The sequence below is a fragment of the Pistacia vera genome, unplaced genomic scaffold (genome assembly GCF_008641045.1).
Source record: "Pistacia vera cultivar Batoury unplaced genomic scaffold, PisVer_v2 Contig728, whole genome shotgun sequence".
Taxonomy (NCBI): Eukaryota; Viridiplantae; Streptophyta; class Magnoliopsida; order Sapindales; family Anacardiaceae; genus Pistacia; species Pistacia vera.
In genome coordinates this window covers 237,300-381,478 of record NW_022196588.1, presented here as the reverse complement: position 1 = coordinate 381,478, position 144,179 = coordinate 237,300, and the positions used below count along the sequence as shown (strand labels likewise).

General features: G+C 37.1%; 11 protein-coding genes across 14 annotated transcripts; 2 read left to right on the top strand and 9 right to left on the bottom strand.

The window, feature by feature from the left end:
* Positions 1-1,070: 1,070 nt before the first annotated feature.
* On the bottom strand, positions 1,071-1,643 carry LOC116114917 (extensin-3-like). Its single transcript, XM_031401047.1, has one exon. The coding sequence runs from the start codon at positions 1,641-1,643 to the stop codon at positions 1,071-1,073; it is 573 nt and encodes a 190-aa protein (XP_031256907.1).
* Positions 1,644-4,311: 2,668 nt separating this feature from the next.
* LOC116114936 (E3 ubiquitin-protein ligase BIG BROTHER-like) lies at positions 4,312-9,801 on the bottom strand. The gene is made up of 9 exons (XM_031401066.1): positions 9,668-9,801; positions 9,043-9,129; positions 8,773-8,928; positions 8,176-8,407; positions 7,425-7,459; positions 6,964-7,008; positions 5,815-5,942; positions 4,566-4,674; positions 4,312-4,475 (listed from the first exon to the last, which is right to left on the bottom strand). Exons 3-9 carry the CDS (start codon positions 8,911-8,913, stop codon positions 4,425-4,427), a joined length of 741 nt encoding a protein of 246 aa, XP_031256926.1. The 5' UTR covers positions 8,914-8,928; positions 9,043-9,129; positions 9,668-9,801; the 3' UTR covers positions 4,312-4,424.
* Positions 9,802-19,548: 9,747 nt separating this feature from the next.
* Positions 19,549-22,545, bottom strand: LOC116114944 (pentatricopeptide repeat-containing protein At2g22410, mitochondrial). Its single transcript, XM_031401077.1, has 2 exons — positions 20,190-22,545; positions 19,549-20,064 (listed from the first exon to the last, which is right to left on the bottom strand). Exon 1 carries the CDS (start codon positions 22,508-22,510, stop codon positions 20,435-20,437), a length of 2,076 nt encoding a protein of 691 aa, XP_031256937.1. The 5' UTR covers positions 22,511-22,545; the 3' UTR covers positions 19,549-20,064; positions 20,190-20,434.
* Positions 22,546-23,402: 857 nt separating this feature from the next.
* LOC116114943 (ADP,ATP carrier protein 1, mitochondrial-like) lies at positions 23,403-25,263 on the bottom strand. Its single transcript, XM_031401076.1, has 3 exons — positions 24,787-25,263; positions 23,903-24,277; positions 23,403-23,814 (listed from the first exon to the last, which is right to left on the bottom strand). Exons 1-3 carry the CDS (start codon positions 25,261-25,263, stop codon positions 23,518-23,520), a joined length of 1,149 nt encoding a protein of 382 aa, XP_031256936.1. The 3' UTR covers positions 23,403-23,517.
* A 14,952-nt stretch (positions 25,264-40,215) lies between these two features.
* On the bottom strand, positions 40,216-42,143 carry LOC116114935. The gene has a single exon (XM_031401065.1). The coding sequence runs from the start codon at positions 42,053-42,055 to the stop codon at positions 40,742-40,744; it is 1,314 nt and encodes a 437-aa protein (XP_031256925.1). The 5' UTR covers positions 42,056-42,143; the 3' UTR covers positions 40,216-40,741.
* A 2,631-nt stretch (positions 42,144-44,774) lies between these two features.
* On the bottom strand, positions 44,775-50,032 carry LOC116114945 (copper-transporting ATPase HMA4-like). The gene is made up of 8 exons (XM_031401078.1): positions 49,616-50,032; positions 48,467-49,212; positions 47,852-48,323; positions 47,595-47,762; positions 47,072-47,326; positions 46,312-46,434; positions 45,565-46,050; positions 44,775-45,393 (listed from the first exon to the last, which is right to left on the bottom strand). The coding sequence occupies exons 1-8, from the start codon at positions 49,898-49,900 to the stop codon at positions 44,986-44,988; spliced, it is 2,943 nt and encodes a 980-aa protein (XP_031256938.1). The 5' UTR covers positions 49,901-50,032; the 3' UTR covers positions 44,775-44,985.
* On the bottom strand, positions 49,998-54,084 carry LOC116114916 (copper-transporting ATPase HMA4-like). Its single transcript, XM_031401044.1, has 7 exons — positions 54,008-54,084; positions 53,028-53,317; positions 51,879-52,624; positions 51,264-51,735; positions 51,007-51,174; positions 50,484-50,738; positions 49,998-50,036 (listed from the first exon to the last, which is right to left on the bottom strand). The coding sequence occupies exons 2-7, from the start codon at positions 53,310-53,312 to the stop codon at positions 49,998-50,000; spliced, it is 1,965 nt and encodes a 654-aa protein (XP_031256904.1). The 5' UTR covers positions 53,313-53,317; positions 54,008-54,084.
* Positions 54,085-68,193: 14,109 nt separating this feature from the next.
* LOC116114934 (cytochrome c oxidase assembly factor 5) lies at positions 68,194-72,085 on the bottom strand. 2 transcript variants are annotated; one of them, XM_031401064.1, is made up of 4 exons: positions 71,937-72,085; positions 71,564-71,760; positions 71,362-71,466; positions 68,194-68,640 (listed from the first exon to the last, which is right to left on the bottom strand). In XM_031401064.1, exons 2-4 carry the CDS (start codon positions 71,630-71,632, stop codon positions 68,599-68,601), a joined length of 216 nt encoding a protein of 71 aa, XP_031256924.1. In that variant the 5' UTR covers positions 71,633-71,760; positions 71,937-72,085; the 3' UTR covers positions 68,194-68,598. The 2 variants fall into 2 exon arrangements, with proteins under 2 accessions (XP_031256924.1, XP_031256923.1); XM_031401063.1 differs by having other exon boundaries at positions 71,564-71,661.
* A 17,615-nt stretch (positions 72,086-89,700) lies between these two features.
* LOC116114942 (outer envelope protein 80, chloroplastic) lies at positions 89,701-99,779 on the top strand. Of its 3 annotated transcripts, none has more exons than XM_031401073.1 (16): positions 89,701-90,511; positions 90,750-90,843; positions 90,938-91,020; positions 91,155-91,252; positions 91,420-91,489; positions 92,409-92,502; positions 92,670-92,751; positions 93,540-93,575; positions 95,850-96,003; positions 96,091-96,231; positions 96,602-96,672; positions 96,810-96,888; positions 96,964-97,079; positions 97,330-97,477; positions 98,777-98,846; positions 98,974-99,779. In XM_031401073.1, exons 1-16 carry the CDS (start codon positions 89,858-89,860, stop codon positions 99,126-99,128), a joined length of 2,145 nt encoding a protein of 714 aa, XP_031256933.1. In that variant the 5' UTR covers positions 89,701-89,857; the 3' UTR covers positions 99,129-99,779. The 3 variants fall into 3 exon arrangements, with proteins under 3 accessions (XP_031256933.1, XP_031256934.1, XP_031256935.1); XM_031401074.1 differs by lacking the exons at positions 95,850-96,003; positions 96,091-96,231; positions 96,602-96,672; positions 96,810-96,888; positions 96,964-97,079 and adding exons at positions 94,494-94,647; positions 94,735-94,875; positions 95,246-95,316; positions 95,454-95,532; positions 95,608-95,723; XM_031401075.1 differs by lacking the exon at positions 97,330-97,477 and having other exon boundaries at positions 98,974-99,129.
* A 7,742-nt stretch (positions 99,780-107,521) lies between these two features.
* LOC116114940 (zinc finger protein WIP2-like) lies at positions 107,522-109,956 on the top strand. The gene is made up of 2 exons (XM_031401069.1): positions 107,522-108,311; positions 109,390-109,956. Exons 1-2 carry the CDS (start codon positions 107,718-107,720, stop codon positions 109,831-109,833), a joined length of 1,038 nt encoding a protein of 345 aa, XP_031256929.1. The 5' UTR covers positions 107,522-107,717; the 3' UTR covers positions 109,834-109,956.
* Positions 109,957-115,760: 5,804 nt separating this feature from the next.
* On the bottom strand, positions 115,761-122,418 carry LOC116114949 (zinc transporter ZTP29). Its single transcript, XM_031401081.1, has 12 exons — positions 122,095-122,418; positions 121,046-121,104; positions 120,574-120,666; positions 120,378-120,467; positions 120,164-120,245; positions 119,523-119,578; positions 117,921-117,977; positions 117,178-117,218; positions 116,770-116,837; positions 116,440-116,496; positions 116,227-116,344; positions 115,761-116,031 (listed from the first exon to the last, which is right to left on the bottom strand). The coding sequence occupies exons 1-12, from the start codon at positions 122,156-122,158 to the stop codon at positions 115,986-115,988; spliced, it is 831 nt and encodes a 276-aa protein (XP_031256941.1). The 5' UTR covers positions 122,159-122,418; the 3' UTR covers positions 115,761-115,985.
* Positions 122,419-144,179: the final 21,761 nt, after the last annotated feature.

Genomic DNA, 144,179 nt, shown 5'->3' with positions numbered 1-144,179 from the left:
TCAATGATCTCCAGTCAATTGAGACCAACAATGCTATCAAGTTGGTGTTATATATTTCAATGCAGTATTCAGACCTACCATTATTAGAAGCCTTTGTACAATTTGCTTCTGATTTTGATAAAGCTACTCAAAATCAATTGGCAAAGGATCAACTATTACGTAAGTTGCTCAAACAATCCCTAGTAGCCCCTCTTACAGTTGAAGAATAATTAATGACTATTTATACTGTAACGAAGGGTTATCTTGATTCATTAGAAATTGGACAAATAAGAAAATTTCTCGTAGAGTTATTTACTTACTCAAAAACAAATAAACCTCAGTTTCAAGAAATCATATCTTGTACCAACACATTCATCGATGAAACAAAAACCCTAACCCTTTTGAAAAAAGCCATTCATGAACATGGAATGCTTTCTACTTGAGGAATAATTATAAGTAAATTAACTGATCACTCTTAATCTTTATAATACTTAATTCGATTCAGAATTTGAATATTTCATTTTTTGATACACAAGGGCAAAAATTATGATTCTAAAACATTCTGATTTAATTTTCCAAGCAAATTTTCCGAATGTAAGGGCATTAGAGGGCTAGTCTTAAGAGCAAACAAACACTTAGAATAAAAAATAAAAAATTTGAAAAGGATGAAAAAATAGAGGAAAAAATTATACAGCTCCACAAGTGATATCCCTAATTTTACATTTTCGAGTTAAATATCATGAATAATTTCTCAATATTATCCCAACATAATATATATGGTTATGTTTATTGAAAATAATGTTCCAACATGAGTACTTTTCAACTTTTGCAGGGTATGGATTATTTTAATACAATTAATGCAATTATCAAGAATTAGAGAGCAACAGATCTAGTGATCAAAACTTAAATTACTAACTTCCATTTATTATAGCTAATGGTACAAATAAGACATGAATTGGGATACAAATGTATTCACCAATTTAAACTCTTATTATTACACACAAAATAACAATGCCAAAGTAACATACATAGAATCACAAAGAAACTTAGTTATTCCTGGTAGCATCAGATAAGTTCAAGTGACTGTAAGCTTAATAGCCTTTTGGAGGTGGGGGTGACTTGTAATAATATTGTGGATATTCTTCGTGTTTTGGAGGAGATGGCGATTTGAAGTAATAAGGCGGCTGTTCTTCATGCTTTGGTGGAGGTGATTTGTAATAATAAGGTGGGTGTTCTTCATGCTTTGGTGGAGGAGGTGGTGATTTGTAGTAGTATGGAGGTGGAGGAGATTTTTTAGGTGGAGGTGGTGACTTGTAGTAATAAGGTGGATGTTCTTCCTTCTTTGGTGGTGGAGGTGGTGACTTGTAGTAGTAAGGAGGTGGAGGAGATTTTTTGGGTGGTGGTGGAGACTTGTAGTAATAAGGTGGATATTCTTCCTTCTTTGGTGGAGGAGGTGGGGACTTGTAGTAGTATGGTGGTGGGGACTTGTCGTAATACGGTGGATACTCTTCATGCTTGGGTGGAGAAGGTGGGGACTTGTAGTAGTCATGTGGCGGCGGTGAGCCATACGTATAATCTGTAGCTCCAGCAGTGGTGGCAGCAAGCAAAATTGCCATAGCGTAAACCAAGCGAGGCCATTGCCCCGGCTGTCCCGGTGATCCCATTTCAAGTTTTTAGAACTGTTTTTTTGACTTGTTTGATAGAAAACACAAATGCCATGCACTCTTTATATAGTGAGATTTTCCAATCATTGATAACTCCAGATATATTTCTTTAATGTTTATAACAGCCTGGATTAAGACTTTAAAAAATTAGTCCCCAAATCTCACAGTTTTCTCCTTTTTTTTTTTTTTTTAATAAGTGCTTTTTTCAACCATACATTAGACATTGGAGCTTTCCTCTATATCTGTTCTGCCCATATAAGCCAATGAACATTGAACAAGTCTAAGATATATAGAGAGTAGTTATAAGATGCTTTACAGAAGTACTTTTATATTCGCCTTTAAAGTAACACTTAATAAAAAATAAATGAACAAAATGGAGATTTTATGGACACCCTTGAGGTTTAGTCAAAGTAACAGAAGACCCACAGATTTCATAACAAAACACTTACACCCTTATAATTAACAGACATTTTATGAAAAGTTAATTCTCATATAGAATTTTGGTACAATAACTAATATGTCCTTATTTTATCTCTTCTTCGTATGATCAAATTATTAAATATATTAAATGATTTAGAAATATTAAACTTTGATAATTAACTAAGACATATGAGAAATAAAAAATTTTATTTTTTTATTTTGTGGTATATTTTACTCTTATAATAATTACTTTTCACAAGCATCATTCTATTATAAAGACGCAAATGTTTCATTATGAAAGTTGTGGGTCTCTTTATTCTCTCACGAAACCTCAAGGGTGTCCAATAAAACTTCGTACAAAATATGAAGTCAAAATAGAGCTCGTTCAAACAAAATTAATAATATACAACAACATATATCAATTTTTGCCAGTGGTTGGTATGGCTGTTTCAAAGAAAGTGTTAGGTACAAAAATTTCATCACAAATTTGGATGAAATGGTATTAATAATGAAGTCAGCGGTAGTCGGTGATTGAGTGATTATAAATAAATATATAAATAAAATTTGGCTTCATTAGTGTAGGAAGAGGCAAATGTGAGACTGGTTCATCAATGGAGTTTATAATGATTGAGAGTAAAGATTTTGTAAGAAATGGGTTTGATTTTGTTTATAATATTAATGGTAAATGGGTGTTGGACAAGTGGTAGGTTTTGTTGTTAATAAGAAATGTTTGCTTGTAGAATATATTAATTTGCATGGGTTTCTTTGAAATTTTTGTTTAGAATTTTAATTTTTATCTTATCTTTGGAATATCTTTAACATGTTGGTCACTATCCAACTGTATGGATAAGATTAATTGATTTCTTTAGGCTTATTATCCCTCACCTCCCCTGAGGCTTGTATTTTTCCATTGACACCCCATAAGTTGAAAAATAGTGTTTCTCACCTCTCTTAAGATTTCAATAATTCTCTCAAACCTTTCCTATCCACCCTTTGCTAACAAAATCTGTTAAAGGGCAAAATATCTAATCCCCCCAAGTATATGGATATTTAAAAAGCCCCTAGCGTATGTTTGCTTTTTTTTTTTTTTTTTTTTTTGGGGGGGGGTGTTAGAATTAGGCGTAAATAAGATATTTAATTGGTTTTGAAGTTGAGAAAATTTGGTTTTATTCACAGGGGGCTGAGAAGAATTTCAAATATTTGAGAGGCTTTTTTATATTATATACATAGCGTTTAAAGTGATTTTCTCCCAGGAAAAATACATTAAACCTAACAGATTCTGTTAACAATCGATGGATAGGAGAGCTTTGAGAGAAGTTTTTAAATCTGAGGAGAGGTGAGGGAATCTATTTTAAACTTACTAGAAAAACAAAGAATAATACTTCATCCATAACTTTTTTATACAAACTTTCATAATTGGGTAAAAGTTTTTTTAAATTTAAAGTCATTCAATCATCTTTTGATACATAAGTTTGTGAAAAACAGTGTATAAAAAGATCATGGGTATAGTATTATTATTATCAAATTGTAGGGGACTAAATTTGAGTTAATAGAGGCAAAATCAACCAAAACTAATTTGTTAAATGATATCTAGAAGAAGATGAAATCATGCAAAGATTAGGTAAAAGGCAAATCCAGATCCTTTTCTCCACTGCTTCAGCATTTGAAAGAAGAAAAAAATAAATTATGAAAGACATGACTACGGTCTGTTTAATTTGTTAAAAAAACAAAATTAAGAAACTAACATACAATTTAAAAATCTATATATTTACGTGTTAACATTGCTAGGTCAATATAGTAGTTGAACCTCCCGTAGAAAGAAGGCTTTTCTTGTATTGACAAAACCAACATGCATAATCTACAAATCATTACAGTTATTGGTTAGCTGATTCAGACATAGTCATACAACGCAGACGGCAAAACGAGTTACTGTAAAATCTAAATTTATACAAACATAACATCAGATAGACTGAATCAAAGGAAAGAGTAGCAATCACATAACACCCAGTCAATATGAGAACTGGTATACTAAAAGTCTGTTCACAGTTTCCGTATAAGCATAGAAAATCTCCTTTAACGACTAAGTCTTTGAGGTTTCAAGATATAATTAAGTGGATGAGTGGAAAATTAACCATGAAAACTCTATACAATCTTTCGGCCTCACTGACGTCATGTCCATTTTTAACGGAGTACATACTCTTCTTCATTTATTGCAAAACCCTAGCACAATTTTTTTTTTTCTTTTTTTTTCTAGTGGGAAAACAGAACAAGCATCTCTGTGTGAAGGAAAGATACGTGGATGTTAAAATAAAAGAAAACAATACCAAGGTTATCCTCTTTATGTTCATCGCTGATTATTTCCTAACGTTTCGACAAATCACCAAACACCTCAGTGTAACATATAGGGCAAGCCTGAGACAATAAAAATCCAGTCAGCCGCTTCTCATACAATAGAGATAAAAGAACCTTCCTAAAATAGCTTGAAATAGTCAACTTGCTTACCTTATTTATGCTCAGCCATCTGGCCCCACAACCGGCATGATATGCATGCTTGCAAGGTAGAGTGATGCGCCTGTCACCTCGTTTGTACTCCATCTGGCAAATTACACACCTATTACCAAAATGAGGGAGTAAGTTAGATTAACAAGTTTGACTTACTGGTGCGGAAAATAAAGGATGAAAAGGCCTAATCAATATAATAAGGCTCATAGTTTATATGATTTATAAGGTGGAAGGAAGGCACATGGAAGGCTTCAATGTGTGAGAATCGAGAAAACTACTTCATTCTTTTGATACTAAGGCCACCACAAATAAAGCATGTATGATTAGATTTCGGTGTTATTATATATTACAAATCAAAAACAATGTTAAGCCTACTTTGACCTTAGGACTCGTGTCTCCAATTCTCTAATACGTTAGGCCAGACTAAAGTTCACAAAACCAGAAGCAAGGATTATAAGAACTCCACTCCCATCATCCCAACCCAGTTTCACACACTTAACGAAAAATAAAATAAATATAAAAGAAGGCCTGTCTGTCATTGTCAGAGAAATAGAGACAAATAGAGTAGTTATGCCAGAGTGAGACAATCTATTATTACATTTTAACATATCAAATTCCTGAATAATATTGAACCCATGAATTGGTCACAAGCTTATGGTTGCAAACAAGTAGATTGATCCATTAAAAAGTATACTTGATATTAGAATAATAGACGATGGTAAATTATGCATCAAAATCAGTGGAAATCTTGCATGTGCCAATCATATATCAGAAAATTCCCGATAACTAACAATACCTAGTAACAAATTATCACAAAACTCTCTTGAAGCTTTCCAAATTATTTATACAATGCTGTCTCCCCTAGTAGCATAAATCAACTCCAAGCTTCCCTCTATGTTTCAGTAGCACTCCTTTTAGCATTGAAATGATAACAGATCCATTTCAAAGCTTGTTTTTTGTTTCAACATTAACAAACACTATTCCTTTAACCCGAAAAGTCAGACATGTACCAGAACTCTATTTAATTGTTCCAGTATAACTGCTAAGGGATCTGGATCTCAGTAGAAGTAAGAAAGCAGCAAATAAGATAGTGGTAGACCATGAAATGAAGAAAATAATATAAACTAAAACATTAAATAGGACAGATTGCGAACTTGAACCTTGAGCAACACAATTACAAAAACAGTTAAAGAAGAAATGAATTGAATTACAATTTAACAATAACACAGAGAATAAACTTGAATGGTACCTTTCATTTCTTGATTTCTTCCTAGAAAATAACCCACACTTGTATTTTGAGATTGGAAGCAACGCTATAAGATCTTGGGAAAGACCCCGATTTTGACTCCCCACAGTCTCACCTAACTCAAGTAATTCCTGATCATGATTGATTTAGTCATAAATAATAATCCAAAACAAAAGGAATAAACTAAATTTAACTTTTTAATATTCATCTTTCCAGAAGTACCAGATGTTCACATACCAGATACAACTGGAGTAAATTTAATCACTAGAAAGCACCCATTACAAAAGGGAGAAGAAATAATTAAAACTTGAGCATTTTCCCTCCATACACAGAGTAGTTCATTTAAAATTAAATAACGCATTCATCTATATGACCAAATCAGAATTGACAGATGAGCATTCATATCGAATTCATAACCCACATGATCAACAATCAACTCTGTTCTATCATTTAACAGATACAAACATCTCTATGGGAACTATAACCACCATATTTATATTAGTTGTGCTCACAATGAGCAAAGAACCAATGAAATTAACCTTTACCCAGACAATTAGTCAGGGTTTGTCAAGTAAATTGGGGAAATTCGGCCTCACATACGAACTCAGCTTCATTGACATCCATTAGAATTATATCATAAGGAATCTTGTGTGTATGTTCAGACATATTGTTTAATTTCTAAAGCATATCATAGGAAAAAAAATTTAATTTTTTATCTTAAGAAGCTATTGATCTAAAGGATAATATTCAGGGACCAAATTAGTTAACGCAACAATGTCCTGCAGCAATCAGAGTCTATAAATGCCTGACCAGCATGACCAATAGAGCTTAAAGCAAGCAGCGACTGACTTAAGTAGGCAGCATTAAGACCCAGTTACCCAGTCAAATAATAGAGTAATTCTAACCATAATGCATTGGGAATATTATAGCAAAAAAATTTATTTTAAAGATTAATAATATTCTCTACACCAAGAGACATCATTCTTCACTTTAGGACAACTGAACAGGCAGACAGTATAAAAACCAGGGATGCAAGGATGGACGGGGTATTAATGCATTTAACATGGTCACAAGGAAAAAATTGAAATGCAAAATTGGCAAATAAAGAAATGCCTAGTAAGGGAGAAAGAAGAGAGAATATTAGGCTCTAACCTCATAAGTCATGTTGTCAGGATCAATATTGTCTTGCCAAACAACCTGCATCAATCACAGATGAAGGGATATTAATTTATGACCACTGAAATCTACTATGAACCATGAATAAATCCTTGAGCCTAGGGACAATGAAAGGTTTATGGCTAAGGTAAGTTGCAATACTGTGGAAGATGGTTAGGTGCACATTTAACAACTATGTTTATATCAGCAATGGAAACATCATGGAGTGAAAGGAAGAAAAGAAAAGAGAAGCATTTCATCTATGAATGTGTGTGTGTGAGTGTGTGTCTTTTAGTCTGTATGTGTTTGCTCTGTGTGTGTGTGTGTGTGTGTGTGTGTGTGTGTGTGTGTGTGTGTGAGAGAGAGAGAGAGAGAGAGAGAGAGATATGAAGCTATTCATAAATGTAATTCATGCATGTACAGGTAGCTTGCGTTGGGACCAATAACAAGGTACATACCTGATAATCGTGTGTGTTATGATGTCTCCGCGGACCTGAGAAGTAAAGGAAGGAACGTGAGGAAAACTTGGCACCTCCCAACTAAGCATTTTTGTTTGAAAGCAAAAATGATATCATCAAATAACACTGGAAATACAGCTTAAGTCAAACTCAAATCAATATAGCCTTAATTTCACAAAAGGGATTGGCTGAATAAATCCTTTCACAAGTCAGACTTTTCAAAGGAAAATACAGATCATCAATAATATAAATGAATTAATGATATCAAAAGAACCTAAAAGAGAAAGCCGTAATTTAATAATTGGATTTTATGTACTCCTCCATTTCTGAACCAGAAGGCAACCAGTCTATTCAATGCCACTTCAAGCATGATTAATCAGGAATAGGCACTTTTAGGTTTCCCTCCTTGACTGGAAAGGCTCTTTTCCAATGGCATGTTGATGCATGGTTATGAAACGGAAAAGAAATTAGGGAATGACAGCTTACTAATTGGCCTTTCTCTCCAACCTTTCATGGTATTTTGTTATAAGAACGTGTCCTTAACGTGTTGTGAATCATGAATGGATCCCCATTGTCTTGATCTTTCATTCGTTCCACATACATTTTATTACATGGGACCACCTCATTCAGTGATTGATACAATCAGTCAACATCTTTCATTTTCTAATCCGTACAATTTTCTAATCATCATCATTCTCATAAAATAACCATCTATTTTGAAATTAACACCACAACAGAGGTGACAACTTACATTCAACAGGGTTCTCACGAGGAGTAGTATTTCTATTCCTTTCCCTCACTGTATTTACGGCTGCATTTTGTTCATTATTCACTGTGTTCTCTGATGGCCTTCTATAATCATCAATCTGTGGTTCATGATAATTGACCTCATAAGGATGACCATAATCGTAATATGAAGTACTCCCAGATTCAGATAACCCAAACTTGTAAAGACTTGTATTCATTGATGGGTAAACACTTTCCTGCATATAAGAGAGGAACCCGAGGAAAAAAAAAAAAAAACATTCTCTTAGACAAGACAATTAATATAACCTTAGCAATAACCTTTCAATCTATCGCATACTCATTTATCACATGCTACAAACAGACATATCACTGTAAATAGAGGATTAAACAACCAAAACTATTCATTTGAACTAACACAAATTCCCTGCACATCTACATAAAGAAAATAAATAAAAAGATATGACTCAAATAACCCATATCCATTAACAATCCCAAATTTGCATATTTTGGATCTCATAACCATCGAAATCATATAAAACATAATAATAATCGAGCCACCACAGTCAAGAAAAAATTTCATTGATTATCACAGTAAACATACCTGAACATGTGAGGCGCCATCGAAAATGAAATTCACATGCTCGTATGTAAGCCCTTCAAAGTATTCCATAAAGCTTCCAGCACTGTTATAAGGGTAGCTGGTGTTATAGTAATGAACCTCAACATGTGGATTCCAACTCATTTTGAATCTACTAATCTGTAAAAGAAATCAATCCAAACAAGAACAGCAATCATAAGCATAAGAAAATAACAAATCAACCGTTACAAATATCACAAATAAACTTGCGGTACAGTGTTCAATGGTAAAAACCTGATCTTGAAACAAAATTTATGAATTGTGATTAACTCGAAACACGAGTCAACGCATCAAGAAATAGACTTTGAGTAAGTTCCTAACCTGCAAAAGAAGTAACAAAAAACAATTCAAAGTCAGAGTTTCAATTCCACATACAGTGCTTCCACGTCGAAATTACATCATTAGAAAATTACAAAGCATTTGATATATTCTGTTTGGATGCAAGGAAAATGCAGGAGAAGAAAAAAGGAAAAAGAAAACAATTAAAACGCTAAAATTTGATTTAGATAAGCTCAGCTGTCCACATTCCAGAATCCACCGCAACAGCAAACATATCTTCTGTTTGTTTCCCGAGAAAATAAAGAAAACCAAAACAAGGAAAAAAGCAACTTAAATTTGATTTAGTTAAGAGTTAACCTATTAACATTTTAGAATCCAGAAACAGTCACTGTTTAGTTGCCGAGAAAATGCAGGAAAATAAAAGAAAAAGAAAACGCTCAAAACGAACACAACAATTCACCTCAGCGTCAGAAAACTACCGGAATCATCAAAACAACAGAAGTACAACAAAAACAGAAGAAAGAACTGTAATGTGAGATTTTCTCGGGAAACGAACAAAAAAAAGAAGAAGAAGAAGTACCTAGAAAATTGCAGAGAGAAAATAGGAGGAGAATATGGAATCTCGTGTTTCCTCAAGGAAGTAAGGAAGATTTTTCGGGAAAATGAGAAGGAAAGAGAAGTGACATCAATGGATCAGGGGATCAAGAAACGCATAAACAAACAATTTAATTTTTCATTACATAAATGGTGAATTTAATTAAAATTAATTATAAAATAAAATAATGAAAATTAAAGAGGATTCTCTATAAAATTAATATAAAGAGAAGAGGAACCGACATATCGGCTTTCTTTGTGCTTTTTTTTTTTTTTTTTTGGTTTTTAATATTTTTACTGTGAGAGTGGAGGTGAGAGAGAGAGTGTGGGCCTTATGCAGTGTTTCAGGAACACGCGAACTCCGTTAGATGGGAAGTGATCCGTGTCTCGCGCTGTAAGATAAGTAAATTACTATCTATCCGATCCGTTTTGAGTAATAAAAGTTTTTATTACGTGTTACCCCTGAGGTTGGAAATTCCGAATTTTAGGAAATTAACACTCGCAAACAAATGTGTTTACTGTTTATGTTAGTTAAATGTCTGGAAAAAAATACTTTGTAAAACCGCTGATATATACTAATTGACAAGAAGCTTTGATAAAACAATGATAACGTTGGATAATTTTGGAAGTTTTGACAAATAATTGATTGTTTCAATATTATAACACGGGTGCGTTGGTTTAGTATTTGGATAGGATTTTGAATAGATTGGATAGTTGGATGGGTTATGATTACGAGAATATGATTTTCAGAATATGTGTTTGGTAGAGTATTTTGACCTTGATATTTGTGTTAAATATTTGATTAATATATTTGTTTATAAATGATTTATTAATATAATATTTTATTGTATTTTGTTAAAATAGTATGATTATATATATATAACTTATCACCTCACATTTTAATAATACTAAATATTTATTGGTATATTTGTTTACCCGTATATATTAAAAAACAAAACTCATATTAATTTCAAGTAGTAATCACACTGTTTAAAACATCACATTAATACATATATGACAAAATACTAATTATCAACCCTTACAATCATTATTACACGTATATTCCATTAACAACTATGACATGGTCCACTGTGCTACCCCACAGTGCATTCGTTATGTTATCCCGTACAGTCATCATGTTGTCTATAATACCTTGTTGCGGTTGACTCGATCCTTCTCCATTTCGGCCATATTCTGCCCCATTTTGATGATCACAATATGCTTGCTCATTACCGTACTATTATTGGTTTGTTCGAAGATACGGTCGTCCATATTGTACATTCTATAAAATTATGAAGTACACAACATGCCATGACAATCTTCCCTTGTTTGTCCAACGGATAATGTTCATTCCATTTAGAATACGGAACCGTTTTTTCAAACACCAAGGTTCTCTCGATAACATTGCGGAGTGAAGCATGTCTGTATAAAACAACTCTTGTGGCCCCCTTCGGTTACGGCGGTGATCGAAATATGGTAAGCCACTTGCCTATGAAGGGCGAGGAACTCATCCCTATTTGCATAACCGCATCAACCAAATAGTATTTCCCTGTAATAATATCAAACATTTTATTTGAATTACAGGGCCTCAACAGTGGATGTAATACGTATAATACGTCAAGAAAATACTTATACCTGGTGGAGGATATGGGAATCCAGAATTAGGATCATCAATAATTGAATTTAAAACTCTTGAATCATGCGCTGATCCTTCCCATCCAATAACGACATAAGTGAACATCATGTTAAGTCGCATATAGCCATTATATTCTGTGACATCGATCCTTTGCGATTCCGGTACCTAATGGCAAATTCACGTGGAACCGAAGCGTATACATGTGTGCCATCTATGGCTCCAATACAGTCCTATCATGAAATGAGTCATTTCACTAATATTAACCTACTAAACAAATAATAACACAATGAACTTAACTATCTACTAATACCAAACATAATGAACCAGTACCTTAAAGAAAGGGTATATTTTGTTGCTGATATTTCCATGGAACATCATTGAAGTCAGGTGGTGATAAACTCTGTCTTCAACTCACATATAGCATCGCAAACTGCGGTAACATGTCTAGAGATCGTCTCACCCGAATGTTGGAAATCCTTCATCATCGTTCTGATTGTCTCATTTTTTCCAACGATTGTTAGAAATATCATAACTTGTTCTTAAACTCGTCCTCCTGGTTGGTTGCAATTTGCCTTGATCGGACAAAAATTCACATAACAATGTAAAACAGTCTCTGTCCATGCGGCACTTGTCATAGATCCTGTCAGGATGACCGTTGAGTACTTCCAACATGTACTGATGACAGTTAATCAGATGTAGTCGTGTGGTTGAGGTCGACTTGCTTCTAACGCGGCAACACCGCATAGTGCAATGGCTATATCTGTCAGTATTCTTCTTCGTCCCTCTCATCTGTAGCACGTTATCTTCTTCCTGTACGGCTAGACGACGCCATTTAAACCTACACATTTGCAAAACATTTATCAACAATTAGCAGTTGTTGTACTACTTTGAAAAATATAACAGTCAATATTTAATTGTAATGACAATCTAAAACAGTGTTTACACATTACAATATCACATAATAAGTTCATACAGTAGCGTTATAAATTGTAATTGTAATGACAACTGCCCACTGACGCATACAAAATTGTTGCCAAACAATTATGAAATATAGTGTCATCTACGAATTATTTGAAAAAGTTTTGTGAATCCAGTTAGCCTTTTCGTCCAGTGGAGTTTCACAAATATCTCCCGCCACCCTGGATTTTCATATAAGTACGTGACAGCCGGCAGATAAAACTGTGTCGGTACTTGCATGGCTGTCATGATGTCAATACAATTGCTCATGGAGAAAGGATCAGATGGAGCACTGGTGTTCGCTTCTTCCCTCTCATCTCTACTCACATCGGAAGCCCTGGATCCCATTGTCCGCTTTTCCGCAAGTCATCCTAAAGCTAAAAATGGCATCGCAAGTATGTGGGCCCCCTTCTATGCCTCCGATTTCTCGCTCCTCCATGACCAGATGTGTTTGGCCGTTTTTTCCCCTGTCAAACGATCAGGATCGGTTCAAAGTCGCTATCATCCTAGGAACCGAGCCGGATTGGAATAACTGGAGGGCTCCACCTGTTGGGATGTAGATGTGTACGCATATCTTCCAGTGGCAGTTTGCTTCTCAATATTATTTATAAAGTTCCTTGTGGGGAAGTCCCTTGTGGTAAATTGTTGCGCCAGTGGGTTTTGCTGATAAGTTAAACGAATAATATATTAATATTTAGCAGTCCGAAAAAATGCGTATATTTACAATGACGTTGAATAATAATAGTTAAAAAATATGATAATTTACCTTGACATATTCTTGCCAAACCTCAACGGGACACGTGGACTTTGTGACTCCTGATCCACCGAATCCTGTGTGTTGCAGCAATTTCCGCCATGCTTGATAAAGTTTTCGCAGGCGAAAGAACTTAGAGGCTAATTGCGTCACGTTGAGTCTCCTGCCAGCCAATGATGATATGTCGTCCAACATTTCTTGGTAATCAACTGTTTTTTTGCAGTACCATGTGAAGTTTTGGCCCGCTCAGATAACGGACCAGAAATCTGTGGGTATCTCAGCAGACCAAGCCACAGAATCACCCATCTAGGACAGTACGGTGAGGGACAACCAACATGGGGCACCATACGAATCACCAAGCACATTACACAATATAATACTCACATGTTAACGTAATCAACTAAACACATATAAAAGTATACCTCGTTCGATCCGACACTGCTTGAAGACGTCAATGCAGGGGAAGATACAGACACTGTCGACCAACAGGTGTATGACGAACTCCAACTGTGGAAAAACGTCGAAACTTTCGCCTCTGTTGCAAGTAATAATCAATCCTGCGACGTCGAGATAAATTATGCTGACATCTATGCATATGAGCGTAATTTCTGGGTACGATTAAAGAACGATGTCAAATCATAGAACAAATAAATCATTAGTGAAACGGAATAAATATTTCAGTTAACCAAATACAAAACGCATATTAAAGTCCAAATAAAAGGATTAATGAAAAGAAAAAAATAGTACTAATACAAATTATTTCCAAAAAAAATTGAAAAAATAGCGGCTTGGTGTCTTGAAACAAATAGGTAACGGAAACTTACAAACTTGATTTGGATACGTCGTGGGTCTCTTTCCCTTCTCTGAGTCAGATAAACATCCAAATACAATTAAATGATCCGTGTGTACACGAGATTAAAAAGCTGTCAAACAAACAAAAAACCAATTAAAACATTCTGTGCCAATTGCCGAATAAAATAAAAACCCAATTAAAACAATTATATGCCAATTGCCTAATAAAATAAAAACTGAATTAAAACAAAAAACCAAATAAAACAATAATTGCCAAAAAAAACCCAATTAAAACAATAAAGCCGAAAAAACCAATTGCTTTACGATATAAGGTGGGTTTGTTTTATTAGTGGACATTTTCCACAAAACAAGAATGTCTTTTGAAGGAAAAAATCAGTGTCAAAATGCAACTACGGTGAGGGGTGCTTTACGCAGATATGAGGTGGGTTTGATGGAGATTGGGTGGGGGTTGATCCAGATCGTGGTGGCTGGGTGGGTGCGTGGTGGCTGGGTGGGGGGTGGGGTCGTGGTGGTGGTGGGGGGGCTGGGTGGGCTGGTATGGGGTAGATCGGGTGGGGTGGCTCGGGGTGGGTGCGTGGTGGCTGGGTGGGGGGTTGGGGTCGTGGTGGTGCGTGGGGGCTCGGTGGGCTTGTGTGGGGTAGATGGTGCGTGGTGGGGGCGGGGTGCGTGGTGGCTGGTGGGCTGGGTTGGGGTCGTGGTGTGGTGGGGGCTCGGGTGGCTTGTGTGGGGTAGATCGGTGCGTGGGGCTCGGAGTGGTGGGTGGTGGTCCGGGGTGGGTGCGTGGTGGCTCGGGGGGCTGGGTTGGTGTGGTGGTGCGTGGGGGCTCGGGTGGATTGTGTGGGGAGATCGGGTGCGTGGTGGCTCGGGGTGGGTGCGTGTGGGCTCGGGTGGGCTGGGGGGGGTCGTGGTGGTGCGTGGGGGCTCGGGGTGGGTGCGTGGGGCTCGGGTGGGCTGGGTTGGGGTCGTGGTGGTGCGTGGGGGCTCGGGGTGGGCTGGTTTCCGGGTTGACGGTGGGTTCACGTTGGGTTAGAATGTGGGTTTGTGACAGAGGGCATTGGGGGTTCACGGTGCTGGTATTGGAAACTAGAAAGGGAGATGGTGGTAATGCAACTGGGAAGTGAAGCACCGAACCTGGTAATGGATTATCAGAAACTGAAATGGTGGTGATGGTATGAGAAAAGTGAAAGCACTGAAAACGGTTATGTGAATTGAGAACTGAAGCACGAAGCTGGTAGTGAGGATGCAGTGATACTGAGAAAGTGAAATGGTCAAACAGTGAGGATGCAGTGAAAAAAAAAAAGAAAAAACAAACTGTAACGGTCAGAATGTCAGGATAGTTGTCAGGATTCCATTATCAGGGTAGAATTCTGTAAATAATAAAACAAACAACATTTCAAAAATCCGGTCTAAAATACAGATAAAAATAGTTAGCCAAACATGCACATAACACTTTCTTTTAATGTAAAAATGTCATTCGCTTCACCAAAGCCTCAAATTATTTTTTCAATAGTCTTTTTTCCCTTACATCGTTTTGTTCAATTGACATAATCTCTAATTTGAGATATCAACCAGGGACGGACCTAAGAATTAATTATAGAAGAGGCAAGTTTAAAATTAAATCAAATTAATCTAAGTTTTTGTTTGAGTGGGGTCACCAGCCCCCCACTCATCCATATTTAGATCCGTGCATTTTGTCAGCATTATTTTTTACTAAACTTGAGGGGTGACAATGTAAATAAAAATGAAATGAATTGGAAATCATCGCAAAGTGTGTGGTGAGCTACTTGAGTGGCTTGTAGGTGACCGAATCAAAACTCCTGGCTGCAGTTTTGGCACGTGTGGGACCTTTTGCTTGTAAATAAATCAAATTTATTAATTATTTCATTTATAATTTCACCCTTCCACTCACTCCTAATTAATTACCCAAAATAATATTTATCTTAATATAAAAAATATATATCATACTTCTCAAAAGAACTGTGTTTAATTATTTTATTTCATCATCCACTTGATAAATTAAAATTAATGACATATTATAGATTATACCAAATTTAATCACATCTATTAAAAAATAATAAACTTTCTTATCAAAATAATAATGATAATAAACTAAAGACAACACGGAATGTCAATGATAGTAAGCCATAAGTATAATTTATTGTAATTAAACTTAATTATTTTTATATTAATGCATATAAAAAAACAATTATGTCCGTTACAAGCAAAAGTAATATCTTCTCATGATTTACGTGAGGAAGTGCGACAATGAGTTACTCTATGATAGTTTTCTCTAAAGAATAGCAGAGATATACATAAACGGACGCGTATACTTAAAATAACAATTGAATATGTTACTAACTTTGATATGATTTATAATTATAGTTTTTTGAGTGCAATAAGACATGTACCACAGATATAATTGCATATTGTTAAGAGCATGGCTATTACTCTAGTGGACCGACAATATTATTAGAATGTGAAAATAGTATAATTGACATAATTTATATTATTAAATAGGAATATGTCAATCAAATGATTCTTATAAGTTGAGATTTTTAATAATTTTAAAATAATATATAATATTTTTCAAAAACAATAAATATGTTAATATTAATTGATTGCAAAAGGGTAAACGAAATAAATCCAGTATCATTTTTATTCTGGTAAATAAAAAAAAAAACCGAATAATATTTTTAGACCGGTAAATAATGAAAATCCGATATAATTTTTAGACCGATAAATAAAGCAAACCCAGTATAAATTTTTAGAGGGGTAAATGAAATAAACACAGAATAATAAAGTGGAGCAAAAGTGAGACCAACAAAGCTCAACAAAATTATGAATGGGTAGAAAGTTTGAGAACCAAAAAGAGGGAAAATGGGGCCAACTGATAGAAGTCGTTGGGGTTGTGGTGAGAAAACAAGGGCATGTGAAAATAGGTGGAAAAGAGATCACCAAAACCATCAAAAGGGAAGTTGGGTGTCAGTTGAAATTGATTGAAATATATATTTATATATACAATGAATAGGAATAGGAATAGGAATAGGAATAGGAATTTGGCTGCATTTATTTCGTTATTTTCAAAATACTCTATTCCTATTCTGAAAAAAAAAAAATATATGTTTGTTTGTTATTCTCAAAATCATATCTTATAATATTCAACTATTTTAAACCCTCATGGATTTGTTAATTTAACTAAACACCTATAACAAAAAAGTTTTATAAATTAATAAAAACACCCTCACCCATTCACATTTGTCATATTCTGATAACCACTGTCGAAAGGTGACCAAAATCTGGCGTAATGGCATATTATCGACTGGATCTGACCAGTAATACGCCAATCTGGCCGTTGGCGACCACATCTTTAGCCACATTTAGCCGTCAATGATGACTAATGCATGGCCGTCGTTGACCATCAACGACAACCTGGCATTTTTCGACCAAATCCGTGGTGGATCTGGTCAAAAAAAGTCATAACAGCGCACGACCTACCAGATCTGGCCAGTTCTGCGCAATGAAACAAGATTTCAACGGTGGTGACTAGAATCTAGCAATGTGGGTGGGTGAAAGTGTTTTTGTTAATTTATAAACTTTTTATTATTGGAAGTGTTTAGTTAAATTAACAAACCTTAGAGTTTTTTTTATTAATTTTTAAATCTTATCTCGTAATAATAACCTAACTCAACTTAACGATAATATTTCAAAAATACTACTCAAAATAATAAAACAAACACACCCAATTAATAGGAATGGGAATAAGAATCACTCTAGGACAACAACAACAACAAACACGTTTCATTAAAGGGAAGAAAACAAAAAAAAATGATTTGAGATTAGCTGGCTTTGTAATCTTATCTTAGGATTAGACAACATTATATCTAATTAATGGGGGCCATTTGTTTATTGTTCTTTAAAGCAAGGCTCTTTGGATAGGGTATCATTAGAATTACTAACCTTAGTTTAAAATTTTAAACAAAATTAAAGTGGGTGCATGCCAAAAGTGTATTGCTAAAGGATAAATGACACGTCATGTGCTTATCTAAGTAGAGATTAAACTCTCACTCACATTGTGACATTAAGAGAAAATGTTTAAGGCCTAATAATTAAGTATTAATAATGTTACATTGTTTTAACACGTTCGATCATTTAAAAGGCTTTGATTCAATAGTCTAAAAATAGTGTTTGATGTAGAGAGAGAATGAATAGTTATTTAATGCTGACGTCCATATTCGTATCGATTAATGGTTTAATACCACTAATAAATGTTTACCTTTACAAACTTCTATATAAAAATACAAGAGACACATATTGGGTGTTAAATTTTAGATTTTTCGTATGCAAATGTCTATATTGTATCAAAATCTGGATCAAATTTAAATTAAATAGTTTACTACAGCTATTGAATATTAAAAGACAAAATTTCAGTCAAATCTGTCGATATTTAAAACTATAAAAGTTATTCTTCTATAGTTAATCAACGTCAACAAACAAAAATCTAGATTTATAAAATACATAAACATCTGCATTTGAGAATCTCCTATCAACTCATTCATCTAGAATTAACTCTTACTTGAGCAAAACTTGTAATAGGAGAAATGGATATAAGATACCTTACTTTAATAAGATGTTTTGAAACTGAGATTTTTCATATGGGTTTTAGCCTTTTAGGATTCCAATAATATGAACACAAATCACAAATGTGAGTCATTAAAGACAAAATTCTAAAAGAATCCAAACAAAATACAATAAAGAAAAGGGCCTATTGTTCTTATTATAATTATAATAATAGAGAAAGTAGACCCACATAAAAAGGTGTTTTGGCATCCCCATAAATAATGTTGTTGTCCAATGATTTAAGGTGCCAACGCCATGGCTGAAGCAATCACTGCTCTCACTCTAAAAAGGCCAAAGCCTGTCAGCCATGTGGTGACAATTTGACAAAGAAGCAAAGCCAAAGCCACACCAACCATGAACATGAACATGAACATGAAAAATGCTCAATGAGAATCAATTCAAACATAACCTAGCGTGCAAGCCAGGACAAATCATCACTCCCCCGCATTCCTTTTTGTCTCTACAATTTCTTTCTTTTTCCTTTTTCTTTTTCCCACAAGTACACTCAGTTTTGCGGCTAACCCTACTGTTTCTTTATCCAAAACGTACCCAAATTTCTTTCTTTCTTTCTTGGGATTTGTTACCTAATACCTCTGATTACTACATGGGGAGAGTCAGGATACTGTACATTTGTTATGAATTTAGCTAAACCAACCCTCCATAATTCCACTTTCAAACAAACAAATAAGAGACTTGAACAATATTGGGTCAGACTTCAAACATGTTGGACCACAATCCACCAACTTGTAGGCATCTTACTGGCCCGGTAATGTTACCCAGCCAAGAAAGCTTACCCAAAGATGGTAAGTTGTTTTGGGCTCGTTTTGTTTTTGGATTTCTCGTCCCGACGTCTCTTGTTTATTGAAGACACCTTGTGTGTTATATACAGGTCTAGGAACTCTGAGGGTCATGTTGCGAACCAACATGGTTTATGAAATACAGTCACTTGGATGTATTGCACCTCAAGCACAACATCATTTGCTAGTTTAGATCTTTTAGTACTGTATGTAAGTGTAACTGGCTTTCTTTTATTATAGTACATAAATCATGTGTTCTAAGCTACATTTCAGAAAAATGTACACTGGCAATGAGTATCTGTATTATCCCTACTACTGAAAAAAGAAAATATTTCTTTTTCAACAAAATGGTAACATAAATAAATCGATGAGAGTTGACCAAATCACAATTTTGTTTCAAAAAAGTACGACAACTATGAAATAAATAAGGCAACCAAAGCCACCAAAAACTAACCTGAAATAAGACAATTTTGCAAATTCCAGAAGAAGGCTGCAAAATAGGATAAGTGTTGATGTGTGAAATATTAGAATGCAGTCCAGCCAGTTAGCGAAGAAATATTAACTGGGTTGTCTTCAAAGACCACAAACAAGCTGCCCAATTATCTCTTCCACATAGCCTTCCATTTGCAAGATGAATCCCAGCTTAGTCCAAGAAAATTTCATATTAAGAGAACGGATACACCACAATTGATAACCCTGATGTGCCAAGTTACGAAAGAAAACCACTTCCACCTCCTTGCTAGGAATCTTGATCTTTTTCTAGATTGTACAATCTTGTAAAATGATCCTCATATTTTAAAGTTTAAGGCCTGAAAAATCCAAATGATAATTAACATATTTAGCGTATAATAATTAGAAGGAGAAGAACACAACAAACAGCAGTGATTTATTACTGTAAATAGCATAGAATGAACCAGGCTGAGAATGGTAATACCTGGCTCTACTTCCCTTCACCAGGATTAAGCTCTTCATGTTGAGTATCTTATGAAAAAGATTTCCAAATCACTCCTTGGGCCACAACCAGGTTTTGGATCAAAATTAAATTAATCATCTTCGGCAAGAGCAGGTACTCCACCCATTAGAAATCAATTGCATAGCTGAATAGGTTAAGTGACGGATCACAGATGATATTATGCTTGACTTCCCTGTGTTAGGGGATGTTGCAGGTATGCATCGAGTTTATTTGATGCATGGCACTGTGGCAGGCCATTGATTTTCAAGCTCAAAGCCCAAGAACAAGTTGTCTCCATAGGCGGGAACATCGTATCCAACAGACTCCAACTGTTTTGTAAGCTGAAGTAAACAGTCATATATATCTTCAGATTCAGGGTGGGATTTATCTCTAACAATAAACTCATAGACAATGCCATTAACCTCAATAGAGCTACAACCCGGAGTCTTCTCTACACCTCTCTCCTTCATCATTTTCCGTACTTTCCCAGCCTCTTCCCACATATTTGCATCCCCGTACATGTTAGCAAGCAACACATAAATTCCACTATCATGAGGATCCAACTCAAGAAGCTTCGAAGCCGCCCTTTGTCCCAGCAAAATATTTCCATGCATTCGACAAGAGAAAAATAATGCCCCCCACACCACAGCATCTGCTTTCACTGGCATGCTTCTGATAAGCTGCTCAGCCTCTTCCAATAGTCCAGCTCTACCTAAAAGGTCCACCATGCAAGAGTAGTGTTTAAGCTGGGGGAACAGGTTGAACTTGGATTTCATTTGGGCAAAAAACTTACGACCCTCATCAACCAAACCTCCATGACAACAAGCTGATAAAACCCCAAGAAAGGTTATCTCATCTGGCATCAAGCCGACATCAATCATCTCTGAGAAGTATGATATGGCATCATTTGCATTCCCATGAAAGGCTAAACCTCCAATAATGGCAGTCCAAGTCAACGAATTTCTTTCTGGCATCTCATGAAAAACCTGGAGAGCCTTTGATATATTCCCACACTTTGCATACATGTCAACTAATGCAGTTCCTAGTGCAACATTCAAATAAAAATTTTGTTTTTCAATAAAATGGTGAATCCATATTCCAACATCAAGTGCTCCAAGTTGCGAGCAAGCAGATAGGCAATGAACCATTGTCACCTCATCAGTCTTTACATTGCTAGCTTGCATTTCATGAAAAAGAGCCAAAGCCTCCTTGCCACGCTTGGCCTGAACATAGCCTCCAATTATGGCATTCCATTGTACAATATCCTTCTCTGGCATGTCATAAAAAATCTTCCTAGCCATATCCAAAAATCCAAATTTGGCATATCCCACAATCATAGTAGTCCATGACACAATCGTTTTCTTCGTCATATTATCAAATATTGCTTCGGCTGCCTCAAGCTTCCCACACTTCACATACATATCCATAAGAGCATTTGCAAGTGGAATGCTTAAATTCAACCCACTTTCCTCAATATACTTATGAAATTCTTTCCCAAGAGTCAAATCCTCCAATTGAGCACATGAAGAAACCACTCCAATCATTGTCACCTCATCCGGCTTAACTCCCTCCAATTCCATTTCTCGAAAAAGCCTTATCGCCTCCCGTGAAAATCCACTCCTAACATACCCATTAATCAAAGAATTCCAAGAAACTAAATCTCTCACACAACCTTTATCAAATACCTTACGTGCCAACCCCAGCTCTCCACAAGACACCAACATATGAATCAAAGCATTATGCACATACACATCAACATCAAAACTCATCTTCAAAACATGCCCCAAAATCTCAAGACCCAAAATTTTAAAACCTAAACTAACACAAGCCTTAAACAACAGAGGGTAAGTATAATTATCAGGCCTAGAGCCACCATTTCTCAACATTTTCTTATAAAAAATAACACTCTCTCCCATCATTTCACTCTCTACACACCCTCTAATCGCTACATTCCAAGAAAACGCATTAGGGTTTTGCGTATTGAACAAAATCTTAGAACAATAATCAATATTCTTTGACTCTGATATTGCAGTGAACGCAATAAGGCGACTCAAAGCAAACCCATCTGAGATTAAGCCAGAGATGGTCATTTGAGCTTGGATTTGTTTCAATTGGGACAGAGATTTGCAGTTTTCTAGCAGAGAAAGAAGAGGGTTTTGGAGAACAAAAGTGTGGGTTGTGTTCCAGTTGATGGGTTTTTCTCGGTGAAGAGAGAGGGAGCGCGTGTGAAGCGAAGAACGAAGAGGGTTTAAGAGAGGTTTTGCAATGAAAGGTTTGAGCTTGATTGCATTCAAAATGTTCATCAGAAGTTTTGTGTTAACACTTCCGTGTTGTAAGGCGGGAAAGAGTGTTCTGTTTGAATGTTATTTATAAGTTAGTTAACTTTTGCCGTATATATATACATGTATAGAGTGAGGATAATATTTTCCTACTAAGATACTTTGATCTTAGTTCAACACTAATTTGTCATTATTGATGTATTTTAGCCGCAAAATGGAGTGACTACTGACTACTGATAAGCATATACTCCAGGTCAAGGTGGGTTGTATTAATCTACTACTCCGGTGGAGTTTTGTGACTACTATTGAAGCTTATACTATGATGGGGTGAGTCGTATCAATCTATTACTCAAGGTCGAGATCTGTTGTATTAATCTACTCTTAAGTGATTCATGTTGAAGCATATACTCGAGTCGATGGTGGTTGGGTGAAAGCATAAACTCGGATTGAGGGTGGCCGAGTGGAAGCATTTACTTGAGTTGGGCTTGTCAAGATCATCAAGATTTCGTGATCCGTAACTGAATCTATTCTAACTTCAAGATCTCAAAAAGATCACCAATATTTTGTGATCGCTGAATTTATTCTAATTTCAAATATTTCAATTCGATTACCTATCAATTCAATCTCAAATCTTTTATTCAATTGCTCATTCAAAATCTTACGCCTTGGAAGAGAACTCAAACATTGACGCTCTTTAGCACTAGATTTTGAGTCTCTGCGTTTCTATCTTGTAGTGAGAAATGATTAAGACTCTTATCAGATCAAAGTAGACTCTCGACAGCAAATATTTAACACTGCAACCGAGGCAAAACAAACCAATGCAAAATGCAGCATATATAGGTTCTATAAAAGGTCCCATAACAATTATATTAATTCAGAATAGATGAATTGAGATTATAAATATCAAGTACTTCAACCATCAAAATTGTGGTAACAAAACTTTAGGAGATGACAACTTTCCTAATTAAAGAATTACCCTGAACCAATTCTCAAAATTCAACTCAAAACATTTCATTTTTCTTCACCATCTATTAGGCTCCCCCGGAACCATACTTCTTTCCGAATACAATCACTTGAAGTTTGTCATAGCCAGCAAGCACGCCGGCACCTGCAATGGCACGAAGAATGTTGGCGCCGGCGCCCTTAAAGAGAGATTTAGCACCCTCATTCTTAAGAATCTGGTTAAATGCATCCATTGAACCCTTGTACTTAACGGCTTCTCCTGATGTCATCATCATTCTTCTACGAATTGTGTCGATGGGATAAGAGGCAAGACCTGCACCATTGGTGATAACCCAACCAAGAGCAAAGCTTGCAAAGAAACTATCCTAAAATCATTCACAATGTCATCGTCTCATGTTAGAATTAGCAATATAAGTTTTAACTTTCGGAAATTAAATCAACCAACTTACGGACCTGCATCTCTCCGGTGAGGATAACTGGCTTTAATGAATCATACATGCCAAAGTAGAGGCCGCGGTACACAATGATGCCAACACATGAAATGTTGAATCCGCGATAAAGCCCTGCAATACCATCAGTTTTCAGGGTTTTCTTATAGACATCAACCAGTCCATTGAATTGCCTTCCTTCTCCTCCCTTCTTGGCGGCCTTGGCGTCATTGGCAAGACGCGTTCGAGCATAATCCAAGGAATACACAAAAAATAAGGAAGATGCACCAGCAGCGCCACCAGATCCCAAGTTACCGGCAAACCACTTCCAGTAACCATCGCGATCCTTCTTAAAGTTGAAAAGCCTCTTGAAGTAGTCCTTGAATGCAAAATTCAAGGCCTGCAGAAAGGATAAAATCATACAATAATCTGGTAAAAATCAAATTGCATTCTCTCTTTTGGCTCCATGAAAAAACTCTCTTTTATATCCATACAGAAGCGAAACAATCAACCTTTTGATACTTTAATACCGTCACAGAAATCTTTGAAAGACAAAAAAGAAAGTAAGAAACCAACTTATGTAGAAATAGAAACGACTTCAAAAACGAAGAGATTAAACAGAAACAAGAGGTATTTTACTTTCAGAACGAGGGGTATAAACAGAAACAAGAGGTAAGTATCGAAAAAGATCCTTATCCTTTCCTTTTTTTCAGAAGAAAAGGAAGATACATATAAAAGCGAGGATGAAAAAAAGGAGGATACTTATAAAATCAAGAAAACATAAGAGATCCGAGTGAACAGAAAAGAAAAGTTGAAAGAAAAAAAATATTAGATTCCACTTTCACTTTAAAAAACATGAGATAAAAATAGCCTAGTTTATAAAACTTATCAAACGAAAAAATGGCAAACCTGAGTGGGGAAATAACGGATGACATTAGCAGTGTTGCCTCTCCACAAGGAACCCATGCCCTCTTCCTTGATAGTACGGCTGAAACATTCACCGATTCCTGTATAAGGTTTAGAGAGGCGGCCGGCCTTGATCATCTCATCCTGGTTTTGAATCAAGAGCTTCACGCGTTCGATAGGAGCAGCGGCGGTTTTGGAGACTGCTGCAGAGACTCCGCCCATGAGAAAATCGATGGCAAAACCGGTGAAGCCTCTCTCTTTGGGAGCTTGTACAAACACAGGTGGAGAAACTAGTGTGATGGGATGTTGCAATGTTGAATTGCCATAGTTTCCGTATTGAAAGCGCCTTGCTTGCATAGCGGCCGGGTGCTGAAACCCCCCACAGTGGCTTTGATGAACATCTTGGGATAGAGTGGAGCTTAGATAGAGCTGTCCTACTATCTTCTGTGCAACGGTTGGCTGCTGCTGTTTCTCAGCCATTACTTACAACGACCTGAAAATGTACACGATAAAGAAAAGGAAACAGAAAGTTTAGAATGAATCGGATTGCTCAACAAAGAAGAAGGTATTAACACAAACAAGAACCGAAAATCAAATTTTGTAATTCCCTGATCCGAGAATCATTACATTTTGTTGGAGTAGACCTTTTCTATTGCTTGGATTAAAATCAAATTTTGGTCATTAAGAATTTTTATTAACTACTAATACAATTATCAGATCAGAGTCAATACACTAATACGTGTTTATATCATCAGAGTAAATGAATAATTATACATATACAATCATCTTAGAACACGTCAGTTTGTATGAAAAATTTTCTATTAAAACTTTATACATGACATATTTCTGATGGATTTAGCTAATTAAAAGAAACACTTTTCCATCTAAAAAGAAATGTGTCAGCAATACAACTTTTTATACATCAGATGCAGTCAGATTCTTATTTTTTTCTTTTTTCTTTTTTCTTTTTTCTAATCACAAAAATAATCGATCCTAAAATCTATCCTTGACCCTTAAGATTATAGGCAAAAATGATGCGACATAGGAATATAACAACAACGAAGAAACACAAGTCTTCATTACATTTACACTTGATCATAATGATGAAACCAGTAAATAAATAAAACAAACCTGTACCGTGAAGGAGAAAATGAAGAAGAAGAGGAAGAAAATATCAAGTAAGAGAGAGACGAGGGAAGAGGGTTTATAAGAAAAACAGAAATGAGAAAGAAGAGTTGAATAGAACAACTTAAAAGGCGAAAAAAAAGCAAGACCAAAAGAAGAGATAAAGAGTTATACGTAAACTAACACACATATCACAGGTTAGACCGAGCGATCCGGTCGCTGCATTAATCCACGAAACCAAACAAACACTTGGCCGGAGATTCATTCATTTCTTAATTATATAATTAATAACCTTTTGATTTTGAACTTGGCTTTGCTTTTGTTTGGTTTGCCAGAGAAGAAAGAGAGGGAGGGTCTGCGTTGTTTGTGGCTACTTTTGCATGGAGTTTTTATAGTTACAATATGTGTGTGTCTATATATATATATATATTTTGAAATAATCCCACTATTTTAGTATATTTTATAAGAGTACGCGACTTTTTTCCACCCAAGGTTTGCCTTAATGACCCTTTCCCACCCAAAAAGTTTCAAAACACCACTTTTTCACCGAAAGCTTATATTCTGTTAAAACCCAAAGTCGATTATAGCCGATTCCGACAGCGAAAATTATCTCTGTCACCATTATTTGAACCTCTGGTCTCTTTCTATAAAACCCCTCTCACTCAGGCAATTGATTTCTCGCTGATTGCCAACTATCGTAAACCTAGAATTTTATGTTCTTACCTGATTTCCTTCAATCAGTCACCACCAATCGATCCACTAGCATCCACTCTATAAAACCTCTCTTACCCTAATTTCTGATAACTCATCGAGCGTTAGCTGAGAAAATGAAATGTATTTTAGGTATTAACAAAATATAAACTTTGGGTAGGAAAATAGTATTTTAAAACTTTTTGGGTAAGAAAGTGTCATTAAGGCAAACCTTGGGTGGGAAAATGTCGTGTACTCATTTTATAATAAAAAAATCATAATTATTTAAACCACTGAGAGGTCTGGTCAAACCTGAAAACCCCCCTCAGGTATCAGTAATGACGTAAAATCTCTTACCGTTTGTCAAACGTTAATAAAATCTTGTTAAAATTGTAAGATGAAGGGTAAAATAGTCATAACACATGCTTGAGGGGGGGGTTTTGGAGTGTTAGGCAAACCTCGGGAGGATAAAAATAATTTATTCTTTTAGTAGATATTTAAGGTCAAGGATAATGGTACAGTGATTTGAGTTATCAATTTTGTTAATGAGGGCTCGATTTTACATCACTATTGGTACCGGTTTGACCAAATCTCAGTAATTATCCCTTATTAATAATATATAAGTGTTGATGCGAAATTTAGACACCAATTAACTGTCACGCGGTGGAACGTTGATTGGTCAAAAAGCACACGTGATAATGAATATAGAAGCGAAATAAATGCAATGAGGGTTTTTAAAGTGGTTCGGATGCTAAGGTAGCAAATCCTACATCCACTGAGTTGTATTAATATGGTGGGTCAGGTCGCTAAAGCGGACTGACTTACAGATTATTCAAAAGTAAATACAAAGTCTTTTTGGAGAGAGAGAAAGTTCTAATGTCAAATGATCCCCTCCCCTTAATGAAGGGGTCTTCCTCTTCTTATACCCAGTTGAATGTGCGTAATCATCACTAAATCCTTGGGTTGGTGTGATTGTCAGGACCTAATCTGATTTTACGTCCCATTACCCATTTTCCAAGCCGATTTCACGCGATTTGGAGCAGGTTAGCGGACACGTGGGAGCACCAGGGTACTTGGCAGGCCTGACGTGCGCTTACCGTTCTGACGGGAGCAGGTCATGTTTCGTCACGCAACTCCACGTCAACCTTTGATTTCTTAGTCATAACAGAAGCCCCCTAGTTTGTAAGGTTTGAGGGTCGAACCTTGGAAACTAAGTCATGCCGCGGTTGGAGGTTTTGGTTGTTCCGACCTGAATAGAAGAAGCTCGGGACATGACCTTCGGCGAACACGACCTCGCACAATTCTCGCCCAAACGACCTAAGAATCGTCATTTTAACGACCTGGATTCGTCGGGCGCTCTTTTATGTGCCTTGGAGAGATTCAATGAACCTGCATCCACGCTGTCAGGCGCTCTGCATGCGCTGCAGTGTCTGCCAGAAACATTAAATGCGCTGTGCTGACTCGGCGTCGTTTCGACAGCTCTGACTGCACGACGCACTTGGAACGACGACTCCCATCACGGCATTTAATGCGACGTGGGGAGCATTAAATGCGGGGAGAGAGAGGAGGTTGTCGTTTCGGTTCCGAGAAGTGGTAACCGTCGATTCGCCATCCATATAAAAACTCACATTTTTCAGATGAAGTCACGAAAACCCCTTTTGCTTCGAGTGACAAGCCTTTGCAAACCAGAAATTATTCTTTTTCGATCGGCGCTTCTCAGGCAACCAAAACAAGTTTCGGCCTCGGTTACGCATCCCAGAAGGTAAGATTCTCTTCTTCTCTTTTTTTTTTTTTTGCATTTGTTTGGTTGGTGGGCGACGGCGTTGGGTCTCCCGGTGTTCCACCAGAGACGCGCCACTGTTGCCGGACTCGAGCCGTAGGTGGCGGCTCGAGTTACTGTTAGGGTTTTAGGAATTTGTCCCCTGCCGCCACACGGGACAGAACACGAAGGCCTAAATGACCGTGTCTGTCGATGTTGCAGACTCTGGAATGGATCCGTCAACGTCCAGACCCAAGGAAGCGGCCAGCTCATCCTCGCGGGACGTTCCCGAGGACGCATCCCTTGATGTCTTCTCGGTTCTCACCCAAGAAGAACTTAATAGGATAAAAAAGCAGTTTGACGTCCGCGCGGAGGTGTTCCTCGACCATACTAGGTCGTCACGGCGCCCTTCCGACGGCCTTGCCGCGATCTCCGAAGAGATCTTCAAGGGTGGAGGGATGATTCCCTTCCATCCTTTCATCAGGTCGGTCCTGGATCACTTCGGGATCGCACCGATGCAACTCACGCCAAACGCGTATGTCATCGCCGTCGCAATGTACATCGCATGCTGCGAAAGCGGCTTGGGTGAGCCAATGGCAGTGGAGCTCAGCGTCGCCTATTACCTCAAAAAGAGTAGGGACAAGGATTCATACTACTTGTCCCGGCGACCTACCATCGTCGAGGGGATACATAGCTATCCCAGCAACACGGGGGCCTACGAGACGAAATTCTTCTTTTTCTGCTATGACGGCCACTGCCGCGTTCAGACACCAAGTAGGTTATTCCTCATGAGGCATATTATCTGTTCGCACGCTCTATAATAACGACCTGTATTCTTTTGCAGTTAACAGAACGACCAGCCAAGACTTACTTGACGACCCGGACAGGCTAGTATCTTTTGGAGTACTAGACGAGGAGAGCCGGGACACGAGGAAGCTCGTGACAACCGCCAACTTGCAGAAGTACGGTTTTATCAGCAACAAAGCGTCTTTAGAACCCTTGGAAGGTAAGTTACATTAATTTTCGTCTTGGTCGCGGAGCAATTTTGTTTACTAACGCACTCGCATGCAGAAACTATGCCCCCGAAGGAGTCCGAGCAGCCCCGCCGAGCACCGTTCGTCTTCCCTCGATCGAGGAGGGAGAGAGCGGCTGAAGCTGCTCATCCCACTCCTGCACAACCGGTGCGAACTGCTGCACCTTCACAGTCCCCTGTGCATGAAACGACCAGGGCAGAACAGGTCGCTCAGGCACCACCGGCACGCCCAAGGCGTAAGGCCCCGGCCCAAAGGTCAAAGAAGAGGAAACAGGCTCAGGCCGAAGAGTCTGAGACCGAATCCGAGGAGGAGCCCTTGAGGTCGCGAAGGGACTCAAGGAGGTCGGGCAAGGAACCTGCAAGTGAGGCGATCACCTCCGACAAGGCGAAGGACATACCAGTGCTGGACTCGCTGGGGAGCCTGCCCGAGTACCTGCAGCTGATAGTCTATTCTCTGCTCGAGTGTGGACTATCGAAGTCTTACAATGAGTTCGCTGACACGGGCGACGACCTGATGACCACGTCGTTCCAGCATCTAAGCAAGGTAAACGAGCTGTTCTTAAAATTTTGTTCTGGTTCATTTCTAACCATTTCGTGCTCGCAGGCTCTACTTGCGATGAGGATGTCTATGGAGAGGACTCGGCTGGGAGCCGCGAAGGAGTCCAGCGAGCTAGAGGAGGTCGCGAAGCTCAAGAAAAGCTTGGAGTCCGTCGAAGCTGAAAGGATACAAGCATTCGAAGCGGCGAACAGATACCTGCTCCAAAAGGATGCTGCTTTACGAACTGTGGACTTCCAAAAGGCGGAGCTTGAGCAACGTGTAGAGGAAGTGAAGGAGCTTCAAAGGACAACCACCAGGCTCTCCAAGGAGGTCGGAGAGAAGGACCAGGAGATCCAGACGACCTCCATATGGGCCCAGAAGGCTGAACAGGAAAGAGAGGCCTCCGAACAAGAGAAACGAGCTCTTGAGGCCGAACTCCAGGAGAGTCGGGAAAAGATCGCTTCACTGACTGAAGAAATGCGGGTTCAGTCAGAGGAGACGGAGGAAAAGGCCGCCGACTGGGCGATCGGGGCTATTTACACGCTGCGATCAAAGAATCCAGATTTCGACGTGTCCGTTCTCCCACCGGGCTGGCAAGAGACTTTGCGGCTCTTGGCAGAGGAAGACGACAAAGCAGCAGCAGCAGCCGCCAGGGGGCCCGACCAGGCAGAGGGTTCGGGTGCTGCTTCCAAGGATCCCCCCGACCAGCCGTAGTGTAACGAGCTTTGGCTCCATTGAAATTGAGTCAACTTTTGCTTGTAAATAAATGAAGATACATTTTGCTTTTAACCGCAGTTCGCTTTTTCATACATGAGATCATTTTACAAAGCTTTACATAAGCAATATTACATGCGAATTCTTACACGCGAACAGAACACATACGAACTGTTTTCAGCGAACAAAATTAAGCTTTACATCAGAAATGAAATTAACATAAACTGATTGAGAGCTGAGTTCGGGATTACTGATAGTATGGCCGGAGGTGTTCGGCGTTCCAAGCTCGGGGTACTTTGGAACCGTTCAATCTTTTGAGATGGTAAGTCCCCGGTCTGACCACCTTGTTGACTCGGTACGGTCCTTCCCAGTTAGGCCCTAGTACCCCCGCACTCGGCTCTTTGGTCCCGAGGAGAACTTCCTTTAGCACAAGGTCCCCGACCTGGAAGTCTCTTCGCTTGACCTTTGAATCGAAAAACCTTTTTGCTCGCTGCTGGTAGGCTGCTATCCTTAGCGAAGCCTTGCTGCGATGCTCTTCAACGAGGTCCAAACTTGCCCTCATAAGTGCTTTGTTTTCAACCTCATCGTACAAGTCCCTCTGAAGTGAACCGATTCCCACCTCTACAGGAATCATCGCTTCGCAGCCATATGTTAGCGAAAAAGGGGTCTCTGAGATGGAAGTTCTTGGAGTTGTCCTGTACGCCCATAAGACTTCGGGGAGGTCGTTAGCCCAATTCCCCTTGGCTGCCCCAAGTTTGGCCTTTAGAGTGTGCTTGATGGTCTTGTTGACTGCTTCAACTTGGCCATTTGCTTGCGGTCTGGCGACTGAGGCGAATTTTTTATGGATGCCCAGCTTGTCGCAGAACTGTTTGAACTCCTCATTGTCGAACTGCTTTCCATTGTCCGAGATGAGGGTGTGGGGAATTCCGTAGCGGCACACTATGTTCTTGAAAACGAAGTCTTTTAGCTTTCTGGTCGTGATCGCGGCCAGAGGTTTGGCTTCCACCCATTTTGTGAAATAATCGACCGCGACCACGGCATACTTGACCCCTCCCTTTCCAACTGGCATGGGACCGATAAGGTCGATCCCCCACATGGAAACAGCCAGGGCTAGACATTGTTGTCAGCTCGTGCGAGGGGGCTCGCGGAATGTTCGCGAACCGCTAGCACTTGTCACATTTCTTGACAAAGTTGTGCGTATCTTCTTGAATCCGAGGCCAATAATATCTCTGACGAACAACCTTGTTCGCAAGAGATCGAGCAGCTGTTGTTACCGCAGATCCCTTCATGGATTTCTCTCATGATGTAGTCTGCTTCTTCACTGGTTACACATCGGAGAGAGGGGCACTGAATCCTCTCTTGTACAGCTGTCCCCGATGATTGTGAAACAAGCAGATCTTACTCGCAAGACCCTTGCCTCGACCTTGTCGCTCGGCAAGTCCCATCCTTGAGGTACTGGATATGGGATTCATCCAGAAATCCGATTGAGCCACATTTACGGCCTTTCGGTCGGCTGATAGTTGGAGCACCGACGAAACGAACAGGAATGTTGTCTGGAGCCTTTGAATCTAGCGACGAGGCTATCTTGGCCAAGGCGTCCGCTATAGAATTGCTCTCTCTGGGGATCTAAGCGATTTCAAAGTGCTTAAAGACCCCAGCGCAGTCTTAGCCTCTTTCAGGTCGGACCATCTCTTCCTTGGCTTGGTATTCCCCTAGAATTTGGTTGACGACCAGCATAGAGTCGCTGTAAATGCTGATCGGGTTGCACCCATTTCTTTGGCAGTTGCAACCCGGAGAGCACGGCTTCGTACTCGCCTCATGTTGGTCGCTTTAAACCCGAACCGGAGAATACCATGAATTCGAGCCCCCTCGGGGCTCACAAGGAGAAGACCCGCCCGACTCTTTTCCTGTTTGATGACCCGTCGACTTAGAGGTTCCAAGTCGACAGGTTCTGAATACTTTCTTGCACGGCTTTGCTAGGCGTTCTTGGAGATAGGAAAATTCCGAGATGAAGTCGGCAACAGCCTGCCCTTTAATGGTCGACCTGGGCTTGTACTTTAGATCGAACTGGCTCAATTCCATGGCCCATTTGAGCATTTTTACCCAGGCTTCTGGTTTCTGAAGGACCTGCCTGAGGGGGTATTTTGTCATCACATTGATTGTATGGGCATGGAAGTAAGGTCGCAGCTTTCTGGACGCGACCAGCAGAGCAAAAGCTAGTCGCTCTATTTCGGGATACCACATCTCGGCATTCGATAGACGCTTACTTGCATAATATACTGGCCACTGAGCCTTTTCCTCTTCTCGTATTAAGCTGCACTGACCGCGAACTGGGAGACAGACAGGTAGATGAGCAGGATTTCCTGTGGAAGAGGCTTAGAGAGGAGAGGTGGCTTGCCAAGTGTTTCTTTTATACTCTGGAATGCTTGCTCGCATTCGGGAGTCCATTTGATTTTCTTATTGGCCTTCAAAACATTGAAACGGTAAACAGCGGTCTGTTAGCCTTGATATGAAGCACTAAGTGCCGCTACCCGCCCTTTCAGACTCATGCCTGCTTTTTGCTGGTCGGGCTCTCCATATCAGCAGAGCTTGAATCTTCTCGGGTTTATTTCTATGCCCCGTTGATTGACCATAATCCCAAGAACTTTCCTGATGAACCCGAATGAACATTTGAGAGAGTTCAGCTTCATTCTGTAGAGTCGAGTATGTCAAACACTCTGCGAGATGTGCAATATGTTCTGAGGCGACCTGGGATTTGATCAGCATGTCGTCCACATAGACCTCCATTGTCCTCCCGATCTGGTCGAGAACATTCGATTGACAACCTCTGATAGGTCGCACCTGCATTCTTGAGGCTGAAGGGCATGACTTTGTAACAGTATAGCCCCCGTCCGTAATGAAGGTCGTATGCTCCTCATCTGGTCTATACATCAGGATTTGATTGTATCTCGAGTACGCATCCATGAACTTAACACTCGTGCCCCGAGTGGCATCACGAGCTGGTCGATTCTCGGCAGGGGGAAGCTGTCTTTCGAGCAAGTTTTATTAAGGTCACTGAAGTCTACGCAGGTCCCCACTTGCCTTTTGGCTTCTTAACCAAGATCGGATTGGCAACCCAGGTCGGGTAGAGAGCCTCACGAATGGATCCATTTCGGAGAAGGTTCTCCACTTCTTATTTAAGTGCGGCTTACTGCTCCGAATCCATCGCCCTTCTTTTTTGGCGAACTGGCTTGGCTTCACTGCTGACATCAATGAATGGCAAATAATGTCCGGGCTAATCCCGACCATATCTGCGTGCGACCAGGCAAACACGTCAATGTTCTCCTTTAAGAGCTTACCAGCTCGGAAGCGAGCTGGGTTGAGACAGCTTCCAATCCTTACACACTCAGCTCGGCTCTTTCGGATCGACCGAAACCTCGGACAATCCTCAACCGGGCCGCTGGGGGAATTTCTTGGATTCGCAGATCTATGTTTCCTCCGCTAACCAGGCTGTGGCTCGATCCGGCTAATCGCCATAGCCTGGCGGGGCCCCACTCACGATGCCCTTATCTGCCATCTGTACCGCTTTACATAGCATTCGCGAGATGCGCTTTGCATCCCTATCTCTCCGATCCCCGTTGGAGTGGGGACTTCATCTTGAGGTGATAATGGAAGTGACTGCCCTGAAGGTTCTCACAGAGGTCGCCCCAAGATTCCATTAAAGGCTGACGGGCAGTCCACGACAAAAATTCAGTAACCTAGTCACCTCGTCGTAGTCGCCGAGCGTGACTGATAGTTGGATCGTCCCTTTGGGATCAGGTGATCCCCTGTAAAACCGTACAGAGGCATCGAGGCTAGCTTCAGGTCGGCCTCGACTAGTTTCATTCTATCTAAAGCGGACTTGAACAGGATGTTCACGCGCTTCCGTTGTCTACAAGCATTCTGCAGACATTATGACACCCTATCAGGGCGTGATCACCAAAGCATCCCATAGGATGGTGCAAGCGAGCTGCCTCCTTCTCGCAGAAGGTGATTGGTTCCTCCTTTCTGGCTTTTTGAGGTTGCTGCGAAGTGTTCATTACCCTGATCGGGTCATGATCGCTTCGCGACTACCTTTCCTGCGTTCCTTTGTTTCCCGTGAGGTGCGGACCTCCGAAAATTTGTTCACACTGCTGTACCAGTTGCGATCACGACGCTTTTTCTTTTGCTCCCCTTGGTTTTCTTTTGGGGAGTCATCAATGTACTCCTTGAAGTGCCCCTTCTTGTGAGCTCTTCGATAGCCTGCTTTAGAGCTCGGCATTCATCAGTGTGAGCCCGTATCCCGATAGAACGGCAGTATTTTTTGCTTTTTCTGGCCGTAGCAGGAGTTTTCATTGGTTCGGGCTCACCGAGCAAGCTGGCCTCCTCAGATTTGTCGAGGATTGCAGATATGGACACGTTCAGCGAATGTGTATTGAGTCCTGTCGCGGTCGCGACGAGGAACAAGAGCATAGGACTTTTTCTGCTCGTAACGGGGTTTCTCCCTTTTCGCTGATCATCAATGTCTCCTTTGCGATCAGACATACTGCTGGAGTGCCGTATCGCGACGGCAGAGTGCCGCCAATGAATCTCTATTCGGAGATACTTTTCTGCCAGTTAGAATCTAGTGAGGGAAATATCCTCCTCAGCTTAAGTTCTTTCCACAGGTCGGTTTGCCGGCGAACTCCAGCTATTATAAGTGTTCGGATGGACTCTTCGGGCGTGGGCCACCTTGTTGAGTTCCCTGTGGAATCGATCAATGTAAGATTGCAGGGATTCTTCTCTTTCTTGCCTTACGTTGCTGAGGTAGCTCAAAGGCACGAAACTTCCGATTGGCTTGGAAATGCTGCAGGAACGTCGTGCTCATCTGAGGCCATGAACTGATCGATCCCGTCGGGAGCGACCTTAACCACCGCTTGGTGTGAGAAGTCAGCGTCATGGCCAAACACGATTTGCAAGGTCCGACCTGGTGGAGCTCCATCAGGTCGTTAAACTCATATAAGTGATCCTGCGGATCATAGTTCCCTCAAACGGCAGCATATCTGGGCAGTCTAAACCCTGGTGGAAGTGGAGCAGCTAGCACTTCGGGAGAAAAAGGGGATGCAGAGGCGACCTATGCCTGTTCGTTTTGCTGCTCCCTCAACCTGTCCAGAGCTCGCTGTAGCTCCTCAATTTGTGGTAACGGAGCCAATTGGGGATTGCTTTCACCCGTGCGAGTCCGGCCTTCTCGATTGCGGTTCAGGAAGGTCTGGAGGTCGGATTCCTCCTCGCCTCGGCCGACATTTCCTGCCGCACTCGACACACGCTGACTAGAGGCGTGTGAAGGCGATGGATTGTGCGGGGCATTTTCACGACCCTCACGGCGGTACGAACCGCCCCGCGAGGTGTGGGGGCCACCCGCATGATAACGATCGGGGTCGTTCTGCTGGTGGTGATAGGAATCATCGCGCCCAGCATTTTCGCTTGGGTTTGCCTGCGACGTGGCATGGGACAGCTCGGGATTCACTTTTTCGTCGAGTCTCAGCTTTGCCGATACCCTGCTCGGGGCACCTTTTGTGTTCGCTGGTCCTTGGGAGCCCGTAGGCTTACTTTTTGCCACTTGCTTACCCTTGCGCCTACGCGCTACAGTGCTCGCTGCACGGGCTATTGCCCTTTGCCGCGCTTTCGCTCGACCTGCAGGCGTCTTTGGCGGTTGCATCGCCTTAGCTGTGGTAGATAAAATGCCTTGGTCCAAACGGTCCAACCTTTGGTTGACCGTCTGGAGAGTATTATCGAACCTCTCCATGTAGTTTCTGATGGCAGGGTCAAGTTGTGAAGCTGTCGGGACATCCCCCGCAACATTTTGCGAAACTGGAACTTCTTCAGTACGCTGATTAGCTTGCTCTGGCTCAGATTGGCGGGCCATTTGCTGTTGTAGGACCAGTAGGTCAAAGATTCTCTTGATGAAGGGTAGACGCTAAATCAGGCCCTCCTTCTAGCGCCAAATTGTTGATGCGAAATTTAGACACCAACTAACTGTCACGCGGTGGAACGTTGATTGGTCAAAAAGCACACGTGATTATGAATATAGAAAGCGAAATAAATGCAATGAGGGTTTTTAAATTGGTTCGGATGCTAAGGTAGCAAATCCTACATCTACTGATTTGTATTAATATGGTGGGTCAGGTCGCTAAAGCGGACTGACTTACAGATGATTCAAAAGTAAATACAAAGTCTTTTTGGAGAGAGAGAAAGTTCTAATGTCAAATGATCCCCTCCCCTCAATGAAAGGGTCTTCCTCTTCTTATACCCAGTTGAATGTGCGTAATCATCACTAAATCCTTGGGTTGGTGTGATTGTCAGGACCTAATCTGATTTTACGTCCCATTACCCATTTTTCAAGTCGATTTCACGCGATTTGGAGCAGGTTAGCGGACACGTGGGAGCACCAGGGTACTTGGCAGGCCTGACGTGCGCTTACCGTTCTGAGGGGAGCAGGTCACGTTTCGTCACGCAACTCCACGTCAGCCTTTGATTTCTTAGTCATAACAATAAGGATTTTGTTAATTTATTTATTTCATTCACCTTGAGGAGATACTTAAATGGAATCATTCAATCGATTCAAAATACCTCTCTGTTTATTAATTTAAAATTCAAATATGATTGGCATTATTGATTCTGTTTTAATTTTAGTTTACCCTAAAATTCACATATTGGATGTTTTAAACTTTTTAATAAACAAAAAAAAAAAAAAAAAAATCCAGATGGTTTCTTAATTAATCAAACCAACCTTCATTTCTTAGAAATTTAGTTCTTCTAAGAACATTATAATGAATTTTAGAAAAATAAAATACAAAATGGACTCAAACTTTGAAAATTGATCGAGGAGTCATTAGGATTAATGTATAGTTTTTATGAAATTTTTTGTATTAAATAAAATAAAATAAAAGGACGAGGGTTTTGTGTTTATAATGGGTGCATTTGGTTCCCTATTTCTATCCATATTCCTAATCTTATTCCCTAAATATTGTTTGACACATTATTTCAGAAATATTACTATATTTTTTTAATTATTTTTAGACCCCTTAAGTTTATTAATTTCATTAAATACCCCCAGAAAAAAAAGTTTAAAAATTAGCAAAAACATCCCCACCTACTCATACTTGCCAGATTTCAGCAACCACCGTCAGTGGTAGCTGGAATCTGTCACAATGGATTACACCACGACCGAAAATGGTCGGTTATTCACTGATTTGGTCATCGTTGACCGACAAAGAGGGACCTTTGCGGCAGTCGATGGCCACATCTGGCCGTAGATCTGGCCTTTTTCGGCCAGATCTGTAGTGGATCTAGCCGGAAAAGGCCATATCGATGCGTTACGACACAAATCCGACCGGTCTGTGTCGTAACGTAATTTTTCGGCCAGATTCCGGTGGTGGTAGCCGGAATCTGGCACTGCGGGTAGTGGGGGTGATTTTGTCATTTTACACAATTTTTATATATTGGGGTATTTAATTAAATTAGCAAACCTATGGGGTTTTCTAGAAATTTTAAATTTTACCTCGTAATACTCTCCTATTTAACTACCCAATATTATTCTCAAAATTCTATCCAAAATAATAAACTAAACGCACCCAATAATATTTTGACGAGCTGTCATTCATTAATTAGAGCTTGTTTGGTTGAGTTTATCTATTGGCCAAAAGAGTTTTTTTTAATCTTATAAGCATTTTTAAACTTTTTTAGATTGTCTAGTCCCATTTCAAAATCGTTTATACGCTATAAAAAACTATTTTATAACTTTTGGGAGAAGCTCAAAATTTGAACTTTTCCCATAAGCTATTTTTCAGCTTATTAAAAATGTTGAAATTTAAAAAATACCCCTATGTAATCTTTTAAATTTCTCTTAATCTAACATTTTTGGGTAATTGGTATATTAATTTTAGAAAGCTCTTTTACATTTTCTTAAATCAAACAACTAACAAAATTTCCATAAAAGTTCTATTCTAATAAACTCTTCTATAAGCTCTTCTTCCTTAAACTCTGCCGAAAACAAAATTCCTTAGACATATGACTTCAAATCTAGTAATAAAAATCCACTTTTTTAATTTTTATATTCTCCGACCATAGTCTATAAATCTATGTTTATAAATCTTAGTCATATGGCTATGTTTGTTTTATTATTTTTCCCTATTCTATCTAAAATACATATTTGTTTCCCTATTTTCAAAATCCAATCTTATTCTATACAACTATTTAAAACCCCTATGTTTGTTAATTTAGCTAAACTCTCCTTATAATAAAACATTAAAAATTAACAAAAACACCCCCACCCACCTATTAAATGCTGGCAGTCGGCCACCACAACCGAAGGGTGATCGGAAGTCATCGTAATGGCATATGACCGACTGGATCTGGTCGATCGTGCGCCGATCTGACATTTTTCGGTCAAATCCACCATGGATCTAGCCAGAAAAGGTCAAACGACTAGATCTTTGGTCAGATCTGGTCGTCAACGACGTCCAAGATATGACTACCATTAACAACCAGATCTGGTCTTTTTCAGCCAGATCTATGGTGGCTCTAGCCGAAAAATGTCATATCGACGGACGACTGAATAGATCTAACCAGTCGTGCGCCATTACAGTGACTTCCAACCACCCTCCGACAGTAGTGACCGACTGCCGACATTTAATGAGTGGGTGAAAGTGTTTTGTTAATTTTCAATATTTTATTATAAAGGGTGTTTAGCTAAATTAACAAACCTATGAGATATTTTTATTAATTTTCAAATCCTAGCTCATAATAACAACCCAACTCAACATTTTCAAAAATATTACTCAATATAATAAATTCTTTAAAAAATTAAAATTATTATAACACTTGAGCTTTAGTACTATTAAACCTCATGAAGCATAATAATTGCCTCGAAGAATTAACCATTGAGAGGTTCAATCAATCCTCCAGCAATCACTTGTACTTTACTTACTTTTGCAGGCATGGTGACGTACGAAATATTCATCAAACAATGTTATATTATTAGCTCTCTTGAATCTTTGTATCATGATTCAATATTTCAATTCCATGTTCAAGCCATGATCTAAAAGTTTACTCTTCAATCTATTGGATCATCATTCAGATAATCTTCGAACCATGATCTAAAGGTTTATATAGACGAGTCTCACTATCTGGAACGATCTCAAATCATAATGAAACAAGTGTTCGCGATCAAATAACCCATGAAACCAACCTTATGAGAAAGTATGCATTATCCTAGAATTTGGTTAAGCTTCTTCTTTGGCAACACAGCTTTCAATACAAGTAGTTAAATTTAACTATGAATATATGCATCCATCCATCATACTTCCGGAACATTGACATTATATATAGATGATGATCCTAGAGAATAATCGAAAGAGAAAATTTGTCTGAGAGTGAAACAGGGGAGGAAGAATGACTCCGTATATATAACTAGACAGAAGTCAAGAGCATAAGAACATGATAATAAGGTTTAATGTCTGATAAAACAATGAAATGAATTATAGTTCTTGTATGCAATAATGTAAAGGTTTTGTCCCAACCTCCTCGTTCTCTAGCCCCTACAAATTTCATCAATGTCACATGATGCTCCTTTCCATAAAATTGGTAGAATGTCAAATACTAGGTTCCGAATTGAATCACAAATAAGCTAATAACGAAAAGCATTCCGAAACTACAATTTCTATTCAACAAAGCCCTTAATCTCCTTCTTTTGCCTTAGAAGTTCTCATTCTTTCGACAATATGGAATTTGAAAATGCAAACTCATAGCAGTCGATCAATGCTTTGTTCAGAATGAGGACTGAGAATGAGTTTACCTAAAGCCTTTAGAAATATAGATGAAAATGAAAATATTTATTGCATAATCTGGACAACAAGAGAGCTTCAGGCAACAAAGGCTATGGGACTAACTTTTCAACTTTACATGGAAACCACTATGTAAAGTTATCTGTTTGTTCATCTATGGTAGTACAAAAGTCCGACAAGGTTAGTGTGATTAAGCAGTTAAAATTTCATAGCGGTATAGTTCAAGTACTTGCCATCCATGATGCCTGCAGTAAATCATCAATCCTTCTTCCATGGACCTATTGATGCCGAGTCAAATCAATGTGTTCTCGACCTTGCTGTCTGTTTGCAAGAGCAGTTGGGTCTAAGGATGCTTCTGACCTGAAATCTATCTCCAGTTCTTTCTGCTTTACATGCAATATCATCCGCTCATTATCTAATCTCAACCTCTCGTTCTCCAGCCTCAACCTCTCTAGTTCCCTGTCTTTCTTGCTGCAATATCTCAGCCACTTTAAACGTTGTTTCTCAAGCTCAAAGGCTTGAACCTGGAAGCCGAATCTTTGATCCTGGAGTTGCAACTTCTGTTTCTTAATCCACTCCTTTCTTTCCAAAGATGACTTTGAGGGATCATGGAAAATTTCAGCCATTTCAGCCTCAAAGCTGTCCATACCAGATGATTGTGTGCAAAAACGACCATCCTCTACACTTCTCTTCTTCCTCTCACCAAGCTCAACTATCCTCTCCCCATCCTCATCATCATTATGATTGTCTTCATTGTCAGATTCATCATCGTCACTATCATGGTTCCTGTCGGCTTCTTCCTCCTCAGAGCCATTGTTATCTTTTGAGCATCTCTCTGGGCAACCTTGTAGATCAATGTCATTGCAGTTCGGTATCCTAAGCCCATTATGATAAGCACACATTTCCTTGTAAAAAAGGTGTTTTGAGCCCAGAATCTTCCTCACATCATCCTTTGCCTTAGCTGAGAGATCCGGAATTGAGTCCATTATAGCAGGATTTTCCACCACTTGACAACTAAATCTCCTCCCAAGAATATCATTCAACCTCTTGAACCTCTTATTCAGGTCATTGAACTTATCCTCACACTGCTGCGGCGAAACCTGACAGCCCTTACCAATCATTAGCTTTGACACCGTTTTCCATTTACCCTTCTTCTGTAAGTTCCCCGATTTCCTCTTATGCCCCTCGCCACTTTCCAGCATACCGTCGTCCCCCACACAAGCAACCACCGCTATGAGAAGCCTAACCATATTATCCGTCCATTTCATCCGGTGCCAGTAAGATCCCCTTTTACCCTTTCCCTCATTAGAGTTTTCACAATTCTCTTCTTCTACAAAATTTTGTTCGTCTTCATCACTCATATTGCCATCACTAATAACAGTAACGTGGCTACCCGACTTCCCTTGACCAAAATTCATCACAAATCCTTTAGTGTTCGAGCTTCTCACTTCCATTACACTAATGGGGTGATTATCATCTCCAATATCACCCAAAATATTAATGTGACTTTGATGGCTTAGTCTAGGAATGGATGACTCAAGGTCTATTATTGGACCCGGCAAGAACCCGCCCCCCAAACCAGAATTATCCATCCAAAACACACCCAACTGCACAAATTACAAACTCAAAAAGCTCTATTTGATCACTCACAAAACACAGGAATGACAGACAAAATTCAACTTTTAANAACATACCGCCATACCCCACACAAGCAACCACCGCTATGAGAAGCCTAACCATATTATCCGTCCATTTCATCCGGTGCCAAAGAGATCCCTTTTTACCCTTACCCTCATTAGAGTTTTCGCCATTCCCTTCTTCTACACAATTTGGCTCATCTTCATCACTCAAATTGCCATCACTAAGAACAGTAACGTGGCTACCCAACTTCCCTTGACCAAAATTCATCCCAAATCCTTTAGTGTTCGAGCTTCTCACTTCCATTACATTAATGGGGTGATGATCGTCTCCAATATCACCCAAAACATTAATTTCACTTTGATAGCTTAGTCTAGGGATGGATGACTCAAGGTCTACTATTGGAACCAGCAAGAACCCACCTCCCAAACCCGAATTATCCATCCAAAACACACCCAATTCCACAAATTACAAACCCAAAAACACTCTATTTGATCACTCACAAAACACAGGAATGACAAACAAAGTCCAAATTTTAACCAGTTCAGTCATCAACAAAGCAAGAACTTCACTAAATCAGTTAACACATAATATAAATTATACACCACCCGTTGAATAAGCTGAGGGAACAACTTTCCATTAATAGAAACAAAACAACCAAAACAGAAAACAACCCACAAGTCTTCAACTTTCTATAATTAGAAAAAAGTCATCCAGAAACCATAAAAACCCCAAAACACAAACTTTCCTTCCCTTTCCTCCCATTTTCTCGGCAACCAAACAAAGGGTCAATACAAAAGTGAAAACCCTACAAACCCCACCAAATACAAGATGAAGTTTTCAGCTTTGACCGCCATATTTGCTCAAAAACTGAAACTTATTTGAAGCTGAATGAAAACACACACATACACACAGATATATATATATAAACAAAAAGATACCCAGATGATAAACGATTAAGGAAATGAGAAAAGGAAGTGAAATAGGTAGTGAGCTTATCTTGAACTTGAAGTGATTAAAAAATGGAGAGTTAAGTTGAGTGATAGAGAGAGAATGTTTGGGAAGTCTTAGTATGTGACAAGGAAGGAAAAGGGAGAACACTGAAAACGGAGAAAATTTAGCTGGCGGGTCATCCCAAGTTTGGATTTAAGAAAATAGCCCGTTCATCAAATTTTTTTAATTTAGAGAAGATGACGTGGCATAGTTAGGATTAATTAAACACGTAAAATAGGTTAAAATAAAAAGATTAAAATATATATGAGCCGAATCAGAAATAATAAAAGTTTTTAAAATTTAAAATTTCGTAAAACAAGCCCCACAAACTATTCACCTCCCTTAATCGAAATTCATCAGTTCAAAAAGCGATTTCTTGAATGAAAGGGAGACGCGATTTTTCCAATCGAACACCTGCAAATTTGCACCCTAAATCAATTTCTTGAACCCTAAACTGAAAACAGGCGCGATTTTTGGCGATATAGTCGCGATTTTCGATCGATTTGTTGAACCCTAAAATCGATTTCCTTAACCGTAAACGAAATCTGTGCCATTTCCGGCGATACAGTCCACATTTCCGATCGAAACTGCAAACTTTGACACCAAATTCAATCCAAAACCATGATTGACACTGACAATGAGGAGGGAAGCCCAACGCCACTTCGAATCCTAGATTCCGGTGGCGCAAGTAGTTCAATGGCTGCTCAGGTGGATCATCCGACCAGTGAAGGTGGTTCACACGCAGAGGAGACGCCGGCGACACAAGAACAGAGGGAAGAACCAACAAACGGGTCTGAAGACGAGGAGTCAGGCTAGAATTCAGGCCAGGAGGAGGATTCTGGCGAGAATTCAGGCCAGGAGGAGTCGTCGGAGGATCCAGGCGACGAGGAGGAGGCCGGCGAAGATATGGTACGTAGTTTGGGAATATTGCTTGTACTTTCGCTTAAGCGATCATTTGTATCGCTTAAGCGATTATTCTGTTTTACTCGTGATCGCAGTCATGATCGCTTAACCGATAAAAATGATCGCTTAAGCGATCTGAGATCTGGGCAGAAAGCGATCATGAGTGTTTACTCTTGGTCGCTTAAGCGATCTTAGGTCTGGCAGAATCACAGATATAATAAGCGATCTGTTGTATCGCTTAAGAGATTCTCAGTTAACTCTTGGTCGCTTAAGCGATTTAAAATCGCTTAAGTGATCTNTGAATATAAAGTTCAAGTAAACCATAATCTTACAAGAATAATTCGTGTGAAGTGATTGATGTGAGTATTGATTAGACCGTCGAAATTACAAAGTGCATTGAAAATGGCGACAGTATTTTCTAAACGAGGTCTTTTGACAGCCCAACTGTCACTATGACCGAATTGGCGGCAAAATAAAAATTATTTTAGAGCGACGTCGTTCCGCCATCACCCACGTAAACGGATCTTTTTAATTTTCCTTTCTATATAAAGTATATTAATATAATTAAATTTCATGTTTCATTAAAGATATTGTATTTGTATCAAATAAAAATGTCAAAATATTTTAAAAAACAGTTTTAAAATATTATATCGGACATAGTTTCAAACATTAAATTTGAATCATAGTTTTCTAAAAATCATTTACAGATCATAAATCAAACGGACCGGATCACTTAACATTAAAATTACCCTTCTAAAAAAAAAAATAAAAAATAAATAATTCAAACCCCTTTTAGATCTTCAATAGGGTTTCTCAGAAATATTATCATGGATAAAAAATTTCACCCTTTTAAGGTGAAAGAATTGAAATGACACTTTAGTTTTATTAGATTATATAGCACATCAATGAGAACAATTGATGATACAATTTGAGGCTAAAAACTAGTCAATTTTATAGATTATAATTATTATTGCTTGATATACTACTACTAGTGAATTGGCCTTTGAGGGGCTTTAATATGCAAAGGCTTCTTATAAGACTGCAACAAGAGAGAAGAACAAACCACACTGAGGGATGAGGCGGCCATGCAGGCCCCGGCAAGCCATGGAGGTAGTCGGATTCCGGTGAAGGGGTAGAGAATTCCGGCGGCAATAGGCATGGCAAGAATGTTGTAGCCGAGTGCCCAAACATAGTTGAGACGGATTCGGGAAATGGTCTTTCTTGAAAGATCTATGGCTGTGATTACGTCTTCCAAGTTGCTTTTGATGAGAACTATATCGGCCGCTTCTATTGCTACGTCTGTACCTGCACCGATTGCCATCCCTACATCGGCCGCAACTAAGGCTGGCGAATCATTTATTCCATCTCCCACCATAGCTACCGTCATTCCTTTCAACTGCATCCATTGCCAATTCAAGAAAACAAAAGTTACACCTTTACAAACAAACTATCATATAATCAGAGTAAAAAGTACATCAAAATAATCAAAATTCATGTCCGTTAAAGCACACGTTAAGACAACTAATTGTTTATAGAGCACCATGTAATCATGTCAAATAAGTTATACCTGTAATTCTTTTATCTTATCGGCTTTTCCAATTGGGTCTGTCTCAGCAATCACCTTCTCTATTCCAGCCTCTTTTGCTATGGCAGTTGCTGTGGCCCAATTATCACCAGTCACCATGATGCTTGAGATGCCCATTGAGCGGAGAAAAGATACAACAACCTGAGCCTCAGGCTTCACTGGATCGGTTACGGCAAAAGCTCCAGCAACCTTTCCTTCAATGGCAACTAAAACACATGTTCGGGCCAGTTGCTCGTTTTCTGAAATATAGTCCTCGACTGCAGATTCAACAGGGACATGAAACGTCCGCATGAGCCTCTTGTTCCCAACCAAAACCGTTTTGTCACCAACTTTTCCACTGACACCAGCTCCAGTATGCACCTCAAAGTCCTTAGCCTCAGTAACCTGTTCAGTATGGGAGCCAAACTTCTGACGCAGCTTCTTAGCATGCTTCACCACAGCTTTCGCTATTGGATGCTCGCTATTTGCCTGAACATGTTATGGATAAAAGTGTTGATGAAAAATACAAATATGTAAATACATCCACATACTGTGAAACCCATTCACTACTTACTACATCACCAAAGCAAAATTTATTTCTAATGTTCAAATTTCTTGCCAAATCTGAGGTTAAAAAGACATGGAACTGTTTCACAAAGCTATCCCAATTTTGTGCTGGAGAAGAATTTGTGCTTAAATCCCAACATGTTGCATTTTAATTAGTGAGGCATTCTAAATGGGTCTATGTACCTCAGCAGCAGTGGCCATGTCGCAGAACTCCTCCATTGAAAAATGAGAAAAGAGCACTGCACTGACTACCTCAGGCTTCCCAACGGTCAGTGTCCCTGTCTTGTCAAAGACAACTGTCTTTACCTGCAGGATTAAAAGAAGATACTATAACTAATGCAGTCACCTCCACAGCAGCTTGGGACATAAATCAAAACAAAAACTCCCCACGACCAAGGTTTCATACTTTCATTTGTAAATGTCAAAAGATAAAAGGAAAGGAAGTAAAATGGTGCTTGTGAATGACCCATAAATCACCCTCATGAGTATATGATTGTAGGACACTAGTGAAAATATAATATTTTGCAGCATTCAAGATGTATGTTCCAGCAAAAAAATATTTAAATGAAATTGAAAAAGAAATGGCTTATATCTGTTTTCAAGGGAGATATGACATCTCAATCACGATCTGCAAAAGCAAACTGGTGTTGTTGAATCAATCACATATTTTATCATGATCGTGAAAATGAATATCTAATGTTATAGAAGAATTTGATTACTAGAGATAAATGAGACCACTACAACCAGGCTAATTTGGGGAAAGCAGGATTTGGATGTTTGTGTGTGTGTGTGTGTGTGTGCCTGTTACATGCAAGAGTAATAATATTCAGGTAATATTGGGAGCAGAGAAAACTTTGCTGAGTAAATCTGCAGGTAGAAACAAAGCTCATAATCAAATCCAAATTCTAGTTATGCAGCTGCTAAAAGAGAATGATAGTCATACCTTGTGTGCCTTTTCAAGTGCATTTCCTCCCTTGATAAGCACACCTTGAGAAGCACCCTTCCCTGTGGCAACCATGACAGCAGTAGGGGTTGCCAGTCCAAGAGCACATGGGCAAGCAACCACCAATACTGAAATACCAAACTGCAGAGCAAGCTCAAACTCATCCATGACCTTTGGTATCCAATGTTTTGGGTAAAGTCCAAACACTCCAGGGATGAACCATCCAAGCCATGTAATAAATGCTGCAACAACAACCTGATAAGAGGTGAAAAAAACAAAATGATTGACTTGATAAGCAGTGGAAAGTATGCAGCTGTAAATGACCTGCGTTTTGTGGAACACTAGGTGGTTGTTATTGGTTCATTTACTGCTAAACCAAACTGAACTCATTCAAGCATGGCTCATAAGATTTTCAAACACATTTGATCTTGTTGACAAACGTAACAAAGTATGAAGGAGAAAAATTTTTAAATTAGAATAATTCAACACTAAGTAGAATGTTTGAAGTAAACAACAAACTCACTGTCGGAACAAAAAACTTTGAGATCTGATCAGCTAATTTCTGAACAGGTGCTCTGGCAAGCTGAGCAGCTTCGACGAGTTGAACAATTTGGGAAAGTGCAGTCTCTGACCCAACATGAGTAGCCTTAACCAGTAAGCAACCATTCTCATTCATGGTCCCACCAATAACCTGTTAATTACATTAGAAACAATTAAAATCTTCATTCAGCATCTTAAAATGCCACATACATTAAAATGTACATGTCAAACCTTTCATACCTTGTCACCAGGTCTTTTAGAAATGGGCTTTGCCTCTCCTGTGATCATACTCTCGTTCACATGACTTTGACCATCTATAACTATCCCGTCAACAGGAACTTTTTCTCCTGGAAGAACTTTGATTATATCATTCCTCTGTATCAGCTGAGTACTGATTTCCATCTCTGAAAGAACATTTCCCTCACCATCTAATGTTAAAAGATGAGCTGTATCAGGGGCAAGTTCTGTCAGCTTTGCTAAAGCATCTGATGTTTTCCCTTTAGCGATAACCTCCAAATATTTCCCTAAGAGGATAAAGGATATCAACATGGCACTAGTCTCAAAGAAATCCTGCCCTTCAAATGTATCTGAAGTCAATGCTTTTATTGCTATATATACAGAGTAGATATAAGCAACATTTGTGCCAAGTGCGACCAGAACATCCATATTAGCAGATTTTCGTCTCAATGCATGATATGATCCCACATAGAATCTGACAAAGACAATCAAGCCAAATTATTATCTGTCTCACAAGTTATCTGAAAAATTACTTTTCAAAAATATAAATGCCCATATTGTGGCAAATATCAGTATCATTGATGAGAAAATTGCATAATAAAAAAATTAACTTATTACCTTCGGCCAACAACAAACTGCACTGGTGTGCAGAGGATCCATCTTAAGAGCATCCCAATAGTGAGCATGTTATGAATCTTGTAGTCTAACCAGCTACCATAAGTAGGAACCATTGGAAGTACCATTGAAAATAGGAAAACAGGAACCGAAAACAGGCAGCTTAGTAAGAACTGGTTCCTGTACATCCGCGTTTCTTGCAGCCGCTCTGTTTCCCTTTGTCTTGGAGGAGCATACAAGCTTGCACGATAAATGCTGGGGCCATGGGAAGCTCCATCAATGTACTGTATAATAGATCTTGGACCAGTGAGGTCTGGGTCATAGCTAACCGTCACCTTATTTTCTGCCAAATCCATTTCAACATGATTTACACCTTGAGCTGACTCAAGAAAGGTTTGAATAAAGGTAACATCTTCCTGTGACTTAATTCCTTCAAGTTTTAAATGCACTTTGTTAAAATCATTGCCAGAATTAATCAAATCGGCTCCAAAGCCAGCATCTTCTATTGCTTCAATGATACAGTCTGTATCAGTGACATTTGGATCAAAGTGAACCTTTGCTTCTTCAAGAGCTACACCAACCACAGCCTTTTTCACCCCATCCACCATTTGAAGGGCACATTCTACAGACTCAGAGCAGCTGGTGCACATCATTCCTTTAATCCTGAGGCGGCATACTGCTATGTCTTGTTCTGGAAAATCATCAACAGGGAAACCTGCTTCTTCAATCGTTTCCTTAATTTGTTTTGCCTGAGAAATGTAAAATTAAATGATTCCAATCTCCAAGCACAGAAAGAGAAAGTACACCTAAGAATTAAACAAGCCAGAATTTGTGAAACACCGGCACAAGCACATACCATAGATTTTAGATGAAGAAAGTTTCATAAAATCAAAAAATTTATTTATACAATTAATCTTCACACTCATATAATTCAAGAAAACTAAACTTTAGAGGGGAAAACATTTCCTTTCACACTTTTCAAAACCATATTTTTCAGACACAAACACATTACACATGTGCATAAAGATTTTATGCTACTTTGAAAAATTGTTAAAAATTTTACCCCTTTTAACACAGATTCATCCTTTGAATACAATATATATACTAGTAAAACAAAAATAAATGTTAAATCAGTTCCTGAACAACACTCACAGTAACAAGCTCAGGAACATATTTAACTGCAGCCTGGCCTTCAAGCGGCGACACCATGGCACTCTTGACCCCATTCAGGCTCAACAGCACGGATTCAATAGATGCTGCACAGGATGCACACTTGATCTCCCGTATTTTGAACTTCACTGTCCTAAATTTGTCACCTCCATCATTAATCTGTTGTGGGATATCAATTGCAACACCATTTACATGCTGCAATAAAGGTTTCTTCAGATCATCCCTCCCATTAACTTCCATTTTCCCGTTCATGAAATTCACGTCCATCAACCCTAAACAACAAAAAAGTTCAAAACCTTTACAATTTACATTTCGCGTAAACAAGTACTGCCCATAACTGCAAACACAATTATACTCGAATTTACTAATTTTTAAGTAACCACTTCACATTTAAACGCTTAAGCTGATAAAATATAAAGACCAAAAACAGCATTTAAGAACCAAGACTTCAATCATTTGTGTACATACATTAATAAAGAGAGAGAATTCTTCTCTCCTGCAACGTGCTAATTTTGACATCTCAATCGCGATCTGCAAAAGCAAACTGGTGTTGTTGAATCAATCACATATTTTATCATGATCGTGAAAATGAATATCTAATGTTATAGAAGAATTTGATTACTAGAGATAAATGAGACCACTACAACCAGGCTAATTTGGGGAAAGCAGGATTTGGATGTTTGTGTGTGTGTGTGTGTGTGTGTGTGCCTGTTACATGCAAGAGTAATAATATTCAGGTAATATTGGGAGCAGAGAAAACTTTGCTGAGTAAATCTGCAGGTAGAAACAAAGCTCATAATCAAATCCAAATTCTAGTTATGCAGCTGCTAAAAGAGAATGATAGTCATACCTTGTGTGCCTTTTCAAGTGCATTTCCTCCCTTGATAAGCACACCTTGAGAAGCACCCTTCCCTGTGGCAACCATGACAGCAGTAGGGGTTGCCAGTCCAAGAGCACATGGGCAAGCAACCACCAATACTGAAATACCAAACTGCAGAGCAAGCTCAAACTCATCCATGACCTTTGGTATCCAATGTTTTGGGTAAAGTCCAAACACTCCAGGGATGAACCATCCAAGCCATGTAATAAATGCTGCAACAACAACCTGATAAGAGGTGAAAAAAACAAAATGATTGACTTGATAAGCAGTGGAAAGTATGCAGCTGTAAATGACCTGCGTTTTGTGGAACACTAGGTGGTTGTTATTGGTTCATTTACTGCTAAACCAAACTGAACTCATTCAAGCATGGCTCATAAGATTTTCAAACACATTTGATCTTGTTGACAAACGTAACAAAGTATGAAGGAGAAAAATTTTTAAATTAGAATAATTCAACACTAAGTAGAATGTTTGAAGTAAACAACAAACTCACTGTCGGAACAAAAAACTTTGAGATCTGATCAGCTAATTTCTGAACAGGTGCTCTGGCAAGCTGAGCAGCTTCGACGAGTTGAACAATTTGGGAAAGTGCAGTCTCTGACCCAACATGAGTAGCCTTAACCAGTAAGCAACCATTCTCATTCATGGTCCCACCAATAACCTGTTAATTACATTAGAAACAATTAAAATCTTCATTCAGCATCTTAAAATGCCACATACATTAAAATGTACATGTCAAACCTTTCATACCTTGTCACCAGGTCTTTTAGAAATGGGCTTTGCCTCTCCTGTGATCATACTCTCGTTCACATGACTTTGACCATCTATAACTATCCCGTCAACAGGAACTTTTTCTCCTGGAAGAACTTTGATTATATCATTCCTCTGTATCAGCTGAGTACTGATTTCCATCTCTGAAAGAACATTTCCCTCACCATCTAATGTTAAAAGATGAGCTGTATCAGGGGCAAGTTCTGTCAGCTTTGCTAAAGCATCTGATGTTTTCCCTTTAGCGATAACCTCCAAATATTTCCCTAAGAGGATAAAGGATATCAACATGGCACTAGTCTCAAAGAAATCCTGCCCTTCAAATGTATCTGAAGTCAATGCTTTTATTGCTATATATACAGAGTAGATATAAGCAACATTTGTGCCAAGTGCGACCAGAACATCCATATTAGCAGATTTTCGTCTCAATGCATGATATGATCCCACATAGAATCTGACAAAGACAATCAAGCCAAATTATTATCTGTCTCACAAGTTATCTGAAAAATTACTTTTCAAAAATATAAATGCCCATATTGTGGCAAATATCAGTATCATTGATGAGAAAATTGCATAATAAAAAAATTAACTTATTACCTTCGGCCAACAACAAACTGCACTGGTGTGCAGAGGATCCATCTTAAGAGCATCCCAATAGTGAGCATGTTATGAATCTTGTAGTCTAACCAGCTACCATAAGTAGGAACCATTGGAAGTACCATTGAAAATAGGAAAACAGGAACCGAAAACAGGCAGCTTAGTAAGAACTGGTTCCTGTACATCCGCGTTTCTTGCAGCCGCTCTGTTTCCCTTTGTCTTGGAGGAGCATACAAGCTTGCACGATAAATGCTGGGGCCATGGGAAGCTCCATCAATGTACTGTATAATAGATCTTGGACCAGTGAGGTCTGGGTCATAGCTAACCGTCACCTTATTTTCTGCCAAATCCATTTCAACATGATTTACACCTTGAGCTGACTCAAGAAAGGTTTGAATAAAGGTAACATCTTCCTGTGACTTAATTCCTTCAAGTTTTAAATGCACTTTGTTAAAATCATTGCCAGAATTAATCAAATCGGCTCCAAAGCCAGCATCTTCTATTGCTTCAATGATACAGTCTGTATCAGTGACATTTGGATCAAAGTGAACCTTTGCTTCTTCAAGAGCTACACCAACCACAGCCTTTTTCACCCCATCCACCATTTGAAGGGCACATTCTACAGACTCAGAGCAGCTGGTGCACATCATTCCTTTAATCCTGAGGCGGCATACTGCTATGTCTTGTTCTGGAAAATCATCAACAGGGAAACCTGCTTCTTCAATCGTTTCCTTAATTTGTTTTGCCTGAGAAATGTAAAATTAAATGATTCCAATCTCCAAGCACAGAAAGAGAAAGTACACCTAAGAATTAAACAAGCCAGAATTTGTGAAACACCGGCACAAGCACATACCATAGATTTTAGATGAAGAAAGTTTCATAAAATCAAAAAATTTATTTATACAATTAATCTTCACACTCATATAATTCAAGAAAACTAAACTTTAGAGGGGAAAACATTTCCTTTCACACTTTTCAAAACCATATTTTTCAGACACAAACACATTACACATGTGCATAAAGATTTTATGCTACTTTGAAAAATTGTTAAAAATTTTACCCCTTTTAACACAGATTCATCCTTTGAATACAATATATATACTAGTAAAACAAAAATAAATGTTAAATCAGTTCCTGAACAACACTCACAGTAACAAGCTCAGGAACATATTTAACTGCAGCCTGGCCTTCAAGCGGCGACACCATGGCACTCTTGACCCCATTCAGGCTCAACAGCACGGATTCAATAGATGCTGCACAGGATGCACACTTGATCTCCCGTATTTTGAACTTCACTGTCCTAAATTTGTCACCTCCATCATTAATCTGTTGTGGGATATCAATTGCAACACCATTTACATGCTGCAATAAAGGTTTCTTCAGATCATCCCTCCCATTAACTTCCATTTTCCCGTTCATGAAATTCACGTCCATCAACCCTAAACAACAAAAAAGTTCAAAACCTTTACAATTTACATTTCGCGTAAACAAGTACTGCCCATAACTGCAAACACAATTATACTCGAATTTACTAATTTTTAAGTAACCACTTCACATTTAAACGCTTAAGCTGATAAAATATAAAGACCAACAACAGCATTTAAGAACCAAGACTTCAATCATTTGTGTACATATATTAATAAAGAGAGAGAATTCTTCTCTCCTGCAACGTGCTAATTTTTTTTTTTTTCTTTTTACAGACAAAATTTTAGCTTAATTTCTTGCCCGAGGAGTTTGCAATTTTTTTACCAAAAAAAAAAAAAAGGGCATTTCCGCATCTAAAAAATATTCATATATAATTATATATAAAATAAAAATTTTCAATTGAACATAAAATTCATTTTACTCAACAATATCATCAAAATCTTTCGAAAACGAAGGCATAAACAACCAAAGTGAACCCTGATTCACATGTCAATCACAACAGCTTAACCAAGCGACTTCACCAGTTCCATAACATAAAAAATCCAAATCAAACCGACACAGCTCTTCAATATTTTCTTCGAACAAACAAATCCACATAATCATATATATATCCTCATCACCTTTACCACGGAACTTCACAAACTTAACCACTACACATATTTCAAAAGATTCCCCAGAACCAAACAGAAACACAAAACACGCACCGCTAGTCAAGTCGCTATCGACGATCACGTGACAAAAAACCACAACCGCACAATAAAACAAAAACACAAAAGCGAAAAAGAAGTTAGGGTTTCGCGTCAAATGATACCTCAGGATTAACAAAATCGAAGAAATAAGGGATTCAAGAGGCGGCAACGACGGCGTTTTGAGATAGAAGAGGCGAAAGGGATGAGAAGAGAAGAGAAGAGAGAAGGAAGTCGTCTCCAGAGTCCAGAGTGCGCCAGAAAGATTTGTGTGTCGTCTTATATATAGGGAAGCGTAGTTTAATATTTTTTTGAATTTTTGAATCGTTAACGTCTTCTTTATGTGTTTCCCACCACTTGATGAAAAGGGTAACTTCGTTTGTACGCCGTTGATTTCGTTGACTTCTGATTATGATTTGGGACTTTTTGATGGGCCCACGGCCTACCTACTGTGGCGTGAGCCACTAGGTTTTGTTTCTAATTAGTTATGCCGAATAAATAAGTTTTTTTTTTTTTTTTAAAAATATTTTATTGATTTAGAAAAATATTTATTTATTTGACTTGAACGAGATTAGACTGATTTTATAAATAAATTAGGGATAATTTCATAAAATCCTTTTATAAGTATAGTTGATTTCATCGCCACTTGCAAGTTTGGAAAATAGGACTAATCTCTATTCCATTCAAAATTGTTAAGAAATATATGTTATCTTTGGAAATGACATTTTTACCCCTTAAACCCGAAACCTTTATATCTTATCCTATCAGTGGTGAACCTAGGTTTTTAATCTTGGGGAGGCCGATCCTTTTAGACGGGGCCAACAACTAGCAAGGGATAAGGAAGGCAATTGGCCTAAGCAAAGGTTCACCACTATATCCCGTAGGTTGTTGGCATTGCTGACGTTGTTGGAGGCCAAAGCCTTGAGAGAGTTACACAATTAATGAATCTAACTTCATCAACACTTTTGAAGGCTACGTTTGGTCTCGATAGTGTTAATGGATGCGAGATCCAACCTCGTGATATTATCTCAAGCCAATTGTATAGGTTTAAAGCGGATAACACCTATTGCTTGAAAACAAAAAGTAAAGACTTATCACATAATTAGAAAATTATTCATAATTTTTTTTTTTAATGTTAATGTCAAAACTAGATTTATTTCAATGTCGAATCAATGGTGCCAATATTGTTATCCCACTTTTAGCACATTACAATCTTATCAAATAGCATATCAATTATTCACAACATTTAATAATTTATTGTTTTTCTTATTATTATAATATTAACGCAAAAAAAAAAAAAAAAATGGACACTTTACTTTTTATATAATTTAAGTTATGTACTTATGTTAAAAAAATTATAATAAAAATACCAAATAGTCACCATATCATTTAATCAATGCCACATTTAGACTTTGGTCATGCATGTGTGCTTATGAGAGAGCTCAAACCTTAAACCTGATAAGAACAAACTACAAACATAACCATTCGACTAAATAATGCTACATTTGACGCCAAATGTACTTATATATCATAATATTAACTTTTCAAATCTTTATATTAACCTATTTCAGAATGTAGTAAAATTGAGAAGACTTATGATTTGATTTTAATTTTCATATTATTGATCTTGATTCGTGCTTTATAAAAATAAGAATAAATAAATAAAAACTGAACACTCTTACAAAACAAACATCTCGTTTATATTTCATTGTTTAGATTTATTCACATTTTATACCAATATTGGACCACTCATCATGATAAAAGGAAATTTGTTCTTGAATGGATGTGTGTACTATATCCCTAAAGATGCCATCCATTATTTTTGGGTTTCCCACTAAGGTTATAAAAGCTAAATGCTGAAACACATTTGAGTTATGGCCATGGCCATGCCCACTGCCCACTATATTTTGCTTTGGTCTTTGACAAAATGATGGCCTTGGAAGATGCAAAGAGCAAAGGTCTCAATCATCCCCACCTTTTAGGTAGGCATGCCTTCCTTTTATGCTGTACACTCTCATCTTCCACTACTTTCATCTCAAAAAAAGGAAGCACCTTTTGTTTTACAAGAGAGCAATCACTCCATTTCTGTAGGTTCAAGATTCCGGGTTGTTCTAGATTACAAAGAAAGTTCAAAGAGATAGTCACATATATACAAGAAAATATGATTTTAGGGTTCGTTTAGTACTACTTTTTCGAGTAGAATTACTGTGAAGTTTTGTAATTGTAACATTTTAAATAAGCTCAAAATGAGCATATGACAGAAGTTCATGTAGAAAAACTTATTTAATATCCTATAAGCACTTTTAAAATGCAATCAAATAACCTAAAAATTTTCAAGGTGTTTGTTGCTTAAATTCTCTTTGTGAGTACTAGACAAACCCAACAAACAACTCTTAATTAAGTTGCTATTTTGTTACAAGGCTACTAAGTCTCAAAACCTTAGTGAATTGCTTAAACTATTAATTCCCCTCTAAAATTATCAAAATTTTATTTAAAATATAAAAAATCCTTACAAATATCAAAAAAACTATTTTATAAAAGTATAAAATCCACCAATAGGTATATATAATAATTTTCACAAGACAGAAATATAAGGTCGGTTGAGATATAAAAATAAGAGAAGTATAATATATAATAATTCCTATATGTCAAAGTACAAACTAGTTTGCTAAGTGTGCATCGACATTAATTCTAAAACCTAATGCAAATTTCTTGTTCTCTCTCAAAGTATGCGACAAAATGCAATTTTCAAACATGCCTAGGTTGCACATATAATAATCTTCTTTTACTTTCACGAGTTGTCACAAACTCCCCCTTGGTTTGAACTTATACATAATCAACATCAATCATCATCAACAAATTTCAGTTTTGCTTTATGGAATACAACACAAGGAAGTCACTTCATTCTCATGCTATAGTAATTTTGACAATGAGATTCTACTGGATGGCCGAGTGATTAGATAGAGACTCTTGAGTGTATACTTTGTATTACTCAAGAGATCCTGAGTTTAATCCCTCCTTGAATGCTAATAAGGGAACCACTAAAACTCTTATCCGACCAATAGTTCAAGGTCCGAAGATCAATTAAGATATACGAAAACTAGCGGACAGCTCGATAAAATAAATAAAAAGACAATGGACATTTGGGTTGATTGTTTTAAAGATTACAACTTAATTAGTCATTATGAGGGATTGGATGCTCATGTCTTATAATTTGCCTCAAAACGGTATAAGTCAATCCATCTAGAAAGTGTACAAGTCGACACAATAACATTATCGACACAGTACAACTGTTGTATGAAGTCTTGAAGATTAAGGGTTCCTCAACTTTCGTAAGAAAAAGAAACAGGAAATCATATCAAATCCCTATCAACTTCTATGTTTCTGATTACTATCAATTTCATACAAAACCTCCTACAATAGTTTTTGTTTGCTAAAATTATGTAACAAACATCCAATACGATTTGAATTCAAGCGTAAAAACTAAGTATGGGAAGTCTTGCGACAAATTTAGATCAATATATGAATTCAACATTATGAATAAGAGAGCAGGTATTGATCCAAAAGAACAACGCACATAGTTCCTCAACGATAAAATTTGCCTATGTCAACGGTATCAATACTTTAATCATCCTAAGATCTGCCTCAAAAATGCATTAAAAGAAAGGGATTAAACCTTAAACCCCTTATAAACTTATCCTGTTTTCATAAAATCCATGAACGTAGTCTTGAATCTTACTTCAAAGACTTTTCTGGTTGCTGACACCCATTAAAGCCAAACAAGAATTGTAAAGAAAAAGAAAGAAACGAATGTCTCAACCTATCAATCAGGATAGCATGAAATTTGTTTTTAGTCTTGGAGTTGTGGACTGCCGTTTGGAGCTTTCCATTCACCTTTCCTTTCCCATCATCTCCTTTTAGTCATTACCACTGATAATTAGCCGTATAAGAGACGTCCAACATTACAACAACTACTTTATGCTGGTTGTAGTCTTAGTAGCCTTTGTTTCCACGGATCCTAGCTCTCATGTCAACCTGACCGACCAAAACAAAGAAGGAAAAGAGGGGAAAAAAAAAAACAAAAAAGGGAACTACAAGTTAGTGAATTTTATTTTAAAGATTACTAAAACCTAAAAGTCCCACTGAGATGTGATATAATTGAGCCTCAAATAACTAATATTCAATGTTCAACATATCTAAACACACTATCATTTTTGAGAAATGCTCAAGCACTAGTGAAAATGTGAGAAGTGCTATGCGTCACAGTTTTGCTTGTATAATGATGGCTCCCAACATAGTCAGTAGGATAAAGAGGAGATGGAATCATCACTCATTGCCTCGTATACAGAAAATGAAAGGTAAATGATTTTGAACAATAGTATTTACGCAAACTGTCAAATTTAAAAAATAATGCTCATGGGATGTGTGAGCAATCCTATCCTATGTCTGATCCTTATTTTATTTTTAGTAATAACCCAAAAAGCCTCCAAATCCATATAAACAAACTCGAGTTTGAACCCTACAAACATAGAAGTAGGAAACTTGCAGCTTTTAATCTATAATAATTTATGTGAAATAAAAATAAGAGATGATAATGTAATAGAGAATAACTAAAGGACTTGAATGTTATTATCCTTCATTACAACATCATTCCTTGTCAGGGTGTATAAAAAACAATGGAATGTGGTATTGGTAGGCAGATACTGCCAAAGCTGACAAAAGTTGTTGCCATATGACTTGCCACATGCCTACATGAGAAACAAGAAGAAGAAGGTGACATAATAAATATTGGTAAGTGTCTGATAAAGGTGAGAAGACACTATATTAAACACTCCCCTTCGATTTCCACCACTTTTGATAATGTGTTTAACTTTACTAGAAAATCTCAATAGGATAAAAACCTAATAAATAAAAAAAAAAAAAAAAAAAAAAAAAAAAAAAAAAAATTATTTGATGATTGTAAGTGGTACTGGATATGCTTGATACTACCTCGTTTAAAACCTTGCCAGTAAATCCAATAGAATAAACCTGGTCAAGGGAAAAGGATTGCAGTACAATTTGTCCAATAATAGTATTCTTCACAAATCAGCTCTCATTTCAAGGCAGAAATCCAAGAGGGGTGTTATAATATGTGGTGTCTTTCCACCACTATTGGACACTTGGCAATATTAGATCATGCCACCATCATCTTCAAGTTCTTATGTGAACAAGTGGCAAGACATATAACATCAATTTATTTGATAACTTGGGCAACATGCGTATAAATACCACATGGTTCCATTATTTTGGTGACATTCTGAAATGAAATAATTGTCTATGAGAAGAATAACATTTCAGCTCTTTTGTTCCCTCTATTTGTTTTAGTCCACTATTTTAAATTTTTACAACTATTATACAACACATTTCATCATGGAGAAGGTTTAGATCCCAAATGGAATAACCTACATGCCTAACCACTTGTATCCCTCAAGGTTGGAACTAAGGTTACACCAAATAATTATCTATCCTTTCTTCTTCATTTCTAGCAACCAGTATATCACAACTTGATTGTCCAGTCACATTTGACATAGAAATTTTCCTTCACCACTTTAGTGAAGTCATATACCTAAACAACATTCTAATTTTAGCCATCAAGTAAACCATCAAAAGAGAAACCTTAGTCACCTTAGCTATAAGTTTGATGGTAACATCAGAGAATAATTACTTGGGACTACTCATGGAAGACTAATTCAAGGAAAGGTTTATGGGCTAACCACACTTCTCACCAAGAAATCAAGAGTTGTATAATTTCAGAAAATGATAGGAAACAATTACTTGGCATTGCCCTGTTGAAGCAGAATACCATTGCATGGACGATTTCGAAGGCATTATCACTATCAAAAGTTTCTCATTATGAACCCATAAACAAAATTTAAAATACAGAAGGCAGGCTTAGTTTTGCTTCATTTGCTTAGTCAAAAAACTAAAGGAAAAGACAAAAAGTTTTCGAATTCACTTGTGCATTATTTGATCAGTAGCTTAACAATCCTGCATCAGTAGCAAATTTAAGTAAGCTACATTTAATACAAAAATACTTGCAATTATTATTTTGTTTTGTGTTTTCCTTCTCTCAAAGCACTCCTTCAAAAACTACCCACTTAGAATGTAATAACAAATGGAAACTTGAGATTGCACATAAGAATCTGATATCAAGGATTCATAAAATAAGTGATAAGCAATTCAGGAGCATTTCAGTTTTCTTTGGGGCAACCTATGAAAGACTGAGAGAGAGCAAAAGCAGACCACACATAAAAAATTTAAAAGAAAACAGAAATAAAATGATAGCAAAGAACCTATATCATAATTTTATGCATCCCTCAATATAGGGAAGATAAACGTATTTCCCAATACCCACAAAATTATGCTTCTCTCTAATAAGGAACCACATTATCATGATTATCCCGTTTTGTATATACTTCTACAATTCAGGTCTCTTTATGAAGTATTAACCTGAAGTACAGATGCTGAATTCTTCCATTTATAAAATCCAATCTAAAAGAATAGAACTTTGCCAGTGATCAACATTAGTTCGTTCCAATCAAAACAGGTTACAGTAAGTAAACAGAGAAAACTAAACATGGTAACTATAAAATTGCCTGACCAAAAAATAGAAAATAGAACATGCTGGCCTCTCTTGCAATGAAAAAGTTTCTCTTAGTCCTACACACTCGCTCGATATGCACGGGCTCTTCTCTCCAGCACATTCCTATAGAATCTCTTCTCAACCTATAGCAAAAGAGACAATCAATGTCGTTCATAATTGAGTTACATCCAATGAAACATCCTTGAATAGATATTAGCACATTGAATAAGAGACGACCTTAACACAATCCGATTCACTGGACACTTGACTAGTTCCATAGCCAGGCCTTGCAAGATTTGACATTTGCCTCTTTCCACTACTAAAGCATAACTATCAAATAGATAAAAACCTAGCAAACAAAGAGGTTATCGGAAAGAAAAAAGTCGGTTATTTTCCCTTATTCTCCAGTAAAAGATAGAACATTTACCTACAGGATACAAAACCCAGAAACAAATCAAACGAAATCCCCATTACGTAAGAAAGAGAAAACCCTAACCAAAATTTACACCAATCGAAAACGATCAAAACAACTCCTAGCATTAAAATTCGGTTCAACATAAATAATCGAAAGCGTATGTAGTAATTCGGAGACTTACAAAGATGCACAGTTCCGGGTGGGGTGCGAATCGGGTCGAAGAGTTCCGGCTGAGCCGGAATGGTAGAGAAGAGAGAGATGACAAAATTTTGACGGACAAATATTCTCTTATCTTGATCGTTTAGACACCCCTGAGGTTCAGTGATAAACCAGACTATAACTTTCGAAATTAACATTTACACTTATAATGGATGAACATTTGTGAAAGTAACAATAACAGGGTAAAATAGACAATACAATAAAAAATACAAATTTTTTATTTCTAAAATTTCTTATCAAATGTCAGAGTTTAATATTTTATATTATTTATTTTCAATCTCGTTGGTTGGATTTTGGGTACTACTTTAGTATTCAAAAAAGTTAAACAGTAAATACCCAAAAACTTACAATATTATTCAATTATTCAATATTTTTTAAACCCCCTAAATTTGTTAATTCAAAATACCCCTAAATATTTTTAATGTTTTTGTTACGGCGACTCCGGCCACCCTCCGGCGGTGGTGGCCGGCTGTCCGTATTGAGGTGGTTGGGGGTGTTTTTGTTAACTTTTAATATTTTATTTTAAGGGGTGTTTGGTAAAAAAAACAACATAGGGGGTATTTTAAATTTGTAAATCTACATGGAATACCCCACCATTCAACTTTTTTTTAACTTTTTTCAAAAAACTTTTCCCAAAACACACAAATTGTGAACCAAAGGAGCCCAACTTTTTTATTGGTTTATAGTAAGATAAACTAAAAATAAGGGTATGTTAAGTCATTATACCAAAGTTCTGTGTTAAAAGGGGGTGCTCTTTTGAATTTTTTATTTTTGTTTTTTTAGAGAATATGAAAAATATGAAAAATAAAAAACGCATTTTGTATGTTTGTTAAAAACAATATGTGAAAACCCGGAATAAAAAAATGCATCAATATGTTTGTTGAAAACATAAAAATAAAAATAAAAAATACGAAATATTACCTCTATATTGTTATGCCTGAGAAAAAAGGGCTGACGTGGAAAGTCACGTGACGAAGTGTGACCTGCTCCGTCAGAACGGTAAGCACACGTCAGGCCTGCCAAGCGCCCTGGAGCTCCCACGTGTCCATTCCCTGCTCCAAATCGCGTGAAATCAGGGGAAATGGGCAAGAGACGTAAAGCCGGAATGTCCTGACATTCACACCAACCCAAGGATTTAATGATGATACACGTATGCAAACGGTATAAAAAGAGGAAGACCCCTTCATTAAGGGGATTCGGCTATTTTACACTTGAACTCTCTCTCTCTAAAAACTTTGTATTTACTTTTCCCAATCATTTGTAAGTCAGTCCGCTTTTGCGACCTGACCCACAATACTAATACAAATCAGTGGACGTAGGACTTGCTACCTTAGCATCCGAACCACTTTAAAATCTCTCATTGCATTTATTTCGCACTCTCTATCTATAATCACATGTGTTTCTTGACCAATTAACGTTGCTCACGTGTCGATTAGTTGGTGTTAGAATCACGCATCAACAGTTTGGCGCTAGAAGGAGGGCCTGATTTAGTGTTTATCCTTCATCAGGAGAATCTTCAACCTATTGGTCCTACAGCAACAAATGGCCCACCAATCTGAACCTGAGCAAGCCAACCAGCGTGTCGAAGGAGTTCCCCTGACCCAGGGGGATATCCCTTCCAGGATACTTCCAGTTTCACAAAATGCTGCGGTGGATATCCCGGCAGCTTCGCAGCTTGACCCCGCCATCAGAAGCTACCTGGAGAGGTTCGACAATACACTCCAGACGGTCAACCAGAGGCTGGACTGTTTGGACCAAGGCATGTCATCTACAACAGCTGGGGCGGTGCAACCGCCAAAGACGCCTGCAGGTCGCGCGAAAGCGCGGCGAAGGGAAATAGCCCGTGCTGCGAGCACTGCAGCGCGTAGACGTAAGGGTAAGCAAGTGGCAAAAGGTAAGCCTACGGGCTCCCAAGGACCAGCGAACACAAACCGTGCCCCGAGCAGGGTGCCGGCAAAGCTGAGACTCGACGAAAAAGTGAATCCCGAACTGTCCCATGCCACGTCGCAGGCGAACCCAAGCAAAAGTGCCGGGCGCGATTATTCCTATCACCGCCAGCAGAACGATCCCGATCGTTATCATGCGGGTGGTCCCCACACCTCGCGGGGCGATTCGTACCACCGCGAGGGTCGTGAAAATGCCCCGCGCAATCCATCGCCTTCACACGCCTCTAGCCAGCGTGTGTCAAGTGTGGCCAGAAATGCCGGCCGAGGAGAAGAGGAGTCCGACCTCCGGACTTTCCTGAACCATAATCGCGAAGGCCGAACTCACATGGGTGAAAGCAACCTCCAATTGGCTCCGTTACCACAAATTGAGGAGCTACAGCGAGCTCTGGACAGGTTAAGGGAGCAGCAAAACAAATAGGCCCAGGTCGCCTCTGTATCCCTTTTCTCTCCCGAAGTGCTAGCTGCTTCACTCCCACTAGGGTTCAGAATGCCCGACATGCGACCGTTTGATGGGAACCATGACCCGCAGGATCATTTGTATGAGTTCAACGACCTGATGGAGCTCCACCAGGTTTTGGACCTTGCAAAATGCCATTGTTTGGTCGTGACGCTCACTTCTCACACCAAGCGGTGGTTAAGGTCACTCCCAGCAGGATCGATCAGTTCGTGGCCTCAGATGAGCACGACGTTCCTGAAATCCAGAGGGAGTGTTTAATATGTGGTGTCTTTCCACCACTATTAGGACACTTGGCATATTAGATCATGCCACCATCATCTTCAAGTTTCTTATGTGAACATGTGCAAGACATATAACATCATTATTTGATAACTTGGGCAATCATTGCGTATAAATACCACATGGCTTCCATTATTTAGGTGACATTCCTGAAATGAAATAATTTTGCTATGAGAAGATAAAACATTTCAGCTCTTTTGTTCTACCTCTATTTGTTTTAGTCCACCTATTTTAAATTTTTACAACTATTATCAACACATATCATCATGGAGAGGTTTAGATCCCAAATGGAATAACCTACATGCCTAACCACTTAATATCCCTCAAGGTTGGAACCTAAGGTTTAACACCAAATAATTATCTATCATTTCTTCTTTCATTTCTAGCAACCAGTATATCACAACTTGATTGTCCAGTCACATTTGACATAGAAATTTTCCTTCACCACTTGTGAAGTCATATACCTAAACAACATCTACCTAATTTTAGCCATCATAAACCATCAAAAGAGGAAACCTTAGTCACCTTAGCTATATAAGTTGATAGGTAACATCAGAGAATATTACTGGGACTACTCATGTAGACTAATTTCAAGGAAGGTTTATGGGCTAACCACACTTCTCACCAAGAAATCTCAAGAGTTGTATAATTGCAGAAAATGATAGGAAACAATTACTTGGCATTGCCCTGTTGAGCAGAATACCATTGCATGGACGATTCAGAGGCATTATCACTATCAAACAGTTTCTCATTATGAACCCCATAAACAAAATTTAATAACAGAAGGCAGGCTTAGTTTTGCTTCATTTGCTTAGTCAAAAAACTAAAGGAAAAGACAAAAGTTTTCGAATTCACTTGTGCATTTTTTTGATCAGTTAGCTTAACAATCCTTGCATCATAGCAAATTAAGTAAGCTACATTTTAATTAACAAATATACTTGCAATTATTATTTTTTTTTGTAGTTTTCCTTCTCTCAAAGCACTCCTCATAACACTACCCTACTTAGAATGTATACAAATGAAACTTTGAGATTGCACATAAGAATCTGAATTCATCAAGGATTCATATAAATAAGTGATAAGCAATTACAGGAGCATTTCAGTTTTCTTGGGGCCAACCTATGAAAGACTGAGAGAGAGCAAAAGCAGACCACACATAAAACATTAAAAGAAAACAGAAATAAAATGATAGCAAAGAACCTATATTCATAATTTTATGCTCCCTCAATTAGGGAAGATAAACGTATTTCCCAATACCCACAATTATGCTCCTCTAATAAGGAACCACATATATCATGATTATCCCGTTTTTAGTATATACTTCTACAATTCAGGTCTCTTTATGAAGTATTAACCTGAAGTACAGATGCGAATTCTTCCATTTATAAAATCCAATCTAAAAGAATAGAACTTTGCCAGTGATCAACATTTAGTCTGTTCCAATCAAAACAGGTTACAGTAAGTAAACAGAGAAAACTAAACATGGTACTATAAAATTGCCTGACCAAAAATAGAAATAGAACATGCCTGGCCTCTCTTGCAATTGAAATAAGTTTCTCTTAGCCTACACACTCGCTCGATAGCACGGGCTCTTCTCTCCAGCACATTCCCTAAGACTCTTCTCAACCTATAGCAAAAGAGACAATCAATGTCGTCTCTAATTAGTTACATCCAATGAAACTCATCCTTAATAGATTAGACACATTGAATAAGAGACGCCTTAACACAATCCGATTCACTGAGACACTTGACTAGTTCCATAGCCAGGCCCTTGCAAGATTTTGACATTTTGCCTCTTTCCACTACTAACTTAACTATCAAATAGATAAAAACATAGCAACACAAGAGGTTATCGAAGAAAAAAGTCGTTTATTTTCCCTATTCTCCCAGTAAGATAGAACATTTACCTACAGGATACAAAACCCGAAAACAAATCAAACGAAATCCCCATTACGTAAGAAAAGAAAAACCCTAACCATAAATTTTACACCAATCGAAAACGATCAAAACAACTCCTAGCTTAAAATTTCGAGTTCAACATAAATAATCGAAAGCGTATGTAGTAATTCGGAGACTTACAAAGATGGCACAGTTCCGGGTCGGGGTGCCGAATCGGGTCGAAGAGTTCCGGCTGAGCCTGAATGGTAGAGAAGAGAGAGATGACAAAATTTTGACGGACAAATATTCTCTTATCTGATCGTTTAGACACCCCTGAGTTCAGTGATAAACAAGACTCAAACTTCGAAATTTAACATTTACACCTTATAATGGATGAACATTTGTGAAAGTAACAATAACAAGGGTAAAATAGACAATACAATAAAAAACAAATTTTTTATTTCTAAAATTTCTTATCAAATGTCAGAGTTTAATATTTTTATATTATTTAATATTTCAATCTTCGTTTGGTTGGATTTTGGGAATACTACTTTTAGTATTCCCAAAAAAGTTAAACAGTAAAATACCCAAAAACTTACAATATTATTCACTTTATTCAATATTTTTTAAACCCCCTAATTTGTTAATTCAATTAAATACCCCTAAATATTTTTAATGTTTTTGTTACGGCGACTCCGGCCACCCTCCGGCGGTGGTGGCGCTGTCCGATTTGAGGGTGGATTGGGGGTGTTTTTGTTAACTTTTAATATTTTATTTTAAGGGGTGTTTGGTAAAAAACAAACATAGGGGGTATTTAAATTTGTAAATCCTACATCGTAATACCCACCCAATTCAACTTTTTTTTTAACTTTTTTCAAAAAACTTTTCCCAAAAACACAAATTGTGAACCAAACGGAGCCCAACTTTTTTATTGGTTTATAGTAAGATAAACTAAAAATAAGGGTATGTTAGTCATATTACCAAGATTCTGTGTTAAATTACGGGTGTGCTCTTTTATGAATTTTTATTTTTGTTTTTTTAGAGAATATTGAAAAATATGAAAAATAAAACGCATTTTGTATGTTTGTTAAAAACAATATGTGAAAACCCGGAATAAAAAAATGCATTCATATGTTTTGTTTGAAAACATAAAAATAAAAATAAAAAATACGAAATTTATTACCTCTATATCTGTTATGCCTGAGAAAACAGGGCTGACGTGGAAAGTCACGTGACGAAGTGTGACCTGCTCCCGTCAGAACGGTAAGCACACGTCAGGCCGCCAAGCGCCCTGGAGCTCCCACGTGTCCTTTCCCTGCTCCAAATCGGTGAAATCAGCTTGGGATGGGCAATGAGACGTAAACCGGATTATGTCCTGACATTCACACCAACCCAAGGATTTAATGATGATTACCCGTATGCAGCGGAAATTAATTCTAAAATCTAATGCAAATTTCTTGTTCTCTCTCAAAGTATGCGACAAAATGCAATTTTCAAACATGCCTAGGTTGCACATATAATAATCTTCTTATACTTTCACGAGTTGTCACAAACTTCCCCCCTTGGTTTGAACTTATCACATAATCAACATCAATCATCATTCAACAAATTTCAGTTTTGCCTTTATGGAATACAACACAAGGAAGTTACTTCATTCTCATGCTATAGTAATTTTGACAATGAGACATCTTCATACTGGATGGCCGAGTGATTAGATAGAGACTCTTGAGTGTATACTTTGTATTACTCAAGAGATCCTGAGTTTTAATCCCTCCTTGAATGCTAATAAGGGTAACCACTAAAACTCTTATCCGACCAATAGTTCCAAGGTCCCGAAGATCAATTAAGATATACGAAAACTAGCCGGACAGCTCGATAAAATAAAATAAAAAATGACAATGAGACATTTGGGTTGATTGATTTTAAAGATTACAACTTAATTAGCTTATTATGAGGGATTGGATGATCATGTCTTATAATTTGCCTCAAAACGGGTATAAGTCAATCCATCTAGAAAGCGTAGAATGTCGACACAATAACATTATCGACACAGTACAACTGTTGTATTGAAGTCTTGAAGATTAAAGGGTTTTCCACAACTTTCTTAAGAAAAAGAAACAGGAAATCATATCAAATCCCTATCAACTTCTATATGTTTCTGATTACTATCAATTTCATCACAAGCCTCCTACCCAATAGTTTTTGTTTGCTAAAATTATGTAACAAACATCCAATACGATTTGAATTCAAGTGGTAGAAACTAAGATAGGGAAGCTCTGCGACAAATTTTAGATCAAATATATGAATCTAACATTTATGAATAAGAGAGCAGGTATTGATCCAAAAGAACAACACACATAGTTCCTCAACGATAAAATTTGCCATATATCCAACGGTATCAATACTTTAATCATCCTAATGATCTGCCTCATAAAATGCATTAAAAGAAAGGGATTAAACCTTAAACCCCTTATAAACTTTATCCTGTTTTCATAAAATCCATGAACGTAGTCTTGAATCTTACATCAAAGACTTTTCTGGTTGCTGACACCCCATTAAAGCCAAACAAGAATTGTATAAGAAAAAGAAAGAAAACGAATGTCTCAACCTATCATATCAGGATAGCATGAAATTTGTTTTTAAGTCTTTGGAGTTGTGGACTGCCGTTTGGAGCTTTCCATTCACCTTTCCTTTCCTCATCATCTCCTTTTAGTCATTACCACTGAGTAATTAGCAGTATAAGAGCACAGTCCAAACAATCTTTTACCTATTTATGCTGGGTAGCTTAGTCTCTTAGTAGCCTTTGTTTCCACGGATCCTAGCTCTCATGTCAACCTGACCGACCAAAACAAAGAAGGAAAAGAGGGGAAAAAAAAAACCAAAAAAGGGAACTACAAGTTAGTGAATTTTATTTTAAAGATTACTAAAACCCTAAAAGTCCCACTGAGATGTGATATAATTGAGCCTCAAATAACTAATATTCAATGTTCAACATATCTAAACACACTATCATTTTTGAGAAATGCTCAAGCACTAGTGAAAATGTGAGAAGTGCTATGCTTGCTCACAGTTTTGCCTTGTATAATGATGGCTCCCAACATAGTCAGTAGGATAAAGAGGAGATGGAATCCATCACCTCAATTGCCTCGTATACAGAAAATGAAAGGTAAATTGATTTTGAACAATAGTATTTACTGCAAACTGTCAAATTTAAAAAATAATAGCTCTCATGGGATTGTGTGATGCAATCCTAATCCTATGTCTGATCCTTATTTTATTTTTAGTAATAACCCAAAAAGCCTCCAAATCCATATAAACAAACTCGAGTTTGAACCCTACAAACATAAGAAGTAGGAAACTTGCAGCTTTTAATCTATAATAATTTATGTGAAATATAAAATATAAGAGATGATAATGTAATAGAGAAATAACTAAAGGACTTGAATGTTATTATCCTCTCATTACAACATTCCTTCCTTGTCAGGGTGTATAAAAAACAATGGAATGTGGTATTGGTAGGCAGATACTGCCAAAGCTGACAAATAAGTTGTTGCCATATGACTTGCCACATGCCTACATGAGAAACAAGAAGATGAAGGTGACATAATTAAATATTGGTAAGTGTCCTGATAGAGGTGAGAAGACACCATATATTACAACACTCCCCTTTCAATTTCCACCACTTACTGATAATCGTGTTTAACTTTACTATGAAAAATCCCAATAGGATAAAAACCTTAATTTAAAAAAAAAATAAAAATAAAAATTATTTGATGAATTGTAAGTGGTACTGGATGTGCTCGATACTGCCTCGTTTAAAACCTTGCCAGTAAAATCCAATAGAATTAAACCTGGTCAAGGGAAAAGGATTGCAGTACAATTTGTCCAATAATAGTATTCTTCACAAATCAGCTCTCATTATCAAGGCAGAAATCCAAGAGGGAGTGTTATAATATGTGATGTCTTTCCACTACTATTAGGACACTTGGCAATATTAGATCATGCCACCATCATCTTCAAGTTTCTTATGTGAACATGTGGCAAGACATATAACATCAATTTATTTGATAACTTGGGCAATCATTGCGTATAAATACCACATGGCTTCCATTATTTAGGTGACATTCCTGAAATGAAATAATTGTGCTATGAGAAGATAATAACATTTCAGCTCTTTTGTTCTACCTCTATTTGTTTTAGTCCACCTATTTTAAATTTTTTACAACTATTATACAACACATTATCATCATGGAGAAGGTTTAGATCCCAAATGGAATAACCTACATGCCTAACCACTTGAATATCCCTCAAGGTTGGAACCTAAGGTTTAACACCAAATAATTATCTATCATTTCTTCTTTCATTTCTAGCAACCAGTATATCACAACTTGATTGTCCAGTCACATTTGACATAGAAATTTTCCTTCACCACTTTAGTGAAGTCATATACCTAAACAACATCTACCTAATTTTAGCCATCAAGTAAACCATCAAAAGAGGAAACCTTAGTCACCTTAGCTATATAAGTTTGATAGGTAACATCAGAGAATAATTACTTGGGACTACTCATGTAAGACTAATTTCAAGGAAAGGTTTATGGGCTAACCACACTTCTCACCAAGAAATCTCAAGAGTTGTATAATTGCAAGAAAATGATAGGAAACAATTACTTGGCATTGCCCTGTTGAAGCAGAATACCATTGCATGGACGATTTCGAAGGCATTATCACTATCAAACAGTTTCTCATTATGAACCCCATAAACAAAAATTTAAAATACAGAAGGCAGGCTTAGTTTTGCTTCATTTGCTTAGTCAAAAAACTAAAGGAAAAGACAAAAAGTTTTCGAATTCACTTGTGCATTATTTTTGATCAGTTAGCTTAACAATCCTTGCATCAGTAGCAAATTTAAGTAAGCTACATTTTAATTAACAAATAATACTTGCAATTATTATTTTTTGTTTTGTAGTTTTCCTTCTCTCAAAGCACTCCTTCATAACAACTACCCTACTTAAGAATGTAATAACAAATGGAAACTTTGAGATTGCACATAAGAATCTGAATTCATCAAGGATTCATATAAATAAGTGATAAGCAATTGCAGGAGCATTTCAGTTTTCTTTGGGGCCAACCTATGAAAGACTAGAGAGAGAGCAAAAGCAGACCACACATAAAACATTTAAAAGAAAACAGAAAAGAGAAATAAAATGATAGCAAAGAACCTATATTCATAATTTTATGCATCCCTCAATATAGGGAAGATAAAGGTATTTCCTGATACCCACAAAATTAAGCTCCTCTCTAATAAGGAGCCACATATATCACGATTATCACTTTTTAGTATATACTTCTACAATTCAGGTCTCTTTATGAAGTATTAACCTGAAGTACAGATGTTGAATTCTTCCATTTATAAAATCCAATCTAAAAGAATAGAACTTTGCCCGTGATCAACATTTAGTTCGTTCCAATTAAAACAGGTTACAGTAAGTAAACAGAGAAAACTAAACATAGCACTATAAAATTGCCTAACCTAAAAATAGAAAATAGAACATGCCTGGCCTCTCTTGCAATTGAAATAAGTTTCTCTTAGTCCTACACACTCGCTCGATATGCACGGGCTCTTCTCTCCAGCACATTCCCTATAAGATCTCTTCTCAACCTATAGCAAAAGAGACAATCAATGTCGTCATCTAATTGAGTTACATCCAATGAAACTCATCCTTGAATAGATATTAGCACATTGAATAAGAGACGACCTTAACACAATCCGATTCACTGAGACACTTGACTAGTTCCATAGCCAGGCCCTTGCAAGATTTTGACATTTTGCCTCTTTCCACTACTAAAGCATTAACTATCAAATAGATAAAAACATAGCAAACAAAGAGGTTATCGGAAAGAAAAAAGTTCGTTTATTTTCCCTGATTCTCCCAGTAAAAGATAGAACATTTACCTACAGGATACAAAACCCAGAAACAAATCAAACGAAATCCCCAATTACGTAAGAAAAAGAAAAACCCTAACCATAAATTTTACACCAATCGAAAACGATCAAAACAACTCCTAGCATTAAAATTTCGAGTTCAACATAAATAATCGAAAGCGTATGTAAGTAATTCGGAGACTTACAAAGATGGCACAGTTCCGGGTCGGGGTGCCGAATCGGGTCGAAGAGTTCCGGCTGAGCCTGAATGGTAGAGAAGAGAGAGATGACAAAATTTTGACGGACAAATATTCTCTTATCTTGATCGTTTAGACACCCCTGAGGTTCAGTGATAAACAAGACTCATAACTTTCGAAATTTAACATTTACACCTTATAATGGATGAACATTTGTGAAAGTAACAATTATAAGGGTAAAATAGACAATACAATAAAAAATACAAATTTTTTATTTCTAAAATTTCTTATCAAATGTAAGAGCCGTGCCACATTACGTATATCTTGTTAGTTATGGTATTTTTAGTCTTTCACTTAAAAATTTTAAATTTCGATATTTTTCATAAATATTCGGTAATTTGAAATTTGGCCAAATTTCAAATCCCAGAAGGGTTTATCTTGTTCTTCGTCTTCTCCGTAAAACCCTAGAAATCAAAATCTCAAATTAAACTAACACAAACCAACATTTTAATCAATTCACGCAATGCCTCACGAGAACCACGACGTTCGCTTCACTTCATCCTCTCTTAAAGTCCCTCTCTTTCGTCCCCACTCTTCCCTTCCCTTTTTCTCCCAAACACTCATCAAAACCAGAAATTCGCTCTCCCAACTACTCGATTCGCTTAAAATTCGCTCCACTGAGTCGACTCGCTCTGTGTCATTGAGTCAGAAGCTTCATTCGGCGGCCGCACTCTTACTCGGAAAGAACAAGGAGAGGCTTCCTCTTCTCTGTTCGGCGTCCTTGTCTCTCGCTCAGTCCGAGTCGGCAGCGAATTCTCCGCTTCTATGCTCGGCATCGTTATCGCTCAGTCAACCGGCACCCGAGCCGCCGCCGCCATCGAGTCAGACTGAGTCACCGACTCAGCAAGTGAAGGGGCAGGGGCAGGCGCATTCGCTGAGTCGGTATGACGAAGAACGAGTCTTGATAAGTGAAGTTTTGGTGCGAAACAAAGATGGTGAAGAGCTTGAGAGAAAAGACCTTGAAGCTGAAGCTTTAACGGCGTTAAGAGCGTGCCGTGCCAACTCGGCTTTAACGATTCGTGAAGTCCAAGAGGACGTCCACAGAATCATCGATAGCGGTTACTTCTGTTCGTGTATGCCAGTTGCCGTCGATACTCGTGATGGCATCAGATTGGTCTTTCAGGTATATGGTTATAAAAACTTTGCGTATAATTTAATACTTTGAGAATGCGCCTAATATAGTATTTCAAATTATTTCTCTGTTAAAATTGTATCTGAAAACATTTATACATCTAATCTGGTTTCAGAGACAAAGAATTGAATTTAAATTCGGTATTAAACAGAAGATATTTTTGTGTATATGGGAAAATGTTTTTTGTTAGTTTGGCTTGATGTTTGATATTGACTTGCTGTGGCACAAGGTAGAACCGAACCAGGAGTTTCATGGTTTAGTATGTGAAGGAGCTAATGTTCTTCCATCAAAGTTTCTGGAGGATTCTTTTCGTGATGGTTCAGGCTAACATACCGCTGGCTTAACATTTTCAATGTTCTGAAGGCCAACAAGAAATTTGAATGGACTCCCGAATGCGAACAGCATTCCAGAGTATAAAAGAACACCTAGGGAAGCCACCTCTCCTCTCTAAGCCTCTTCCATAGAAATCTTGCTCATCTCACCTGTCCGTCTCTCAGTTCGCTCAGTGCAGCTTTAGTACGGAAGAGGAAAGGTGCAGTGGCCAGTGTATTATGCAAGCAAGCGCTCAAATGCCGAGATGCGGTATCCAGAAATGGAGCGACTAGCCTTTGCTCTGCTGATCGCATCCAGAAAGCTGTGACCTTACTTCCACGCCCATACAATCAACTAATGACTAATACCCCTTCAGGCAGGTCCTCAGAACCAGAAGCCTCGGTAAACTGCTCAAATGGGCCATGGATTGAGCCAGTTCGACCTGAAGTACAAGCCCAGATCGACCATTAAGGGCAAGCTGTTGCAGACTTCGTCGTCTCAGAATTTTCCTATCTCCCAAGCGAGCACAGCCTAGCGAAGTCGTGTAGAAAATATTCAAAACTTGTCAACCTGGACCCTCTACGTCGACTGTCGTCGAACAGGAAAGAGCCGGTGCGGGTCTTCTCCTTCTAAGCCCAGGGGCTCGAATTATATGTATTCTCCGTTCGGTTTTAAGGCGACCAATATGGAGGCAAAGTATGAAGCCCTGCTCGCCGGATTGCGACTTGCCAAAAAAATGGGTGCACCGCGATCGCTTTACAGCGACTCCTGCTGGTCGTCAACCTAATTTTAGGGGAATACCAAGCCAAAGAAGAGAACATGGTTCGCTACCTGAAGGAAGCTAAGACCGCTCTTGGGTCGTTTAACACTTTGAAATCACTCAGATCCCCAGAGATAGCAACTCTATACAGACGCCTAGTAAAAATAGCCTCGTCATTGGATTCAAGGCTCTAGAACACTTCCTGTTCGTTTCGTGGATGCTCCGACTATCAACTCAGCCGAACAGGCCGTAAATGTGACTCAACCGATTCCTGGATGACTCCCATTTTCAGTACCTCAAGGTGGGACCTTGCTAGACGACAAGGTCGAGGCAAGGGTCCTGCGAGCAAGATCTACTCGTTACACACTCATCGGGACCAGCTGTACAGAGAGGATTCAGTGCCCTTCTCCTCCGATGTGTAACCATTGAAGAAGCAGACTACATCATGAGGGAAATTCACGAAGGGATCTTTGGTACCCACACAGCTGCCGATCTCTTGTGAACAAGGTTGTTCGTCAAGGATATTATTGGCCCCGGTCCAAGAAAGACGCATACTTTTGTCAAGAAATGATAAGTGCCAGCGGTTCGCGAACATTCCGCGAGCCCCCTCGCACGAGCTAATAACGATGACTAGCCCCTGGCCATTTTCCATGTGGGGATCAACCTTATCGGTCCCATGCCAGTTGGAAAGGGAGGGGTCAAGTATGCTGTGGTTGTGGTAGATTATTTCACAAAATGGGTGGAAGCTGAACCTCTGGCCGCGATCACGACCAGAAAGCTGAAAGACTTCGTTTTCAAGAACATAGTGTGCCGCACGGAATTCCTCACACCCTCATCTCGGACAATGGAAAAGCATTCGATAACAAGGAGTTTAAACATTTCTGCGACGAGCTGAGCATCCATAAAAAATTTGCCTCATTCGCCAGACCGCAGCAAATGGCCAAGTTGAAGCTGTCAACAAGACCATCAGCACACTATAAAGGCCAAACTTGGGGCAGCCAAAGAAATTGGGCTGATGATCTCCCCGAAGTCTTATGGGCGTACATGACAACTCCAGAACTTCCATCTCAGAAACCCCCTTTTCGCTAGCCTATGGCTGCGAAGCAATGATTCTTGTAGAGGTGGGAACTGGTTCTCTTCGGAGAGACTTGTACAACGAGTTTGAAAATGAAGCACTTATGAGGGCAAGTTTGGATCTCGTTGAAGAGCACCGCAACAAGGCTTCGCTAAGGATAGCAGCCTACCAGCGCGTGCAAAGAGGTTTTTCGATTCAAAGGTTAAGCGAAGAACTTCCAGGTCGGAGACCTTGTGCTAAAGGAAGTTCTCCTTTGGACCAGAGAGCCAAGTGCGGGGTACTAGACCTAACTGGAAGGACCGTACCGGTTGACAAGGTATTAGACCGGGGACTTACCATCTAAAGATTGAACGGTTTCCAAGTACCCTGAGCTTGGAATGCCGAGCACCTCCGGCCATACTATCAGTAATCCCGAACTCGGCTCTCAAATTAGTTTTTGTTAGTTTCCTCTTTGATATAAATATTATTTTGTTCGCTGGAAACAGTTTGCATGTATTCTGTTCGCATGTAAGAATTCGTATGTAATATGTGCCTATGTAAAACTGAATTGTAAACTACACTTATGTATGAAAAAGCGAACAGCAATTGAAAGCAAAATGTATTTTCATTTATGTATAACAAAAATTAAGACCCTAATCTCAACGTAGTCAGACTCGTTACATTATGGCGGGTCGGGGGGATCCTTCGAAGCAGGACCAAACCCTCTGCCTGGTCGGATCGTCGGTGGCCGCCGCTGCTTGATCATCTCCTCCCCGCCAGAACCCGCAAGGTCTCTTGCCACCCCTCTGGGAGTTCGAAAATATCCAATCTGGGTTCTTTGGTTGCAGGGTATAAATAGACCGATTGCCCAGTCGACGGCCTTATCCTCCATCTCCTCTGACTGGATCCGCATTTCTTCAGTCAGTGAAGCGATTTTTTCCTGACTCTCCTAGAGTTCGCCTCGAGAGCTTGCCTTTCCTTTTCGAAGGCCTCCCTTTCTTGTTCAGCTTGCTGAGCCCATATGGAGGTCTTCTGGATCTCCTAGTCCTTTTCTCCGACCTCCTTAGAGAGCCTAGCGATTGTCCTTTGAAGCTCATTCACTCTCCTCGCGACGTCGTTCAAGCTCTGCCTTTTGGAAGTCTGTTTGCATAGCAGCATCCTTTTGGTTCAGGTACCTGTTCGCCGCTTCAAATGCTTGCTTTCTTTCCGCTTCGACGGACTCCAGGCTGTGCTTGACTTCGCGACCTCCTCCTTTAGGTCGCTTGCCCCCTTCGCGGCCCCTAGCCGAGTCTTCTCCATAGACATCCTCATCGTAAGCAAAGCCTGCGAGCAAGAGTGAATTAAATAGAAACGCGGACAAACTTTAAGAGCAGGTCGTTTACCTTGCTTAGATGCTGGAACGACGTGGTCATTAGGTCATCGCCCGTGTCGGCGAACTCATCATACGACTCCGATGCCCACACTCGACAGAGAATAGACTATCCTGCAGGTATTCGGCAGGCTCCCCAAGGAGTCCAGCACTAGTGCGTCCTTCGCCTTGTCGGCAGCAACCGCCTCGTCCACGGTTCCTTGCCCGACCTCCTCCTTGATGTCCTATCGCGACCTCAGGGTTCTTCCTCAGATTCGTTCTCTGACTCGTCGACCTGAATCTACTTCCTTTTCTTCACCTCTGGGCCGGAGCAGGTGGTGTCTGAGCGATCTGTTCTGTCCGGTCGCTTCTTGCACAGGTCGGGGCTGGGAAGGCGTGGCTGTTCCCGACGGTTGTGCCGGAATGGGACGACGCAGCTTCGCCGCTCTCTCCTCCTCGATCAAGGGAAGACGAACGGTGCTTGGCGAGGCTGCTCGGACCTCCTTCGGAGGCATAGTCGCTGCATGCAAGTACATTAGTAAACAAATTATTCTATGACCAGAAGGAATCACGTAACTTACCTTCTAAGGGCTCCAAACGCGTTGTTACTGATGAAATGTACTTCGCAAGTTTGGCGTTGTCACAGCTTCCTCGCGTCCCGACTTTCCTCGGGAAGGACTCCAAATGACACAGAGCCTGTCCAGGTCGTCAAGCAGGTCTTGGCTGGTCGTCTTATTAACTGCAAAAGAAGGCAATCTTATAATCAAGCAAGCAAACAGACTGAACCTAACGAAGAAGAACCTACTTGGTTTCTGAAAGCGGCAGTACCGTCATAGCAAAAAAAGAAGATTTGTCTCGTAGGCCCCTGCGTTGTTGGATAGCTATGTACCCTTCGGCGATGGTAGATCGCCAAGAGGGACAAATAATACGAATCCTTGTCCTTACTCTTTTTAAGATAGTAGGCGAAACCGAGTTCCACTGCCGTTGGCTCGCCCAAGCCACTCTCGCACACGCGTGTACATCACGATGGTGATGACATACGTTTGGCGTCAGCTACATCGGTGCGATCCCTAAGTAATCCAGACGACCTGATGAAGGATGGAAGGGATCCACCCTCCACCCTTGAAGATCTCTTCGGAGATCGCAGCAAGGCCATCGGAAGGATGCCGTGACGACCGGGTGTTGTCGAGGAACACCTCTGCGCGGACATCGAACTGCCTTTTTATCCTATCGAACTCTTCTCGGTGAGAACCAGAAGACATCGAGGGATGCATCCGCGGAACGTCCTGCGAAGACGAACTGGTTCCTTCCTCGGGTCTGGACATTGACGGTCCCTTCTAGAGTCTGAACACGACAGACATGGTTATTTTACCATCGCATGTTGTCCCGCGCGACGGCATGAGACAAATTCCTTAAACCCTAACAGTAACTTGAGCCGCCATCCACGGCTCGAATCCGACGATAGCGTCGCTTCTCTGGTGAAACACCGGGAGACCCACCGCCATTGCCCACCAACCAAACAAAAAAAAAAAAAAAGAGGAAGAAGAAAAAGGACCTTACCTTCTGGGGCGCGTGACCAAGGCCGATCTTGTTTCAGATTTCTGAGGGCACAAATCGGAAAAGACTTCCGTTTGCAAAGCTTGTCACTCGAGGCAAAGGGGTTCTGGTGGCATCATTTGAAAAGTTGGGCTTTTATATGGACTACAAACTGACGGTTACCACCTCTCGAATCGAAACGACAGTCTTCTCTCTCTCTCTGCATTAAATGCCCCCACGTCGCATTCAATGCTGTATGAGGGGCTCGTTTCAAATGCGTCGTGCATTAATGCTGTCAAAACAACGCTGGGTCAGCACACAACGCATTTAATATGCCTGTCAGACGCCTTAACACGTGCAGAGCGCCTGACACGTGGAAACCGGTTCATTGATCTCCACCCCTAAGCACGGTGAGGAACGTCCGATGAATCCGGTCGCTAGAATGATGATTGTTAGGTCGTTTGGGCAAAAAATTGTGCGAGGTGTGTTCGCAAAAGGCCCTGTCCCGAGCTTCTTCCATTCAGGTCAAATTCCAGACCTCCAATCGCGGCATGACTTAGTTTCCAAGGTTCGATCCTCAAACCTTAAAACCTAGGGGACTTCTGTTATGCTTGAGAACACAGGGCTGACGTGGAAGTCACGTGACAAGTGTGACCTGTTCCTGTCACCGGTAGCGCACGTCAGCCTGCCAAGCGCCCTGGGCTCCCACGTGTCCATTTCCTCCTGCTCCAAATCGCGTGAAATCAGCTTGGGAAATGGGCAATGAGACGTAAAGCCGGATTATGTCCTGACATTCACACCAACCCAAGGATTTAATGATGATTACACGCATTCAACTCGGTATAAAAAGGAAGACCCCTTCATTAAGGGGATTCGGCTATTTTACACTTGAACTCTCTCTCTCTAAAAACTTTGTATTTCTTTTCCCAATTATTTGTAAGTCATTCGCTTTTGCGACCTGACCCAATACTAATACAAATCAGTGGACGTAGGACTTGCTACCTTAGCATCCGAACCACTTTAAAGCTCTCATTGCATTTTTTCGCACTCTCTATCCATACCACTGTGTTTCTTGACCAATCAACGTTGCGCACGTGTCGATTAGCTGGTATTAGAATCATGCATCAACAATTCCAATAAACTTTCTTAAATGATCACTTATTTTTTGTCTCAAGGAACTATTTTAAATATTAATATTTGATTTTTTTATAATATTTTATTAAAAATCTTGATCTGAAATTACTTAAAACTTTTATTTTAGAAAATAAAAAAATGAAGAAAAAAAGAATAAATGAATTTTTTAATTAAATATTAATTTTTTATGTTAAAAGGGCCCACATCTTTCTCTCTACGATACCCGATATGTATCATACGATACGATTCGATATAGTCGTTGACGATATATATCAGAGAGTATATTTAAGCCTTTTGATACATTGTATATATCCTAAGATACGATACTTATCCTTAAAAATATCGATACGTTTTATTAATTTGGGTTATAGGCCAAAAAAAAAAATTCTGGTCAGAATCGGGTCCCAACCCGGTTCACTAAAACCTGTCTAAATTTACTCATTTTGCATGGAGAAAGTGAGAAGAAGATGTGTTGCCCATTTTGCATGATATAATATACAAGGTGATATATAGATATTGACATTGATCTTGAAAATGATATGAATGGTTGAGAGAAAATAATATAGATTCTTAATTTTGTGATTATTTTGATTATGTATATCATAATTTAAAGCTAATAATACCATAAAATTCTTAATAATCTTGGAGATGATATTATTTTTAAAAATTTTGATTATTTTTTTTATAATTTTTTTTTTAAAAAAACATTCTTATGATACGATATTTAATATACTATTAAAAATTAATTTTTCAATGCACGATAACGATAAGCAATTTGAAAAACTTGGTAAAAAAGCTAACCTACGGATATCTCACAATTTCAATGAAAAAAGGGAAAGGTCGGAAAAAAACAAAAGGGTAAACAAGCAGACTTTAAGGGTGCAAGAGTTTTATTCTGAAATATTTGGGTTTCTTTAGATCATTAAAATTCAGGGGTAACCATAAAACCTCAGAGGGTTAAGGTCACTCCCAGCAGGATCGATCAGTTCGTGGCCTCAGATGAGCACGACGTTCCTACGACATTTCCAAGCAAATCGGAAGTTTTCGATGCCTTTGAGCTACCTCAGCAACATAAGGCAAGAAAGAGACGAATCCCTGCAATCTTACATCGACCGTTTCCACAGGGAACTCAACAAGGTGGCTCATGCCCCAGAAGAGTCCATCCGAACACTTATAATAGCTGGAGTTCGCCCGCAAACCGACCTGTGGAAAGAACTGCAGGCTGAGGACGATGTTTCCCTCACCAGATTTTATAATCTTGCAGAAAAATATCTCCGAATAGAGAATTCATTGGCGGCACTCCGTCGTCGCGATCACAGCACTTCAAGCAGTATGTCTGGTCAGGGAGAAAATAGGAGAGCTGATCGTAAATGAGACATTGATGATCAGCGAAAAGGGAAGAAACCCCGCTACGAACACAAAAAGTCCTATGCCCCTGTTCCTCGTCGCGACCGGGACAGAGCTCAATACACTCCACTGAACGTGTCCATATCTGCAATCCTTGACAAATCCGAGGAAGCCAGCCTTCTCGGTGAGCTGGAACCTATGAAAACCCCTGCTACGGCCAAAAACAGCAAAAAATACTTCCGTTTCCATCGAGATAACGGGCATCACACTGATGAATGCCGAGCTCTAAAGCACGCAATCGAGAAGCTCATCAAGAAAGGGCACTTCAAAGAGTATATTGATAACTTTCCAAAAGAGAACCAAGAGGAGCAGAAGAAAAAGCTTCGTGATCGCAGCGGATACAGTAGCGTTAATATAATCTTCGGAGGCCCGCACCTCGCGGGAAACACGCGAGGAGCGCAGGAAAGGTATGCTCGCGAAGCATATCACAACCCGATCAGAGTAATGAACACTTTGCAACGACCACAAAAGGCTCGAAAGGAGGAGCCGATCACCTTCTGCGAAAGGGAAGCAGCTCGCTTGCACCATCCTCATGAGGACGCCCTGGTGATCACGCCCCTGATAGGGTGCCATAATGTCTGCAGAATGCTTGTGGACAACGGAAGCACTGTGAACATCCTGTTCAAGATCGCTTTTGATAGAATGAACCTAGACGAGACCGACCTGAAGCCCGCCTCGATACCTCTTTACGGTTTTACAGGGGATCACCTGATCCCCAAAGGAACGATCCAACTACCAGTCACGCTCGGCGACTACGACGAGATGACTAGGGTTACCGAATTTTTGGTCGTGGATTGCCCATCGACCTTTAATGGAATCTTGGGACGACCTCTGTTGAGAAGCTTCAAGACAGTCACTTCCATATATCACCTCAAGATGAAGTTCCCCACTCCAACGGGGATAGGGGAAGTGAGCGGATCGTAAAGCGCATCTTGCGAATGCTACATAAAAGCAGTGCATATGGCAGACAATGGAAAGGGCATTTCGCGATGTGTGCCTCACCAGGCTATGGCGATCTGTCGGATCGAGCCACAGCTTGACCTAGCGGAGAATAACATAGATCCGCGAGTCCAGGAAATCCCTCCTAGCGGCCCGGTTGAGAATCTGTCCGAAATTTCGGTTGATCCAAAAGAGCCGAGCCGTGTTAAGGATTGGAAGCTGTCTCAACCCTCAGCTCGCTTCCGAGCTGATAAGCTTCTTAAGGGAAAACATTGACGTGTTTGCCTGGTTGCATGCAGATATGGTTGGGATCAGCCCGGAAGTTATTTGCCATTCATTAAACGCAGCAGTGAAGCCAAACCGGGTCGCTAGAAAAGAAGAGCGATGGATCCGGAGCGGTACGCCGCACTGAAATCAGAAGTGGAAAACCTCCTCCGAAATGGGTCCATCCGAGAGGCACTATACCCCACCTAGGTTGCTAACCCGATCCTGGTAAAAAAGCCAAACAGCAAGTGGCGGACCTGCGTTGACTTCAGCGACCTCAACAAAGCTTGCCCGAAAGACAGCTTCCCTCTGCCGAGAATCGACCAGCTCGTTGATGCCACCTCGGGGCACGAGCTGCTAAGCTTCATGGATGCGTACTCGGGATACAATCAAATCCCGATGTATGGGCCAGACGAGGAGCATACATCCTTTATTACGGATCGGGGGCTATACTGTTACAAAGTTATGCCTTTCGGCCTCAAGAACGCGGGCGCGACCTATCAGAGGTTGGTCAACCGAATGTTCTCCGACCAGATCAGGAAGACAATGGAGGTCTATGTGGACGACATGTTGGTCAAATCCCAGGTCGTCTCAGAACACATTGCACACCTCACTGAGATGTTTGACATGCTCCGGCTGTACATAATGAAGCTGAACCCTCTCAAGTGTTCGTTCGGGGTATCGTCAGGAAAGTTCCTGGGGTATATGGTTAATCAGCGGGGCATAGAAATAAACCCCGAGAAGATTCAAGCTCTGCTCGATATGGAGAGCCCGACTAGCAAAAAGCAGGTCATGAGTCTAAATGGGCGAATAGCGGCACTTAGTCGCTTCATATCAAGGCTAACATACCGCTGCTTAACATTTTTCAATGTTCTGAAGGCCAACAAGAAATTTGAATGGACTCCCGAATGCGAACAGGCATTCCAGAGTATAAAAGAACACCTAGGGAAGCCACCTCTCCTCTCTAAGCCTCTTCCATAGGAAATCTTGCTCATCTACCTGTCCGTCTCTCAGTTCGCAGTCAGTGCAGCTTTAGTACGGGAAGAGGAAAAGGTGCAGTGGCCAGTGTATTATGCAAGCAAGCGTCTATCAAATGCCGAGATGCGGTATCCAGAAATGGAGCGACTAGCCTTTGCTCTGCTGATCGCATCCAGAAAGCTGTGACCTTACTTCCACGCCCATACAATCAACGTAATGACTAATTACCCCTTCAGGCAGGTCCTCCAGAAACCAGAAGCCTCGGGTAAACTGCTCAAATGGGCCATGGAATTGAGCCAGTTCGACCTGAAGTACAAGCCCAGATCGACCATTAAAGGGCAAGCTGTTGCAGACTTCGTCTCAGAATTTTCCTATCTCCCAAGCGAGCAACAGCCTAGCGAAGTCGTGTAGAAAAATATTCAAAACTTGTCAACCTGGAACCTCTACGTCGACGGGTCGTCGAACAGGAAAAGAGCCGGTGCGGGTCTTCTCCTTCTAAGCCCCGAGGGGGCTCGAATTTATGGTATTCTCCGATTCGGGTTTAAGGCGACCAATAGTGAGGCAAAGTATGAAGCCCTGCTCGCCGGATTGCGACTTGCCAAAAAAATGGGTGCAACCGCGATCAGCATTTACAGCGACTCCATGCTGGTCGTCAACCTAATTTTAGGGGAATACCAAGCCAAAGAAGAGAACATGGTTCGCTACCTGAAGGAAGCTAAGACCGCTCTTGGGTCGTTTAAACACTTTGAAATCACTCAGATCCCCAGAGATAGCAACTCTATAGCAGACGCCCTAGTAAAAATAGCCTCGTCATTGGATTCAGAGGCTCTAGACAACATTCCTGTTCGTTTCGTGGATGCTCCGACTATCAACTCAGCCGAACAGGCCGTAAATGTGACTCAACCGGATTCCTGGATGACTCCCATTTTTCAGTACCTCAAGGATGGGACCTTGCTAGACGACAAGGTCGAGGCAAGGGTCCTGCGAGCAAGATCTACTCGTTACACACTCATCGGGGACCAGCTGTACAGGAGAGGATTCAGTGCCCTTCTCCTCCGATGTGTAACCAGTGAAGAAGCAGACTACATCATGAGGGAAATTCACGAAGGGATCTGTGGTAACCACACAGCTGCTCGATCTCTTGTGAACAAGGTTGTTCGTCAAGGATATTATTGGCCCCGGATCCAAGAAGATACGCATACTTTTGTCAAGAAATGTGATAAGTGCCAGCGGTTCGCGAACATTCCGCGAGCCCCCTCGCACGAGCTAATAACGATGACTAGCCCCTGGCCATTTTCCATGTGAGGGATCAACCTTATCGGTCCCATGCCAGTTGGAAAGGGAGGGGTCAAGTATGCTGTGGTTGTGGTAGATTATTTCACAAAATGGGTGGAAGCTGAACCTCTGGCCGCGATCACGACCAGAAAGCTGAAAGACTTCGTTTTCAAGAACATAGTGTGCCGCTACGGAATTCCTCACACCCTCATCTCGGACAATGGAAAGCAATTCGATAACAAGGAGTTTAAACAGTTCTGCGACGAGCTGAGCATCCATAAAAAATTTGCCTCAGTCGCCAGACCGCAAGCAAATGGCCAAGTTGAAGCTGTCAACAAGACCATCAAGCACACTATAAAGGCCAAACTTGGGGCAGCCAAAGGAAATTGGGCTGATGATCTCCCCGAAGTCTTATGGGCGTACATGACAACTCCAAGAACTTCCATCTCAGAAACCCCCTTTTCGCTAGCCTATGGCTGCGAAGCAATGATTCTTGTAGAGGTGGGAACTGGTTCTCTTCGGAGAGACTTGTACAACGAGGTTGAAAATGAAGCACTTATGAGGGCAAGTTTGGATCTCGTTGAAGAGCACCGCAACAAGGCTTCGCTAAGGATAGCAGCCTACCAGCAGCGTGCAAAGAGGTTTTTCGATTCAAAGGTTAAGCGAAGAGACTTCCAGGTCGGAGACCTTGTGCTAAAGGAAGTTCTCCTTTGGACCAGAGAGCCAAGTGCGGGGGTACTAGGACCTAACTGGGAAGGACCGTACCGGGTTGACAAGGTGATTAGACCGGGGACTTACCATCTCAAAAGATTGAACGGTTCCAAAGTACCCTGAGCTTGGAATGCCGAGCACCTCCGGCCATACTATCAGTAATCCCGAACTCGGCTCTCAAATTAGTTTTTTGTTAGTTTCCTCTTTGATATAAAGTATTATTTTGTTCGCTGGAAACAGTTTGCATGTATTCTGTTCGCATGTAAGAATTCGTATGTAATATTGCCTATGTAAAACTGAATTGTAAACTACACTTATGTATGAAAAAGCGAACAGCAATTGAAAGCAAAATGTATTTTCATTTATGTATAACAAAAATTAAGACCCTAATCTCAACGTAGTCAGACTCGTTACATTATGGCTGGTCGGGGGGATCCTTCGAAGCAGGACCAGAACCCTCTGCCTGGTCGGATCGTCGGGTGGCCGCCGCTGCTTGATCATCTTCCTCCGCCAGAACCCGCAAGGTCTCTTGCCACCCCTCTGGGAGGTCGAAAATATCCAGATCTGGGTTCTTTGGTTGCAGGGTATAAATAGACCCGATTGCCCAGTCGACGGCCTTATCCTCCATCTCCTCTGACTGGATCCGCATTTCTTCAGTCAGTGAAGCGATTTTTTCCTGACTCTCCTAGAGTTCGGCCTCGAGAGCTTGCCTTTCCTTTTCGAAGGCCTCCCTTTCTTGTTCAGCTTGCTGAGCCCATATGGAGGTCGTCTGGATCTCCTAGTCCTTTTCTCCGACCTCCTTAGAGAGCCTAGCGATTGTCCTTTGAAGCTCATTCACTTCCTCCGCACGTCGTTCAAGCTCTGCCTTTTGGAAGTCTGTTTGCATAGCAGCATCCTTTTGGTTCAGGTACCTGTTCGCCGCTTCAAATGCTTGCGTTCTTTCCGCTTCGACGGACTCCAGGCTGTGCTTGAGCTTCGCGACCTCCTCCTTTAGGTCGCTTGCCCCCTTCGCGGCCCCTAGCCGAGTCTTCTCCATAGACATCCTCATCGTAAGCAAAGCCTGCGAGCAAGAAGTGAATTAGAATAGAAACGGCGGACAAACTTTAAGAGCAGGTCGTTTACCTTGCTTAGATGCTGGAACGACGTGGTCATTAGGTCATCGCCCGTGTCGGCGAACTCATCATACGACTCCGATAGCCCACACTCGAGCAGAGAATAGACTATCGGCTGCAGGTATTCGGGCAGGCTCCCCAATGAGTCCAGCACTAGTGCGTCCTTCGCCTTGTCGGCAGCAACCGCCTCGTCCACGGGTTCCTTGCCCGACCTCCTCCTTGAGTCCTATCGCGACCTCAAGGGTTCTTCCTCAGATTCGTTCTCTGACTCGTCGACCTGAATCTACTTCCTTTTCTTCGACCTCTGGGCCGGAGCAGGTGGTGTCTGAGCGATCTGTTCTGTCCTGGTCGCTTCTTGCACAGGTCGGGGCTGGGAAGGCGTGGCTGTTCGCACCGGTTGTGCCGGAATGGGACGAGCAGCTTCGGCCGCTCTCTCTCTCCTCGATCAAGGGAAGACGAACGGTGCTTGGCGAGGCTGCTCGGACTCCTTCGGAGGCATAGTCGCTGCATGCAAGTACATTAGTAAACAAAATTATTCTATGACCAGAAGGGAATCAGCGTAACTTACCTTCTAAGGGCTCCAAAGACGCGTTGTTACTGATGAAATCGTACTTTCGCAAGTTTGCGGTTGTCACAAGCTTCCTCGCGTCCCGACTTTCCTCGGGAAGGACTCCAAATGACACGAGCCTGTCCAGGTCGTCAAGCAGGTCTTGGCTGGTCGTCTTATTAACTGCAAAAGAAGGCAAATCGTTATAATCAAGCAAGCAAACAGACAATGAACCTAACGAAGAAGAACCTACTTGGTTTCTGAAAGCGGCAGTAGCCGTCATAGCAAAAAAAGAAGAATTTTGTCTCGTAGGCCCCTGCGTTGTTGGGATAGCTATGTATCCCTTCGGCGATGGTAGATCGCCAAGAGGGACAAATAATACGAATCCTTGTCCTTACTCTTTTTAAGATAGTAGGCGAAACCGAGTTCCACTGCCGTTGGCTCGCCCAAGCCACTCTCGCAGCACGCGATGTACATCACGATGGTGATGACATAAGCGTTTGGCGTCAGCTACATCGGTGCGATCCCTAAGTAATCCAGGACCGACCTGATGAAAGGATGGAAGGGAATCATCCCTCCACCCTTGAAGATCTCTTCGGAGATCGCAGCAAGGCCATCGGAAGGATGCCGTGACGACCGGGTGTTGTCGAGGAACACCTCTGCGCGGACATCGAACTGCCTTTTTATCCTATCGAACTCTTCTCGGGTGAGAACCGAGAAGACATCGAGGGATGCATCCGCGGAACGTCCTGCGAAGACGAACTGGTTCCTTCCTCGGGTCTGGACATTGACGGTTCCATTCTAGAGTCTGCAACACCGACAGACATGGTTATTTTAGCCATCGCATGTTGTCCCGCGCGACGGCATGAGACAAATTCCTTAAACCCTAACAGTAACTTGAGCCGCCATCCACGGCTCGAATCCGACGATAGCGTCGCGTCTCTGGTGAAACACCGGGAGACCCAACGCCATTGCCCACCAACCAAACAAAAAAAAAAAAAAAAAAAAGAGGAAGAAGAAAAAGGACCTTACCTTCTGGGGCGCGTGACCAAGGCCGGATCTTGTTTCAGATTTCTGAGAGGCACAAATCGGAAAAGAAGAACTTCCGGTTTGCAAAGGCTTGTCACTCGAGGCAAAAGGGGTTCTGGTGGCATCATTTGGAAAAGTTGGGCTTTTATATGGACTACAAACTGACGGTTACCACCTCTCGGAATCGAAACGACAGTCTTCTCTCTCTCTCTGCATTAAATGCCCCCACGTCGCATTCAATGCTGTGATGAGGGTCGTCGTTTCAAATGCGTCGTGCAATTAATGCTGTCAAAACAACGCTGGGTCAGCACACAACGCATTTAATATGCCTGTCAGACGCCTTAACACGTGCAGAGCGCCTGACAGCGTGGAAACCGGTTCATTGAATCTCCAACCCTAAGGCACGGTGAGGAACGTCCGATGAATCCAGGTCGCTAGGATGATGATTGTTAGGTCGTTTAGGCAAAAAATTGTGCGAGGTCGTGTTCGCAAAAGGCCCTGTCCCGAGCTTCTTCCATTCAGGTCAAAATTACCAGGACCTCCAATCGCGGCATGACTTAGTTTCCAAGGTTCGATCCTCAAACCTTAAAACCTAGGGGACTTCTGTTATGCTTGAGAAAACAAGGGCTGACGTGGAAAGTCACGTGACGAAGTGTGACCTGTTCCTGTCAGAACGGTAAGCGCACGTCAGGCCTGCCAAGCGCCCTGGAGCTCCCACGTGTCCATTTCCCTGCTCCAAATCGCGTGAAATCAGCTTGGGAAATGGGCAATGAGACGTAAAGCCGGATTATGTCCTGACATTCACACCAACCCAAGGATTTAATGATGATTACACGCATTCAACTCGGTATAAAAAGAGGAAGACCCCTTCATTAAGGGGATTCGGCTATTTTACACTTGAACTCTCTCTCTCTAAAAACTTTGTATTTACTTTTCCCAATTATTTGTAAGTCAGTTCGCTTTTGCGACCTGACCCACAATACTAATACAAATCAGTGGACGTAGGACTTGCTACCTTAGCATCCGAACCACTTTAAAAGCTCTCATTGCATTTATTTCGCACTCTCTATCCATAATCACATGTGTTTCTTGACCAATCAACGTTGCGCACGTGTCGATTAGCTGGTATTAGAATCATGCATCAACAATATCCAATAAAACTTTCTTAAATGATCACTTATTTATTTGTCTCAAGGAACTATTTTAAATATATTAATATTTGATTTTTTTTATAATATTTTATTAAAAATCTTGATCTGAAATTACTTAAAACTTTTATTTTAGAAAATAGAAAAAAATGAAGAAAAAAGAGAATAAATGAATTTTTTAATTAAATATTAATTTTTTATGTTAAAAGGGCCCACATCTGTCTCTCCTACGATACCCGATATGTATCATACGATACGATTCGATATAGATCGTTGACGATATATATCAGAGAGTATATTTTAAGCCTTTTGATACATTGATATATATCCTAAGATACGATACGTATCCTTAAAAATATCGATACGATTTTATTAATTTGGGTTATAGGCCCAAAAAAAATTCTGGTCAGAATCGGGTCACCCAACCCGGTTCACTAAAACCTGTCTAAATTTACTCATTTTGCATGGAGAAAGTGAAGAAGAAGATGTGTTGCCCATTTTGCATGATAATAATAATACAAGTGGATATATAGATATTGACATTGATCTTGAAAATGATATGAATGGTTGAGAGAAAATAATATAGATTCTTAATTTTGTGATTAATTTTGATTATGTAATATCATAATTTAAAGCTAATAATACCATAAAATTCTTTAATTAATCTTGGAGATGATATTAATTTTTAGAAAATTTTGATTATTTTATTTATTAATTTTTTTTTTAAAAAAAACATATCTTATGATACGATATGTAATATACGATTAAAAAAATTAAGTTTTCAATGCACGATACGATAAGCAATTTGAAAAACATGGTAAAAAAGCTAACCTAACGGATATCTCACAATTTTCAATGAAATAAAAGGGAAAGGGTCGGGAAAAAAACAAAAAGGGTAAACAAGCAGACTTTAAGGGTGCAAGAGTTTTATTCTGAAATATTTGGGTTTCTTTAGATCATTAAAATTCAGGGGTAACCATAAAACCTCAGAGCGATGCCACATTACGTATTTCACTTAAAAATTTTAAATTTCGATATTTTTCATAAATATTCGGTAATTTGAAATTTTGCTAAATTTCAAATTACGAAAGGGTTTATCTTGTTCTTCGTCTTCTTGGTAAAACCCTAGAAATCAAAATCTCAAATTAAACCAACACAAACCAACATTTTAATCAATTCACGCAATGCCTCACGAAAACCACGACGTTCGCTTCACTTCATCCTCTCTTAAAGTCCCTCTCTTTCGTCCCCACTCTTCCCTTCCCTTTTTCTCCCAAACACTCATCAAAACCAGAAATTCGCTCTCCCAACTACTCGCTTCGCTTAAAATTCGCTCAACTGAGTCAACTCGCTCCGTGTCATTGACTCAGAAGCTTCATTCGGCGGCCGCACTCTTAGTTGGAGAGAACAAGGAGAGGCTTCCTCTTCTCTGTTCGGCGTCCTTGTCTCTCACTCAGTCCGAGTCGGCAGCGAATTCTCCACTTCTATGCTCGGCATCGTTGTCGCTCAGTCAGCCGGCACCAGAGCCGCCGCCGCCGTCGAGTCAGACTGAGTCACCAACTCAGCAAGTGAAGGGGCAGCCGCATTCGTTGAGTCGGTATGACGAAGAACGAGTCTTGATAAGTGAAGTTTTGGTGCGAAACAAAGATGGTGAAGAGCTTGAGAGAAAAGACCTTGAAGCTGAAGCTTTAACGGCGTTAAAAGCGTGCCGTGCCAACTCGGCTTTAACGATTCGTGAAGTCCAAGAGGACGTCCACAGAATCATCGATAGCGGTTACTTCTGTTCGTGTATGCCAGTTGCCGTCGATACTCGTGATGGCATCAGATTGGTCTTTCAGGTATATGGTTATAAAAACTTTGCGTATAATTTAATACTTTGAGAATGCGCCTAATATAGTATTTCAAATTATTTCTCTGTTAAAATTGTATCTGAAAACATTTATACATCTAATCTGGTTTCAGAGACAAAGAATTGAATTTAAATTCGGTATTAAACAGAAGATATTTTTGTGTATATGGGAAAATGTTTTTTGTTAGTTTGGCTTGATGTTTGATATTGACTTGCTGTGGCACAAGGTAGAACCGAACCAGGAGTTTCATGGTTTAGTATGTGAAGGAGCTAATGTTCTTCCATCAAAGTTTCTGGAGGATTCTTTTCGTGATGGTTATGGTAGATTTCTTGACATATGTTGATTTGTCTGTCACATTCAAAATGGGTTATAGGAGATGTTAATTAATTTGAATTTTGGGGTCAAGCTGTGCAGGAAAAATTGTCAATGTCAGGCGTTTGGAGGAAGTAATAAGTTCCATCAATGGGTGGTATACAGAACGTGGTCTTTTTGGCCTGGTTAGTGTTTTATCTGCTAATGTTTTGTATTTATGTTTCATTGTTTATGGATAAGAGAGTTAGCTTATTTAATAGTTAAGTTGACCTCGCAACTGGTGTTAACATTGACAATCATATTTTGATTGCTTTTACAGGTTTCTGGTGTTGAAATTCTTTCTGGCGGTGTAATAAGATTACAAGTTGTAGAAGCTGAGGTCAATAATATTTCTATACGTTTTCTTGACAGGAAGACGTAAGAATGTATCTTCAATTTTTTCCTTTTTCATGCACATACTAATACGTCTGTTTTGTATATTGATACATTGGCAAACACAAAAGCTTATGTTTTATCTTCTATAAAATATTTGAAATAGTAAACATAGGATCTCTATGTGATATATGCTTTATTGCTATCTTTAGTGGTGAGCCAACTAAGGGGAAGACAAAGCCTGAAACCATACTTCGACAACTTACAACCAAGAAAGGACAGGTATATCCCAGAATTTTTTATTTTTATTTTTTTAAAATTTACTTGGTACTTCCTTTCTGAGGAAGAGTGTTGTAACATTGCATAGTTGAAGAGGGTAACTGGAGTTATATTTCTAGACTACTATGAGGCCTTTTGGTTAGAATTCTAATATTTAAATTGTGAATTGTTAGCCTAAGGTGAAAAAATTTATGCTTTTAAGGGGGTGTACCATTATAATTAGTACTAGAGTTGAACATAGGATGCGGTACATCCCACCAGAGGACTTTGGCCTCTAAAGGGGGTATAACCAAAACCAAGATCCAAGACTCTTGAGGCATAGCTGTCGACACATAAATGACTTTCAAAGTCCCCACTTTGCCTGTTTATAGGTGATCATTGACCGATATATATATACTCATTCCCAAATTAGTATGGTGTTTTTTTTGTTTTGGATTAAAACTGAAGAACAAACTGTGTTAGGTTGGTGTGAAGTGGAATTTATCATACTTACACGGGAGTGGGTCAGGACAGGTGCATTCTCACCTTTGACTGGCAAGACTGCAACGATGTTGACTTTCAGGGTTTAGCTAATATGGTATAACTGATTATATTTAAGCATACGCAATTCTCTCCAGCTTGTTTGTCCTTTTGATCTCCTTGTTACCCCTTCATTTATCACTTATATTGCTCTTATGTCTTAGTAGATGAGATACACTTGTCTTTTTGTTTAGGTGTTGCCATCTCTTATTACCTGTTAAATTGGTTGTCAACTTTCTTTTGTTTTTTATTGGAAAGTGAAGTGTTAATAGTTCATTTATTTGCTATGGGTTATCTCATGCAAATAATTGGTCCATCCTATGGAATGCACCAGTTTGTTTTTAGACTTTAGACACCATTTAAAACTGACAAATCTTTTGGCATTGTAATAATTATTCTGTAGGTTTACAGCGTGTTTCAAGGGAAAAGAGATGTGGAAACAGTGTTAACTATGGGAATCATGGAAGATGTCAGCATTATTCCCCAGCCTGCGGGAGGTGAAATAAAATGCAATTTCATTTGAGTCATCTTGTACATGATTTATGTTTTCAGATATTATATAGATATGTAAAGTTAGTTCTCAAATAATCATTGTTTGAGTTATAGCTATGCTTCTATATTTTTTTTGGGACTTGAAATGCTGTTTTCTTTGGCAACAATGTAGATACTGACAAGGTTGACCTAATAATGAATGTTGTTGAACGCCCTAGTGGAGGTTTTTCTGCTGGTGGCGGTATATCAAGCGGGTAGGTGATATATATATATATATNGATTATATTTAAGCATACGCAATTCTCTCCAGCTTGTTTGTCCTTTTGATCTCCTTGTTACCCCTTCATTTATCACTTATATTGCTCTTATGTCTTAGTAGATGAGATATACTTGTCTTTTTGTTTAGGTGTTGCCATCTCTTATTACCTGTTAAATTGGTTGTCAACTTTCTTTTGTTTTTTATTGGAAAGTGAAGTGTTAATAGTTCATTTATTTGCTATGAGGTATCTCATGCAAGTAATTGGTCCATCCTATGGAATGCACCAGTTTGTTTTTAGACTTTAGACACCCTTTAAAACTGACAAATCTTTTGGCATTGTAATAATTATTCTGTAGGTTTACAGCGTGTTTCAAGGGAAAAGAGATGTGGAAACAGTGTTAACTATGGGAATCATGGAAGATGTCAGCATTATTCCCCAGCCTGCGGGAGGTGAAATAAAATGCAATTTCATTTGAGTCATCTCATACATGATTTATGCTTTCAGATATTATATAGATATGTAAAGTTAGTTCTCAAATAATCATTGTTTGAGTTATGGCTATGCTTCTATATTTTTTTTGGGACTTGAAATGCTGTTTTCTTTGGCAACAATGTAGATACTGACAAGGTTGACCTAATAATGAATGTTGTTGAACGCCCTAGTGGAGGTTTTTCTGCTGGTGGCGGTATATCAAGCGGGTAGGTGATATATATATATATATTAAAGTTTATATGAATGACCTATCTAAGACGATATAATTTTTTTTGTTCTTTCACGTGCAGCATCACAAGTGGTCCTCTATCTGGACTCATAGGAAGGTGAGATTTTATGTTGCATTATCTGGTTGTCAGTTGCCAGATTTATGTTCTTCTTAAGTCATTAAATGTTAAAACATGAACTATGATGATCACATTATCGCTCATTGCAATGGACCTTTATATCTGAAGAAGCAAATACATTGTCCATATTGGGTGCTTGAATTTAGGTTGTTTTGGTGAGTAGTAACTTAGAAACTAAATGACTAGTTTTGGCTACCTATGTTTCATCCCAGGTTTTATGGTTTGACAGTGTACAGCAAGAAATCAATTTGTCAAGTTTTGGTTTGTTATTTGTTAAATGATTCTTCGTTAACAATATTGAACTATGAATTCATAAAAATGTGTAAACACTGGTAGTGAATGAAGGGTTATTGCCATTTAGCTCCATAGAAGAACCTTTTCCTACCTTTTGCTACTATTTTAACATTTAGATCCATATCATTTTCTTTTTATTTCTTGATAGGCAGTGCTACATCTGATACATACCTCCATTGTTTATTATTTGCTTGATCTATGTGGTTGCTTCTCTTTTTACATTTTTTCTCTAGTAATATGCTTCCTTTTAAGTACAGTTCTCTTGTATCCAAAATATTTTGTTTTCCAAATTCCAAAAAAAAAATTGTTCCTGATGGAGGATATATATTCCTCATTGTTTATTTTATGTAAATAACTGGAATTTACACTATTTTTTATTTTCTGTTCTCTTGCAATTAAGAGATTCTGTGTGTTTAATGCTAATAGTATTTGTTCGGGAGCCATGAGATATCCTGTTCATTTCTTCAATATATGTAAACGTGCATATCAACCTACATGCTCATGTATACGATTGCAGTTCTGAACTTTTTCTTTGACGAAATTGATGTGATGATAAATTTTTTTATACTATGAGCATAATATCTACTCATATTTCTAATGCAGCTTTGCCTATTCTCATCGGAATGTTTTCGGAAGAAACCAAAAACTTAATATTTCATTAGAGAGGGGCCAAATTGACTCCATATTTCGTATAAATTACACAGATCCATGGATTGAAGGAGATGACAAGCGGACATCTCGTTCTATTATGGTTCAGGTAATTTAAGGTTTTCATTTTTTAAGAACTATAACTTTCTTGATAGTGGGGACCTGACTGTGCTTGAACTGATTTTGTTTGTACTAGAATTCAAGAACCCCTGGTACCCTTGTCCATGGGAACCAACCTGACAATAGCAATCTGACCATTGGCCGTGTAACAGCGGGTATAGAATTTAGTCGACCAATCAGGCCAAAGTGGAGTGGGACGGCAGGACTTATTTTTCAGGTACTCCATTAATATTACCGTTTTCTTTGTCCAATTGCATGAACTTTGATATGTGGGGGACTTGGTAATGTAGTGACATCTTTATTGGGTTTGACATATCTTTTCCTGATGAAAGTTAATGTTATTGGAGCACTACATTGGCAGAATATTGTTTATTTCCATAGGTTCATTTTAGACTTTTTTATGGTGGTACATTGTTTACAAGTGAAGCTTGTTCTGTTATTGATTGTTTTAGTTATTGCTGTAAAAGGATGTAGCAAGGGCTTCCTCTTTATTATGCTTAGGCTTCTTCAAAGAGTCATTTTTGAAACTTTAGTACCTTGTATTGAATATAAAATTTGACAGTGTGATTGTGCTTTCCTTTTATCAGCATGCTGGTGCCCGTGATGAAAAAGGAAATCCTATTATCAAAGACTTCTACAGCAGTCCTCTTACGGCCAGGTATGCCTACTAGAGAGTATATATTGCTGAACATTCATTAGTTTGAATATGATTTATTAATTGATTGCCAATATGTGGTTATGGTGCAAATGCACTTGCTTCTGATCTTCCTCTTGTTTAACTTTTTTGTTGGGCAGTGGCAAGACCCATGATGATATGTTGATTGCTAAATTTGAGAGTGTCTATACTGGTTCTGGTGATCATGGGTCTTCAATGGTTAGTCATTTGGAACTCCTCTATATTTTCTTTATTTACTGTCTATGTGGACCATCATATTTGTTTTCTGTGCAGTTTGTTTTCAACGTGGAACAAGGACTTCCTGTTTTGCCAGAGTGGTTGTTTTTCAATAGAGTGACTGCTCGTGCGAGAAAGGGTGTAGAAGTTGGTCCTGCTCGTATTCTTTTAAGGTATGCTACCTCTCTCTCTCTCTCNTGCATACGATTGCAGTTCTGAACTTTTTCTTTGACGAAATTGATGTGATGATAAATTTTTTTATACTATGAGCATAATATCTACTCATATTTCTAATGCAGCTTTGCCTATTCTCATCGGAATGTTTTCGGAGGAAACCAAAAACTTAATATTTCATTAGAGAGGGGCCAAATTGACTCCATATTTCGTATAAATTACACAGATCCATGGATTGAAGGAGATGACAAGCGGACATCTCGTTCTATTATGGTTCAGGTAATTTAAGGTTTTCATTTTTTAAGAACTATAACTTTCTTGATAGTGGGGACCTGACTTTGCTTGAACTGATTTTGTTTGTACTAGAATTCAAGAACCCCTGGTACCCTTGTCCATGGGAACCAACCTGACAATAGCAATCTGACCATTGGCCGTGTAACAGCGGGTATAGAGTTTAGTCGACCAATCAGGCCAAAGTGGAGTGGGACGGCAGGACTTATTTTTCAGGTACTCCATTAATATTACCATTTTCTTTGTCCAATTGCATGAACTTAGATATGTGGGGGACTTGGTAATGTAGTGACATCTTTATTGGGTTTGACATATCGTTTCCTGATGAAAGTTAATGTTATTGGAGCACTACATTGGCAGAATATTGTTTATTTCCATAGGTTCATTTTAGACTTTTTTATGGTGGTACATTGTTTACAAGTGAAGCTTGTTCTGTTATTGATTGTTTTAGTTATTGCTGTAAAATGATGTAGCAAGGGCTTCCTCTTTATTATGCTTAGGCTTCTTCAAAGAGTCATTTTTGAAACTTTAGTACCTTGTATTGAATATAAAATTTGACTGTGTGATTGTGTTTTCCTTTTATCAGCATGCTGGTGCCCGTGATGAAAAAGGAAATCCTATTATCAAAGACTTCTACAGCAGTCCTCTTACGGCCAGGTATGCCTACTAGAGAGTATATATTGCTGAACATTCATTAGTTTGAATATGATTTATTAATTGATTGCCAATATGTGGTTATGGTGCAAATGCACTTGCTTCTGATCTTCCTCTTGTTTAACTTTTTTGTTGGGCAGTGGCAAGACCCATGATGATATGTTGATTGCTAAATTTGAGAGTGTCTATACTGGTTCTGGTGATCATGGGTCTTCAATGGTTAGTCATTTGGAACTCCTCTATATTTTCTTTATTTACTGTCTATGTGGACCATCATATTTGTTTTCTGTGCAGTTTGTTTTCAACGTGGAACAAGGACTTCCTGTTTTGCCAGAGTGGTTGTTTTTCAATAGAGTGACTGCTCGTGCGAGAAAGGGTGTAGAAGTTGGTCCTGCTCGTATTCTTTTAAGGTATGCTACCTCTCTCTCTCTCTCACACACACTCTTATTATTATTATTATTATTTACTTTTTTTTTTTTTAGTGTGTGTGGAGGAGTAGAAATTTGAAGTGTGAATCTTAAAGGCATAATTCAGAGGATGATTAGTATGGGATAACTGTGTTTTTAAATGAAGGAACCCCTATGGTTCAATTGTTGTTTATTGTGAATGAATCAAGTGATCTGTTTTAGTTTGCTAATTTGCATTGTTTCTCATTGCTAGTTTGTCCGGTGGGCATGTAGTAGGTAATTTCTCTCCTCATGAAGCCTTTGCCATTGGGGGAACAAATAGTGTGAGAGGCTATGAAGAAGGTGCAGTGGGCTCTGGTCGATCTTATGTTGTTGGCTCTAGTGAAATCTCTTTCCCAATGGTAGGAACACAACAAAAATTTTCTGTGTTATTTGAGCTTTGTCACTGCATGTCAGGATGCATAAATCTGGTTGGAGTTACCTCACATGAATTTAGCTGAAGTTTTACGAAGGCAAGACACATATGATGAACTCCAAAAAGAAAGGGTCAATAAAGAATGTGGCATATATATGAACAACAAAACAGGCATGAATCTAGGCATATATAAGGAATGTGGCATTAGCATATATGTGAATAGCAGAGCATGCATAAATCATTTCTTAACAGTATAAATTTAGAAGAGTGGAAAACTGCTCTAAAAATTGTGGTACTTCTCAAAAGTAGAAGGGGTGCTTTAGGTGCTATGTATTAAAGTGGGACTTGAATTAAATATGTGGAATTTAATGGTTGCATAGTTAAAGCTTAAAAGAATGTTACTGATGGTGGCAGTTAAAATCTAGGAACCATCGGTTTTGTTTTTATAGTATGCATATATAATGAGGGGCAATTGAAGTGTGTGATATTTAAGAATTATAGTTGAGGTAAAATTATTTCTGGGTGTTAGATTGGCCTTTACTATTTAGTTACAAGGACAGTTGCATGTGCTGTCATTAAGACGGCTAAAACCTTTCTGGTTGAGTGTTAGTCTCAGATTTAAACCTTAGCTGCATCGTTTTTATGCATAGTTTTTCTTCCTATGAAATGTTCTTGTTATTACTTGGCGTAAATAGCTTAACAATTTGAAAACTTCTTAAAAGCAACCATGACCGCTACATTTTCTGAATTCATGATTAAAACTTGAATTAATGTGTAAAGATAGTGGGTAATAATGGGTCACCTAAGGTTTAGGTACAGATTGCCAGAACGTTTATTAAAATTACTCGAATAGCAAGATTAATGATGAGGGTACAATGAACAAGCATATATTATCTAGTAGAACTGGAGTGGTTAGAAAATACTCTAGAAGTCCGAGTAGGGGCCAACATGTAATTATATTCTGAAGAGCTTTTCTGCAATTAAATAGAAGCCCTGTAATCTAAAAGTGGTCCATCATCTTCCCCCTCTTATTTCAGTGCCAGTTTGCCCTCTTTATAAATGACAAATGGAACGAAGGTTTTTCTGGTTTGAAGACTTTGTGAGTGTCAAAATTTGTAGAATGGTGTAAATTACTTTAGAGCTGAGGATTTAACCTGAGATAATTGAGAATAGCTTAGGATTGAGGATCTCTGTGTATGAGCATGCTTCCCTTGTATGTTTATCTGTTATTTATAGGTGAAGATTAATTTTGCACATTGACCCTTTAATATTTTTTGTTTTGCAGTTGGGGCCAGTGGAAGGGGTTATCTTTTCAGACTATGGAACAGACCTTGGATCAGGCCCTACAGTGCCTGGTAGGTTTCTTTATAGTTTGGCCCTACTTTTTATTATGTTCTGCAGTTGGGTGAGTGGGAAGAGTTCTCTCTCAAGATGTTTTTCTAATCTGGGGGTCTTGTTCTTTTACTTCTCTTCTTTAATTAGGTGATCCTGCTGGGGCAAGATTGAAACCTGGTAGTGGATATGGATATGGGTTTGGTATCCGTGTTGACTCCCCTCTGGGGCCTTTGCGACTTGAATATGCATTTAATGACAGGCAGGCGAAGAGGTTTCACTTTGGGGTTGGCCACCGAAATTAAAGTCCTTTTCTGCATCCTAATATTCTTATGTGGGTTCTACTTTATTCATCACTGATGCAGGTGAAATAGTTTTGTCTTCATTGTTGTCATATAACCGTTGCCTGGAATAACACCCAGTGGTATCTTTATGTAATCGATGCAAAATTAGTTGAATTGCTTTTCGGCATTTATTGGTATAATCTCTCATCAGTACTAAATGCATTTGAAGAGCTTTATGTAATCCAGTGTCAAATATCGTTCAGGGTGATTGAAGCTGTACCTCGTCAATTTATTAGGTACAGTGATTGCCTCCCATCCTCTTGACAATGAAATGAAGCATTGGTGTTCTTAATGTTAGTTCATTTTCTCTTGAGTAGCGTGTGGAAGGTTTTACTCAGGACAAGATTTAGTTTTCAGCCATTATTGTCAAGTTTTCGAATCATGAAAGTGGTCCTCGACCTTTCCCTGCCATTATAAAACTGTTATTAGGTTTCTTTGACGCACACGTTGCTCACGCGGATAGCATCAGTTTGACAGTATGCACCACTTGGTTGAAAAATTTATTGTTAGAACTCAGAAGTTAGTAGTTAGAAGAGCATAAGGCTGTGTTCAGAAAGTGTACTTAACAATGTCAAGTTTTCCTAGATATTTTTATTTATTACCATTTTATTTCATGTATTTTCTAATGTTTGATCGTTAAGGCTACCTTTGGATCATGGTCATCCAATGGTCAGTATTCTCTCAATAATGTTATTGGGGGTAGTACAAATGTACAACATACTCCTCGAGTTCTCTTAACCTGTACTCTGAGAACACGGCTTAGGATGAGAGATGATTATGAGTTATTATAAGTTCTTAAATATTAAAAAAAAAAAAAAAAGCAAAAATCAAATTCTAATAGGGTGTAATCTATAATATAGTTCGAGATAATACGAAAAGTATAGAAAAAAATATGCTTTGACATCTTCTTAATCCGAAATGGCTGAGAGAGGTAATGTTCCTTCTTTTTAAGAGCAAATATTTTGCTAATATGTGCCTTTGAAGGTTTCACATATTCTTACTTGCAATGGTTGAGTAGAGGAAATGTTCCTTTTTTTTTCAAGGGTACTTCCACAAGCAGATCTAGTTCAGACTTCAGACTGGTTTTCTTAATATGTGCGTTTAAGGGTATATAATAAGATTAAAAAAAAAAAAAAAAATTGATCATATCATCGTATTAATAATGAATAGAGAAAAAACATAAAGGACAAATGGCCAAAAGTGAAGAATAAAAGCAGATTTTTTTGGTGAAATTATCCTATTCTATTCAAGAAGGAATCACAAAGAAATTGACATGGACATGAGATTTGATGTTTAAATTTGTAATTGGAGTGAATTCATTAATAAATGAACAGTTACAGTGGGTGATTCTGATTTTGATAAATTTCTACACCTTGCTGATTGTACCAACTCCATCCTTTACTCTTCTCACCTTCCTTTCACCTACGTTCACCTCTCCTTGTCATTTCGTGCATGAAAGACCACTAGAGTGCCACCAAGTTACATTCCCACATGGATTAAAAATTCAATCTCTTAGGGTTTTGGTGTGTATTTTAATGAATATAAGGTAATATGCTTGGGGAAATTTTATAAACCCTAATCGCGTTTTCATTCTAATCGCTTAAATCATTAGTTTGTTATTAGACGTCGTCTTTCTTATGGTAGAATGTCTAATGTGAACAATTGACTCGTGAGGTACATCAATTATTAGAAATAAATCAATGAGTTACAACTATACTCATCTAAGTACTTACTTAGTCTAACCAAAAGAATGGAAGTTATTGATATTGAAGCAATGTTTTAAAACTCAACTCGGGGTGAAACTAGGTAAAGTGGCCTGGTCTTCGGTTGACCGGTTTAACCAGTTTGAACCGTCAGTCAAACCGATGTCCAAAAGTTTGAAATCTAACAAAAATATCCCTACAAATTACATGTAAGTCCCTATAAGTTTGAAATCTTGTAAAAATACTCCAAACACCATCGTCGACATCAGCAAATAAGGCATGTTTCCAACAACGACAACACTCCCCATCACCACAAAAATACTCCCCTCAGCCTCCTGACCAAAAGCCTTCTCACCACTCCCATGTTCACCTCCCTAATTGCTAGTGACAGCGGGATTTTTCCAACAACATTGGTTTGCGATTTTCGATCAATTCACTCGTTGAAAATCGACGTCGTTGCCACTATTGCACTCACCAATAATTTCTCTCCAAAAACCCTAACATTCCGTTCTTTAATTGTTTATAAATTGATGTCCTAATTTTTAGGGTTTTGAATGAATAGTAAAATTTATAACCCAACTTGGTGAAGACTCTGAGTCTCGGTTGAACCAGCCGAGCCAGGCTGGGTTTTAAAACAGTGCATCTAAGCTCCTCTAACCAAAGGAATGGAAGCCATTAACATTGAAGCTCCTCAAAGGGTTCCCAGCGGTGGACCAACGCTAAGATGAATTCTCAACATGCTTGGAGGTCAGCATATAGATATTTAGGTCTCGTAAATTCTAACACATCATCTCTTATTCATAAATCTCTCTTTATATTATTAGATTAAAAAAATAAAAATGAAAAAGTTATCTGTAGTCCCATTTAATCCACTCTTATTTATTTATTTAAAATTAACTAAGAAAGGAAAGTCAGATGGACATTAATACTTAATAAAATTTTAGTTGGGGAAGAATGCTGTAGGCTACAAGGCCGGCCACCATTGGATTGGAGACTTCAAAGTAGTAATTAATGTGGATAAAAATAGGTGAAGAGCATTCATGAATGCCAATTACAAAGGGAAGCCTTGAGACAGAGAATTAATTAATAATCTCTACCAGGATATTAATTTAAGTCTATAGTCTGGCAAATCAAAATTCTGCACCTGAGAACAAAATTATTTATGAAGAATTAGAAGAAAATTTATGCTCATACTAAGAACTTCAGTTGGTTGTGTCAGACATATTATATTAATTTTTATGATTGGATTGAACTGGATTGGATTATTTTGTAGAGCTACAAGATTTTTTTTTTTTTTTTTTTTTTTTTTTTTACGTTATACAAGAATAATGATATATATACCAGTAAGAAAGAATCATAAAATATTGTTATTAATATATGTCAGATCTAGAGACATGGTAGGTGGATTCTTAGAGATATTGTCTGTTTTGAACCTTGCGGGTTGCACGATTTTGTCCTAAAAAGGCACCTCTAGGTGATGAGAATCTCCTTGTAATATATAAGCGACTAAAGCCTTCGTCTCCTAACAGACGTAGGACTTTGACACCAATAATTTTTTTTAAAAAAATAAAATTAATAAATAAACTTCTTGTATAACTCCAAGAGTTCTAACCAATTAAACAAGATAAGACATGGATCGGAAAAAACTTCTAAATTAATTATAATAATTATTTAAAAAAAAGGGCATGTATACTTGTGTTGATATACATTGTATATATGTAGGGACAGACCCATACCCTTTGAAGGTAGGCCCTCAGATTTTTAAAGAAAAAATTGTTAATATATAGGCCTATAAAAAATTGCTATTAATATATATATTCAGACAGACTCTTAGATTTTTTTAAAAATAAGAATTATTATTCATATATCTAAACACACAAAAAACTTGTTATTAATATATATATTTCAGGCCCATATCATATTAAAAGTTTAAAACTCTCTTCACTCTTTTCAACGACTCCACCTGTTTTTTATAATTTTATCCCCAAAATTTTTTACTCTCTCTTTCTCATGTTATTCGCTCTTAAAACTTTTGAATACTGAAATTATTAAAGCTTTCACTACTAAAGATGCCACAATCAACTCCGTTTTCTGTTTTATCAGTTTTAGCCTTTTAGGTATGTGTTTTGCTCATTTCAATTTAGTTTATTTTAGGGTTGAATAATGCTTGTTTTTTGGAGGTTTTTTATTCTAATTTGATGGAAAAAAGGCATAAATCTTGTGAGTTTGTTTTGTGTCTAAGAATGTTCCTACTTTCCCAAATTTAACTTTAACTATATTTTACTGGGCGTTATTCTTCACCCTTCACTTTCACCCACTATTTTCCTATATTTCAAATATTACCGTTTAACTGCTCAAAATTATTAAAGAAATTTGAGTTACTATCTATGTTTTGCTTCTCATAAATTTATTCAAGTAGGAAAGTATTGTTTTATTACATTCTTTTCTTTCATGTTTTTTATGTTGTATTATTTTATTTGCTTAAGGTTTGGTGATTTTTTAAAAGTTTTTATTAGTTGTTTGGCAAACAATGACAGAGTTGCGGATGGGCAAAAATCTTGGGTTCTTCAGTGTATATATGATAAATGATTTTCAATGAAATAGTACGTACAATACAAAGGTGTTTACAGAAGTAGCGATTATCTAATTAATTAAGGTTAAATGAAAGACCCTTAGTACTGGGTACTGGATATTTGGAGGAGCTCAGCTGCCAGTTTGATTTCTGTCTTCTAGTTTAAAACATTCTATCATTTGAATGATTTCAAGTTATATCTTTTGAGTTCATGGCCTCTTGTCTGCAGCAATTAGTTTGGTTATTTGATTATTCTTTTGTGAAAAAAATTATGTGCCGACGGATGCATATACAACCAGTCTTTAATAATCAATTATATTAATGGTTCCATAATTAATAATATTTACAATAAAGAACCACCTAGCCATAACATAAGATTTTATCGAGAAAGTATATGGATAACAGAGCAATTCTTGTCCACCCAAGATTCTTATATAAAGGCAGTTGGGAAAGTTCAAAGAAAGGACAAAGTTTCAGAGGAATATTTATTGATAAATTTATCAAAAAAGGCAGGCACCATAATAATTTTTAATATCTTTAACTTGGGTAGGGACTATGTACTAGAAAATAGTTGAAAAATGATTAATGAATACAATAAAGGTGGGTTTGGTTGGAGGTAATAGAGGATTACTGAGGTAATACCATCTTATATTATTTTATTACCATGTTTGGTTTTCAAGTAAAATAAGATTCCGATAATCTTTCAAAATCAATAGTAGTTATTGCTGGTAATATAAGAGATAATGTGATTACCTTCATTTTCTTAGGTATTTTAAGATTACTTGGTAATCTTATTTTTATCATAATTTTACCCTTTATTAATAAAATTTTAGGACAATAATGTCAATGTTTTAAAAACAATTACAAAAATACTAATGGACTATTTTATTCTTATATACAAATTTTTATGACATAAATACCCCTAGAATTTTAAAAAATTACCCAAGGGTGGTGGCTGGATCTGGCCACCACTACCAGTCGCCGACCACCACCGTCAACAATGAGGGAATGGTGTACAACTAGCCGTGCACCGCTAAGGCCATTTTTGACAATGGATCTGCAATCCATGGCAGGAAACAGTCAAATCTAGCTGTTTCATGGCCAAAGATGTGGTCGTGAAAAGCCTAGATATTTGGTTGTGAAACAGTCATCATTTCACGGCCAAATATCTGAGCTTTTCATGGCAAGATTCCCATTGTTGCCTTTGCCAACAATGGTTGCTGGTCGTTGATAGTGGCTTGGGGTAGGTGGGGGTGTTTTTGTTAAGTTTTAAATTTTTTTGTTGTGGGATGTTTTAGCTAAATCTGAAATGCAGGGGGTTAACCAAAATTATCCAAAAAATAATAAAAATAATATTATATTAATATTTAAAAAGGAGGACAATTTAGTAATTTATATAACATACACACCAATTTATTCTTCTCAACCAAAATATATTAATATAATATATCCAACAATTTATTCTAACCAATCAAACACATTTCCCTAAATATTCTCAGTAATGTTCAAGGTAATCTATATTTATATTAATATAACATTCTCAGTAAGATAACATTTCATAAACCAAGCACAACCTAAGAGAATATAATATTTACTATTAATTTTTATTTAGATGGCAATTTTTTAGTGAATTAATATAAATATTATAAAATACTTAAAATTACATCAAATACTTGAATTATATAACAAACAGAAAAAAAAAAAACAATTATGATGAATGTTAGAGAATAAAAGATGGATAGTTTTAGACATATAATGTTTTACATCGTTTACTATATTTCTTATATTCATTTTATGTCACATTACTGTATATACAAAGTTTGTATTATAGCGTTATTCATAAAAGATATGAATAGTCATCCGGTGAAATTAATCAAACACGCGTCCGTAGTTACATAATACACAATATTTCTATAGTATCTTATATACTCAATTAAACAATTTCTCGAAATAATATTTTGTATTCAAATTGTTGGCTTAGAGCCATATACTCGATGAAATTTGATTAATAAATTACATTGAATGTGTCTAACAAATGCAGGTGATCAACTTTATAAAGCAGAGTAAAGTCTAATTTTATGGTATCACAGTTCTTTTGGTAATACCATATATATTTCATAAAGATTTCCAATCTTCCAAATTGTCTCCTGAAATTAAAACACCCATTTATTATTATTATTATTTTAAATTAATTTTCATTTCATTTATTTTTCATGCCAATGCCTGTTTGATTTCCTATGTACTTCAACTTAATTCTACTCGTATAAATTCACAGCCTGTTGCTACATATTTGAAAATATTGTTTCTGTTTCTGTTTTTTTTTTTTTTTTTTGTTTTCAACTTTTATTAATTTATTAATTAATATCATGTTTGTTGGTATAGTATTATTCTATTATTATTTTTTTCAAATACAAGAGAAAATATAACCTTAATCCTCTAATGACCTTCAAAAGTTCCAACTTTGTATAGAATAAGAGAGAATTAATGTGTGTAATAATAATTAACAAATAAAATCAAAGTTTGTTGCAGTATTGACCCACATCAAAATAAAATAATTTATATCTTTACGAATTTTCAGATTAATATCCCTAAATAAACATTGTTAGTCAAAAAGACCCATCATTAAACTAAAAGCATGAAATCTCTAAACTACTACAAACACATTCTTTCTTTGAATATGATTAAAAATACTATATAATTATTATGACGCGATCAATATCCTTTCTTGATCGGAACTCGTTTAAATTTTAAAGAATCTTATGACATCTAGGTATTCTTATTTATTTATGGTTTAGATCACAAACTCTTTTTTTTTTAAGGGGGGAAACCTATCCTGCGATTCGAACACAAGACTCTTATATATAAGTAACGCTAGGTTATAAACTTTGGAAAGCTGAAGTTCAAGTTTAGATCGAGAGAAAATCTTAATCCTAACGTACTTCTTTTTTCCATTTTCTCATGCATTTGCATTTTTTTTTTTTTTTTAATTTCTTCTTAGTCGTACGTAAGATCTCTGCATTGTAACACCGTGCAACATTTACAGAATAAATGAATGGAAGCCATGTGAAGCTCAGCAGTTTCAACAGTGAAACTAAGTTGTCAAATAGCTAAGAAACAAAATATATGTACAGAGAGAGAGAGAGAGAGAGAGAGAGAGAGAGAGAAAGATATGGTGATGGTTTCTACTGTCAATGTAAGTTTAAACAGTGAGCTGGGTTGAATTGGGACATAGTCTCAAATGGTACTGAGCCTAGCCGACCAGGGCTCGCCCACCAAAGCACCTGCTGGGTTTGATTGAAACTCTCTTACTTGTTTCCCAATGGAGAGAAACAATTAGAGATGAAAAACAAGAAGAGAAGATTATTTATTTATTTATAAATCCAACAATAAAGTTTCATGTTAGATGTAATATAGTTTTGTATGTAGTTTGTGCTGTTAAATTGTATAATATATTTAGTGTATATATATAAAGAACTGATTGAAGGAGACAAATCTCCAACCCTAATTACTGACTTTGTCTTTGGCATTTCGTTTTCTCCCATAGTTCAAACTGTCTTCTTGGTTTGGTTTCTTTGGTAGGCCATTACATTAATTTATAATTTATAATTTATAATTAATAATTTTTATTTTGTGGGTTTTATAATTAATTTTATGTTGTGTTATATTTTGTATATCAGTCCTTTTCACACACTCATCAATAAGTAACTTGTTCTTTCAAGTCCCAAGATTATATTATCGTCTATCTCTTCCACTTTCTCTNTTTGGTTTCTTTGGTAGGCCAATACATTAATTTATAATTTATAATTTTTATTTTGTTGGGTTTTATAATAAATTTTATGTTGTGTTATATTTTGTATATCAGTCCTCTTCACGCACTCTTCAATAAGTAACTTGTTCTTTCAAGTCCCAAGATTATATTATCGTCTATCTCTTCCACTTTCTCTTGTTTTCTCTCTCTCTTTCTTTCCTTTGCTTTAGCATATTTTCTCTATTGTTTAGTCACACCTCACAAGTGATATCTTGTCTCTCCTTTTTTACTCAATTGGGGTTTGCTTTTTCTCTATCAGACCCTTCTTCAATTCTCCTTCATTATTTTCCCCTTTAACCCCTCCTTCTCTCTTACTCTTCTTTTCATTCGATCATCATTTTCTTCAATCTCCTCCACCTTTTCTTTTTTATGCTCTCTCTCTCTTTTAACCTACCCTTCATCTCCCCAACCCTTCTATTCTTCTTCTTCTTCTTCTCCGTCTTCTTCTTCATCTTGTTGATTCAATCATGACTGATCCGTACTCCAATTACTTCAATGGATCATGGTTTAATTATCCTCCGCTTCACCATTTCTCTTCCTCCACTTCTTCTTCTTCTTCCAACCCTTCTTTTAATAATTTATCTATAAACCCTTTTGGCTATTATAATAATTTCTACTCAAATACCATCAACTATCATCAATCTTCTTCTTCTTCTTCATCGCCTCCTTCTCCTCCTCTCAAAGAAGCCCTCCCTCTCCTAAAATTGAGCCCCACAAAACATCCACACAAGGAAGAACAACAACCACAACAACAACAGTCCTCATGCAGTACTGCCATGGAAGTTGATCAAAAAAGCTTCTTCTCCATTTCCAATGATGATGAGGATGATGAAAGTGTCACTGTTGCTCTCCATTTAGGCCTCCCCAGTCCTAGTTCTAATGATTTGATCTCAGGAATCTCCTCTGATAAAGAAGAAGATGTCACTGTTGAAACAACGACAACAACAAGACTCAACAAAGGCCAATATTGGATTCCTACACCTGCCCAGATTCTGATTGGTCCAACTCAGTTTTCATGTCCTCTTTGTTTCAAAACCTTCAACAGATACAATAACATGCAGGTATGAATATGATTTGAAACTTAATATTCATCTAAAAAGCTTCCTTTTTTATTTTTTGATTTTGCAGAAAAAGAGAAATCTCATTCCCTTGTATCATTTATTTGTACACTTCTTTTCTAGCTTCATTTCAAGCTTTCACTTTTTATTCAACTGATGATATTGATAGGAACAAATCACAAATGGAATGGGAGATGGGTCCTTACTCTCTCCTTATTAGGGTTTTCCCTTTTTCTTTATTGGACTTTAATGCCATATATCTTTCTCTTTTTTCACTTTAAAATTCTTACAATTTCATATTCGAACGGACTACCACTTTTCTTTTGCATGATTTGGGGTCTTGGGATTTGGAAAATAAAATTCTTATTTACCTGGTCCATCTGTGAACAATATCAGTGCCTCTCTTTATGTGATTGAACTACACACACAGCCATTATGTTTTTGCATTCCTTGAAGTTTGTGTTCGGTGTATTGGCAGCCGTGTCAAAACTGAAAAATCTCCCAGAGCTTTCATATCTATCCTTCTTCCGATCATCTTCGTCCATCAAAGGCCCTAATTTCAACTCTCAACAATACAATACCACAGGAAAAATGGCCTATTGCGACGCAGAAAATGTATCGGAATAGATCATAATAGCGACAGAAAATATCTATAGTGATGCAACAAGAAGAACCTTTTGGATTTGTGTTGTTTCATAGGGCAAGCACCATCTTACAATTTGATCAGAGAAAGAGTAAATTTGAGTTTTTACTGATGCAATATAGTACATTCATGCACTCACCCCAAATTAACTTCAAAAAAGTAGTAGATACTGTTTGTTTCTGCCACTTCTTCACATATCCATTGCCGTACTGCAAGTTCATTAAGTTAATTTTTATTCCTTTTGCTATGTCTCAAGAACTGTTTTTCTACAGTGTCAAGATGTTAACAACACGTAGAAAAATCCTGCCCTAAATTAATTTGCTTCCTTTTTATTTATTTTCCTGAAGATTAGTACTTTACATTATTTTCTTTTTATTTCTCTCCTTTATTAATGGCTGCCTATATTAATTGCTCAAAAATATATAAAAAAATGTGTAGATGCATATGTGGGGGCATGGATCTCAATACAGAAAAGGCCCGGAGTCTCTAAGGGGGACACAGCCAACCGCTATGCTCAGGCTCCCTTGTTATTGTTGTGCTCCTGGTTGCAGGAACAACATCGATCATCCCAGGTCAAAACCATTGAAGGATTTTCGAACTCTTCAAACGCATTACAAGAGGAAGCATGGGATTAAGCCTTTTATGTGTAGGAAATGCGGCAAGGCGTTCGCGGTGAGGGGTGACTGGAGAACCCATGAGAAGAATTGTGGAAAGCTTTGGTATTGCAGTTGTGGGTCTGATTTTAAGCACAAGAGGTCTTTGAAAGATCACATTAAGGCTTTTGGACATGGCCATGCGTCTTGTGGGATTGACTGTTTTGAAGAAGACGAAGGTGCCTCTGAAATTGAGCAAGATAATGAATCCTCCCGTGACATTGATTGATTGAATGGGATCTTCAGAGGAAGATTGTCGTGAATGAAATATCTCATCATCATTTCTGCTGACACTTTTGTTTTGTTTTGTCATGGCTTTAAGAGTTAAAATTATAAGAAATTAATCCTTTGAGAGCCATTTTCTCTTTTTTTTTTTTTTTTGGTAATTTTCTTCCTTTTGTTCGTTAGATGTTTCTGAGTATTGTGGACTCTTCTGGATGTATCAATGTTAAACTCAATTTCATGTAGTTTTAACTATGTCCATTAAATGTCTCTCTCTTTGTTTTATGCATAAACATCAATGTTAAACCATGGACATGCACATGAAAAATACTTAAAAACTATACACATTATTGTATTATTACATGATTAATTGCATGTCGCTAGATATGTAAATTAAAGTTTGTATTACAAGAGAAGGGAGTTATAGATTTCATGTTCCTATTAAGAAAACTATGATTGTGCATGTTGGTCATGATTAAAGTAAATACATTTTAATTGATTTAGATATTATGCACTTGATGATAAATTAAACCCAAGACTTTTCGATGCAAAAGGTGATCTGAGATGAGAGATCCTTCTGATATTATACTTTCAACTGAAGAAAAGTAACATGAAAGAGGTAAATATTGGTAAGGAGTTTTTGTTCTTCTAACGATATAGAAGAGAAGTATTGAGTTATGCTTTTGTATGGGAGAGTATATATATATACAAATGAATTAATAAATGCATGGCCTGGCCATATAAATAAGTAGTTGTGATGGATCGATGTGAGTGTTGTCAAAATCTTGTCATAAAATACCACCCTTTTGCAAGCTCTAAACCAGTTATAACAAATGGACACTAAAAGGTGTCAAGGTAGTAGTAATAGAATATAAGGAAAGAAAGCATATATGAATGATTTTGAGAGAAAGCTTAAATAAATGCATCAGCTTTTTGTTTGTGTGCATAGATGCCATTCCTCTTTCTTGAGAGCAAGAGTTTTCACTGATGGACAGAACAGAACATATACTATGTTTTATAAATAAAAATAATAAAATCAAATGATTAGCACGAGAGAATTAGAAAGGGATCAGAGATCAATGAAGTGATGGATGAGAGAAATACATACATATATATATAACAATTAATAGTATATTCTTTTATTTTGTATATCTACTGTTACACCATACAAAAGATTAGAAAGGAATGGATCTTGGTGGCAGCTTTACTTGAGAGATCGAGAAAGAGAAAAAGAGTCAAAAGGCCGGCTATTGAAATGTCATTTCAAGCTGCATTTACATTCAGAGTATGAACAGTTAATTAGGTTGCTTCAGTGAGTCTCTCTCTTTTTTCTCTTTTCAGACTTCAGTCTTTGATAGTTATTGGTGTTTCTCTCTGTACGTTAAGATTTAACGTAACAGTAGAACACAGTGGTGAGGTGATGAACTCAATAATTATTATTATATTATATATTCTTTTTACATTGAAGTGTCACAGCAATTTATCACCATCATATTTGATTCTTACTTATGACCTTTCACCTGTCAACTTATTACCAGTCGTACCACACCAGATGGATCCTTGTATGCTTCTTCTTTCTTCTACACAGTAATGGGGTTGTAATCTTATCAACAATACTGGTTTTAACCATTATACATATATATATATATTATCCATACCAACTATAAATAATAGAGGGAGTCTTAATTATTTGATTGAGATGGTTCAAAGGTTAAGGATTTCAATGCAATGATGACTATGTATAAAGGTTGTTTTTATATTGGAATTAATTTCAATTTTTTTTATTATCAAAAAGGTTAAAAAAAAAAAAGCAGTTTTATTATAACAGTAACCTAATATATAAGAAGTTGAGATGGTTCAAAGGATAAAGCTAGATTTTCAATGCAATGCAATGATAACTACATGTAATTAAAGGTGTTTTTAATATTTAAATTAATTATCAATTTATTTTATTAGCAAAAAGGTAAAAAAAAAAAAATACCATGTACATACCATTTTTTTTGTTTATGAATCAACTTATGTGGATTTGGGTTTGATTAATTTTATTATTTTATGACGGAACATTAAGACTATTTTTTTGATATCATGTTAAGTAATTGTTTGTAGAAAGAATTTAAACTATTAAATAAGGGTTTAATATGTTAAAAAAACGTGGAAATTCAACATCCAAATGATTAGAGGATTACGCATAGATAATAGAAAACTGAATCAACAGATTTAGGGTTTTAGGAATACTTGTCTAAGTCATGATGTGTGTAAGATTTGTTGAATGCTTAAATGGTCTTCCTCTCCATAAACTGTTTTCTGTGATGACTTTCAAATAGGTAAACTATATGTTAATTAGTTTCGGAGACGGGATCTAAACAATATATAATGTTTTATTAGTTCCTCCCATTACCGGTCCAATAAACCCAAAAATCCACACTTTTACCATCAACCCAAGTTATTTATTCAATAATTAAGTGTGTTGAGCTGTATTTTATAGTCACATTAAACCCGGTAAAAGTATCTCATAGGACCATGCATTTATCCAGTTTTATTAAACTAAAATGTAATTAATGTTAGCCCGTACATAAGAAACTTTTGAACATCATATTATGCGAATATATGAAATTTTTTAAATCTAATTAACATTAGAGGCTATAGAATTCACAAAGATATTGCAATTAAGAATATTGTGCCTGTTATACACGGCATCTCTACAACATAGCAAATAAAGTCGCTAATTAAATCTCATATGAAAACACATTTTAGGGACCTCCTAATCCTATACAAATCCAATATCAAATTGTGGGGTTTGTGTCGGTTATGATGGTGATATATTTTGTTTTAACGACAATGTGGAAATTGAGGCCTCCTAAAGTTACTTTACCAAAACAATGTTCTTTTATTTTTTTTTTATTTAATTATTTTGATACGGAGAGAATAATGGCATCATGTAATTAAGAATATATATATGTCAAAATAATCAAGAGATGACTGAATGTAGGAAACAAGTATACGATAAACGACCATTGAATTGTATCAAGATTCGGATATTTGATTGGATAAAAAAACTCCACAAGGTTCTTAATATTTCATTCAATATAATAACAAAAAAAAATTGCCCCTGTTACGGCTGAATCAACCTTAAAAACTTTTCCCTAAAAAAACACCTAATTTGAAAAATCAAAGAAAAAAGAAAATTAAACAACTTTCGAAAAATTATAAAAAGTCTAGAAACTGACAAAAACAGCCCTAAAATCCAAAAACCAATTCTGAAAGGCTAAAAAATGACAAAGCTCATTTCACAATGAACCTAACTTGTTTGGCTGTTTCGGAGTATGCCCTACCAATAGTTGGGGATTCTTCCTCTTAGTCTAAACTTATCAAGGGAGACAATTTGAATTGATTTGTGATTTTTGTTTATTGATATGCAAAGTAATTTATAGATAAACCCTATCCCGTTAGGTTTAGGAGTAATGTTATAAATCCTTAAAAGATTTTTCAGAATTATCGTCTCAATTGATACGTTATTCTAATTGACATTGTCATATTATTTACTAAATCATTTCATTTACATGTCAATATTATTTTAAATTTATTATGGACAAAAAAGTTTTCAATGCTTTTTCATCTTGTTAATTTATAAGAAAACTTGAAAATACACAAATAGTGAAAAAATAAATATGAAATTAACCACACAAATAAATAGATTAAAATAGAGATACACGTTCAATCTTTCAATTTAGAAATTACAAATTATGCCTATGTTTTATTGAGTTGGTTTGAGTTCAATCAAATCCATTACGAAACAAATTGTTTCCTCTTCCCAATAAAGCATTAATTATTATTTTTTTTTTTTTTTCTTCTTCTTTCTTCTTTGATTGATTAAACACTTTTCTCCTTTTTTGCTTTAAGTATAGTTGTTCTCTTTATCCTCCTCTACCCTTACCCTTTCTCTCAATTAAACTTTGACAAATCCAATCAAAAGCTCACTTTTTCTATTATCAGGGAAAGATAGGACGAGACATCTTTAATCCCATGAATCTCTCCATCAGATTTTTTGCTTCCTATGACTTGTTAAAGGTTTGCAATATTTCCCATAAAATTATGTTCATCATGATGTTCTCAATTTTGGGAAAGTAGAGCAAATCAAAACAAAATTTTATAAGATTGACACTTCTTTTATTTTTTCTTTTTAAAATTGTTGTTATAAAAAAAATGGACCCCCGTGATTGATAATTGACAAAAGCTTAGTCCTTGCAATGAACTGCCAAAACCATAGGCTAATTAATAATATAAATGATGTAGGGCCCCACGGGTTGAATAGTGTCGACAATGTCCGATGATTTTTGACGGAACACTCTAAAACGGCCAAACGAACAAAACTCATTATTGTGAGAGTCTTCATTTTTTACCCTTTCGGGGTTGTTTTAAGGAGTTTGTAGATGTTTTGGTATTATTTTACGATAATTATTTAATTTTATTTTCCTTTGTTTTTTCTGTTTAAGATTTCAAAAGAGAACTATTTAAAGGTTGTTCAACCCTAAGAACAATGGGTTTTTTAATTATTATTATATGCTAATGAAGCATTGAGAAATCTGAGGGTTTTCAAATAATTAAGTATCCGAATCTTGATATAATTAAGTGGTGGTTTTTTGTATCACTTGTTGTCTTTGGGTTTAGTCATCTCTTTATTGTTTCGGCATTAATAAATCCTCAAATTCCTCTTTATAAGTCTATGCATGAATGCATGGTCCTTATAAAGTTAATATGAAAATGTTCTTAATAGAGAATTACTGTTTATAATTATATATTCACTAGGAAAAAAAAAAAGAGTTTTTCTTACTCAATACATGGTTACTGTATAGAATTTTAAAAGGTTAAAATTTTTTTACATGTTGCACTGTGAGTCATAAAGCAAGGCCTGGACAAAAGTCATTTTGTACAAGACCATGACCTAGCACTTTAAAATTTGTCGCTAGGGTTTCCTTTTGTTTCTCATTATTTTCCCTCTTTCTAATGTCTTTTTCATTCACTATTCTACCTTCCCTTGTCCTTACAACATTAATATATAAATGTAGTACATTACTTATACAACATTTACATGAAAAGCCCTAGAGGTAGACAATCAAATGGTACATTCACAGGATTATGTATCTTTCTCTTAAAGATCGAAAGAACAAAATTTAAAACAACCCAAAAGTGTCATGAAATGAAAACTAGCTATATATTGTAGCAGTGTCCCATAAAGAATGGTTCCATTTTGTCTTTCCACAAAATCTTAAGATTAACAAATGTAACAATGTTACAAATACATAACGGGGTTCTAATTATAAGTTTATCGTTTAATTTTACAAATTGGTCAGTATAAAAGTATTTATAGCAAACGAAAAAATAAGTATTACATACGATATTAGTTCATAAAAAAGGTGGAACTCCTGGACCCATATTAGGGTGGAAAAAGGTTGAAAACGCTCCAAACAAAAGTGAATTGAAGTCAAAGGTTACAAAGTGAGCACTCATGTGCATTGACAAACCATATCATTAAAATTTTTGAGGATGTCCTGACCTGAGCAAAAGAAAAAAGTGGCTCTTAAAGAGTGCCATGTTGAACATGTGAGATGTGAACATTTAGATATACATTAAGTTCAATCCATTCAAAACAATGTGCTGCAAAACCATATTATTTCTGAGAAGTGAATTTTTAGCGTGCTAAATACCTGCAAAAAAAAAATTGCAGTTGCAGAACTTCCCAGGCTTCGATCAAGTGAGTTGTCGGGTTTTCTGCAAAACCTGGAATCTAATTGCACAACCGAATGTAACATATTGGACATTTTTCTGTATCTTGAACAAATAGGTGATTTGTGTAATTTTGAAAAAGCACAGAAAGATCATTGACAAGAAGTTCAACTGAGAATGACAAGAAGTTTATTGAAAATATGTGGTTCTTGTATTTTTTCCATATTTAAGTTACATTTCAAAGAAGCACAGTAATGCATAAGAACCAACATTCTTCTAAGAAAGCTGTGCCTCGGCCAATTTGCTAAAGATCAGTGTATCATTCTAATAAAGCTGAACATTAATACAGGGCCTAGATGCCAGTAAGAAAAGCAGGGAATTTCTGAGGACCAACCGCCGAGGCTCAGGATTGTACAACATCATCATGTGTAACAGCTACAAGCTCATATCTTTGGGTAGGCTGATTTCAAGAAAATATAAGCTGCAAAAGCAGAAAGGAGTCATACAAGAAGAATGTAGCTGCACTGAGAAAAATAAGCAAACTGATCCTATTCAATAATTTTTTTTTTTTTTTGAAGGAACTTTTAGATTTGCAACCAAAAATGCATTAGGATCTTGATGAAAATTATATATCATTGAAATCTCGCAAACTCAGAGTTTCCATGGATTTACTTACCTTGCAGACATGAAAGCCATCCCAAAGAACACTGCTTTGACAGCTTGCTTCTGGCCCGCATAATCAAATGCCAAAGGCAGCATCTCATGCAAGGTTAGAAAAGCCATTACTCCACCAACTGAGAACATAAATAAACAAGTGAAGGGAAGTCGTAACATGACACAATAATTCACTATTCACCCGAGATGCCACAAAATTGATATTAAAGCAAACCTGATCCTAGCAAGCCCTCAAGAATTTCAGGACTCAAGCTGCTTGGGAATAGGTAGGCTGCAGAACAAAGGCAAAGGCATTCATTATAAGTAGCCTAGATAAGTTTACAAGCATTATAAATGATAAATTAATTTTAGCAAAAAGGCATTAAAATTTAAACACTACTTAGATACAGAAGATATTTTTTAAAGGCATGTCCTCAGGCAAAGCACACAAAATATAACACAATCGATAATGTTGACTTGAAATTCCCTAGCTGAATTGTATTTGGCACGCGCACACACACACACACATATATATATACAGCGAAGAAAAACATAGTTAACATACCTACAATTACAACCCCAAGAGGCTCAGCAAAACCCGAAAGTGTTGCCAATTTGAATGCCTGCCACTTGCTGAGACATGAAATGAATTGAACAGCTAATGACTAACCTTGTAAATAAACTCACTTTTTTTATATAATTTCAGAGTGTCTACAACACTGAACAAAATAAATGGACGAAGTAGTTGAGACACAAAACTTTTGAAAAAACAACACTGAAATACTGTTTTCCAGGTTAGCATCCAATGTATGGATGCTGATTATGTCAGAACCAGCAAAGCAATTCAACATGGGCCCAAATCAAGTTTTTTTTTTTAATTTGGGTAAACCTTTGAATACTACGGTTACATCCGAGTTGCAAAAAACCCACTCTAGAAATGAGTCGCATAGATGATGCCCCAGAAGATTCTCACCTCTGAGTTGCAAAATAAATTGGAAGAGCAACAGCAACACCCTGTCAAAGACAATATGAAAAAGTCGCAACATAAGAAAATTGCTTCATTTAATTTCTCCAACAAAAGATAGTCTGCAATTTTAAGCATGGAATATCATAGTTGACAGAGACAAGTGCCGATTTTCATGCGCAATGGCTTTGTTCTCTCATCCACATATAACTTTTAAAAAGTTTTATGGGTAACAACACTCTTAAACCTGGGAGTTGGAAACAAAGTTAAGAAGAATTAGGCACTTTTTTGCAAGAGGTTGTGGAGATTTCCTATGGAAAATCCCTTGGGCATGTTGTTATTTTTACAAGAATGGTCTTCATGATAATGGATGGGACTCCAATTTTCGCTCAGTGATGGCAGGTAGATGTCTGATTGAGTTTCATCTCTGAAGGGTTTGGCTTGTTCTGGTCTGATACAAAGTTAGCTGTGGGTGGAGGAAAGAAATCAGATTTTGGGAAGACATTCGGAATGGGGAGAGTTTTTTGCAATCTCTTACAGGTTGTCTTCAAGCCAAGGCTTCCCTATAGCCAATATTGTGATGCACTCTTCTTCTCAATGGAGTTATTTTCCATGCAATAGTATGCTACATAGCTTTTTAACATGAACTGAGAATATATACTTCTGGAATATTCTGCAAACAGTGAAAATATAAAAAAAATCCATGGCACAAGTGATAAAGTAATTGTATTACAAGATCTGTGAATATATACCTCAGGGATGTTGTGCAGAGCAATGGCCAAGGCCAAATTTAGACCAACGCGGAGACCCTACCAGAGAAACATGAAGAAATAAAAATTGAGCAGCTTAACTTACAATAGAAAAGCAGACATGCATAAGCACCAGTGATTATCTAAATCACCAATCCCATATCATTAAACGCATATTCAAGTAAGAATTTATCAACAATTCATTGACCTCTAAAACAAATTAGGAGCTCAATTTGCATGTAAAACAGATAATATCATCATGCAATGAAATAAAACTCAATTGAAAACGAATTTTTAATATAAAGACTTCATGCTTAAGTACAAAGGGACAAAGGGCTGTGTCTCAACAACAAAACAAGTATTCTACCAACTACCAGAAACTAAGACCGGATTTGGTTAACCAGATATAATGATTCCAAATAAGGAATTGTGGAAGCCATTCTGATTTGGTGCCACCACTTTTGGTCTCATAGTTGCCAACCATTGGCATCATGTGGTGGTCATTGGTGATCAATGCCAGAGGCCCAGCCAGTGGCATTGATCAGTGCCATAAATTTTTCTTTTATGATATAAAATTTTTATCTTAAAAAAAAATTCTTTTTTGTTTCTTGCTTAGTTTATATATATATATTAACCTTAAACTTGATGAATAATCATCCTGTGAAAAGTAGACTGCTGGTCCACTGAATCTTAGAGTTTGTCCTGCCAAAACAAGGCCAATCATTTAAAAGAATAATTTGCTTTTGTTATCAATAAAAATAATAAGCTTCATGCTATCTTAAACACCACAACAGAGACCACCCTTCCATTAATATGAATATATATATTGGATTTATTCTCTAGAAAATTAACTAAATATTTCCATAAAAATATATAAACTTGATAAATAATCATCCTGTGAAAAGTGGACTGCTGGTCCACTGAATCTTAGAGTTGGTCCTGCCAAAACAAGGCCATTCATTTAAAAGAATAATTTGTTTTTGTTATGAATAAAAAATAATCAGCTTCATGCTATCTTAAACACCACAACAGAGACCACCCTTCCATTAATATGAATATATATATTGGATTTATTCTCTAGAAAATTAACTAAATATTTCCATAAAAATATATAAACTTGATAAATAATCATCCTGTGAAAAGTGGACTGCTGGTCCACTGAATCTTAGAGTTGGTCCTGCCAAAACAAGGCCATTCATTTAAAAGAATAATTTGTTTTTGTTATGAATAAAAAATAATCAGCTTCATGCTATCTTAAACACCACAACAGAGACCACCCTTCCATTAATATGAATATATATATTGGATTTATTCTCTAGAAAATTAACTAAATATTTCCATAAAAATATATAAACTTGATAAATAATCATCCTGTGAAAAGTGGACTGCTGGTCCACTGAATCTTAGAGTTGGTCCTGCCAAAACAAGGCCATTCATTTAAAAGAATAATTTGTTTTTGTTATGAATAAAAAATAATCAGCTTCATGCTATCTTAAACACCACAACAGAGACCACCCTTCCATTAATATGAATATACATATTGGATTTATTCTCTAGAAAATTAACTAAATATTTCCATAAAAATATATAAACAATAATAGGTACCTTCATTGATCCAAGAAATACAGCCATTCCCTCTGGAAAATTGTGCAAGCTTATGCCTACAAATCATAAAGAAGACCTTCACCAATTAAACCAATATAAGTAACTCCATACACCCAGGAAAATGCAATAAGTATCAGAAAAAAGGAGATACTATTCCATATCCACTTGTTGATAAGAATTTCTGTAATTTTTTTTGATGCGTTACATATGTATGTAGGAATACTCAAATGAGAGAATCTGTCCCTTTTTTGAATTCTGACTTTAACTCTCTATAAAAGGAGAGAATTGATAGGAGTTTATTGATAGGAGTTTACTAATTCTTTACTTTTAGCCCATAGCTTCTCAGAAAGTTGGATGTACACTTTAACAAGTGTGGACATCCATGAGTGAGAACAATTGTTCTTCTATTTTCACAATAATTATTCTGGGATAAGACCCTAAGTACCATCCAATTTAAATTATAAAGCCTGTATCCTACATTTGATAAAGAAGTGTGTGCCCTTATATTTGAAGCTAAATAAATCAAATATGCAGTCAATTACCAAACCATAATTTCCAATTCCATGGAATGTGCAAAAACAATTTGGAATGATAAAATCTCAGCCTAGGAAGTTTCAAATATATTGACAATGTAGTCATACCAATAGCAGTAATGATCCCACTAAAGAGAACTTGGCGGCGATGCTTTTTCATAATGTCCTTGCCCCCGTCGTCCCCAGATTTCTGTTCTCAAGCACAATGTCAAACTGTCAATATACCAGTAAATATATCAGCAGAATATAGAAGCATCCAATGTCAATTGTATCAGCAAGCATGCACAATTAATAATTAATCAGGAGAATAGAACTTCATAACCTTGTTACTTTTCAGATCTGATCCCGGAGCGAGTGATGGTTCTGGGATGAAATTGGCAACAACAGCAAAGAATATGACACCAGCAAAAAACTACATTGCCAGGAAACCATAATTGAATTATTAGAGCAATGTGAACAAGCCAGTGTAATTAAAGTAAAAACATTCAAATTGATGAATACAGAAAGGTATAACTAACCCAAAGGTTGCCTTTTAAAAAGCCAATTGAGTTTATGGCATTATGAGCCAAATCTAGAAATGATATGCTCAGCATGAGTCCTGCAGCAAAACCCTGCATGTGAGACATCTAGAGGTTTAGAAAAGGTTTCCGGGGCCAAAAAAAATAAGAAAAAAAAAACGATATGTGCTCAAGAAAATATTTGAATGAATGCAAATTGATCTTTGACCAAAGGCCCAGCTTTCTTCATTAGTTAAATATGAAGGTAAAAAATATTTAAATTAGTGGATATTCGGATAAGATATAACAATTAGAGAGAGAAGACCAAGAATAATTGATGTTCGAATAAGAAGAGCTCCATCACATGTCCCAGTAAGCGTCCTTTTATAAAATGGATCACTACTACTCATGTCACACATAAATATAATTCTAGAAAACAAAAAAATGTCAGCAATCTACAACAGCAATGGAGTGTGTAACCTCAGTACATCACCTGTAATAGCCCAAGCATCTTCAAATTGGGAGCTTCATTAAGAATTACAAAGAGCGCACCTGCAACACCATCAAGCATTTATAATCAGATTAGCAACAATACCTTATTTGCATCACTTCATCAACAAATAAATAGGTAGTAAACATATTTTGTAAGAAAATAATTCTTAGATTTCAAACTTCCCTGTTGAAAGAGAATAATTCTCTAATTTGAAACTTCCATGTTGAAGTCCCTTAAGACATAAAGTAAAAAAATCCTAATAATCACATGACTTTAAAATTTTAAACATCGACATAAAATGACAGGTAGAAACCTTCATTATACCTGACTCATTTATGCCATATTTAATTTCTATTGATCTGGATAAAATAATATCATATCATAGATCATTGACTCATTAATCACCATCACAAAAGAAGGAAATAGAACAGAAACTTTGTTCACTATTGAACCAGCTATCTGTTATCTTGTCATACCCGTAAATTATTATAATCAAGTGAACTTTTTAGTTGTTTTATCAGTTAACTTCAAACTCATCCAACGCTTATTATGTCTCTTTCTCATTTGATATCAACTGAAACAGACCACAGATAAAACTTAAGGCCAAGTGGAGATTGCCATGTAATTGAAATAAAGACTCACCACCATACTATACTGTAGGGTAACGTTACGGCTCTTATTGGACTACAGGGACCGTGATCAAAAAACTCGGAAAGGGGGTTAGCTTAGCAATTGCCATTGAAACATAACCATTCATTAATCACATTGTAACCATTGGTACTCAACTCAATAAGAAAGCTTCACTACCAAATAACAACAAAATATACCTTCACAATTTATTCCAAAATATATAAATTTGGTATTTTCGTACCTTAACATGTTCCTTAATCACACCTCAAAACCACCCATCACAGTAAAATGCTAGGAAATCACGATAACAACCAATTGAAACAACCAATTTTCATAAACACACAAACTTTAAACAAAACCCATAAGCAAAAACACAAAAATAATTAAGCATTAAGTTCAATAAAACAAAAAGAACTGACCTATAGAAGTACTCAATCCACCCACAAGAGACAAACCAAGCGCAACCAGAACCTGGGAGTCCATTTCCAATCCTTTTGAAGAAGTGGGGTGCTCTCTTCTCTCTCAAAAACTGAATTGGCAAAATGGGTATTGCGTTTTTATACTAACTGGTTAGTGGTGAGTCGAATAAACAAAGGAAACGTGAACTGTTGGGGGAAGAAATGAATAACAAGATAGGGAGAGAGATTGAAGAAAAGAAAGAGATGGTTTGATGGGATGGTACAAGTAACAAATGAAGTTTTTCCTCAGCTATCAGTCTATGATTTTAGTTTCTTCTTGTTGGATTATACATTTATACCTAACTTTTGTTGGTAGTTTTCTGAGTAATCGTCTTCGAATCAATGTTTAATGGCGAATTTGTTTGTTTTACTCAGGCCGAACAACCGCCACCTACCCAAAGTTTGGCATAAAGACATTGATACCCAAAAGGTTTAAAAATGACAAACAAATACTTTCTGTTATATTCTATTAGGGATTTCTGTCTGCTAAAAGATAATATAGTAATTTCATCTACAATCATAAAATTTTTAAATTTTAAATCTTTTTCTCCGTATCCATTCTCATCCCAAGTCCGTTTGCACAGTCCTCTTGTGTCATCGATCGATTTTTTGACTGGATTTAGCATTTTTCTGTAAAGTTCGGTGATAAACAGTGGCAATGACCCTTGCTGGCACGCGTTAAGAATGGAGATCGATGGGTATTCTAGTCTTTTCATTAACTTTGTCTTTTAGCAGATAAAAATTCCTAGCAATATATGACGGAAAGTGCGTGTTTGTCATTTCTAAACCTTTTGGATACCAGCTTGCCTATACAACAAACTTTGGATATGTGTAAATCGATCCTCCTTTTATTCATGTGACTTGATTGGTGACAGTGGCAAAGAAATCTAGACCGGGCCGGCCGCCCGGCTCATGAAGTGAATCGTGAAGAGTTAAGTACATTTTAGTCCTTGGGATTTGGTTAATTACCGTTAGATCCAACAGAATTGAAGGTGACATTTGAGTATTTGTTAGACGTTAGTTGACGACCGGTTAAAAAAATTTTGGTAGAAGTTTTGAAAATTCTATAATACCCTTAATCTTGTTTTATGTTAATGTCATTCTATTAACAGAAATTTAAAAAAGAAAAATGGTTGTTAACAAACAATTCTATTAAAAATATAGAAATTTTTTGTCAGTATTTATTTTCTAATTATTAATAGAATTGTTCTAAATTTTTAACTGAATTCTCGGTTAACAGTCTTTTTTTTTTTTTTTAGTTTGTTAATTTTTGTTGTCGTTTATGTAAGAATATTGGGGTTTTTAGACTTTCAAAACTTTTACTAAAAATTTTTAAAGGGCAGTTTATTGATAAGGATCTAAATAGTATTTTTAGTATCTACTAGACAACATTAGGACAAACTTTAGGTACCAAAATGTATTACCCTTTGGTTAACAATAATGTTTTTCTAAGCCATACAACATATAAAAATTACACAAAATTTATGTAAAATAACTATTTTATCATTTGTTTTTTGTCTGTTATATACTCCTTATAGGCATAAAAAACAAAAAGGATTATTCTACTCAAAAATTTTGTTTTTATTTTTTTTTTTTTTTTAATTTTATTTAAAGTGTTAGAAAAAAAAAAAAAAAAATCTCTTTCAATTATGGGGTGTGTATCATGCATGTTGACTCTTCATAATATTCTTTAATCTTTTAATAAACAACTTATTAATATTATAATTTTTAGATTTTTATTAAGCAATAATTTTAATTATATGATATACTTTATTTACAAAAATCATTTTCATGCCTTTGTCTATGAGGTTAGTTTCATGCCTCTTATGTTAAATATAAAGTTTATTGTTTACTAATTCATGGATGATTCCTTACTAAATCAAACATTTCTTATAATTAATTAAAACCTTGAATGATATATCTTAATCTATAATTTTAATTCAACAGTAATCACCACACAATAGCATGAATAATATTAAAAAATAATTTACAGTAATACTGTTCTTTTCAACATGCTATGGATTTCTCTAATTGTCTGTTTTTCCTCTTTTAAGATTAAAGCTTAATGAAAATTCATAAAAACTAATAGAATTTTGTCTTTTACCAATAGAAAAAGGCGCGCTTTCATAAATTCTTATGAAGTCTTTGAATGTAAGAATATTAACTCTTATTATTGTATGAGCAAAAAATCATTCTAGGCCTTGTTAGGCCCGATAACAAAATAATCACTTCACACAGCCAAGTGTAATAGCTCAACTCCGACTCACGCTTGAACCCATCTTGTGAAAAGATTATCCAGCAAAATGGTCCATTTCATGAGAAGCACCGCTCTATGGGCCAACCCATTCTACGAGCTGGTTTACACCACGAGTCAACCCACTCCACGAATTGGGTTACTTTACGAGTTGGATCACTCTTCGATTAAGGCCACCCAATGAATTGGGCTAACCTACACTTTGGGCCACTCCACTAGTTGGGTCTTTCTATAGGTTAAGCTAAACCTGGCTTCAGCCCATTAGCCTGTATTCTTCCATAATAGGACTCTAAGTCTCATACAATTTATAGTTTATCTAGAGTTTGAACAAATGGGTCGGGTTAGGCGGGTCAACCCTAACCTAGCCCGTATTAAGGAGGGTTCAACCCGAACCACCTATGAGGCAGGCCAGGTTGAACCTGACCCACATGCACCTCGTCGGGCGGGTCGGGCTTTTATATGGCGACCCAGTGGGTAACTTTTTTTTTTAAACAAAGAAACCCATTAGGTTGGCCCAAAAAAATTAAAAAATAATAATAATAATTTTTTTTTTGCAAATACCTCTTTTACCCTTGAAATATAGCCGTTTTATAGCAATTGAAGGGGTCTTTTTCATTATTTTCTTTTCCCATTTTTTTTCTATAAATAGGCCCTAAACTTTCATATTTTCTCACATCACAAATTCTCTCATTCTCTCATTTTCTGTAATCTCTATTGAAATCTCTCAATTGTTCTCTTTGTTGTCAATTTGCTCTCATTTTAATTTTTATTAGTTTTTGCAATTTTCAATTCATATTTCAAAATTCAAATTCTCCTTCTTTAATTTTTTATTTCTTCTATATCAAATTTTTTTTTTTAACTACAATGGGTAGATATTTTAATCCCATCAATTTTGATGATGAAGGAAACTATATCCTAGTCCCCCTGAATTTACTAACAAAAAATGCAATAGATTCAAATAGTTTCGCTTTCCCAGTCTCAGAATCCAATACACCTAAAAATATTCCCCTGATTCCTCCACATGCTGCTACAGTTCCAGGTGGTTTTAGAAGTCGTCCTAGTAATCGTCGTCCTCGTCCAACTTCATCTCAAGTAGAAGCGGGTTCATCAACTGCTGTCGAAACCAACGACAGGCACACATCAGACGTTTGGGTGCATTTCGATAAGTTTTACGAGACACAAAATGGAGTTCAATTGAAGAAAGCAAGATGCAAGTATTGTGGAAATATTTATAAAGCTGATTCAGGTAATGGTACTAGTACTTTAAAAAGGCATGCTAATAAACATATTACTTAACATGGAAATAGAGAAACCAATCAAGCTCAAATAACTAATATGGGTAATACTTGACGTTATAATTCTGATGTATATAGGGAACAATTAGCTTTATATATTACTGCAACTGATCAACCTATTAATATGACTGAAGATAAATATTTTGAAAGATTTATTAAAAAATCATTTTTTCCAAGATTTAAAAGTTATTCTAAAACTACAACTAGAAATGATTTAATAAAATTATTTGCAAAAATGAAATTAAAATTAAAAAATAAAACACATAGTTGTCATGTTAGTGTGGCTCTAACTGCTGTTATTTGGAGTGGTAGAGCTAAACAAGATTATATTTGTGTGACTAGTCATTATTTTGATAACGAATGTAAATTAAATAAATCTTTATTAGGATTTAGATTAATGGATGTGGATCATAGTGGTCAACAAAATTATAATAAAATTGTTGAAGTTTTAGAAGATTATGATGTTATTAATAAAGTGATAAGTTTAACTATAGATAATACAAGTTATAATAGTACAACTATAGATTTTTTTAAAAATAATTATCCTTTTTATGACAATTTGAAGTTTTTTCACCAAAACTGTGCTTGTCACATTATTAATTTAATTGTGAAAACTAGTATGAAAATAATTACAGATAATATTGATAGAATTAGAGATTCTTTAGCTTGAATTATTGGTAGTAATAAAAGAAATACTCAATTTCAAGATGCTTGTATAAAATTAAATATGTCTCCTAGAACTTTTGCATTAGACATGCCTGTTAGATGGAATGGTAATTATTTAATGTTTGATTCATGTTTACCTTATGCAAATTTAATTAGTTATTTTATAGCAAATAATAGAGGTCCTCATTATTTGGTAGAAAATGATTGACATATAGCTAAAAAAATTAATTCTTTTCTTAAAATTTCTTACCAATCCACTTTACAACTTTCTGGTGTGTGTTATCCTATTAGTCTGTTGGAAATACATACAATTATAAAAATTTCAGATTTATTTAGAAAAAACAGAAATAATGAAATTTTAGGGGGACCAATAAAGTCAATGGAATTTTTTTTTTTTTTTTAAATATTGGAAACCCATTCCTTTTCTTTATTGTTTAGGTGCTATATTTGATCCTAGAATTAAAGTAGCAGGTTTAGAAAATGGTTTAGACACATTAACTGAAAATTTACAAAACGAAGCATATGCCAATCAATTAGGAGAGGTAAGAGAGTGTCTTGCAGAGGTATATTTGCAATATGAAAACATGTGTAGGAACCAGCAAAGAGGCGAAATACCCAAGGAAGTTACATCAGAATAAACAAATGAAGACTTCGACTCCTGGAGTGCACTTAATAGGCCGAAGAGGACCCGAACCTGAAGCACAACCTTCTCTTCAGAAGCACCAACAACGAATATACTGTCCTCCATGCAGTTACAGAGTAATGAGCTTCAACAATATTTGGGAACCCCCGAAGTGTTACCAGCAGATCCACAATAAAGAGCCAACTTTGATGTCTTAGAATATTGGAAAACCAGAAAATGTATTTTTTCGGTATTATCAAGATTTATCTTAGATGTTTTCGTTGTTCCTATCTCAATCGTCTTATCTGAACAAACATTTAGTGCAAGTGGAAGAATTTTAAATGAAATGAGGACTAAACTTTCACAAAAAATGATTAAAGTCCTCACATGTCTTTGAGATTGGGAATATTCGCGCCATCAGAATCAATACGAGGTTGTCGATGATACTTTAATAGAATCATTTCAATTTTGTAATATAGATGATACGGACGAGGAAGATCCTAGTCAACCCCCAAATTAGTTGTTTTGTAAATTGTAACTTGTAAATTAATTGTCAATTATTGCACTCTTTTTTCCTTACCAAGTTTTTGTCCCATTGGATTTTTCTTGGTAAGGTTTTTAACGAGGTAATAATTATTGTAATTTCTTATTTTATTTTTTGATAAATGAATAAATCTAATTTTTCTTATATTACAATTTTATTGTATTAAAATTGAATTAATATTTGAAATGTTAACAAAAAAAAAGTTAATTTAATTGAATTATTGATATTTGAAAAGTTAACTAAAAACAATTACGTAAAAGAAAAAATTAAAAAACAAAAAAAAAAATTGTGGGCTAACCCGACCCGGCCCGCATCATAACACGTCGGGTTAGGGTTGACGGGCCAAGCTGGGCCAACCTTTCTGGCCAAGAGGCGGGTCGAGTTAGGCCCGGCCCGCCAACCCTTACAACCCACTGCGGGTCAGGCCGAATGGAGCCGGGCGGGTCATTTTCCCACCACTAAGTTCATCCAAAATTCCTAATCTTACATGAACTAGTACTCCTAGTACTACATGGATTAATACTACAAGTTTTATGTTTACTCAAACTCCTACCATGAGGGCACCTAATTCTACAAGGACTTAACCCCTTTAGGCCTCCTATAAAAGCAAAGGTTAAGACTCTGATTATTCATTCAATCACAACCCTTCTCTCTAGCTTACTAAGTTCTTGCTTCCAAGAACTATCGCCTTCTCCCACCATAGAGTCGAGTTCTGACCACTCTACGTTAGTAATCGTCATAAAGTCGAGTTCCGGCTACTTGACGTCTTCACAGTCCCGATAAACTCTTCTCGCTCTCAGCCTAACTAAATATGTACAACTGTACTGATTTAAGCATCGGAATGCCTACGATCGACACCACATCAGTGTCCTCAAGTGCTTCGCGTTCACTTTATCTTTGTCTTTACAGGTCTACGAGTATCAATGGCTCATTCCTCACACGATCAAATCTAAAGGACTTTCAAGTAGATTTAACAGTCTACAATTATGATATTTTAACGTCTACACTTTAGAATTTTAATGGAGATCGACACCACACCAGTGTCCTCAAGTGCTTCACGTTCACTTTATCTTTGTCTTTACAGGTCTACGAGTATCAATGGCTCATTCCTCACACGATCAAATCTAAAGGACTTTCGAGTAGATTTAACAGTCTACAATTATGATATTTTAACGTCTACACTTTAGAATTTTAATGGAGATCAATATTATTTACTTTTTATAATATTATTTCACATTAATTTTACTTTCATATTTGGGTAAGCAACACTGCAACAGGGATATGGATCGATGTAAAGAATGTAAATGGGTTATAAAACAAACGGTCCTTGTTACATAGATCAGAAAGATAATAACGAAGAAATATACTCTTATCAATAGAATGCTTAAAAAAGGAGTGATAACTAAGTTATTTTTCACTTATATTTGAAATAAGTTTAGGTTTTCAAATTATTATGTGATTCTCAAATTTGAGTACATAATTTTTGATTAAATGCCTAATGTTATTTATATCTTTGTAGACCTTTAAAATAAAAGGTGAAATAATTTGTAGATCTTTGTAGGCCTTTCGTATTATTTCATTTTTTAGTTAGTTTGTAATTGAATATTGTTTCTAAAGTTATTATCTTTGAACTCCCTAATTGTTAAGAAAATATCAAAAAAAACCCTAAAGATAATGAGATATCCTTAATCTCCCCTCAAATTTGTAAAAATGATCACTTACATTTCATTGACCATGAAATCTATGGTAAAAGTGGACATGATTCCAAAAGGAGGTAAGTAATGATTTCAATTTAGGAATTTTTCGACTCCGTAAGGTTTAATCAAATTATAAACATCCCTCTGAGATTTCAAAAATAATAAAAAATCTTCTTATCGTTAGGGGATTTCTATAACCACAAGGATTTTGTTATTTTATTAATATTGAAGGGGAAGTACTGTTATTAACCCTTTTAATTTTTATGAAACAAGAAGGTATCTGATAATTTCTGATACCTCTGCGGTCTTTATATTTCTTTAAACCTCAAGGGTGGTAAGGAAATAAGCCTTGTTTTTATAATTTCTTAATAAAAGTTCACAATTATTGATAATTTCTCACCTTTTTATATTAATGCAAAAATTATAATTATAATTTCACAATACAAAAATTCACATTAATAAATTAAAGTATAAAAATTTCGATAACAAAATAAATAATAACCAACTTATATTTTATTAAAAATATCATGAAAACCCTAACCAAAAATTAGGGAAAATTAATAAACTAATACATTCTTACTCTCATAATTCTCAAAAAAAAAAAAAAAAAATTTATAGTAATAATAATAAAATTTAAATCGGAGTCTCAATCTCAAATCTCTTCTTACTGCAAAAGCAAAGCAATAACAGAGAACAAAAGGGAAGAGCAAACTAATCCACTGGAAAGCATCACCGGCACCGCAGCTCCAGCGTCCATGGTTGGCGACGGCGCTGCCGCCTGCTCGCTCTGCTGCGCAGTGACTGCGGCCGCCTTGAGAACCACCACAGCGAAGAAAACGAAGCTCACAGCTCTGCAAATGCTAAAGTGCGCCATTTGTGAAGAGAGTTGAAAAATTGAATTTGAAATTTTTGCACAGATTTTTTTTTTTTTTTTTTTTAATTTTCGATTTTTGTTGTTTGGAATGTGCGAGTGAGACTCGTGTTATTTATAGGCGCTGAATATGGCCCACTGAGAGACAGGGACTCGTAAGGTTCCTGGTCCCCATAACGGCTAATTTTTTTATTTATAATCTGGACCGTTGATATGTAGGTCTGATGATCGGACGGTTTATAGTTGAGGGCAAGTGGTGTTTGAGGAGCAGTGGATATTTTGCTCTCGACAACATTTTGAAACCGGAGTGACGCAACAGCAACGAGGAAATATTAGGAGGACACGTGACGGATGGAGAATAGGAGAGAGACAATGTGGGGTAGTTTTGTAATTTTGACGTTTGTAAAAAGAAGATATTATTATTAATGAGTATAATTAAGGTAGTATTAGCGGTTGCTTTAATTGGAAACTAGCCGTTGGATCCAACGGTCATGGGAGAAATGTTTCTTCCTCTTTAACTTTTTGTTTTCTGATCTCTCACATTGTCAATTTGCCGTCATTATTATTATTATTATTATTATTATTATTATTATTATTATTATTATTATTATTATTATTATTATTATTATTGTTGTTGTTGTTGTTGTTGTTGTTGGTGTTGATGCTTGATTTTGACACAAACGACTTGTACGTACAAAGTGCTAAGTTGATTATTATTATTATTATTGTTGTTGTTGTTGTTGATGTTGATGCTTGATTTTGACACAAACGACTCGTACGTACAAAATGTTAAGTTGATTTAGAAATTACATGTGAATAGAAAATGCAATAAAGTAAATGGAAGATGATTTTTAAAGTAGTTTAGATGCTTAAAGCGAATCCTACGTCTACTGTTCTTTTTATATTTATGAGGTTACAGGAGGTCGCATAGAGCAAATAGCGAGCAAAGGTACAAGTGACTGATTATTTAGAGAGAACATCAAGTCAATCTCTTTCTCGTAGGTTGTCTGTGTTTTGAGAGTAAAATGTTACAATCAGAATGTGGGTTTCTTATCAAAATCCCGAAAATGAGAGGGGAAGTACTCTATTTATAGTAGAAGGTTTAAGAGTAATGATTACAAGTCTGCAAGTAGACAGGTATAGTACAATTCCTATCGCGCTTCCCATTGGCTGATTACACAACATATATCCTCAAATCGCGTAGGGCTTGGACGAGCGGGTGATTCTCATCCACTCGTAGATAAAGCTTGAGTCTGTCAAGTTGATGACAAATATACTCTTTTTGTCTTCTGATGACATGGTAGCTTCTGGACGATACAAAGTCTTCCTGAATTCTAATTGGCGTTGGCTGTCAGTCCTGATTTTTTAGGCATAACAATTATTATTATTATTATAAAAGCTCTTATACAATTTTATGTGTTGTGAGATGATTATAAGATTTTAAATTAAAAATAAATTTGATAACTATGTGTGTGTGTGTGTGTGTGTGTTACACATATAACATTGTCACGCCGGTTTATAAGAAATAATTTGTATTAATAATTCATATATATAAAGCATGGCTTTAAAACCCGGGCCGACCTGGCTGGTTGAATTGGTTCGACTGGGAACCAGTGGCTAGACCAGGTCGGTTCATATAAAAAACTATAAATAGTATTTGACCACAGGTTCAACTGGTATAACCCAGGTTGCTACAGTTAAATATTAAAAAATAATTAAAAATTAAAAGTAACCTTTTTTAGCTTTTTTCTTCTCTCTTTTCCCTTTTTATTCGACAAAACCAACACAGCAGAGAAGACAAATAAATAAATAAAAACCCATTAAAAATTAAAATCTGCATTTAATAAAAAAAAAAAAATTGTTGATCTCAATATGATGATGTCACGGTCCGACCTGCCGATCGGACTATTTGACCCATAAAACCCGTGACCTGATAGCTTGGTTGGGTTGCCCCGGGATTAGGTTTTTAAAACCTTGATATAAAGTCACCATCTTTCCTCAAACTATTCTAATATTTTTGCCGAATATTTGTGTACTAAATGTCAAGATCAGATGTTTATTGTCATGTCAAAAACTATAGTTGTTAGCATAGACGCAACCTAATTTTCTTAAACCATTAGCCTTTATACCCAAGATTCGAGGTAATTCGGCTTCTTGACCTCCACCATGGCAAGATGTTGGCCTAGTTAGAGAATAATTCCACTAAACATCTACCCAAAAGCAATATGCTCTCTGTCAAGCTCTGATACCACTTGTCAGAACCATACGTTTACCACTAAACCAAGTTGTTAAAATATGTGTAACCTTATTTCCTTAACCATCATCCCAACGCTCACGATTTGAGGTGACTCGGCTTCATAACTTTGCTATGGCAAAATGCTAGCCCACTTAACCAAAACCAAACATATTTTAGAATTAAGAATCTTTGATTATTATGATATTAAACTAATGTTATCTTTCTACCAAGGATTAGGTTTCTATAATTTTGGTAATAACCATTATGTAATGGTTAATACGAGGTATTATTGGAAATTTTAACAACCTTTTAACTCCTTTTTATCATCTTAAAATTATTAATTTTATATTTCATATAAAATTGTTTAATTTAAAAGACTCAAGCGTTTTATAAACTATAAAAAACCCTCTATAGTTACCAATCATTATCTTTGTAAAAAATCAGGTTATATTTCATTGTTTATTAGGGATTACTAAGTCTCCCATGTCACAAAGGATTATTTGAAACTATTAAATGTACCTTTACTTGGATTTTTTTGATATTAATAGAAGATTTTTAAGTTTTTTTAAAATTATTTTAAGAGTATTTTTTTAATATTTTTAATGGAGTTTTTGGTCATCTGAAAGGGTATTTAACAGCTTTCGAAAATGATTGAACGCTTCACATTTAACAATCTTTTAGAGGCAAAAGAAATTAACCCGTAACAATAATTATCTAAATATTTCATACAAGGAATCATTGGGCTTTTTAAATATAAAATATTTTTTATATTCCTTGATAATCATATAAATGGAATAATTGGAATGTAAGAGTAGCCTATTGTGTTTTTTTTTTTAAATTATTGAGAGTGTCTAGGTAGGTCAGTTTACGCACACTTCAACTAATATATTAAGAAACTAGTATTATCGACTGAATAAAAGCTTTAGAGGCTCCAATGATAACCCTTATTAGCAACCGAGGAAGGAGTCGAACTCAAGATCTCCTGAGTAATACACCAAAAAATCTATATTGAACTACTCGACTATCCAGGAGTTGGTTGAGTAGCCTGTTGTTAAACTTTAAATTTATTAATCAATGGTAATTTACTTATTTTTTTTTATTAATTTGTAAAATCAAATCCGAGTCTTTAGGAACTCAAGATCCTATTATATTTGGTTAAACCTCAATTGGTTTATTGAATTTTCTTCTATTATTTCCTAATTAAGGATTAATTATCTCAGAATTCAGTACAAATGGCTTTTATGAGTCACAAAACTATAAATAGCTGCCCAGTGTAATTAATTACCTAACATTACCACATCCTCCGCCGGCTTTTTCTCATTCAAATTCATCCGCACAACCCTCAGAAAACTCCCCCTATATAACCCCTCTTCACCCCATAGTTCTCTTCAGGATTGCAAATAAGAAAAACCCTTTACTCACTTCTTCATCTCCAAGGCTTCGCGTTTCCGGTGATTAGATCTCATTTTCGAGTTCTATTTTACCGGTTTAGTACCCACCTTTTCGCCATGGATATGAAGATGATCTTGTGCGCTGTCCTCATCCTAGCTGCCTCCATGACCGCAACTGTGGCGAATAAGGATGCGTTAGCTCCTGCACCAGCTCCAGGTCCTTCTGCATCAGTTCCCACACCGGCAGCTGCTGCTCCTAGTGCATCAGCCGCAACCATGCCTGTTGCTGGATCCTTGGTTGGCGCTTTTCTCTTGTCATTCTTCGGCATTTTCTTTCAATAAATAGATGGCCGGAGAATAGATTGATTTACATATCAGTTGCAAAAAGAAATGTATTACATGTCAAACATGTATGTTGATATGAAAAATTAATTATATTCGGAAGATTGATTTATCTTTTCTCGTATTATTCTACCGTTTTCACCAGATATTTGTGTACTAAATGTTAAGATCACCAGGCCAAAAACGTATAAATGTATTCTGATTTATTCAAGCCATCAATCATACGCCCACAATTCGAGGTTATTCTTGGCCTCTGCCATGGCAAGATGTTCACCCCAGTCCCCATGATTATGTTTTCTTATTCCAGCAGATTTTAGATATTAATCATTTCAATAATAATTAAATTCACTACATTATCTCTTTGAGTCTCATTTGCTCATAATTTCGACACTAACCTATCTAACCAACACTAAATTTATTTCAGAATTACGCTTTGTTTATGATATTAGGTTGATGTTATCTGGCTACAAATAATTAGATTTTTATAACTTTTGTAATAATCATCATGTAATGGTTAATATATATGAGGTACCATTGGAATTTTGTAATAACCTTTTAGCTTTTTTTGTAGTCTTGATTTTATATTTCATATGAAATTGTTTAATTTAAAACACTCAAGCTATTTATAAACTATAAAAAACCCTCTATAGTTATCAATCATTATATTTTTGTATATAATCAGGTTAATTTCATTATTTATTAGGGATTACTAAGGCTCCAATGTCACAAGGATCATCCAAAACCAGTGTTTTAAAACCCGGCTTGGTCCGACCGGGTGAATCGATTCAACGAGACTCGAGGCCTTCACCGGTTGGGTTACCAATTTTACTATTTATTGAAAACCTTAGAAATTAGGATGACAAACAATTAAAGGCTAGGATGTTAGGGTTTTGAAGAGGAAGAGATAGTGAGTGGAAAGGTGGTGACGGAGGTGATTTTTGATGAGTGAATAGATTGAAAATCGCAAAAATAAATCAGCAGCAACAGTAGGCTGTTGGCGAGGCGACGAGGGGGGGGTGAGATGAGTTTTGGTCGGGAGGCTAAGTGGAGTGTTTTCGTGGTGATGGGGAGTGTTGTCATCGTTAGAAATAGGCCATATTTGCCCTGGGTTATCGACCCCGATAGTGGTGTTTGTGGTGTTTTTGCAAGATTTCAAACGTGTAGGAACTTATATGTAATTTTTTTTGGGTGTTTTGTTGGATTTCAAACCTTTGGACATTGGTTTGACCCGGCAGTCAAATCGGTTAAATTGATCAACCCGAGACCCGGCCATTTTGTCGGGTTTTACCCCGACCTGGTTATTAAAACACTGTCCAAAACTATTAAATATACCTCTCCTAAATTGTTTTGATACTAATAGAAAATTTCAATATTTGTAAAGTTTAAAAAAAATTATTTTTAGGATTTTTTAATGGGGTTTTTGGTTATTTTAAAGGGTATTTGACAGCTTCCAAAAAGGATTGAAAGCTTTATATTTAAGTTAGACCGAATGAAATTAACCCGTAATAATTATTATTTAAAGGGTTCACACAAGGTATCTTTGGATATTTTTTTAATAACTATAATTTTTGTCTCTTTGATAATCATGTAAATGAAATCATTGGAGTGTAAGAGTAACCTACTGAAGTAATAAAAGAATTATCAATACCTTGATGTGTCCATTTATTAAAATTTTTTATTGACTTTAAAATTATTACTCATAGTCTTTTACTTATTATTTTTAAATTAAAAGTTTTAATCAAATCCGAGCCTTTAGGATCTCAAGATCCTATTATATTTGGTTCAACCTTAATTTGTTACTGTTCAAAGGCCAATAACAGCCACTACTTAAAATGATCAACAAAGGTAATTTAAGTATTATTATTTCCTAATTACGGATTAAATATCATATAATTCAATTAAAAAAATTGGGTTTATTTTATACACCCCTTTATGAGATTGTTTAATCTTAGCACAACCAATATTTTCAAAAACTATCAAAAACCGCTCTATAATTATTGAAAATCCCATGAGAAAAGGGGATTTTTTATAAATGAAAAGGGGTATTTAATAAAAAGGGGGTATGCTCAAAATAAAAAATCCCACAAGGAGTATATAAAATAAAACCTCAAAAAGGCTTTTACAAGTCATATTATTATAACTAATTGAACATCACAGAACTACAAATAGCTGCCCAGTGTAATTAATTACCTAACATTACCACACCCTTCGCCAGCTTTTTCTCATTCAAATTCATCCACACAACCCTCAAAAAACCAGAAAAAATCTCAGCAAACTCCCTATATAACCCCTCTTCACCCTATAGTTCTCTTCAGGATTGCAAATAAGAAAAACCCTTTACTCACTTCTTCATCTCCAAGGCTTCGCGTTTCCGGTGATTAGATCTCATTTTCGAGATAAATAATAACCAACTTATATTATATTAAAAATATCATGAAAACCCTAACAAAAAATTAGGGAAAATTAATAAACTAATACATTCTCACCTCATAATTCTCAAAAAAAAAAAAAAAAAAAAAAATTATAGTAATAATAATAAAATTTAAATCTGAGTCTCAATCTCAAATCTCTTCTTACTGCAAAAGCAAAACAATAACAGCGAACAAAAGGGAAGAGCAAACTAATCCACTGGAAAGCATCACCGGCACCGCAGCTCCAGCGCATGGTTGGCGACGGCGCTGCCGCCTGCTCGCTCTGCTCGCCAGTGACTGCGGCCGCCGTGAGAACCACCACAGCGAAGAAAACGAAGCTCACAGCTCTGCAAATGCTAAAGTGCGCCATTTGGAAGAGAGTTGAAAAATGAATTGAAATTTTGCACAGATTTTTTTTTTTTTTTTTTTTTTTTATTTCGATTTTGTTGTTTGGAATGTGCGAGTGAGACTGTGTTATTATAGGCGCTGAATATGGCCCACTGAGAGACAGGGACTCGTCAGTTCCTGGTCCCATAACGGCTAATTTTTTATTTATAATCTGGACCGTTGATATGTAGGTCTGATGATCGGACGGTTTATAGTTGAGGGCAAGTGGTTTTGAGGAGCAGTGGATATTTGCTCTCGACAACATTTTGAAACCGGAGTGACGCTGCAGCAACGAGGAAAATATAGGAGGACACGTGACGGATGGGAATAGGAGAGAGACAATGTGGGGTAGTTTGTAATTTTGACGTTTGTAAAAAGAAGATATATTATTAATGAGTATAATTAAGGCAGTATTAGCGGTTGTTAATTGGAAACTAGCCGTTGGATCCAACGGTCATGGGAGAAATCTTTCTTCCTCTTCAACTTTTACAATTTTCTGTGCTGTGAGATGATTATAGATTTTAAATTAAAAATAAATTTGATACTATATGTGTGTGTAAACATAAAGTTGTCACAGCAGTTTATAAAATATTGTATTAATAATTCATAATATAAAGTCATTATCTTTCCTCAAAATTCTAATGTTTTCGCCCAATATTGTGTACTAAATGCCAAGATCAGATGTTATCGTCATGTCAAAAACAATAGCTGTTAGCATAAACGAACCTAATTTTCTAAACCATTAGCCTTATATCCATGATTCGGAGATTTGGCTTTGACCTCCACCATGGCAAGATGTTGGCCTAGTTAGAGAATAATTCAACTACAAATCAACTACCCAAAAGTAATATGTTCTCTGGCAAGTTATCGATACACCTGTCAGGACACCAACCGTTATCTTAAACCAAGTTATTAAAATATGTGCAACCTTATTTCCTTAACCATCATCCCACGCTCACGATTTGAGGTGCTTTTGCTTCATGACTTTGCTATGGCAAAATGCTAGCCCACGTAACCAACACCAAACATATTTTAGAATTAAGAATCTTTGATTATTATAGGTGGCATTTGGTTGAATATTCTTATCCATATTCTCAATCTTATTCTCAAAATATTTGTTTGTTTAATTATTTAGGAAATATTAGTATTTTTTTAATTAATTTAAGACCCTTAAGTTATTAATTTTATTAAATACCCAAAAAAAAGTTTAAAAATTAACAGAAACACCCCCACCCACTCATACTTGTCAGATTCCGACAACCACCGCGATGGTAGTCGAAATCTGTCACAACGGCCTACAAACGACTGGACTGGCGGTAATTCATCGATGTGGCATTTTTCGGCTAGATCCACAGTGGATCTCGCCGGAAAAGGTCAGATCTGACCGTCATGGACGGCCAAAGAATGGCCGTCTGGACTTTTGGGTCGTCGACGGCCAAATCTGGCCGTAGATCTGGCATTTCAACTAGATCCGTGGTCGATGTGGTCGAAAAAGGCTATATCAATGCCCTACTCGCCAGATCTGACCAGTCTGAGTCGTAACGCCCTTTTCGGCCATATTCCGGCAGTAGTGGCCGAAATCTAGCACCGTGGGTAGGTGGGGGTGTTTTGTTAAATTTTAAAATTTTTCTGGTGGTATTTATGAAATTAATAAACTTAAGGGGTTTAAATTAATTAAAAAATAAACTAATATTTACTAAATAATTAAACAAACAAAATAATTGGGAATATGGATAGGAATATTCAACCAAACGCACTTATGATATTAAGCTAATGTATCTTTCTACCAAGAATAGATTTCTATAATTTTGGTAATAACCATTAGTAAGGTTAATACGAGTATTATTGGAAATTTTAACAACCTTAACTCATTTTATCGTCTTAAATTATAATATTTATATTTCATATAAAATTGTTTAATTAAAAGACTAAAGCGTTTTGTAAACATAAAAAAACCCTCTATAGTTATCAATCATTATATTTTTGAATAATCAGGTTATATTCATTGTTATTAGGGATTACTAGTCTCATCTCAAAGGATTATTTGAAACTATTAATGAACTTACGGGTTTTTATATTAATAGAAGATTTTTATATTTGTTAAGTTTTAAAAAAATTATTTTAAGAGTGATTTTTAACATTTTAATGGAGTTTTTGGTCATCTGAAAGGGTATTTAACAGCTTTCGAAAATGATTGAACGCTTGACATTTAACAATCTTTTGAAGCAAAAGAAATTAACACCGTAACAATAATTATCTAAATATTTCATACAAGGAATCATGGGCTTTTAAATATAAAATATTTTTTATATCCTGATACATATAAATGGAATAATTGGAATGTAGAGTAGCTATTGTGTTTTTTTTTTTAATTATTGAGAGTGTCAGGTAGGTCAGTTTACGCACACTTCAACAAATATTAAGAAATAGTATTATCGACTGAATAAAAGCTTTAGAGGCTCCAATGATAACCCTATTAGCAACCGAGGAAGGAGTCGAACTCAAGATCTCTGAGTAATACACCAAAAATCTATATTGAACTACCGACTATCCAGGAGAGTGGTTGAGGAGCCTGTTGTTAAACTTTAAATTTATTAATCAATGGAATTACTTATTTTTTTTTTATTAATTTGTAAAATCAAATCCGAGTCTTTAGGAACTCAAGATCCTATTATATTTGGTTAAACCTCAATTGGTTTATTGAATTTTCTTCTATTATTTCCTAATTAAGGATAATTATCTCAGAATTCAGTACAAATGGCTTTATGAGTCACAAAACTATAATAGCTGCCAGTGTAATAATTACCTAACATTACCACATCCTCCGCCGGCTTTTTTCATTCAAATTCATCCGCACAACCCTCAGAAAACTCCCCATATAACCCCTCTTCACCCCAAGTTCTCTTCAGGATTGCAAATAGAAAAACCCTTTACTCACTTCTTCATCTCCAAGGGTTCGCGTTTCCGGTGATTAGATCTCATTTTCGAGTTTATTTTACCGGTTTAGTACCCACCTTTTCGCCATGGATATGAAGATGATCTTGTGCGCTGTCCTCATCGTAGCTGCCTCCATGACCGCAACTGTGGCGAAGAAGGATGTGTTAGCTCCTGCACCAGCTCCAGGTCCTTCTGATCAGTTCCCACACCAGCAGTCTTAATCTATAATTTTAATTCAACAGTAATCACCACACAATAGCATGAATAATATTAAAAAATAATTTACAGTAATACTGTTCTTTTCAACATGCTATGGATTTCTCTAATTGTCTGGTTTTCCTCTTTTAAGATTAAAGCTTAATGAAAATTCATAAAAACTAATAGAATTTTGTCTTATACCAATAGAAAAAGGCGCGCTTTCATAATTTCTTATGAAACCTTTGAATGTAAGAATATCAACTCTTATTATTGTATGAGCAAAAAATCATACTAGGCTTTGTTAGGCCCAATAACAAAATAATCACTTCACACGGCCAAGTATAATAGCTCAACTCCGATTGGGTCCACCCTTGAACCTATCTTGTGAAAAGACCATCGAGCGAAATGGTCAATTTCATGAGAAAGACTACTCTATGGGCCAATCCATTCTACGAACTGGATCACACCACGAGTCAGCCCACTCCATGAATTGGGTTACTTTATGAGTTGGATCACTCTATAATTAAGATTACCCTACGAATTGGGCTAACCTTTACTTTGGGTCATTCCATGAGTTAAGCATTTCTATAGGTTAAGCTAAACCAGACTCCAGCCCATCAGCCTGTATTCTTCCATTATAGGACTTTAAGTCTCATATACTTCCTAATTCATCCAAGATTCATAATCTTACATGAACTAGTACTCTTAATCCTACATGGATTAATACTACAGTTTTATGTTTACTCAAACTCCTACCATGAAAACACCTAATTCTACAAGGACTCAGCCCCTTATAAAAGCAGAGGTTAAGACTCTCATTATTCGTTCAATTACAGCCCCTCTCTTTAGTTTACTAAGTTCTTACTCCAAAAAACCATCGCCTTCTCCAACCATATAGTCGAGTTCCGACCACTGTACGTCGGTAATCGTCATAAAGTCGAGTTTCGACTACTTTACATTGATAAGTCACGCCCTAGCTTCACAGTCCTGATAAACTCTTTCCCATTCGCAGCCTTACTAACTATCAACAACTGTACTGACTTAAGCGTCATAGTGCCTACGGTCAACACCACACCGGTGTCTCCAAGTGTTCGCATTCACTTTATCTTTGTCTTTACAGGTCTACGAGTATCAATGGCTCATTCCTCACACGATCATATCTAAAGGACTTTCAGTAGATTTAACAGCCTACAATTATCATATTTTAACGTCATACACTTTAGAATTTTAATGGAGATCAATATTATTTGCTTTTTATAATATTATTTCATATTAATTTTACTTTCGCTTGGAAAGTACCTTTCATTGATTTGATATTTGGGTAAGCAACACTGCAACAGGGATATGGACGATGTAAAGAACGTAAATGGGTTATAAAACAAACCAGTCCTTGTTACATAGATCAAAAAGATAATAACAAGGAAATATGCTCTTATCAATAGAATGCTTTAAAAAAGGAGTGATAATTAAGTTATTTCTCACTTATATTTGAAGAATAATACTACATTAACAACCCTCTCTCATAAATTTTCTCTCACAACCTTGACGTGGTAACTCGCAATTGGTCAGTTCACAACGAGTTTCACATGGGTCTTACTAATTAATTGTAAGTTGTCGTTATGAGAGAAAGTTTGTGAGAAAGGATTGCTGGTGTAGTATTACTAATATTTGAAATAAGTTTATGTTTTCAAATTATGATGTGATTCTCAAATTTGAGTACATAATTTTTGATTAATTACCTAATGTTATTTATATCTCTGTGGACCTTTAAAATAAAAGGTGAAAAAATTTGTAGATCTTTGCAGGCCTTCTGTATTATTTCATTTTTTTGGTTAGTCTGTAGGCCTTCTGTGATCTTTTTGAACTCCCTAATCGTTAAGAAAATATCAAAAAACCCTAAAGATAATGAGAACTTATCTTAACCTCCCCTCAAATTTGGAAAAATGATCACTTACATTTCATTGACCATGAAATCTATGGTCAAAGTGGACATGATTCCAAAAGGAGGTCAGTTATGGTTTCAATTTAGGAATTTTTGGACTCCCTAAGGGTTTAATCAAATTATAAACATCCGTCTGAGATTTCATATATGATAAAAATATCCTTACTGTTAGTGTATCGTAAATTTTATAGTTGGAGGGCTTAATGACCCCCTGCCATTTATTTTAACAAACCAAAATATTAACGTTAGGGGATTTCTATAACGACAAGGATTTTGTTATTTTATTATATATATTGAAGAGGAAGTATTGTTATTAACCCTTTTAATTTTTATGAAACAAGGAGGTATCTGATAATTTCTAATACCTCTACGGTCTTTATATTTCTTTAAACCTCAAGGGTGGTAAGGAAATAAGCCTTGTTTTTATAGTTTCTTAATAAAAGTCCACAATTATTGATAATTTCTCACCTTTTTATATTAATGCAAAAATTATAATTATAATTTCACAATACAAAAATTCACATTAATAAATTAAAGAATAAAAATTTCGATAACAAAATAAATAATAACCAACTTATATTATATTAAAAATATCATGAAAACCCTAACAAAAAATTAGGGAAAATTAATAAACTAATACATTCTCACTCTCATAATTCTCAAAAAAAAAAAAAAAAAAAAAATTATAGTAATAATAATAAAATTTAAATCTGAGTCTCAATCTCAAATCTCTTCTTACTGCAAAAGCAAAACAATAACAGCGAACAAAAGGGAAGAGCAAACTAATCCACTGGAAAGCATCACCGGCACCGCAGCTCCAGCGTCCATGGTTGGCGACGGCGCTGCCGCCTGCTCGCTCTGCTGCGCAGTGACTGCGGCCGCCGTGAGAACCACCACAGCGAAGAAAACGAAGCTCACAGCTCTGCAAATGCTAAAGTGCGCCATTTGTGAAGAGAGTTGAAAAATTGAATTTGAAATTTTTGCACAGATTTTTTTTTTTTTTTTTTTTAATTTTCGATTTTTGTTGTTTGGAATGTGCGAGTGAGACTCGTGTTATTTATAGGCGCTGAATATGGCCCACTGAGAGACAGGGACTCGTCAGCTTCCTGGTCCCCATAACGGCTAATTTTTTTATTTATAATCTGGACCGTTGATATGTAGGTCTGATGATCGGACGGTTTATAGTTGAGGGCAAGTGGTGTTTGAGGAGCAGTGGATATTTTGCTCTCGACAACATTTTGAAACCGGAGTGACGCTGCAGCAACGAGGAAATATTAGGAGGACACGTGACGGATGGGGAATAGGAGAGAGACAATGTGGGGTAGTTTTGTAATTTTGACGTTTGTAAAAAGAAGATATTATTATTAATGAGTATAATTAAGGCAGTATTAGCGGTTGCTTTAATTGGAAACTAGCCGTTGGATCCAACGGTCATGGGAGAAATCTTTCTTCCTCTTCAACTTTTACAATTTTCTGTGCTGTGAGATGATTATAAGATTTTAAATTAAAAATAAATTTGATAACTATATGTGTGTGTTAAACATATAAAGTTGTCACAGCAGTTTATAAAAATAATTTGTATTAATAATTCATATATATAAAGTCATTATCTTTCCTCAAACTATTCTAATGTTTTCGCCCAATATTTGTGTACTAAATGCCAAGATCAGATGTTTATCGTCATGTCAAAAACAATAGCTGTTAGCATAAACGTAACCTAATTTTCTTAAACCATTAGCCCTTATATCCATGATTCGGAGATTTGGCTTCTTGACCTCCACCATGGCAAGATGTTGGCCTAGTTAGAGAATAATTCCACTAAACATCTACCCAAAAGTAATATGTTCTCTGGCAAGCTCTGATACCACTTGTCAGGACCAACCGTTTATCTTAAACCAAGTTATTAAAATATGTGCAACCTTATTTCCTTAACCATCATCCCCACGCTCACGATTTGAGGTGCTTTTGCTTCATGACTTTGCTATGGCAAAATGCTAGCCCACGTAACCAACACCAAACATATTTTAGAATTAAGAATCTTTGATTATTATAGGTGCATTTGGTTGAATATTCTTATCCATATTCTCAATCTTATTCTCAAAATATTTGTTTGTTTAATTATTTAGGAAATATTAGTATTTTTTTTAATTAATTAAGACCCCTTAAGTTTATTAATTTTATTAAATACCCAAAAAAAAGTTTAAAAATTAACAGAAACACCCCCACCCACTCATACTTGTCAGATTCCGACAA

Excerpts from the sequence above, each read along its gene's own strand:
- LOC116114949 (XM_031401081.1), bottom strand. The coding sequence starts at position 122,158 with ATGGACTCCCAGGTTCTGGTTGCGCTTGGTTTGTCTCTTGTGGGTGGA. Across the intron at positions 120,667-121,045 it reads AGATGCTTGGGCTATTACAG|GGTTTTGCTGCAGGACTCAT; the intron begins GTGATGTACTGA and ends TCTCACATGCAG. Across the intron at positions 116,497-116,769 it reads TCTTGGGGTTGTAATTGTAG|CCTACCTATTCCCAAGCAGC; the intron begins GTATGTTAACTA and ends TTTGTTCTGCAG.
- LOC116114940 (XM_031401069.1), top strand. The coding sequence starts at position 107,718 with ATGACTGATCCGTACTCCAATTACTTCAATGGATCATGGTTTAATTAT. Across the intron at positions 108,312-109,389 it reads ACAGATACAATAACATGCAG|ATGCATATGTGGGGGCATGG; the intron begins GTATGAATATGA and ends AAAAATGTGTAG.
- LOC116114917 (XM_031401047.1), bottom strand. The coding sequence starts at position 1,643 with ATGGGATCACCGGGACAGCCGGGGCAATGGCCTCGCTTGGTTTACGCT.
- LOC116114934 (XM_031401064.1), bottom strand. The coding sequence starts at position 71,632 with ATGTCAAAATCTTGCAAGGGCCTGGCTATGGAACTAGTCAAGTGTCTC. Across the intron at positions 71,467-71,563 it reads GTGAATCGGATTGTGTTAAG|GTTGAGAAGAGATCTTATAG; the intron begins GTCGTCTCTTAT and ends CTTTTGCTATAG. Across the intron at positions 68,641-71,361 it reads TCAATTGCAAGAGAGGCCAG|GTTGACATGAGAGCTAGGAT; the intron begins GCATGTTCTATT and ends TTGGTCGGTCAG.
- LOC116114935 (XM_031401065.1), bottom strand. The coding sequence starts at position 42,055 with ATGGATAATTCTGGTTTGGGGGGCGGGTTCTTGCCGGGTCCAATAATA.
- LOC116114943 (XM_031401076.1), bottom strand. The coding sequence starts at position 25,263 with ATGGCTGAGAAACAGCAGCAGCCAACCGTTGCACAGAAGATAGTAGGA. Across the intron at positions 24,278-24,786 it reads TCCGTTATTTCCCCACTCAG|GCCTTGAATTTTGCATTCAA; the intron begins GTTTGCCATTTT and ends TCCTTTCTGCAG. Across the intron at positions 23,815-23,902 it reads TCCTCACCGGAGAGATGCAG|GATAGTTTCTTTGCAAGCTT; the intron begins GTCCGTAAGTTG and ends GAATGATTTTAG.
- LOC116114945 (XM_031401078.1), bottom strand. The coding sequence starts at position 49,900 with ATGGACGTGAATTTCATGAACGGGAAAATGGAAGTTAATGGGAGGGAT. Across the intron at positions 49,213-49,615 it reads ATGTTCCTGAGCTTGTTACT|GCAAAACAAATTAAGGAAAC; the intron begins GTGAGTGTTGTT and ends TACATTTCTCAG. Across the intron at positions 48,324-48,466 it reads CAGTTTGTTGTTGGCCGAAG|ATTCTATGTGGGATCATATC; the intron begins GTAATAAGTTAA and ends TGTCTTTGTCAG.
- LOC116114936 (XM_031401066.1), bottom strand. The coding sequence starts at position 8,913 with ATGAGTTGGAATCCACATGTTGAGGTTCATTACTATAACACCAGCTAC. Across the intron at positions 8,408-8,772 it reads ATGGCGCCTCACATGTTCAG|GAAAGTGTTTACCCATCAAT; the intron begins GTATGTTTACTG and ends TCTTATATGCAG. Across the intron at positions 7,460-8,175 it reads TCGTGAGAACCCTGTTGAAT|GTCCGCGGAGACATCATAAC; the intron begins GTAAGTTGTCAC and ends TTTACTTCTCAG.
- LOC116114916 (XM_031401044.1), bottom strand. The coding sequence starts at position 53,312 with ATGGACGTGAATTTCATGAACGGGAAAATGGAAGTTAATGGGAGGGAT. Across the intron at positions 51,175-51,263 it reads CTAAAAGACCTGGTGACAAG|GTTATTGGTGGGACCATGAA; the intron begins GTATGAAAGGTT and ends TGTAATTAACAG. Across the intron at positions 50,037-50,483 it reads CACTTGAAAAGGCACACAAG|CTTAAGCGTTTAAATGTGAA; the intron begins GTATGACTATCA and ends ATATTTTATCAG.
- LOC116114944 (XM_031401077.1), bottom strand. The coding sequence starts at position 22,510 with ATGAACATTTTGAATGCAATCAAGCTCAAACCTTTCATTGCAAAACCT.
- LOC116114942 (XM_031401073.1), top strand. The coding sequence starts at position 89,858 with ATGCCTCACGAAAACCACGACGTTCGCTTCACTTCATCCTCTCTTAAA. Across the intron at positions 91,021-91,154 it reads AACGTGGTCTTTTTGGCCTG|GTTTCTGGTGTTGAAATTCT; the intron begins GTTAGTGTTTTA and ends TTGCTTTTACAG. Across the intron at positions 97,080-97,329 it reads CCTGCTCGTATTCTTTTAAG|TTTGTCCGGTGGGCATGTAG; the intron begins GTATGCTACCTC and ends TCTCATTGCTAG.